Source organism: Eschrichtius robustus, chromosome 11, assembly GCF_028021215.1.
Source record: "Eschrichtius robustus isolate mEscRob2 chromosome 11, mEscRob2.pri, whole genome shotgun sequence".
In the NCBI taxonomy this organism is placed as follows: Eukaryota; Metazoa; Chordata; class Mammalia; order Artiodactyla; family Eschrichtiidae; genus Eschrichtius; species Eschrichtius robustus.
In genome coordinates, this window is record NC_090834.1 from 113,549,858 (window position 1) to 113,664,937 (window position 115,080).

Here is a 115,080-nt window from a genome sequence, read left to right on the forward strand (position 1 = left end):
AGTTGTGGCGCATTGGCTTAGTTGCTCCGCGGCATGTGGGATCTTCCCGGACCAGGGCTGAAACCCGTGTCCCCTGCATTGGCAGGTAGATACTTAACCACTGCACCACCAGGGAAGTCCCAGCTGACCATTCTTATCTGGATACTCTTGGGCTAAAATTGCTGGCTTTCAAGATTCCCACTTCCCCACCCCCACCTCACCCTGTGCTCCTGGGTCTTCTTCCCTCTCTGGCCACTTCTCGCTTCTCTGTGTCTGTGCAGCCCATACCCATTATCATTTCTCAGGGCTCCGTGGGGGACCCCTCTACTGGCCTCTCCAGGTCCTCCAGGTGACCACATCCACTCCCATCGCATTCCTGAATCACCACTGCCAGCTCCCCTCACTCCAGGGCTGCGGGGCAGGCTCCCTCCTGAACTCCTCCTGGTATCCGTTGCACAAACTCTCACACTTAGTGCATGCACAACAGAATAGCTCATCTCCCCATCTTTGTGGGGGTCAAGAGCACGACCCCTCGTGTTCAGGCTTCCATCTGCCTGCTCCAGTGCTGGCTGGCCTTGGTGCAGAGAATGTCAAGGTGGGAGGCCTTGCTGGAGGATTACAGCAGACCTTTAAAGGAGAAATAACACGGTCACTACAGAAGTGCTTTCAGAACACGGAGGAGGAGGGAGCACCCCCTAAATCTTCACGGGAGTCCATCTTAACCCTGGTACCCAATCCAGATAAGGAAATGACACGAAAAGGAAATTAAAGTCCAATATAATTCATGAGCCCAGAAAAAATTATTAACAGAATATTAGCAAGTTGATTCCAGCAATATAGTAAAAGAATAATGCATATGACCAAGAAGGGCTCATTCCAAGAATGTAAAGTTCCTTTAACATTTCAAAATTTACTGATGTAATTCACAGTGTGATTGGTCTGAAACAGAAAAACCACACAATCATTTCAATAGATGCCAATCATTTCAATAGATGCCAAAAAAAAAGCATGACAAAAGTCACCCATTTATGGTTTAAACACACACACATACAACACACACACATAAACATGTCAGTAAACTAGGACTAAAAGGGAGCTCCTTCAATTGATAAAGGGGATCTTCAAAAACCCACAGTGACATCATACTTGATGGTAAAAGACTGAGTGGGAATGAGGCAAAAACATCCACTATCACCACTTTACTAGAGAACCTAATCTATGTAATAAGGCAAGGAAAACAAGTTGTACCTTATATTTTTATATGATTGGAAAGGAAAAATTGAAACAATCTTGATCCACAGATGACATTTTTGTCTGCAGAAAATCCTAAACTACAAAATACTCATAGAACTAACAAGTGAGTTCAGCAAAGTCACAGGATACAAAGCCAAAATATAAAAATCCTATCTCTGTGTCCTAACAATGGACAATTAGAATTTGAAATTACGAGAACAATACAATTTATAAATAGAATTTTAAAACATGTATTACTTAGAGGTAAATTTAACAAAATATGTGTGAGATATGTACCCAGAAAACTATAAAATACCACTGAGAGACTAAAAAAGACCTAAGTAAATGGAGAGTCATACTGTGTTGTTACCCAACCAAACTTGGGTCCACTCACCCCAATGTGCAGCAAAGCCAATCTACTAACACTGGGTTGTGGTGAAGAAAAGTGCAGTTTATTGCAGGGCCAACAAAGGAGAATGGGCAGCTCCTGTTCAAAAGACCCAAACTCCCCCATGGCTTTCAGGGAAGGGTCTTTAAAGACACTGTGAAGGAGAGGGTCACAGGGTGGGTGATTAGCTTTTGCATAATTCTCTGATTGGTTGATGGTGATGTTTCAGGAATCTCAATCAACTTTCCTGTTCCAGCTGATCTGGGGTCTCCGTGCTGGTGGTCAGCATGCAGTTAACTTGTTCCACCTAGTGGAGGTTTCAGTATCTGCAAAACAACTCAAGGATATGGCTCAGGATATTATCTATAGCCCTTGAGAAGGAAACTTGACTTAGTTTTATGGCTAAACTATTATTATTTTGTCTTGCTTGACTACTTTCCTATGTTTCTGCATTTTCTCACTTCTCTGATTAAATTTGCTCTTCAGAACTCGGGGAAGGCCTAGAAGGCTGAAGCCTTTCTGCAAACAAGAGGTGTGGGACTTGGAGGGGGTCTGTCCCTGAAGCCCCTGCAGGGTCCTGCTTGGTTTCATGTTCATGGATTCCAAAACTGAATATTGTTAAGATGTTGATTCTCCCCAAATTGATCTATAGGTTCAATGCGATTTCAAGCAAAGCCACCCAGTTTTTAAAGACATTGACAAGCTGATTCTAAAATTTATAAAGAAATGCAAAGGGCGAAGGAAATTCCAAACAATGATAAGGAAGAAGGAAGTTGGGACACTTACACCACCTGATTTCAAGACTTATAAAGCTACAGCAGTCAAGACAGAACAGTGTTGGCTTAAAGATAGACACATAAATCAAAGAATGAGGCTAGAGTTCAGAAATCAATCCTTGCATTTATGACAATAGGTTTTCAACAAAGGTGCAGAGGTCATCTAATGGAGAAAGGATAGTCATTTCAGCAAAAGGTACTGAAATAATTAGACAACATATGTTAATAAAGAACCTCAAAGCTTACACTATCTATAAATATCAACTAGATTAATATTTATTAATATTAACCAGCAATAATGCAGGCATAAATGCAAGAACTATAAATATGAACCTACTAGAAGAAAACACAGGAGAAAATCTTTGTGTCCTTGAGTTATGCAAAGATTTTTCTAGGTAAGATGCGAAAAGCACAAACCATAAAATTTTAAGAATAATAATTGGGTCTCATCAAAGTTTAAAAAGTTTTGCTTTGGGGACTTCCCTGGTGGTCCAGTGGTTAAGAATCTGTCTTGCAATTCAGGGGACGCCAGTTCGATCCCTGGTCGGGGATCTAAGATCCCACATTCCGCGGGGCAACTAAGCCCATGTGCCACAACTAGAGAGAAGCCTGCGCACCACAATGAAAAGCCCACACACTGCGACTAAGACCCGATGCAGCCAATAAATAAATAAATATTTTTTTTAATCTGTGCTTCAAAAGACACTGTAAAGAAAATGAAAAGCCACAAATTGGGAGAAAATATTTGCAAAACACATCCTCGATAACAGATTTGTATTTTGAGTACATAAAGAATTCTTGCAACTCAATAAGAAGAAAACTTGATTTAAAACTCGGGCAAAACACTTCAACCAAGAAGAGAAATGGATGGCAAATAAGCACCTGGAAAAAAAATGGTCAAAGTGATTAGTCATGTGATCCAGGAAAAGTAAAACCACTACTACAGACCTATTAAAACGACTAAAACTCCCAATGCTGACAACACCTACTGGAGAGAATTTGGAGCGCCTGGAGCTCTCGCATGTTGCTGATGGGAATGTAAATACACAGCCACTTTGGAAATCAGTTTGGCAATAATCTACAAAGTTCAACATACTCTTACCACACAATCCAACAATCCCACTCATAGGTATTTTCCCCCCAAAATGAAAACTTAGTCTACATGAACCAGCATACCAATGTTCATAGCAGCTTTATTTGTAATAGCCAAAAATTGGAAGCAACACAAATGTCCTCCAGTGGGTGACTGGATGGACAAGCCGTGGTCCATCCACACAGTGGACAACTGCTCCACAGTAAATAAGATGCCCATCAGGACTCAGGTGAACCTCAAAAACATCACACCGAGAATCTGGTCTCAAGAAATAGTGTCCTGTGTGATTTTTTTTTTTTAAACATGTTAATTTCTTTCTTTATTTATTTATTTTTGGCTGTGTTGGGTCTTCGTTTCTGTGCGAGAGCTTTCTCTAGTTGCAGCAAGTGGGGGCCACTCTTCATTGCGGTGCGCGGCCTCTCACTATCGCGGCCTCTCTCGTTGCGGGGCACAGGCTCCAGACGCGCAGGCTCAGTAATTGTGGCTCACGGGCCCAGCCGCTCCGTGGCATGTGGGATCTTCCCAGACCAGGGCTCGAACCCGTGTCCCCTGCATTAGCAGGCAGATTCTCCACCACTGCGCCACCAGGGAAGCCCCCTGTGTGATTTTATGTATGACGTTTTAGAAGAGGCAAGACTGCAGTTACAGAAAGCAGACTGGGGTTGCCAGGTGCAGGGTGGGGGAAGGAGATTGCTGGCAAATGGTGGAGGGAGCCTTGCGGGGTGCTGGAAACGCTCTAGGGCCCAATTGTGGTTACGCCACAGTGGCTTTTGTCAACCTCATCGAATTACAGGTCGATTTTTTTTAAAAATAAATTTATTTATTTATTTATTTATTTTTGGCTGCGTTGGGTCTTCATTGCTGTGCGTGGGCTTTCTCTAGTTGTGGCGAGCGGGGCTGCTCTTCGTTGTGGTGCGCGGGCTTCTCATTGTGGTGGCTTCTCTTGTTGCAGAGCACAGGCTCTAGGTGCACGGGCTTCAGTAGTTGTGGCACACAGGCTCAGTAGTTGTGGTGCACAGGCTTAGTTGCTCCACGGCATGTGGGATCTTCCCGGACCAGGGATCGAACCCGTGTCCCCTGCATTGGCAGGCGGATTAACCACTGTGCCACCAGGGAAGTCCCCCTTTTAGTATTGAAGACATCAACATTCCCTCTAGCATGCTTGCTGCAAATGTTTTTTCCTTGCTTGTGCTTTGACTCTCAATCTTGGTTACAGTGTTTTGCGGGCTAAATGCATTTTCAATGTCTGTGTCGTCAGGTCTTGTAATCTTCCCCTTTACAGTTCCGGCAAAGTGGAGACCTCTGGGCTGTCACTCCAGATTAGGGTCCTCCTGCTGTCAATGGCCTTAACCTCGGAGTCGGATCAGCTGGTGCCCTGCGACATCAGCCGTGGCTCATTGGACCAGGATGCCCAGCTGCCCACGCGGGGCCAACTGGGGTCTCCCTCCTGACCATTTGGGACTGGGATCCAGAGGTGCTTACCGGGCACTGCTGCCCATTCCACCTGAGGACACAGAAACCTGGGAACTCTGAGGGTAGGATGACCCCCAGGGGCCCTGAGATGCTGGAAAAGTCAGATCACAGAGAGGGGGAGGAAGAGAGGGCTGCAGAGGTGAGTGAGAGGGCCGGGATGGGAGAGGCACAAGCGGACGGGGCGGAGAGCTCCCCGGGCCTTGAAGGCTCCCCAGGACTGGCCCACGGCTTAGGAGACTGGCCCGTGTCCCTGGGGCATCTTCTGCTTCTTAGCTGGGTGGGTCACTTGCCCTAGCAAAGCCTTGACCAAGCCCTGCGGGGACTGGACACCAGTGCTTAGGGTATGTCTGGCAGCCTTATGATCTGCTGTCCTCCTGGAAATGAAGACCTCTGTGAGCAGGCAAGCCCTCCCACCTGTGCCCTCCCCCAGCTTGCCCTGGGGGAGACCTCAAGGGAGAACTTTACTCCTCCTGGCTGGGCTGGCTGCAAGTCACTACTTCCTGGGGTCACCACTCTTCCCCATGAGCTCGAGGTGGGGGGTAGGGAGAGATGACAAAGGCGAGGGGCTTGGAGCAGGTGACCCGGTGGCCCCAGGGCCAGTCCCAGGTGCCTCCCTGGCTGCACCACACTGAGATACACCGAGGTTCCCAGTGTTTGGCCCTTGGAGCGTTTGGCCCTGGGGGTCTCAGTGGCAACTCCTGCGTTCAGCCCCCGCCCCCATACTTCTGTCTGCTGGGGGAGGGGCCGAGCCCCCGCAGCCTCAGGACTGCGGCTCCTCCAGGCCCCCGTCCAGCCTTCTGCTGCACACCAGCGCCTTCCTCCTCTTTGGGCACCTGAAGACGAGCTGAAGAGGGAGCCAAGGAGCGAGGAGGGCTCAGGAGTCTGTGGGTGCCTCTGATCACTGGGGGCTGACCCCGGAAAAATGGGGAGGCCTGTTCCTGAGTGACCCCAAGTCCCCAAGGGGTACAGGTTCCAGCGGCAAGGATCTGGCCTGAGGACACAGAAAGACTTTCTAGTAATTCAGAGGTGGGTGGGCTGCCCTGGGTCGCAGGAGGCTCTGAGCCCCACCCCCAGCTTGGTGGGGGGTCCACCCACGGGTGGGAGGGGGTGGAGGAACCTCCAGAGTGTAGGGACCTCTTTCGCTGCAGGGTCAAGATCCAGGAACCCCTGGCTTTGCTCCCCATCTGGGGTGGGGGGTTCCACTCTCCCCACGAGTGTATTTCCATCAGCATTTGAATAAGAAATGGGGAGTTAAAAAAACAAGCGGTTGGAGCTGGTTGCAGGACAATGTGAAGGTACTTGACACCGCTGAACTGTACGCTTAAAATGCTTAAGAGGTTACATTCTATGTATATTTTTAAACACAATTAAAAACGTAAAAAACAGGCCGGAAAAGCGATGGGAGTCATATTCTTCAAAGTAGGGCTTTGTTCCTCCCCCCTCCCTCCGTGGGACTTCTTGGGGGCGGGGTGGGCAGTTTGCGGCCGGTCAGACGCGCAGGTGCGGCAGGACAGCGTAGGGAGCCTGGCCCCTTGTACCCAATAAGGGCGCTGGGTGCGGGGAGGAGGGAGAGGGGACGGAGGGCGTTTCCAAGCCGGCTCTCCCAGCACTGGCCGCTTATTTTTGGAGCATTAATCCCATTCCTCGAGAGACAGCCCAGCCACACGCCCCCTCCCCCCTCGCTCGTGGGGTGAACCGACGCGGAGCGCGCAGAAGACGGTGCGCCCGCGCCACCACCGAGGAAGGAGGAAGCAGGCCACGCTGGAAATTACACTTATTAGGCAAGCGCAATAAATGCAGGTGCTGCGGTTGCCAGCGGGGGGTGCGCATTTCCTTCTCCCTCGTTTGTTCTCCAGCTGGCCGCGAAGAGTAGAAAGAAACCGTGCCCGAGCGCCAGGGCAGAAAACGCTCCGCGCGCGGAGTCCCCACCTGATTGATAACCGGACGGACTGATAAAACGTAATGACGCTTATAATCCGGCGAATTGTGGCTTAATAGTCGATGCGTTTTCAGTAAGACTGTCTTTGTATTTACTTGTTTAATGACATGGGGCTCCAGAGACCCTGGAGAGGTCCCAGCGCCGGCAGTGCTGCGGAAGACAGGGAGCTGCCCCAACCCAGCTTCCCCTCCTGTCTGCTCCTGGCTCGTAATGGGGCCATTTACTTATGTTTTCAATTTGGTTATTATTATTACTATTCGCTTTTACAGAATTAGTACATCAAACATCCTCTCGCCCCCAGAACCGGGTCACATGTCTCCAAAGTGCGGGCAAAAGCTTCCCTCAGATGTGAGCAGAAGAAAAATATCTAATAATTATGTTGAATGTTAATAATTAAAGTTAATATAACTCAGTGGATTGAGTCCCTATTTCTTGGAGTTTGCCCATCTCATCACGAGGTAAGCCTGTGCATCAATCCTCTGTACGTGGATAGCTGGCAGATTTGCATTTTTGCAATGTTAGTGTTTCCCATGAAATTGGTGTTTAATACGGGATTTTTCTCTTGTTTTTTCAGGACCCTTTCAACACCGTGATCAGTCACTTGGTCTTGACCTGACCCGTTTCCTGAGTCCCGCATGAGCGGGTGAGGCTGCACGTGTTTGGCACCTTGGTCACCTGTTGGCTCCACCCCATCACGTGCTCATCGGAGAAACACCAGTCCTGTCCCACGGAGCCGTATGCCAGAAATTCAGGAAGCAACTCACTGCAGTAAGAGCCCCGTTCGGGGAGCTCGGACCACAGGTTAGGATTTGGAATTCATTTTGGTCACCTGAAGGTAGAGCCTTTCAGGGTTGAGTGCAGCTGTTGGAGACCTTTGTAAAGTCCCGGAGACCACTTTCTTGGGTACACGCCTCTGCCGTGGCCAGGCCTCGGATCACGGTAGCTGGGAAGGGAGCTGGTCAAGGCTGCCCATCCCGGGAGGGGCCTCAGCCCAAAGCGTAGGGAGGATGGGAACCGGCACAGCGGCTGCAGGTGCAGCAACGGGGAGCTGCCCTCGCTGGGCCCCAGCTGGTGCCCAGGGGGTTGAGTCACATGTCTCCAAAGTGCAGGCAAAAGCTTCCCTCAGATGTGAGCAGAAGAAAAATATCTAATAATTATGTTGAATGTTAATAATTAAAGTTAATATAACTCAGTGGATTGAGTCCCTACCTCTTGGAGTTTGCCCGTCTCATCACGAGGTAAGCCTGTGCATCAATCCTCTGTACGTGAATAGCTGGCAGATTTGCATTTTTGCAATGTTAGTGTTTCCCATGAAATTGGTGTTTAATACGGGATTTTTCTCTCCCCATGGACCTGGGCTCCTCGGCTCTGGTCGGCACCAATCCTATGTGGTGGCCACATTAGGGCGGTTGAAGATCCCTGACTCCCGGAGCATTCAGCCCCTCTAGCCTGACCTTGAGGGCAGACCCCAGGGAGCTGCTCATTGCCAAGGTCATCAGTCCCTCCTCTCTTCCCCCTGCCGCACCTCTGGGCAGCCTTGACCCCACCCAGTGCCCCCTGTGTGCAGAGCTCCCGTGACCCCTGTGGCTCTGTGGCTCCCGTCCCCTTGCTGTGTCTGTTCTCCTGCTCTGAGTCTGTCTCAGCCTCCTCACATCGCCCCTTCAGCCACTTGCCCCATTCACTCACGGGGGTGCTGGGGGGCCCCTGGTCCCCCGTCTCCTGGCCCATCCTGTACTGGTCCCTGGTCCACAACACCCCCTCCCCTCGGTGAAGGGTCCGGCCTGACCTAGTTCCGGGGTCCCCGTGACAGGCCGGCCCCTCATCGCACTGTGGCCCTGCCCCTGCCCTACGGCTCTGTCTCCTCCTGTCACTGGCCCTGACACCACACACTAGCAGCCCTAGCCCTTCTGTCACCTGCTCGGGCCCCTCTGTGAGTGAACGATGGCCGGGTTAGAGGGCTCGGGAGGAAGCTACAACCCAGGTGAGCAGCATGGTCGCAGGACTTCTCTGCGGAAGGGGGGCTGGCCTGCGTGAGGCTGGGGGCCCACCCGACGGGGCTGCAGCCCCCGCTGAGGCCTCTGCCCGGGTCACGAGGTGATCCCGCCTCAGGAACAGGAAAGGGGCCCAGTTGCGTCACTGAGCACCGCCCCCGCTGTGGCCTAGATTGTGTCCCGCAGGTTCCTAGACTGAAGCCCAAACCCCAGCATCTCAGAATGTGACTGTATTTGGAGGTGGGCCCTTTAAAGAGGTGATGAAGGTAAAATGACTGAGGTACCCTGGGGTGACTCTAACCCCACAGGACTGGGGTCCTTATAAGAAAAGGAGGTAAGGACACAGAGGGACAACCCCGTGAGGATACAGGGAGGAGACGGCCAGCTACACGCTGAGGAGAGAGGCCTCAGGAGGACCCAGCCCTGCCCACACCAGGATCTGGGACTGGAGACAGTAAACGACGTGAGGGCATCCAGGCCAGGGCTGTGAGGGCATCCGGGCCAGTGTGCTGTGACCGAGGCACCTCCAGCCCATCCGCGGCCGTGGTGCTACGGTCACCTTCAAAAGCAGGTGGTTCATGTTGAGACTGATGACACCACAGGCGCCAAGAGGGTAAAGAAAGCTTATTCCTCATGGAGCAGGTGTCTGGGGGGGGAGCAGAGAGGCCCGATGCCTTGATTGAGGGCAGGAAGACTGGGTCTTCACCAAGGTCACGGTGGGGCAGCTGTGAGAGTCCCCATGTGGCAGGAACGTGCACTTGAATCTCCTGCCGGCGCCAGAGGGCAGATGAAGCGCTCACTTTCTTCCCAGCTCACCCGGATGTGGGCGCGAGGAGCCCTAAAAGCCGTCAGCGATCAGACACCAAGAGATGGAGTCCCATCCCTGGCGCACCTGGACAGCAGCCAGGCCGGGCAGCTGGTGTCTCGGGCCAGCTTGGAGGGGTGGCCAAAACAGCCTGTGCCTGGGGGCCGGGCTGCGGGGGAGTCACCCCACTCACACCACCTCCGCAGTCCTTCTCTGCCCCCCTCCCTGACCTAAAGAATCCGGTCTCTTTTTTCAAATTATGTTGCACTTGCAGCTCATTTCCAGGAGCTCTGCTTTCCTCTCTACCTGGCCGTGGGGAGGACACGGAGATGGACCCACGCGGTGGGCATGGGAGGGAACGGGCCACGGCCGTGGCTGAGGTCGGGAGGGACAGTTAGCTCTTGAATACGCGTCCAGTCATCCGTGTGGCCAAGATGAGCCCTGGGATCTTCCAGACCAGGCTCAGGATCTGGCCCAAGGCCCTGCAGCAGGAGGAGGGCAGAGGCTGGCAGGGTGGTGCCCAAGGAGGGCTGCTCAGGGGGAGGTGCTGGGGGCCCACCCCCCACAGAGGCATTTTCCCTTCACCAGCATCAGTGTCATAGGAGGGACCGGATTTAATAAATGAAAACACAGAATGTGCAGCTAAATTTGAATTTCAGATAAACAGCGAACAATCTTTCAGTATAAGTACGTCCCGTGCAATATGTAGGGCATATTTATGCTGAAAAATTATTCATTGTTTATCTGAATTTTAACGTAAGGGTGTCCTGCCGTCTGCCTGGCGACTCCGTGAGTGTGAGAGGTGTGCGCAGGTGGGCAGGGCGGGCAGGGCGTGCAGGGGAGCGGCCGGGATGCCAGGCCTCTCTCAGATCCCTGGACCACGGCGGTGACTTCGTGGCCTTGAAGGGTGTGTCCTGGGGGCCCAGCTGCCTGGGGTGACGCTGAGGTGGGCCAGGGGAGGGGGCAGAGCAACACCCGCCCCCACACTCAGGTCCAGTGGAGGGACGGAGGGGCAAGGCCCGGAGGGGCCCCCCTTTCACTGGGGAAGGCACCCCACGGAGGCTGCGGCCCCCCAGGTGCCTCCCCCCTCGTACCCCTGCAGCTGTGGTTTACAGGAAACCCAAGGGCGTTTCCAAAGGAACCTGCTTTCTGCGGCACTGGTTTCCCGGGCCCTGAGGCTCCAGGCACCTAACTTGGAGCTCAGGGCGTGGGATTCACGGCAGAGCGAGGTTACTCGGCCTGAAGCTCGGCCCAGCCGGGACGCCCCCAACATCCCCAGCAGCAGAGCCGTCGTCCTGAGAGGCCGCCACATGTGCCTTCATTGGTTTTAAATGAGGAGAAAATAAGCCAGCGGTAAAACGGAAATAAAGTGACTCGGGATTAATAGACCTGAACTTTCAAGTTCGTCTGAGCAGATGACAGCAGGGAGAGAGCAGTCAGTCCTGGCAGCTCAGCAGCATGAAATCGGGCTGCAGGTGGTCTGCCGCCGTCTGGCGGGGGACTCTCCTCTTTGGCTGAGGCTCCGAGCACCCCCGGGACCCCTGACACCCTAGGGCAGACCCTGGGTGCCCTTGCTTTGCTGAGGGCATGAGGCCTGAGGCTCTGTGTGAGGATCCCCCTCTCTTCGTGAGGCAGGACGGCCCAGTGTTTAGATGCAGCAGGTCAGGGGTCAGCCTGCTGGGTTCAGATTCCTCCTCCCCTGCTGGAGCCGGTGGGGCCCCGTCCCCTCCTGACCTGCCCCTGTCCATGAGTGAGGGTGGTGGCAGTGATCCCTGGGTGCAGGGTCATAGGGCAACTAGATGAGAGGGTGGGCGTGGCCAGTGCCCTGGCAGGGCTGCTGCAGGGTCCTGGCAGTGCCCCTTCCTGGGCCTGTCCCTGTGTGCAGTGCCCTGGCGGCCTGGCACCCGAGAGGCAGGGGCAACCCAGCCCCAGAGGACGAGGCCAACACGGCTGTTCCTGGGTCACTTGGGCTGCACCCCAGCTCCTGGCACCGTGGGCTCCTGGCCAGGCACCAGGCAGTCTCTCGTCCCCTCATGGGCATGGGGCCTGCTGGGCAGGAATTGTTGCCCTTCTCTGTGTTGGTCAAGGGTCTACTGGCTGCCAGGGTGTCTGCTGCCCCCGAGAATGCGGGGAGTGGAGAGTCCATGACCGGAAGGAGAACTGAGTGGGCAGCTTAGGTGCCCAGGCAGCAGCTGCAGTGGGTGTGCCTGGCAAGGCGAGGGTGGGGCTGGGGAATATGCACAAAACTGTCCCTTGCCAGGTCTCAGCGCATCCTAGCAGGGATGCCACCCTTTCCTCCCTGTTTACACCACCTCTCTCCCCGCATGCGCCCAGTAGCCACTCCACCCCCCCCATCCTCTTGGTTCTTCCCCACGCCATCCATCCCCAGCAGGATAATTCAACGTGTACTTCTGTGTCCACCCTGTACACCCCAGGTAGTCTCCTCAAGGCTGGAGCCTCCTCTGCCTTTTCCCTGGAGGCCTCAGCAATGCTTTCTGGATGCACACAGTTTTGTTCGTTTGCTTTTTATTTTTTCAAAATTTTAAATTTGTGGTAAAATATACATAACATAAAATTTGCCATCTTAACCATTTTTAGGTGTGTAATTCAGTGGCATTAAGTGCATTCACAGATGTTATGCAGCCATCTCTGCTATCCTCTATGGTTCTTAACTGGTCAATTTTAGATATTATCCACTAACTTCTGTTATGTTAGATGAGGATTAGCTCTGTTATTACCCCTCACCTGTCCCTCACCTGTCCTTCCCCATGTACTCAATACAGAGAGAACTTTTAAATTTGAATCAATGGTCAGTGTTTACAACATCACGTCTAAATACCATCCACCCTAGTAGACAGGTAGTGTAATTTCATTTCCTTCTTTGTACAGCCTATTGTTTTTCCTGGAGTTTGTTATTGCTGCATATTCCACTTGCATCAATTGCTGTCCTTTTGTCTTTAATTCTTTCCAATTGCTCTGCCCTACTGTAGAGCTGTCTACTGCTGCTGCACCAAATTGCCACAAATTTAGTGGAGAACACCTTGAGAGACGTGACTAATGAAAGTTCTAGAAGCGTCCTGTGTGTCTAGTTGGAGCAGGTCCTGCCAGAGTGGACAGAAGTCCTCCCATGAGAACAGTGCCAGGCCAGGGGCCGAGCGTAAGGAAAGAAGGGTGTCCAGAGGCTCCTGTCCAGACCTGGAGACAGTGCCCACCTGGGAGGAGGAGTTGGCAGCAGCAGGTGGCATCTGGCAGATACACGACATTAGGGCAAAGGCCCAGCACCAGGAGCTGCTCCCCCGGAGATCTGCCTCCTCAGCCACGCCCTCCACGGAGGGCAGGACTGTCCGCCGTTGCTCACTGTTCTGCCCCAGCGCCCAGCAGGCCCTCAGACAAGCAGCTGCCCCAAGACTGGCTAAGTTCTGGACGGAATGCTCACCTGCGCGGGACCAGATGTTTCTGGAGAAGGCCAGACTCGGGGGGATCCCGGAGATAGAGGAGGATGTGCATTCCTGCAGAGAGGGAGGGGTCCCAGGAGGTGGAGAGCAGATGATCCAGGGCTGGACGGCAAGGACAGCCAGCACAGGGGTTGTGGTCAAGGGGATGGCTGGGGTCAGTGACGGAGGGGCGCTCGCCCTGGGGAAGGACGCAAATCTGATGGGCCGGGTCCCCCAGGATGACATGTGGGTAGGCAGGGGCTGGATGTTAAGATGGGGGTGGTCAGCTGAGACAACCCAGGTGAAGCCAGAGATGGCAGGAGGAGGGGCCACCAGAAGGTTCTAGAAGCCAGGGGGGCACCAGCCTATGTTTGGGCCAGAGCCTGGGCCATCTGGCCATAGCGGTGGGGGGGGCGGTTCCAGGCAGGACATTCTCTACTTGAAAGGCTGTCCAGCCCAGCGGCCGGTCAGTTCCCATGGCCACGGCCAGACCCTGGCCGCCCCACAGGCCTGCGGGGTGGGAGCCTACTTCCCAAGGAGGAGGGAGGAAGGACAAAGAAAACAAAGGCGGCAGCTGGCACTAAGCCCGTCAGAGTCAGGCCACATGGAGCAGGTGGGCCTCGGGGCCAGGCCCGGGCCTTTGTGCTCTGGGCCCAGCGACCGCCACAAGCCATCCATCAAATCGAAGATCCCATTGAAATTCTAATAGGAAAGGGGTGGGAGGCAGGGACTTCCCTGAGGCCGCCCTCCTGACTCAGAGCGCCCACGACAGGGTCACAGGGCCCCACGAGGGGCATACAGAAGTGAGGTCACTCCCCCAGGAAACTCAGAGCACGTGCTTTTGGTGGCTTTCCCAGGGACCCCCAGGAAGACTGCAAACTGCCCCCAACACCGGCGGGACTCTGAACAGAGGACTCTGCCGCGGACAGGCGGGCGTCCCACTGTGTGGCCGGATTTTCGGAGGGGCTCCCGGTGCAGCCGGCATTTTGTTGGCATGAGTTATAGATGCCCCTTCCCTGGGAGGCAGGATGTGGCTCTCTCCCCAGCGCCCCACGCTCTGCACGGGTATCCACTCAGGACACCCTGCCTGGCCTCAAGTGCTCAGTACTTTGTCTTACTTTTCATTCAATTCAGAACGTGGGCGGGGGGAGGGGTGCCAGCGATTGAAGCCTCACACCCCCACGTGTGTCTGGTGAGCAGGAAGGGGCCCCTGCAGGCTGGGGAAGGATGGCATGAGCCAAGGGCGGGCTGGTTGCAGAGAGGGTCCTGCAGGCGAGGCAAGGACTTGGACTTTTGTTCCAGAGAGACATCCAACTAATCTCCAGCCAGAGACGCACAATTCAGACCATGTCACCCTCTTGCTGGACCCTCTCCCACCAGGAGGGGGACTGCTGGCCCTGTGCCCCTTTTTGGGCCCTGCCACCCCAGATGCACAGAGAAATGACCCTGCCCAGCTCCTGTGAGGCGGGGTGACCACACCCCACCCACCACTGCTGATGCACCGCCAGAAAGCGAAGTGCGAGGGGCCTCGAACCTGCTGCCGACGGTGCGACCCGGGATGGAGGTGGACGAGGGTTTGCAGGCATGGGGGCAGCTGGTGCCCACGGACCCCAAGGAATAGTGGTCAGTGCCGGACAGAGAGGGGCAAACCCACGGAGTGTCCATGGGGAGAGCCCACGGGGGAGGAAGCCACACAAGGAACACTCTGACGGCAGCGAGGGTGCCATGGGGGTGAGCGCGGGCGGGGCGGGCGGGGGTCGCTGGAGGAAGGCAGGCTGGTGAAGGCTCTCGGAGAAGCAGCAGACCCCTAGGCCCCGCCCCCCTGCACCCTGGGACCCCTGCAGGTGCCCTTGGGCTTATTCCCCCGGAGGGGAGTGGGGAGACTCCGGGCGCAGCTTGGGGTAGGTGGGGTGGGGGGAATCCCTGCCCCAGGAAACACCGAGACCCCGGGTGACAGAACCCCAGCACCCTCAGTGGGAAGCCGGCGGACGGTGCCACCGCTGAAGACCAGGCGTGGAGTTGGCAGTTTGTGGGGCTCCTGGGGGTGCTGACGGGAGGGTCCCCTGGAGAAGCTCAGGGAGAGGAGATGGGGGGGTGTGGGGAGGGGCCAGGGCTGCTGGCGCTGAACAGGCCCTGAGGACGGGGCTCAGCTGACCTCGTGGGGGCGCTCAGGAGCCCCCCCGCCCTGGGGAGAGGGTTATAGTCCCATGGAACGTGTCGGAGCCTGGGTCACCGAAGGCGGGCCGGGCCCTCTCCTGCTCTCCCCTCCTTGCTCCGCTTCCCGGGGGAAGCAGCTGCCACGTGCTGAGCTGCCCTGAGGGGGCTGGGGGGAGGGGGGGAGGGGCCCTCACGGCAATGGCTGGATGTCCCGTAATAACTGCCAGCAAAGGAAGCCCTCCAGGAAGTGAACCCGCCAGCACCCACGGAGGAGCTCGAGGCAGGGCCTCCCCAGGGCAGCCTTCAGGGGAGACCACGGCCCTGGGGGACCCAGCTGAGCCCCTCCCGGATCCTGACCCTCAGAAGTAGGGAGGTGGTGAAATGTGTGTTGTTTCCAGCCGTGACGTTTGCGGGTAACTTGCTACACGGCAGCCGATGGAATAGCTCACGGAATAAAGGATGTAGCAGGGGCACCGGACCCACCGTGAGTGTCGGAGGTTCTAGGGAAGGAGGGCCTGGGGGTGGTTGCCCTCGCCTCCCCCGCAGCGGGGTCCGGACTCGCGCCGGCCCGGCTGCTGCCCCCCTCGCTGTTGCCTCCGCGAGTCCACAGCCAAGTGCCCGACAACACCTGGGGCCCCTGTGGGGCAGCGGGGACCCGTCGGGAAGAGGGCTCAGGGCAGGAAAATTGCCAGCCCTGTGTCTGCCTCACTGCCTGTGACCACTGTGACCTTAAGAGTGTTGTAACTTGTGTCCCCACAAGAAGTGAAAGCAGAGTCTCGGAGAGAGACGTGCCCACCCGTGTTCACGACAGCATTATTCACAGCGCCTGAAGGTGGATGCAGCCCACGTCCGTCAACAGGAGAACAGACATGCAAACTGTGGTCCATGCCCACAGTGGAGCATTGGTCAGCCTTGAAAAGGAAGGAAATCCTGACACAGCCTACCACAGGATGGACCCTGGAGGACGTTATGCTAAGTGAAAATAATCCAGACACAGAAGGACAAACCCGGTCTAATTCCACCCACGTGAGGTCCCTGAAGGAGTCAGATCCACAGAGACAGACAGGAGATGGTGGGGTCCGGGGCTGGGGGAGGGGAGGGGAATGTTTAATGGGGGCAGAGTGTCCGTTTGGGAAGACGGAACGTTCTGGGGATGATGGTAGGGAAGGTAACACAAGCATGTGAATGTGCTTCATGCCCGGACATGTACACCTAGAAATGGCTGAGATGGTAAATTTTATGTTGTGTGTTTGTTACCACAATCTAAAATAAATGAATAGTATTTTTAATAAAGAACACAGTGACTGCTGAGTTTTGTTCCTCTCCCAAGTCCCGCCAGTTCCTCTCTGGCCGACTGTGTCTTGAAGACACCCATGGCCCTGATTCAGCTGAGTTGACACAAACCACTGCCTGGGGCCTCACGCTCCCTCTGGACTGAACCACGGAGGGGACTGTTTTCAGTTTGAGGCGTCTCTGGAGAGCTGGCTGTTTGGAGAGGCCACAGCCCTGGAGTCAAGAATCCAGGCTCCAGGCCAGCCTTGCACATTTCTACCTGCAAGGCTTTGGAGAGGTTCTGGTGGGGGACCTGCTGTCCCCTTCTCTCATAAAAACCAGGGTCACAGCAAGCGCCTCATGAGGCGCTTGAGAGAGCTGAGTGAGTCAATACGTGTAAAATCTTTTAAAAGTAGCTGTTAATATCAGATGGTATAGAAACGTTAGCTCTTGTTGTATCGTTGAAGCATAATTGTGTGTTGAGTTTGGGAGTATATTTATGATGTCATCACAGAATCTCTTGATGGCCTGTTCCAGACAACGTGGCCGGCTGGACACAGTAAGCTTGGGAAATAGGAGGGAAATAATGCACTTACATCTTGGACGGGGTATGAGTTTGCTCAGGCTGCTGTAACAAACATCACAGACCAGGGGGCTTAAACAGCAGACATTATTGTCCCCAGTCCTGGAGGCTGGAATCCCAGATCCAGGTGTGGGCAGGGCTGGGTCCTCCCGAGGCCTCTCTCCTCGGTGTGTAGACGGCCGTCTTCTCCCTGTGTCCTCACCAGGTCATCCCTCTGTGTGTGTCTGTGTCCTGACCTCCTCTTCTTATAAGGACACCAGCCATTGGATTAGGGTCGCAGTCTTATGACTTCATTTACCTTAATCACCTCTTTAAAGACCCCACCTCCAAACACAGTCACATTCTGAGGTCCTGGGGTTTAGGTCTGCTACACAGGAATTTTAAGGAGACACGACTCAGCCCATCACAGATGGAGAATGGCACTGGAATTAAGTATGGTTCTAACCGCTTCAGAACCTTCTAGAGGTAAAGGCTACACTGCCTCCCAGAGGCCCCAGGAGGTCGGGGACCAGAGGTTGGGGTCTCTGTGGACGGCCCTGGGAGGGGGCTCATTCGTCCACCACAGGCTTTTTGTTTAGGAGACAAGAGGTGGCGGATGTGTCCCTCCGCCCTGATGGCTCTTCCCGTAGATTGGGGAGGGGGCCTTGCTTATTGGAGAGCTAAGGGGAGGGGCAGGGCAGGGGTCCCCACTCCTCCCTGGGAACCAACCTGCCCAAGCCTCTTCACTGCTGTTCCAACCTCCGAGGTTTCCAGTGTCAGGCTCTACCCTTAGGGAAGGACAGAGACAGTTGTGCCTGGAGGGCAAGTCTGTACATTCTGAGGGTCGTTATTAAAAAGACCCCTTAGCTCATATTCTCCAAGAGCAGCTTTACCGGTAATAAACAGAATGTTGGTCCCCAAAACCTCACTCTTTATTTCCCAACTGGTGCAGAACTCCATGGGGAGGGGTGTTATTTAGTGGGCCTCCTCAAACCCTATCAGAAAGAGTCCAGAATTCTGGAATTTGAAGAACCAGATGAGAATTCTGTGGGCATCCCATTTTTCTCCTGGCCCTGGAAGAAAACAAAACTCATCTACAAGGAAGATTATCAGGCTCGTTTCTGAATTTTCCACAGGAACATTCCATGCCAGGAGCAATGTCTACAGGGACCTCAGAGAAAGAGAGTGTAATCCAGTAATTCTATAACCAGCTAAATTCTTGTGCAAGGAAAGGCCACAGACTTTTGAAATGTGAAATTTTTGAATTTTTCAAATTTTGTAATTGGAAGCTTTGTTGTGATATAATTTATACAGGATAAAATGCTCCAATGTAAACTGTCCAGTTCAATGAGTTGTAAAAAAAAATGTACACCCCTTTGTATCTACCTTCCCGGTCCAGACCCAGAGCATTTCCATCAGCCCGGAAACTTTCTTCGTGCTCCTTTGCCGTAAATCCCTGCTGCCCCATCCCAGGTGACCATTGACCTGATTTCTATCAATAGATCAATTTTGCCTGTTCTAGGACGTTGTGACAGTGAAATCAAATGGCCTGTTCTTTTTGTGTCCATTTTCACTCATTATCGTGTCTGTGACATTTGACCCTTTTGTAGCATCGCAGACAACATTTTCAAACATCTCAAGAACAGGAGCCTCCCGGAGACTGTGTGGTGCTTCCTCCACTTGCTGAGGGCCCCCTGGCCAGGGAGGACCCTATTATGTGCATCACTTTATATCCAGCCCCTCAGATAGGGCCCCAGCATCTGTTGTATAAATGAATGACGAAATAAAAGGAGATGCTGATGTAAAATGAGTGAGGTTGACCCTGAATCAACTTAAATGTAGAATGACTAAACAAAGCAAAGGAGAACACAGACATATCAACCTTGACGATTTAGAAATAGTAATATGACCAACAGGAATTGGGGAGTCAAAGGGTGAAGTGGGGAAGAGCTTGGCAGTGCTTCTAGGATGACTGAGTGAGGAGCTTGGTAAGTCTTCTCCCCAAAGCTGCAATGATAGAACAGGGCAAAATGGTCAAAGACGACCATTTAAAAACTCTAGGAATTGTCCAAATGCATGCAACAAATTGAGACATGTTTTTTTTGTTTGTTTGTTTTTATGAATTTATTTATTTATTTATTTGGCTGTGTTGGGTCTTCGTTGCTGCACGCGGGCTTTTCTCTAGTTGCGGCAAGTGGGGCTACTCTTCGTTGTGGCGCGCGGGCTTCTCATTGTGGTGGCTTCTCTTGTTGCAGAGCACGGGCTCTAGGTGCACGGGCTTCAGTAGTTGTGGCACGCAGGCTCAGTAGTTGTGGCGCACGGGCTTAGTTGCTCCATGGCATGTGGGATCTTCCTGGACCAGGGCTCGAACCCGTTTCCCCTGCATTGGCAGGCGGATTCTTAACCACTGCGCCACCAGGGAAGTCCCTTGAGACATGTTTATCCAGGGAAATCTACTGAATCTTGGTAGGAACCATGAGAGTTTGTGGCATCTTAGCCAGGGGCTGCTCCTCTCCCTCCCCGCCCACCAGGCCCATTGCAGGGAAGTCCAGCCCAGCCTGGAGAGCAGGAGGACCGTGGCAGAGGGGGCTGGCTTTCTCTGGAGCTGAGTCTGGAAAATTCCATGCTCAGGGCGTTGCCAACAACAACAACAAACTCTGTGGCAACTGACAGAGAAGGCCAACACCCCAGCTAGCCTGAGGTCCCTGTAGTGGTCGGGGCAAGCGACGGACCACCCAGACAGACAGACATTTCACGTGGACATCTGGGGGATGAGAAAGCCAGGGAGGGCCTTGAAAGACGCCATGTGTCCCTGGTGGCCTGGCAGATGGCACCCATGCTCAGGAGAGAGCAGAGAAGCCCTGGCGACCACTCACGACCAGACGAACATAAATCCCTTTTCCAAAGGGCTACTCGGTTCTCCCAACACCATCATTGAAGATTCTGTATTTACCCCGTGACTTGTGACCCACCCTTGTCATCCACGAACTTTCCACCCAGCCCGGCCCTCTCCGTGGTCCGAGTCCACTCCGGCACCAGCACCACGCGGCTCTAAACAGGTCACAGAGACTTTCGGATGTCGTCACATCTGCTGGTCCTCACAGTTTCTCTTTTCAGGGCGCTCCTAGCTTTTCCTACACGTTTGCTTTTCCAGAACTGTATCACCAACTCTTTTCACTCCATAAACATGTCTTGGTATCTTGATTGGGGTTGCATTGAATTTATAAATTAACTTGGGAAGAAGTGACATTTTACAATGTTGGGTCACTCTGTCCAAGGGGATGAGGACGTCTTTCCACTTCTTCAAACCGACTTGTGCCCCTTTCCAGAGTGTTTTAAAATTTTCCCCATGGGTTTCAGTGCAGTGTTTTGCAAAACAGTGGTCCACTGTCTCTCCCTTCGAAGCAGCTGATGCCATTTCTGCAAGTTCTGACAATGACATTAAAACAAACGAACAATAACTTACTATGGGACTTCCCTGGTGGTGCAGTGGTTAAGAATGCGGGGGACATGGGTTCAATCCCAGGTCCGGGAAGATCCCACATGTCATGAAGCAACTAAGCCCATGCGCCACAACTACTGAGCCCGCGTGCTGCAACTACTGAAGCCCATGTGCCTAGAGCCCGTGCTCCGCAACAAGAGAAGCCACCGCAATGAGAAGCCCGCGCACCGCAACGAAGAGTAGCCCCCTCTCACTGCAACTAGAGAAAACCCGCGCTCAGCAATGAAGACCCAACGCAGCCAAAAATAAAAATAAATAAATAAATAAATAACAATTTAAAAGTTAAAAAACAAAACAAAACACTTACTGGAGAGTGTTAGGCAGGGATTCAGACAAGAGTCAGGACTCATATCCTTTCTCCAGATGGTCCTTACATGGCCTTTTGGGTGACAGCTGTGGAGTACCCACGGTTGTCCAGCCAGACCCACAGAAGAAACCACCAAGTTTTCCTGTGTGTGGGTGGTGGCCAAATGTCCACATGTCACAGTTGCCACCAGGGTGATAGTGATTATAAGACAATATCCACTGCCACTCACAGATCTAGAGAACAAACTAGTTGTTACCAGTGGAGAGGTGGAAGTGGGGAGAGGCAATGTAGGGTTGGGGGTTAAGAGGTACAAACTATTAGGTATACAATAAGCTACAAGGATATATTGTACAACACAGGGAATATAGCCAATATTTTATAATAGTTATAAATGGAACATAACCTTTAAAAACTGTGAATCATTATATTGTACACTTGTAATTTATTGATATACAATATTATACATCAAATATACTTCAATAATAATAGAAAAAGACAACATCCACGGCAACACTGCACCTGACTTCAGAGATGTTAAATGGTGAAAAAAACATGCCTAGGAATTTACAAAATATAGTGCATCAGGAGAAAATGCCCACTGGAAACTTCATTGGCGTGGCTCACAAATTAAAGGAGGATATCCTGGGACTTCCCTGGTGGTCCAGTGGTTAATACTCCACGCTCCCAATGCAGGGGCCCTGGAGTTCGATCCCTGGTCAAGGAACCAGATCCCGCATGCTGCAACTAAAAGATCCCGCACGCCACAACAAAGATCCCACGTGCCGCAGCTAAGACCCAGCACAGCCAAATAAATAAATAAATAAATAAATATTTTTTTAAAGTAAATTAAAAAAGGAGGAATTCCTGCGATCATCTCAACAGGCACTGAGGATGATTTTGAGCAAATCCAATGTTCCTTCATTTGATTTAAAAAATGACTAGCAAACGAGGTGAGTCACAGAAAGCTGTCCCTCTGAGGCTGGATGCCTGTATTCAGTGCTGGGGTCCTGACCACAGCTGTAAGAAAGAGAAATTAAAAGGAAAAATTAAATTATGTCATCACACATGATATAGTTGGGTATACAGAAAAATCCACAAGAGCCACTGCTACCAGTTGAACTGTGTCCCCAAAATTCACATGTTGGAGTCCTAACTCCCAGACTTCAGAATGTGGCTGTGTTTGGAGCTGGGACCTTTACAGAAGTGATTAAGTGAAAATGAGGCCATTAGGATGGGCCCTAGTCCAATGTGACTGGTGTCCTTATAAGAAGAGGCGATCAGGACACAGACACACCAAGAGGGACGAACAGGGAGAAGACAGCCATCTACATGCCAAGGAGAGAGGCCTCAGGAGGACCCAGCCCTGCCCACACCTGGATCTCAGATTCCAGCCTCCAGGACTGGAGACAATGAATGTCTGTTGTTTAAGCCACCCCGTATGTGGCATGTTGTTATGACAGCCCTAGCAAACTAATACAGCCTTGATTGATTGATACAAAATCAATATACAGGGTATATAGTTTCTATTTGGGGTGACGAAAACATTCTGGAGCTGGATGATGGCGGTGGTTGCAGAACAATGTGAATGTGCTTAATGCCACTGAACTGTTCCCTTAGAAATGGTTAAAATGGTAACTTTTATGTTATATATATTTTACCACAGTAAAAAAAAAATCAATACACAGAAATCAATTATTTATGTGCCTGCAACAAACTGTTGAAAATAGAATTTGGAAGCTGACACTTGTAATAAGCATCAAAAATATCAAATAACTATGAATCTAACAGAAGGTGTATAAGACCACTCTGGTGAAAGTCATGACATTTTGAGGGAATTTAAAGATTATCACTAAAAATTGAGAAATATGCTATATTGATGGACTTGAGACTCAGTACTGTTAGGAAGTCAGTTCTCCTCAGCGTAGTTCTCAGTGTTTGACACCGGATTTTAATGGAATGCTTTTAATGTCTAAGAAATAAACAGGGCAGTTGCTGTAGGTTTCCAGCTTCATGAATGAAGGATGTGCTTTTGTGCTCCTGATTCACTGAGAGTTTTCACCTCTGAGCTCCTAACGAACGGAATCGCACTGATGGACGTGGTAGTGTGGAAACACCCTCGCAGGCCGAGAGGAGGCTTACTTCGGTCGAGGACCACTTACTCTTTTGATCCCTCGCTTGGTTTTTTGCTGGTGTTTTATTTAGGCAGGTTCAGAACACTACGTACCTCCACGTGGGCGTGCCTGAGAGATTCCAAACAATGACCAGGCATTTAACTCTGGGAAGGGGAGGGCCTGGGGCTTCGAACCATTGTCTGCGTTGTGTGTGATGCCTGTGTGTGGCTTGTGCAGCTGAAACAGACGTGAAATGGGAACCTGCAGGGTGTTTGCGTCCACAGTCTCCTGTGATGCTGCCTGTGGTTTTCCTTCACGTTCTTTTTTCCTTTGTGTGTGTCTGTGTGTAAGACTGCATGTGACTGTGTCTGTGAGTATCACCGGTGTGTCTGTGTGTTTGTGTGTGCTCGTGTATTTGTGTCTGTCTGTGTATTACCGGGTGTGTGTGTGTGACTGTGAGTGTGTGAACGCCTGTCGGCTGCAGGGGGACGCTGGTGCGGGCAGGCTGGTCCCAGGGCCAGGACCGCTGTCCATCTTTCACTGTTGGCCGCTCCCACGTGAGGGGGCACTGCCCGCTGCTTGGACCTGCTCTGTGGGTCTCCCTGGTGTCGATGGCCGGCGGACGGCCACCACGTCACATACTCCTGGTCATCGTCTAGTTTCCTTAGAGAGTCAGTGCCCCGAGGGCAGTGGTCCCTGTCCGTTTGTCTGTCCCTGGCTCACAGGAAACGCCCCCAAATATCTGGGGAGAAATGAACGAGTCCATTTCATCCCATAGTTCCTCAGTTTCATTTAGACCTTCAGAGTGCTGGGTAGAAACTTGTGCATGAAGTTCTCTTTTAACTTTTGACATCCCTTTAGTTTCTGTCATTATTTTACTTTTTTGTCTTTTATCTTTAATAAAATTCATTTTTCCCCAAAGTCCAGCTTTGGGTTTTCCTGGGCAGGTCTACTTGTCAATTTCCTGTTTTCTCAGTTTCCTTCTGCCTCGTTGAGCCCTTCCCTGGGGGCATCTGCTCTGTGCTTTCTGGCTTCAGCTTCCCCCCCACCCCCGTTCTCCAGGAAACGCCCACGGTGCTGCCGTGAGGCCATTTCCAGGCAGCTTTAACCAGGAAGTTGTTTACAAAGGTCTCTTTAAAGGGTCCCGGGAAACGGGGCCCTGCGTTACTGGGGCACCGAGGGAGCTCGTGGGTGCTCCCGGCCCCCATGTGGCACTGAGCGAGTCCACCTTCCCGTCCCCGTTACCTTCTACTTCATCAGCTTCTGTGAGCGTGTCTGGTTTCTCACTGTGAGGGTGGAGCTCGCCCGAAAAGTCCTAAAGGGTTTTGCTTCCTGCATCCTGAAGGTGAGCATTTAGCTGCACGATTCATTACTGTTACGTCTTTTTGGAGGATTATACCTTTAGTCCATATAAAACCTTCCTATTTCTCGATTAAGTCTTTTCATCTTCATTCTATTTTAATTAATACTTTTTCAGACATAGAGTGGCACAACCGTTTTCTCTTTGTGTGCGTGGCTGCTTTAATCTCTGTCTTTCCCTCTCTGTTCAAAGGTTCCTTTTCATTTAGCTTCTAACTGCATCTCTTATAAACAGCATACAGAATTGTCCGCTAATCCCACTCCCACCCCCCTCAAATCTGGAAGATTCTTAGTGGGGACCTAAGCCCTTGATGCTTTTCTGTGATCATTAGCAGCTTTGCATTTACCTGGCCGTCTGGTCTTGTATTTCTTATTTACCATGGTTTTTACTGTTCCCCCTCCCCCCAAGCCTTTCATTGTATTGACTGAATTTTCTTTGTTCTATTTTTTGTCTTGATGATGGTTTGGAAGTTCTCCATCCAATTTCTGTTCTCCTGGTGGCTACCTTTCAAACCTATTTTTAATTTAATTTATTTTATTTTAAAATTTTATTTTGTATTAGAGTTGATTTACAACGTTGTGTTAGTTTCAGGTGTACAGCAAAGTGATTCATTGATACATACACTCATTCTTTTTCAGGTTCTTTTCCCATATAGTTTATTACTGAATACTGAGTAGAGTTCCCAGTGCTGTACGGTAGGTCCTTGTTGATTAGCTATAAAATCTTAACATAGGTTGGAAGATATTTTTCTGTTGATACCGGGAATCAGTCTCCTGTCGGGGTTACAGAGGAGCTGCCGTTCCGGGGGGACATGTTACCGACATTGTTTAGGAGGGTCAGAGCGCAGTGGTGATCACACACACACGTTTGGTCTGCTTATTATGGTTTTTGGATTCCCTTACGCACCCGGGGTGGGGTGCCCATCACCCTCTTTAGGTGGAGTCAGTCAGCATCTCTGCCCTCCTCGGAAGCAAGAGGAGAAGCCGCTCTTATGCTGGGTTTGAAACGCCCACATAAAACCCACAGGTACACACGTGTGTGCACATGCACACAGATACACCACACATTTCATAGGTACAACTAGACACCCACAGCACAAATGTACACGCCCGTACACACACTCACACAGATGCACACACACGCTCACACACGTGCACACGTCGGCCCCAAGGCTGCAGGGCTCGGCCCCTTCTCCTCTGTGTCCCCGATGCCAGGAGCAGGGGACGCCCCATGACACCCAGTGAAAGATCGGTGGCAGGCACCGAAACTGCGCTGGCAAGGAGCAGCGCAGAACCCACGGTGAGATGGTTCTGTCCTTTCAGGGATGTTGTGTGAGTTTCCACAGATGCTCTGAAAAGGAAACAATTTCCTGTTGGTGGCCGAGCAGCTGGCAACGGTCCAGTCTTCCAGATGGCCGTCCACTGCTGGCCCAGATGCCCCCGAGGGCCGCAGGGCCAGTGGTCACGGAGGGGGTCTCAGTGCTGGGGACAGCTCCAGCCACATGGACAATCGCCAGCCTGGGACACACTGTGAAGATGGGGCCCAGGGACTGAGAGGGGGTCGCAGGGGGACCAGGGCAGACGGAGGACAAGGACCTGTGCAGGGGAAAGGCTGGAGCCTGCGGCCGTGGGTGAGTTCCGGGGAAGGGAGCCGCCAGCACGGGACAAAAGAGACGCAGGAAGACCAACCACAGCAAGCGGAAGGAGAAGGAAAATGTTCTCTGAGGAAGGAGAACCCTGGGAGGAGAGAGACACAGAGACTGGGAGACACAGAGACAGAGAGACAGGGAGACATACAGAGACAGAGGGACAGGGAGACATACAGAGACAGAGAGACAGAGAGACAAAGAGAAGAGAGAGGGAGGAAGGAGGGGGGGCGTTGAGGCGGGGGGGCGCAGAGGGAGGCTTCCAGACCCAGAGCAACGGGAAGAGGCCCGCCGTGGTGAGGGGATGGGAGGACGTGGGGGGACCTTGACGCCCTGTAAGCGGAACCGACGGCAGTGTGGCTCCTCCCTACCCCCAGCTTTTTTTCATCCTCGTAACCGGCCGCTGTCCTCCTGCGGCCACCCCGCCTCCCCGCACAGGGGGCCGTGTCCCCAGGGCCGCTGGCTCCGGGTGCTGCCTCTGAGGGAGCCGCCAGGGGGCGGCGGAGACCCGGGAACAGAGGACGCAGTTCAGAATGTCTCCCCCAAGTTCTAACGACATTTCGCAAATGAAGATGAAATGGAATAAAAACCATGCCTGGGAGGGAGGCGAGCCCACCAGTGGGGACACGAAAGAAAACCTGCCTGTGAAGGGAAACGGGGGGAATGACAGCAGCGGAGGGCAGGGCCCGGGGGGCCCCCAGAACTCCGGGCTCTGCGGGCGTCCCGGCTCCGGCTCAGGGGAGACAGACAAGCGCCAACACTGGGGCAGGTGCAGAGTTAGAGACAGCGAGGCGCTTACACCACACCACGGAGCAATGGAGCCGTCCTGCTCACACGATCAGCTCGGGGTCTGTGTCATCATCATCGTCGTCGTCATCAATAAGGAGAACACCGCCCTCCCTGGGCTTGGGGGTCTGGGCCCGGCACACCAAGGCCCCTGCAAGGAGCTGGCTTGGTGAGCGTGAGATAGAAGGTCCTAGTGGACCACCTGACTTGGAGCCTGCACTGGGCACAGCTCCGTCCAGCAGGGATCGCCCCCAGGAACAGGGTCACGGTGTCGCGAGGCGGGAACCTGTCCCCCCGCTTCTCCCCGCAGCCGGCCTCCGCGGGGCCGCTCCGCTGGAGGAAGAAACTTTCCATCTGGGTTTGATCTGCATTATGAACACTCTCTACCGCCTCCTGAAGGCGACACCATCAGCAGAACGGGAGTCAAGGCCTGAGGCGTGGCCTTGGCGGATTTTCTCGCTAAGTCCTCCCCACGTGGGCTCCGAGCCGGAGTTGGCGGAGGTGCGCGGCAGCCTCTGCGGCCCACGCGGGTGCGCCCCACGCGGAGCAGCGAGGGGCCGGCAGATGATTAGGAAGCGGTGGTTCCGGCTTTACAGCAGGTTATTTGACTGTAAGCTAATACACATTAACGTTTAAGGACGGCCGTGCTTCCGACCTCCTGGGCATCAGCGGTCACCTCCCCGGCCCGCCGACTGGCTGCTGCGGAGGCCGCGGAGCCACGTGTAGGGCGCGTGTTTCTGAGCTCCGTGCAGAGTGAAAGTAAGGACTGGCGGTTCCTGAAGAGATGCGCCTCCCAGCGCTCCACGGGCGGGGCCGAGATGGGGGGCGGCTGCCGTAAGAAGGCACGGGAAGGGGTGGGGCGGGGCTGGGTGAGTGGGGGTGGGGTAGGGAGAAGGGGGGTGGGGCTGGAGCTGGGTGGGGGTTTGGATGGCGGGGGGGGGGGGGGGGGGAATGGTGCAGTGGCCTTGACCCAGCGCTGGCCCCGGCCGGGCCTGCAGGGCTGAAGCTGGGTGGCACAGGGAGCGGGGAGGGGGGAGGGAGGCCGGCACCCGCAAGACCAGCCCCTCGCTGGGCTGACCTGTTCGCTTACAACCAGGCAGGGACCACCCGGAGAAAACTGGCCAGCAGGTTCGCTCCATCTTGAGGATGTGTTAGGACACGTATTAAAAACAAAGACCGGGCTTTGTTACAATGGAGTTTTGTTCCCAGAGATCGTGTTGTATGGAACTTCCACTCCAAACATCTCTGAATTAGTTAGCACTTGGAAAATTAATACCCAATGTCTTGCAAGAGCTGCTAGTTATAGGAATTCTGGGTTTTAGCAGATTCTCTTGAAAGCCCACGAGGTTGCTCTCCAATGCATCTGTTTTATCCGTTGACATCCCCTACACTGGGGGATGATGATTTTTGTGTTTCTTAGGGCACACCTCTAAGATACTCTCAGGGGCTCAAAGAGAGAGTTTTGGGCTTCAATTTAGTCTCATCACGTAGAATCCATGTCTTTACAAACAATTCATCTGTTCATCTATCCATCCATTCACTACTTGTGTGGACTTGGGAAAGGTGCTTATGTCCCTGAGCCACAGTTTCCCCACTTGTATCAGGGGGCTGTGTGGCTCTTGGAAAGAGTGGGGGGATTGCAAAGTCCCTGCCGTAGGCCCTGCTCGGTGAATGTTGGCGTAAATGTTGGCTGCATGATTATCAGCAACACCTCCTGTGCACCTAAGGGTGTGGCTCAGAGATGACGAGCTTCAGCGCAGGACTGGCTGTGAGCCCACATCCCAGGGAGCAGTTAAAGCTGCCCAGGAGCGTGGCGACAGCCTTAACACAGGAGGCGACATGGGGCAGGGTTTTTAGGGTTTTTTTTTTAACATCTTTATTGGAGTGTAATTGCTTTTCAATGTTGTGTTAGTTTCTGCTGTATAACAAAGTGAATCAGCTATGCGTATACATATATCCCCATATCCCCTCCCTCTTGCGTCTCCCTCCCACCCTCCCTCTCCTACCCCTCTAGGTGGTCACAAAGCATGGAGCTGATCTCCCTGTGCCATGCGGCTGCTTCCCACTAGCTATCAATTTTACATTTGGTAGTGTATATATGTCAATGACGGGGCAGCGTCTTGATGTACACATAGGAGTTTTCCAGGTAGCAGGTGGTGGAGAGGGACTTGCAGGCAGAGGAATCAGGAATCACTCCTAGGGGCAGGTCCCTCACACCACACAGAAAAATGAGCTCAAAGTGGATTATCAGGAGGAATCTTACAGGAGTGGTCAGTCATCCTGACATCAAACTGTCATCACTTCTGTGGAGGGCATCACAGTACAGCAGAGAGAGACACAAAGCACAAATACTTTAAAAACAACAAAGAGAGAACAGATTAGAACAACGATTAGTATAATGAGTTGCAATCCGGGTCACAATAAGGCACTAAGTCCAGAGGGGAGCCCGCTGAAGGTTTCTCGATGTCAGGGTCAGAGCATCTTTTGCAGTGTGAAATGTCTCTGATCATGTCATCAAGGGTTTAGGTAAACTTTCTGAGTGGCTCATACAACAGCAGGCGTGAAGATTGTCTGTACATGAGCTGTTATGGTGATTTCTCTGAAGTTTATATCAAGTTGTTTGATGTTAGCTTGCATGACTTTGGGAAAAGGGCATTTTTAGTTCTAAACATTTCCAAGTCAAAGGGATGGGAGGAAAACTGGAAATGTTAGTTTGGAGTCATAGCCAGATATTAGAGGGAACTAGGAAAATTTAGGATCTAGTCCAGATTACGGGTAAATACCAAAACCTCAAAGGCAATTTAACAGCACTAGAACCTGATATCCACAAAAGTATTACTGAAACATAACTTTTCTCTACAATTACCCTCATTTCTACCAAAGTTAGCCAAATTAATTTTTTTTGCAAAATAAGTCTGATTTCAATAAACTCAACCCAATTATTTACATAAGTGGAACAAGAATAGCAATTGTTCATATTTTTATGATCATTTAAATTGGCTTTGCTGGAACTTTTCATAAAGAATCTCAGATTGAACTTTTTAAAAAAATTTATTTATTTGTTTATTTTTGGCTGTGTTGGGTCTTCGCTGCTGCACTTGGGCTTTCTCTAGTTGCGGCGAGCAGGGGCTACTCTTCGTTGCGGTGCGCGGGCTTCTCATTGCGGTGGCTTCTCTGGTTGTGAAGCACGGGCTCTATGCACGCGGGCTGTAGAGCGCAGGCTCCGTAGTTGTGGCGCACGGGCTTAGTTGCTCCACGGCATGTGGGATCTTCCTGGCCGAGGGATCGAACCCGTGTCCCCTGTGTTGGCAGGCGGATTCTTAACCACTGCGCCACCAGGGAAGCCCCTCAGACTGAACTTTTATTTATTTATTTATTTATTTATTTATTTATATTTTTGGCTGCGTTGGGTCTTTGTTGCTGGGCGCGGGCTTTTCTCTAGTTGCGGCGAGCGGGGGCTACTCTTCATTGCGGTGCGCAGGCTTCTCATTGTGGTGGCTTCTCATTGCAGTGGCTTCTCTTGTTGCAGAGCACAGGGCTCTAGGCATGTGGGCTTCAGTAGTTGTGGCACGTGGGCGCAGTAGTTGTGGCTCGCAGGCTCTAGAGCGCAGGCTCAGTAGTTGTGGTGCATGGGCTTAGTTGCTCTGCGGCATGTGGGATCTTCCCGGAGCAGGGCTCGAGCCCGTGTCCCCTGCATTGGCAGGCAGATTCTTAACCACTGCGCCACCAGGGAAGCCCCCAGACTGAACTTTTAAAGTCCTCTCGAGGCCAGGAAAGCCAAGCAAGAACTTGACATCAGATTTCGCCTGCAATACCTACAGATTTGGTTACATTCCTCTTTTCTCCAGGTCCCCAAAATATCTTGAGGTTTATGCACCTGCCAGGAAGTGACTTTCCTTACTCACATGTTTAGGCTGCTGGGAACCCTGTAAGCAAGGTCCCAGGCTGTTTTCCCAATGGGCTTTTGGCTCCATAAAGTCAAGCTTAGTTCCTTAAAGCTTTCTGGTCTGAGACTATGCATGTCCCTCTCAAATATGACATTCCAGTCAAAGCCTTGGTAAAAGAACCAATGTTTCCAATTATGTCCTGTTATAAGGAGAACAGAGTCTTATTGAAATTATGCAAATAATTATATTGCCATGGAAACAAGAATACCCACTCAGAGTTTCCAAATTCTGGAGGGATCAGGTAGGGAGAAAAGATAGATATTTCATCTTTGTCTACAAAGGTATACTTTATCAAATTGCTGCAAGTCCTAGATAGCTTGAGAGGAAAGGTTTTCTTAAATCTGGAAAAGCAAAACATAAAAGGACCTGCAATGTTTAAAACAAAAAGTCATAAAAGTGATAATCCTCCTCACCAGTTCATTCAGTTCCATGGAATTAATTCTTGATCTTGACCTTTTGTTAGTAGTTTTATGAAGCCATCAGTTTCTTCAGTAGAGTTCTGTAAATTCTTACCCAGTTGAATGGTATGATCTAAAAGTTTATCAGAAACCTGTAGTCTAGAGAAAGTGTCAGAGCCCTTTCCATGAATCTCTCTGAAGAGGAAACATTTATAAAGACCAGAGTAAAGCAATGTGTATAAATGAAAAAAGACTTAAAATGGCTGGTTAAAGACCTGATCACAGTGCAATTGACAAGGAAATTAGGTTATTTCACTGACATACAGCATTTTAAGATGATAACTAGAATTATGACTGATGACATTATACCAGGATATACCAGATTTCCAGAAATTTCACATAGTTTCAGAAACATATTTAACATATACCTACACAGACACAACATAAAGGAGGCTTAGTATTACTTCTTATTTGACAATGCTTCCCGTGTAATTTAATATATCAAATAAGCCTAATTCGTTTAACATCTCCTTTTTATAAGGAGAGAGAACAAATCTTTGAGTTATTTCAGGGGCCCTCTGAAACATCTCATACCTCAAAGTTAATTCTAAGTCAAAAAGACTTCATTTAGAATTTGATTCGGGGAATTTTGCAACAAATACCAAAAGTTTTTAAAAAAAACACTTGGTCAAATAGGATCATAGGTAACTGTGAAGCAGTGCTTAGTGATCCATTTAACCAAAATAACAATTAAAGACTTCACAGGCAAATATAAAAAGTTATATATATTGTAAAAAGCCTGAGCTATACAATATAGAATCTTTGTTTTTCTAGACAGATTACATTAAAAATAAAGAAAACCTTTGTCTACAATTTCTCATTAAGATCAGACCAATAATCTAAGAAAACTTTTCCTTTCAACAGAGAAAACAAGTTTAATTTTGTACCAGCTTGCTTTTGATATTAAAAATCATTTACTTAATTGAATTCATTCCAATGTTAGCCACACATAAAATTCCTTTCTAAACGTTCCCTCTTTTGTTTCATTTTGTTTACAAACCTTCTATAACTTCCTATATCCATATTGTTTGTCCCCTGTTTTCTTTCCCATTTAGAAATTACCAGCTTTAGGACAAAGTCATCTTTTTTTCCCTTAACAAAATGCATTTCCATTCCTTAGACTTTTTAAAACAAATTGCCTTGCATGTGAAGATGTTTTTCTTATTAATTTTGGTAGTTTTAATTACATATATTAATTAGAATTTTAACCCTTAGAAACCTTAATTTCTAGTAAAAATTAAGAAGTAGGCAATTATGGACTGTCTTTTACATTAGCATTCTGTAGACTGGCAAATTTATAAATACTTTTTACAATTTCTAGAAACATGTACTTTCTCACAGATAATTACTCAGGGTGGCACCAAATATATTTACTAGTAGCCCCAAATATCTTTAGTTTCTCTGTAAAAGGAAGCCTATGTTCAGTAATTAATATTTCAGCATCTTATTTTGGGGGGAATGATCTAGATATTTAATAAATTTCCATCATTTAACTTAACAAAACTCTAAAGTTTCCAGTTACCAAAAAGAATGGAGAAAATATTTTTAAGTATCATAAAACATAATGAAAGAGTTCACCTAACAACTCTTTATCTCATTTACATTTAATTCACTTATGAAGATATCATCATACCAACTTCTTTTTTTTTGGCTGACAAATTTTATAACATGAACTATTTGACTTTTAGTAAACCTAGGTATTGATACAATAAAAGTATTATACTTAATGTTGACGCTGAAGAAATGTCTATATTAATTAAACCAACAAACTTAAACTAGTTTTAATAACAAATATTAATTTAATACTGAAAATTTCCCAGATCACATGAACCTGAAATTCATCTGGGTTAGTTTCTATTATATTTCTAAAAATTTATATAAGCACTTAATTTTCTTTAAGTCAATTACATAGAGCTCTTTGACAAGTTAAGTCTGGCAATACCCTCCAGAGATAGAAACATACCATATCCATAAGTACAGACATAGACATTCACACAGTCACCCAGACAGACACAGACAGAGATCTCATAGTTTCCATTTTAAAACTTTCGTCATGAATCACGTACAATACAAAACTCACTAGTTTATAAATAACAGTTGGAATAAATTAAGTCTACTCACTCAGATGGCTAAAGTCTTTTATTATCTGTGGAGAACACTTTTAAGATTTGTATTTGCCCTTGACAAAAGGCAGGTCACCAGGGGGAACAATGGTGTGATTAGAGGGCCGTCTCTCTCATTCCATCCCCCAGACCTCTGAGGAGGGGAGGGGGCTGGGGGTTCAGTTCAATCACCAGTGGCCAGTGATTTAATCAATCAGGTAATGAAAGCTCCAAAGCACTGAAAAGGACCGGGCTGTGAACACACGGAGGTCTGGGAGACTGCACACCTGGAGACGGCATGGGAGCTCCTGACCCTTTCCCCACACATTGCCCCAGGCATCTCTTCTGCCTGAGTTACTTCCTTTTATAATAAACTGATGATCTAGTGAGTAAAATGTTTCTCTGAGTTCTGTGAGCCACTCTAGCAAATCAAACCCCAAGAGGGGGTCTTAGGAACCTCCAACCTATACCCAGTCGGTCAGAAGCACAGGTGACAAGCTGGATTTGGGATTGGCATATTAAGGTGGAGATGTGAGACTGAGCCCTTTACCTGTGGGGTCTGATGCTAACGCTAGGCAGGTAGTGTCAGAATTGAATTAAATTTGTGAGACACCCAGGTAGCGTCTCACAGGAGAATCACTTGGGGGTGTGGAAAAAAACACACATTGGAATACCCAAGAGAAACGAAAATATGTCCACGCAAAACTTGTAATATTCACAGCAACGTTATTCATAACAGCAACACATGGAAACAGCCCAAATGCCCAGCATCTGATGAGTCAATAAGTAAAATGCTGTATCCACACAGTGGAATGTTGTTTGGCCATAAAGAAGCATGAAGCAGAGATGAAAGCAGGCTCTCAGTCAGGCACTTGCACACCTGTGTTCACAGCAGCGTCATTCACAACAGCCAAGAGGCAGCAACAACCCAGGTGTCCACCGATAGATGGACCGATAAGCAAAGTGTGGTCTGTGTGTGCCGTGTAGTATTCTTCGTCCTTAAAAAGGAAGGAGATTCGGACACAGGCTACCACATGGATGAAACCTGGGGACACCATGCTCAGTGGAAAAAAGAAACAGAGACAAAATGTCACAAACCGTATGGTTCCATTTATATGAAATGTCCAGAATCTGCAAATCTCGGAGACATAAAGGAGATTCGCGGTTGCCGGGGGCTGGGGGCAGGGGAGGGAGTGGGCTATGAGCGCTAAGGGTGCAGGGCTTCCTGGGGGTGGGGGATGTGCTCTAAAGCGGATGGTGGTGATGGATGCACCACTCTGTGGCTCCGATAAAAGCCGTTGGATTGTAGGCTCTAAATGGGTGGGTTATATCTCAACAAAGCTGGGGGAAGGGGGGAAGGGGAGGGAAGGGAAGCAAGCCCAGGCTGGAGGGCCTGGTGGGCGGAGCCAGGGAGGCTGGGCTGACCCAGTGCAGGGTGATGTGGGCGGGAGCGGGGGACGTGGGAGGAGGGGAAGACTGGGGTCTGGTGGGACCAAGAGCCACGACGACAAATACTGAAGAAGGGTTGCTAACCGCCAGAATCTCTCCTTCCCTCTTCCTTTAATTAACTAGTTAGGAAAGACCTTCCCCAGGGACTCTGTTCTCTATCTAAAGAGAGTGGCCAAGTGCTGATGAAGGGGTGGGTTCTGACCAGCCCTGAAGGGAGAAGTGCTTTGGCCACTACTTCTTCCTGGCGGGACTGACCAGTGGTGGCCAGACACACCCCCACCGCACTGCACTGGGGGGGCAACGCCCTGGGTTGGCAGGGCCGCAGAAAGACCCTCCAGGGCTGTGAGAGACATACCCGTTCCTCTGGGTTTGGTGTCCGTCACAGCAGAAAATCTTTATTGTGCATGTTTTAAAGGTCATATTTGTAATCTCTTACCCCGCTGGCCTTCTCTTTGACCCCAGCCTGAATTCTGCTCTCCTGTGGCTAATGCCTAGAAGCAAGAAGTGTGCCCTGGTGTGGTTTACGGGTAGGCATGTGAAAAGTGGCTTCTTTTGTGAAACCTCACTTTCTGCAAGCTGTAAGCTGGGTGCCCCCTTGCGTCCTTACTCAGCTCTCGCCCACCTGGGCATCCATTAAGGACACGTGCCTCCTGGGTACCAGCCCTGGGCCTGAGGACTCCCCTGAGTGCGGTCTGGGCTTCGACCTGTTCCTGGAATGACGTAGGTCATTTTTTTTTTCCGTAGAGAAGATGCAGGTGCTGGCACACTGACCATGAAGGAGGTGAGGGACCCTCTCTGTGCCTCTGGATCCCGGGGAGGTCCTGAGATTGGGAGCAGGATAAGACACCCTGAAGGGCAGTGTCTCTGTCTCCACAGACCTCGCCCCGAGCAGCTTCAGCTGGGCTTCCAGAGTCGCCTGCCAGACGGAGTTTGTGTTGGACTGAACGATGAAACATCCTGAGCATAGAGCACCATATTGCTGCTTCCTGGATGGAGAAGAGAAGCCCGTGTTCCACGCCAGAATGTGACTTCCTGGTGATACGCAGAGTCCGAGAAGTAGCGGCCAGACTCTTGGGGACCAGAGCCACACTGGACCACGCTCTCCAGATTCCAGGTGGAAAGACGCGGCAGAGGTGGGTCATTTCCCTGGGCCGTGTCAGTGCCCAAGCAACAAGGACACAGAAATAACCTGTGATCAGGAATAATACCGGGTGTGAGTTTCCTGGAGCCGCCCTAACAAAGTCCCACAGACCAGGGGGGCTTAAACCGCAGACACTCACTGTCTCCAGTCCGGGAGGCTGGAATCCGAGATCCAGGTGTGGGCAGGGCTGGTCCTCCTGAGGCCTCTCCCCTCAGTGTGTAGACGGCCGTCTCCTCCCTGTGTCCTCACGGGGTCGTCCCTCTGTGTGTGTCTGTGTCCTGATCTCCTCTTCTTCCCAGTCCTATGGGATTAGGGCCACCCCTAATGGCCTCATTTTACCTTAATCACTCCTTTAAAAACCCCATCTCCAAATACAGCCACATTCTGAGTTCCTGGGGTTAGGACTCCAGCGTATGAATTTGCAGGGACACATTCAGGGGTTAGGGGTAGGGTGAGGGTTGGGTTAGGGCCTAACATCAGGCCATGACTTAAGATATTTGGTACAAAAGCCGTGAAGCCCCATGGAATCCCCAGGGCCAAAACGTGCGAGCCCGTGTTGGCCGGAGGGCCTCCGGGCCCTGTGCTGGCCCTGGCAGGGACACCTCGCGGACACCCCGTGAGCAGTGGTCGTGCACTGAGATGCTGCAGCTGCAGGTGGCGTGCCGCATCGCCTGGGCTGGGTGTGTGGGGAGGCTGGACCCGCGCCTGAAAAGAGCGTCTTTGGCCAAAGCCCCCTTAGCAGACAGCAGATTGCCGCTCGTCTCTTGGAATCGCTTCCAGGAGGTGACGTCGGGCCCGTCCTGCCCCGGGTGTGGCCATCTCCTGGCCTGGCCAGCCTTCTCCAGGTCACCGCCTCCCGTCCCCTCTCACAGCAGCTCTGTTCCTGACGATCAGAGAGGAAGGACACAAGACAAGAGCCATTCTTCCCTGGAACGCGTCACCGTCCTGTGGAAGGACCCACTGGAATCTTGATTTTATGCCCAGGAAACCTCTCCCGTGCTGACCCCCCGCCAGCTGCGAGACCCTCCAGCACGAAGCACGGGTCACCTGAGAGCCCCTGAAACAGCACCCGGGGGAGTGTTAAAGTGCCTTCGTCCCTTCTGTGGAAACAGAGGGCCTGCAGGTGACTGAATGCGAGCAAATAGTGGGTCTTCACCCATGCCCGACTGGCACCCACGTGTGGCAGCGGCGGGACCCTGGCCCCCTCCCGTGGCCTCTGAGGCCAAGGGCTTCTTCGACGCAAAACCTACCCACAACACCAGGGCGCAGGGTGGGGCTGTGTCTGAGTGAGAGGTCCCCACTGCTGTGTTTCTTGTTTTCTCTTCTTCTTTTCCCCACTGTGATAAAATACACATAAAATTTAACATTTTTAAGGGTACATTGTCATTAAGAGCACTCGCATTGTGTTACCATCACACCATCATTTCCAGAACCTCCCATCTTCCCCCCTGACACTCTGCCCCCGTTAAACACTCACTCCCCTCCCCTCCCCCACCCCTGGGCACCCACCGTCTACTTCCTGTCTCTCTGGATGTGATGACTCTGGAGACCTCACGTGGGTGGAATCACACAGGATTCGTCCTTCTGTGTCTGGCTAATTTCTCTGAGCATAATGTCGCCAAGGTTCATCCGTGTTGTAGCCCGTGTCAGGATTTCCTTCCTTGTTAAGGCCGAGTAATGTTGCATTGTGTGGATGGACCACATCTTGTTTATCCTAGTTTTGCTCTGAAACAGCCTCTTACAAATTCCAGAGGTGAACCGAGGGCTGTGAGGTGTCACTCCGGCGGAGTGGCAGTTGCTCCTCGGCTCAGGAACTTTGCCCCGGGAGGATTCATGCGCTCAGTAACCCCCACACCTGCTTCAGCAGAGACGCTGAGTAACCCCCGCGCCTGCTTCAGCAGAGATGTGATGAGCTCTTGGACTTGGAATCGGTGCTGCAATGGGGCAGGACCTTTGGGGGTGAGCGTAGTTGCACCCCGGGATGTGAACGCCGAGGGGGGGGGTATCCTCCTTGGAGCAGGCGTCCGAGCTCTGCCAGGCCCGTGTGCTTGCCGGCTGCTGGGGCCGCCCTCCCCGTGGCCCAGGCTCTCCCAGGGCAACAGGGACACAGAGATGACCGTCTGCTCCCTGGGCTCTGCTCTGTGCTTCCTTCCTGGGAGCCCAGTGTCTTAAGCCCCGCGACAGATGTCACTCAGTGTCAGCCTCTCAGGTCCCCAAGCTGACGTCCCCCCACCCCTGGGGTTTGGCCTGAGCAGCCTCTGTCTCCACACCTTGTGGGCATGGGTACCCCACCCCGGGCATCCCCCCCACACGAACCCAGTGTCACCCCGACTCGGGACACCCTGCCCCCCTGCGCCACCCCTCCTGTGTCCCAGCCAAGGTCACAGGACTCAGGGAGCACAGAACAGGGCGTGTGTGAGGTGAGGGAGCACTCATAGGTGTGACCCTGCAGGTCAACAAGGGCAGAGGGGCAGAGGTCAGGGCTCACGTGACCCAGGGGGGCGGCGGGGCTCCCTGTCCAGCGAGACTGAAGAGAGTGTACTGAACGTGGCAGTGTGACTTTTCCGAGGGAAAAACGTGTGTGTGTGTGGAGTGTGTGCACACGTGTGCATGTGTGTTTGCGGTGGGAGGGAGTAGGTCAGGCTCAGAAGGAGGACCTTGAGGCAAACGTGCTGGCCCCGGTGTCAGAAATCCTGACCCGAGGACTTGGGATGGGCAGGGCCACGGTCTCCCACCCCTGGGAGGTGTAATTGGTGGCCCCAAATACAGTCCACATCTGAACCCCCAGAACCTGAGGTGACCTTTTTTGGGAAAAGGGTCTTTGCAGCTGTGATCAAGCTGAAGGTCTCGAGATGAGGTCATCCTGGGTTACCAGGGTGGCCCTAAATCCAGTGACAGGTGCCCTGATGAGAGAAGAGACAGAGCGAGGAGGAGGCCCGTGAAGACCAGGCAGAGGTTGGGGTGACGCGGCCATAAGCCCAGAGATGCGTGGGGCCCCCAGCAGCTGGCAGAGGCAGGAAGGACCCTCCCCTGGAGCCAGAGGGAAGGAGCGCGACACTGGGACACCTCGATTCAGACTTGGGCCCGCAGGACGGGGAGAGGATGAACCCCTGGCCATATTCCAAGTCAGATGACCCCAAACATGCCCCCAAGGGTGCCGACCGGCCAGAACGAAGATGATCTGACGGACACTTAATGATCCACGTGTACGTCTGCTCACAGAGGGAGGGTGAGGCCCCGCATCCTGGGTCCTCTGGTCACGTGGGGGGGGTGCTGGTTTTCCCCATCAGTTTCATGATGACACAAAGCTCCCATTTCCTGACCCTGAGCCAGGGTCCCCAAGACGCTCCGCAAAAATGACCGCATTTGACGTTTGTGGAGAAAACCCCATGGGATAGGTGTTCTCTCATTTTCACGTGTGAAAAATCAAGGTCTAAAGATTGGCACCGGGTCATGCAGCCAGTGGTACAGAGCCCAGGTCAGAACCCACCTGTCTCCCCTTTTCAGTGAAGTGGCAGAAAAACACAGAGGCTGGCATGACTGACTCCCGGTGACCAGGGCTGACATCACTGTAGATCTTTGTGTCTTTGTTAAGAGATTAAACAGCCTGCCCAGCCCCAAGCTCCCTTCCCTGCTGGTGTGGGCACTGTGGCCCCCGCGGTGGGTCTGCGGTGCTCTGCTCTGTAACCTTTCTGGGCCGCAGGTGCGGAGTGGAGCCGGTCAGCCTTCTCTCGCCCGAGGCAGAGTGTGTGGAACACACACTTTCCTGTGCACGCGTCTTTGTGAAACGTGTGTTGTTTGCGCTTCTTTAGACCACGTGTGGAGGTCCAGCTCACATACAATGACGGCACGTATTTAAACTGCGCTGGTTGATAAGTTCTGGCTTTTGCAAATGACCCCGAAAGCATCGCACAATCAAGATAATGACGTATCACCCACCCCCGGAAGCTTCCTGTGCCTTTGTCATGCCCCTCCTGTCTGTCTGTCTGTCTCCACCCTGTCTCTGCCAGCTCCTCCCCACTCATCCGCTTGTGTCCTCACAGAGGAGTTTGCATTTTCCAGAATTTTACTTATTTATTTTTGGCCGCGGTGCTGCAGGATCTTAGTTCCCAGACCAGGAATGGAACTCCTGAGAGCGCCGAGCCCTAACCATTGGACTGCCAGGGAACTCCCCAGAATTCTAAATATATGGACTCATACACACCGGCAAAATCATTTTGCGATTCCTCTTTGCTGCCCTGTGTGCCAACAGCCCCTGCCCCCAGGTCACCCAGAAGTACCCCACTGGGTGGGCCTTCCAAGGTTTCTCTCTCCACACTTTGGTGCACATTTGGGTTTTCTCCAGTTTGGGACCATTACAAATAAAGCTGCTGTGAGAATTCTCCGTGTGACACATGCTTTCGCTCTCTTAGGGAAAGAGCCTGGAGTGGAATCACATGGTGGGCGTAAGTTTAACCTTGGCGGAAACTCAACAACAAGCAAACAAACCTTTTAAGAAGCTGCCCGACTGTCCCCCCAGTAGTTGCGCCGTGTTGCTTCCCACCAGCTGCGCACTAGGGCTTAGTTCTTCCACGTTCTCTGGGCGTGGGCAGTCTTTTTCGTTTTAGAATTTAGCCATTTAATAGTGTGTAGTGGCATCTCATTGTGATTTTAATTTGCGTTTCCCTAATGCCTAATATGTTGAACACCTTTTCACATGCTTATCTGCCCCATATACCTTCTTTCATAAATCATTCAGACCTTTTGCCCATTTTTAATTGGGTTGTTTATTTTCTTGTTACTGAGTTTAAAGTTCTTGACATATTCTGCATACAAACCCTTTACTAGATATATGATTTGCAAATATTTTCTCTGGTCTGTGGCTTGTGTTTTTATTTCTTTAACATGGTCTTTAGAAGAGCAAAAGTTATTAAGTTTAATGAAGCACAATTTACCATTTTTTTCTCTTATGGATTGGGCTTTTGCTGTTGTATCCAAGAAATCTTTACCTGACTCAAGATTACAAAGATTTTTCGCCAGGAAGATTTATATTCTTACATTTTACCCATGGATCTATGATTCATTCTTAGTTTATTTTCTATAAGATATGAGATACCAATCAAAGTTAATTTTTTTGCATGCAGATACCCAATTGTATATGGCTATCCAGTGCTATCTGTGAAAAGACTACCCTCTCTTCTGACATGTTGGAAGCTTGGAAGTTGCCATTCTGTCCTAACAAAAGTAAAAAGCTGAACAAACAAAAATCAAAAACTCTTCTTTGATCCATAGAGGAGCGAGGTCACAGGGCAAACTACTGTCCCCCAGACTGGAGAGACAGACAGGCGCACACAGGGGGTCGGGGTTTACCAGTGCAGCTGTCCGCGTGGGAACCAGCACAGGGGTAGGAAGTCTGGACTGGAATTGATAAATGGCTGAAGGCTCGGTGTGGACAAACCTGAGGGATGAAAACTCCAGGGGCACTCGGTCAGAGGGTCCCCCACAGAAGTGTGAGTTTCACCTCCAGGAGCACCACCAGGTCTGCACAGTAGACACTGGAGAAAAATTCCTGGTGCTTCCATCAGGGGGAGGGAAAAGGATCCATTCTGAAATGGATGGAGAAAGACATACTATGCTGACCTGAAACAAGGGAAAGCAGGGGTTGCTGTATTAATTTCAGGCAGAGCAGACTTCAGAGCTGGGAAGTATATCAGGGAAAATGATAAAGCATCAATTCTCCAAGAATACATAATACTCCTTAATGTGTATGCACCGAACAACAGAGCATCAAAATACACGAGGCAAAAACTGGTGGACAGTCTTCCCTGGTGGTACAGTGGTTAAGAATCTGACTGCCAAATCAGGGGACATGGGTTCGAGCCCTGGTCCGGGAAGCAACTAAGCCACATTGCAACACACATGCTGCGCAGCAACTAAGCCTGTGCGCCACAACTACTGAGCCTGCGCTCTAGAGCCCGCGAGCCACAACTACTGAGCCCGCATGCCACAACTACTGAAGCCTGCGTGCCTAGAGCCCGTGCTCCACAACAAGAGAAGCCACCGCAATGAGAAGCCCGCGCACCACAACAAAGAGTAGGCCCCACTCGCCACAACTAGAGAAAGCCCGCGTGTAGCAACAAAGACCCAATGCAGCCAAAAATAAAATAACTAAAGTAAAAATATATAAATATTAAAAAAAAACAAAAACTGATGGACCTGCAAGGAGAAACAGATGAACCCACTGTTACAGTTGGAGACTTCACACCCCTCTACCAGAAATGGACAGATCCAGCAGGCAGAAGACAAGTGAGGACATAGCTGAACTCAACAACACCAGCAATCAACTGGATTTATCTCTGAGTATTTAATTTTGGGGATGCTTTTGTAAATGGTATTGTTTTTAATTTCAGTTTATGAATGTTCAGTTTGTATTGCTAGTATATAGGAACACAGTAGATTTTTGTTTACTTCCTTTAACGCTGCAAACTTGCTACATGCACTAACTAGTTCTAGTAGCTGTTTTGTAGATTTTGTAGGATTTTTCACATAAACGATCATTCTGTCTGTAAGTAAAGATGGTTTACCTTGTTATTTTTCAAGTGGGATGCCTTGGTTTCTTTTTCTTGCCTGATTGCCCTGGCTACTACCTCCGTTCCACGCTGAATAGACGTGGTGAGCGCAGACATCCTTGTCTCGTTCCTGTCTTAGGAAAAGTATTCAGTCTTTCACCACTAAGTATGATATGTCAGCTGCATGTTTTTTTGTAGATTCCCTCTATCAGATGGAGGGAGTTCCCTTCCGTTCACATGTGCAGAAAGTTAACACATGGAGTGGAGTTTGGAGTTTGTCAAATGCTTTTTCTGCCTTTATTTGGACAACCATCTGTTTTTTGTTTTTTGCTTTTGTTTTCAGTTTATTAATGTGGTAGATTGCATCATATAATGATTTTCAAAAGTTAAACCATCCTTGCACTCCTGAGTTAAATGCCACGTTGTCATGATAAATTATCCTTCCTATATGTTGATGAATTCAGTTTGCTAAAAATTTTGTTAAGAATTTTGCATCTAGGTTCATGAGGGATATTGGTTTGCAGTTTTCTTTTTTGTAATGTCTTTGTTTGGTCTTGGTACTAGCGTAATGCTGGACTCATGGAATGAGTTGGAAAGTGTTTTCTCCTCTCCTCTTCTCTAGAAGAGAATTTGTGTAGAATTGATGTTATTTTTTCTCAAATTTTGGTAGAACTCACCAGCAAAGCCATTTGAGTCTGGAGTTTTCTTGGTGGAAAGGTTTTTAATTTAATAGACAGAGAACTGTCCTTCATGAGGGAGCTTTGATCATTTGTGTCTTTCAAGGACTTTGTCTATTTCATTCTATTTCATTTAACCTAAGTGAAGTTGTTCATAACATTCCCTTACTATTCTTCTAATGTTTGTAGAATCTGTAGTGATGCCAACTTCATCATTCCTCGTATCGGTAATTCATGTTTTCTATCTTTTTTCTTCCTGATCAGTCTGTTTAGTGGTTTATTGATCTTCTTTAAAAAATGAGCTTTTGCTTTTACCAATTTTCTCTGTGGTCTTTCTGTTTTCTATGTCATTGATTTCTTCAATGACTTTTTTTTCTTGGCTGTGCCCCTTGGCATGCGGGATCTTAGTTCCCTGACCAGGGATAGAACCCGCGCCCCCTGCAGTGGAAGCACAGAGTCTTAACCACTGGACTGCCAGGGAAGTCCCTCTTCAATGACTTTTATTTCCTCCTTATTTTCTGCTTACTTAGAATTTAATTTGCCTTTCTTTTTCTAGTGTCTAAAGGTGAATGCTGATGTCAGTGATTTTCTAATGTAGGCACGGATTTCCCCTATGTACTGCTTTAGCTGCATCCCACAAAATGTAATATATTTTTATCTTCAGCCAGTTGAAAATGCTGTCTAACTTTCCTTTTGGTTTCTTTGATACATGGGTTATTTAGCTGTTTGTTATTTAGTTTCCAAATATTTTGTGCCTTTTCCAGATATCTTTTAATTATTGATTTCTAATTTAATTCTGTTTCAGTCAGAGAATATACTTTGCATGATTTGAATCATTTTAGACTATTTTCTGGCCCAGAATATGGTCTATCTTGGTAAGTGTTCAGTGTATACTTAAAATTGTGTATTCTGCTGTTGTTGGATGGAGTTTTCTACAAATGTCAGTCAGATCAAGCTGTTGATGGTGCTGTCCTGGTCTGTCATCCCTTTACGAGGCTTCTATTTGTTCCACTGAATACGGAGGGGAGGGTGTTGAAATCTCCAGTGACAGTTGTGCGTTTGTCTCTCTCCCCGCAGTTCTATCCGGTTTTGCTCCAAGAATTCTGAAGCTCTACAACTAGATGTAGGATTTTTATGTCCTCTTGATAAGTGTATCCCTTTACCATCTTAAAACGACCCACTTCATCCCCGGCAATTTCAAGGCAAAGCCTTTTGCGTACTCTACTCGGTGTCCGGTTGGTTATGTGGCTTTTTATTCTGACTAGTGGGAACAGGAACTATTCCTGCCCCATTGGGCTAACGGTATTATTTCTGTAGCTCTTTCAGGTGGCGCTCTCTCCTGCCTCAGCAGTTTCATCCATGTGTGCTCTGGTCTGTATTCAGCTGAAGTCTCCAGGGGGAGTCTCTGCAGATAGCAGTCCCTTCTCTGTGCAGGAACTCCCCCCGGCGAATGCCAGCCTCCCCGGCCTCCTCAGACTCCCGGCCAAGTCCCCTCAGCTCAGGGAGACCCCTGCCTTGCCCCTCGGTCACCCTCCCTGCCCTGCAGCCTGCAAGCTCTCTCTGGGCAGTGAGCAGAGGCTGTCCTACAGCTGAGCTCACTTGTTCCCCGTCCCACAGGGACCACTGACCCTCGTTGCCTGATGTCCGGTGTCTTGAAAACCTGCTGCTTAATTATTTTGCGTGGATTTAAAAAATTCATACAAGCTGTTCTACAAACAACTACTTTATTGTTTCTCCCTGTCGCATTGCACCCATAGTGTGTATGCATCACATTCTACTGATTCATTCCCCTAAAGATGGTCAATTAGGTTGCCAACTCTGCTACACAAACAATAAACAGCCTTGAATGTGTTTCTTGTGGGTCAGAGTGAGAATGTTCCAGAACATATGCTCAGGAGAGAGCTCCTGGGGTGTGTCTAGTCCACTGAGCCCGGCTGCGTTACACCTCAGAGGGCCTCTGCCAGCCTCGCAGGAGCTGCCCTCGCCTGGGTTCTCACCTGCCCTTGGTCTCCCTCCCCTCCTAATTGTTATTTTTCTGATGGATGTAATGTGGTGTCTCATTACTGTTTTTTGTTTTTTTTTAAATTAATTAATTTATTTATTTATTTTTGGCTGTGTTGGGTCTTTGTTTCTGTGCGAGGGCTTTCTCCAGTTGTGGCGAGCGGGGGCCTCTCACTGTCGCGGCCTCTCTTGTTGCGGAGCGCAGGCTCAGTAGTTGTGGCTCACGGGCCTAGTTGCTCCGCGGCATGTGGGATCTTTCCAGACCAGGGCTCGAACCCGTGTCCTCTGCATTAGCAGGCAGATTCTCAACCACTGCGCCACCAGGGAAGCCCCTCATTACTGTTTTATTTCTCTTACTCTTAGTGAGTCTGAAAGCCCCTTCCCATACCTGTCAAGCCTTTGGGCTTCCTCTTTTTGAATTGCCAGTTTACAGTATCTGTCCATTTATCATCTGGTCTCCTGTTTCCTTGTGATTTATGGGAGGTGTTTCTATATTCTGGACATTCATTACTCATTGGTGTTAGACACTGAAACATTTTTGTCCTTCACCTGCCCGTTATCCCTTCTGTCAGGCAGATGACAAATGCATGTGCCTCATGGGACCGTATTGTAAATTAAATGAGATAATACACACCGAGCACTCAGATCAATACCTGACACCTATGAAACATGCAAAGGTGTTATTTATCATCATTGTTACTCAAGAATCCCACCCAAAGACATAAAAAAAAACTATCAGGGGCTCTTGGTACACTGGGATGTTCCATGAATACTGGGACCTGTGAGTGCCATTATGAGTTGAAACCTGGACCCAGAAAGGCCACGGAGAGCTCACCTCCCGTGACAACATGGAAATGGACTGGGGAACAATGAGGATTACACAGGTAGATGACATCACTCAGGTGACACACAGGGTCAGGGTCCTGAATGTTGGTGTTGAGTCTCTGAGCAAATGTAAGCAGTTAGGGGGAGGAGCTAGTGTTTAAGTTAGAATTCCCTTCACAGTCTACATTTTCTACAGAAATTCACTTGGCTGGACCCCTGGCCTCCAGCTTTGTCTCTCTTGCAATTCTCCTGCCAAGGATGTCTTCTCTGGCCACCTCTATGGCCATACCACTCCACTCGGTAAAGCTCCATGAGGATGGCTCACTATTACACCTTGCTTTGGTCCTAACCCCCACTCTAGGGTTGAAACCTCCTTTTCTGGCCCACCTAACTCTCACTTTTTCTGCCCATCAGCTCCCTCTGCCTTTCTCAGGGATATGTGGTCAGCACCCTGGGGGCCAGGTGGTCCTGGTCTGCTGAAAAACTTGTCCTCATGTTTGACTTACCAAGTGTCTCTCCTTTCATCCTACGTGTTCTCTCCCAAGACTTCAACTGCTGCTCAAACCTTCCCAGATGGAGCAGAGGAGAGGTGCCACCTTTTTCTGATTTTATCCTTTACAAACATGACATAGGTATTGAATTCATCAAATAGTCACTGGATCAGTTCCACCAGGAATTGCTTTTTTGTTCAGCGTAAGATAGGGGTCCAATTTCAAGTTTTTTCCTAAGTAGAGCCAATTGTTTTAGTACAGAGTATTAGAAGATACTTCCTTTCCCAACTGCTCAGCAGTGCCAACACCCTCATAAATCAAATTTTCAGATTTTGTTCCATTGGTGAACTTGTCTATCCCAATATTCATATCATAGGCTCAATTACTGTAGTTTTTGAATACATTTTGACACCTCCTAGGACAGTTTCCTTCTGTTTCCTCCTTCTCCTCTTTCTTCTCCTAGAATGTTTTGGCTATTATTCAGCCATTGTTCTTCCATATAAATTCTAGAATCAGCTTGTTAAATTTCTTTTAAAAAAACCCTGTTGGGATTTTAATGAGAATTTCTTTTGTAGGGCAATTTGGGGGAGAATGGACATATTTCTGATACTGAGCCTTCCTATCCATGAATATGGTATACAGTTCTCAACTTATTCAGGTCTTCCTTAATGTCTTTTAATAAAATTTTATAATTTTTCCTTAACACTTTAAAAAAGTTATATTTTGTCTCTTCTTTTTTTGCTCTTTTCAATGGTATGTTATAAAACTGTATCCTCTGGTTATTGCTGATATTTAGACACACTTGTAGAATAGTCTCTGTTTGGCCTCCCAGATCCTCTCCACCTTTCTCTGCCTTTCTTTGTGCCCCAGGAAGTGTTTGTCTACAGAATGCATCACCTGGTTAGGTTAATGGGAGACACCTGTAGAGATTAGAGATGAGAGAGGTCAGGGTGTTTATTTCCCCAGGCCCCTCCCTGCAAGCCTGTGGTTGGCAGTGGCTTCACTCCTCTGCTGAAGAAGCCTCTTTCCCTGATTACTGCTTCCTCCTTTTGTCCTTTCAAGGCCAGGAGTGGTGGCTGCTTCCTGAGGTTAAAAGAAGTCCCTCATGCTTTGCTTATTCACTGAACTCTGCCCCTCCTTTGTAAACTGGAGGGATTTGCTGAAATCCCTCCAGTGATCTTTCTGCACATGCCATCTGTTTCTCACCAGGACCATGACTGATACCATAATTGCCACCAGAAGTGGCCCCAGAAAACAGACTCAAAATGGGATGCTAGCATTGGGTTGCACATATATTTGATGAGCATGTGGCTAAAATCCTTGCCCGGGGAAATCAAGTACCAGGAGCCTGTGTCATCCAGGGGCAACCCAGTTCCTCAAATTATCACCAATGGTGGCATGGGATGTGGTGCAAGTGGAGGGCAAACAGATGTGTGGCCAAGCGGATGAGATATTTAGTCCCTATGGCAAATGCGGGGTTACAAAGACTATGCAGTGGGCTGGCTACTTCTGAGGGCTCTGGGAAGTACACACAGGAAAAGGACGGTTCACACCTTGGGTGTGTCAGTGCCCTCCAGGCAGGCCACCAGGAACACACCTGTAACTCAACAAGCTGGGATCCTTACTGGTTGCAGCTAAAGAGACCACACACTTGGGGGATGCACCCGGGGACTCAGAGAGTATTAGAAAGGACTCCTTATAGAATTGGGGCTTTTGTAGGTGATTCTGGGGGGAGGTTTAAGGAAGCGGGGTTTTGCTGTGGATTGGTGCTGTCTGGAAGCTTCTTAATAACTCCCATCCAGAAGGTGAAGCTGTAATGGGAAGTGGCAGCAGTGTCCCAGCTCGGGTGGCGGAGGAGGTCCACCCGTGACTGGAGTGGTCAGCAGCCCTGTCTGATCGTGGTGCCTGGGAAACTGCTTGTGTCAACAGCAGAACACCAGGCCTAGGGGAAGCCAGGCCTCTCCACCTCCTCCTCGGACGGACAACAGCAAAGCTCCGTGGTCTCTAGAGGAAGCTCGGCCAGCAGCCTCGGGGCAGACCCTGCTGAGGGGCCGGCGGGGAGCAGGGGGCGGAGTGGTCAGCGCGCGGCCTCACCGCGGGCACACACGGAGGGCGGCCGCTGCACCAAGTCACGCCGGTCACTCGGCGAGGAGCAGCGAGGCCACAAACCCGCTCCGGCCGCGGGGCCAACTGTTGGCACCAGCACCTACAGTCCGCGGCCCGGCCCCACGGCCCGCCCCCAACGGCCCGCCCCCAACGGCCCGCCCCGCAACGGCCCGCCGCGCATGCGCACACTGCCGGCTCGGGAGCCATTTCGCGGGGCCGAGGGGCGGGGGAGCGACTGCGCAGGCGCCCGGCGCCGGAAAGGGCGGGGGCAGTGTTGCGCCTGCGCAGTGGGCAGTGCGGGGGGCGGGGCCGGCCGTCAGCTGACTGTGGCGGCGGCGGCCTTGCGAAGTAATAGTCACATCGTGGTTCCGCGCGGAGGGTCGCCGGCGCGTCAGCTCTCGGAGGGCGAGGCCTGAGGCCGGCCAGACCATGGCGACCACCGTCAGCACGCAGCGCGGGCCGGTAGGCTCCGGCTGGGGGCGGGCTCCACGGCTTCCGGGCACAGGGGAGGGCCCGATGCCAGGCTCCGGGCAAGCGGAAGGGAGTCCCGGGATGGGGGCGACCCCGCACCGGGTGGGTCCCCGGGTTGGGGGAGGCCCCGCACCCAGTGGGTCCTCGGAAGGAGGAGGCACCCAGAGAAGCACCCTGAACCCTGGACAGGCTCTTGGATGGTGGAGGCTCCCAGGCCCAGCTGTGTTCCTCGGTTTCTTAAGTGACAAATGAGGGGTTGGGAGCCGCGAGCTGGGAGTGCCCTTCCGCCCAGCCCTCGCGTCCTGTCTTCTGGCCCAGCTTATTGCGTCAGTGCCGGCGAGCGAGTCCAGACGGGCTCAGGCCTGCTCCTGGGGACTCGCCTCCAGCCGGGCGTTCAGACTGGGTTGGGGTGCGTCCTCACGACTGGTGAGGTTTTTATCCCAGCGGCTTGAAACGTACAGTAGACGGACACCTGGGTCCTTCTGAGTCGGGACAAGGTTCTTCTGTGGGCACTTTGATGTGCCTTCTCTCAGAAAGCCGCTGCTGAGGGTAAGCCCCCAGCTGCCGGGGCTCCTCACCCTCGGGTCGGGGTTGACAAATCTTGTTTGTGTTTCTCCCGATTGGAGAAGAATCCACAGAACGTTTTTCTGAGTTTGAGGAAGACCAGGTCTTGTTAGAAGCCCCCTGGGCACAGATGCTCGTTCTGGCGTTTGAATGGGACCTGATGGGAGTTCCTAGCCGACTTGGGTGTGGAAACGCCCCGGAGTCAGTAGAATGATTTCTAGACTCGGATTCTCAGCGTTTCCACGTCTCCACCTTCACTGCGCACAGTGAGTTACAGCAGGCCGAGTGTCTGTCGCACTTCCTCATTTCTATGCAAGTGGCTCGTCAGAGCAGCACAGGGAGCAAATTAGCGGCTCCCCCGGGAGGGGAGCGGTGGCGTAATGGGCAAGCGGCCCGGCCCTGGTCCCGGCCTGTCACGTGTCCTCAGCCTGCTGGGAACTCAGAGCCCTTGTCGCCGGGAACCACAGGCAAACGCTCACGGCCGGCTCGGGGCCAGGCGAAGGGAGCGCTTGGTGAAGGTGGGCCCCTCCTCTCACCAAGGGGGATGTTGGCCATGTGCTGTGACAGGGCTGTGACAGGGCCAGGGCGACGGGCGGTGTCCGGACTTGGGGCCTGTGCTGTTGGGGTCTCGATGACCCGGCTGACTGGCCCTGTGCGGTGCTTCCCGGCGTGTTCTCTTGTCGAGTGGTCGTGGGCCCCATGCATAGACCAGCAGGTGTTTGAGGGCTGCCCTCCATGACCTGTGCTCATGCAGTAAGGTTCGGTCTGGGCCAGGGCTGCTGGGGGCTCAGGGGTCTTGGGCGCCCTGGAGCCTGTGCGGCTTGCCCAGCTGGCGTGGGTGCTCTTCGGTATCTTGGGTGGCACCATACGGTGACGCCTGCCATCAGGGTCTCACAGAGCATCCACTCTCAGACCCCGAGGTCTGAATTCAAGTTGGGGTGAACAGTGGCCTGCCTGGGCCGGGGTCGGGGTGAGCAAGGGTTGTGGAGCAAGGGTCTCTGACTGGAGACTTGATGGGGGAGCAGGAGCTGTGGGGTGGTGGGAGGGGAGAGCATGGAAAGCAGAGTGGGACAGGGTCTGGGAGATGGGGGGCTGCTGCTTCAAGGCCAGGAAGGGTCCTGAGCAGGGCTGTCTGTGCCAGAGGGCGGGGGCCCGCGAGTGCAGGTGCATCTGGCCTGGAGTTTGATCTGGTTGCTACAGTGTACTGTTTACTGTTTTTTTTTTCCTCCCTAATGTTTTTGCCTGGTACACATCCTCTCGTTTCCACATCTCCCCTCTGGCCCACCCCCTCTGGGTTAACTGTGCTCGTAAAGGCTTTTTTGCCAGTTATCAGGCATGAGGAACCCTTCCTTTTGTGGTTATCGGGGTCTGGTGGAGACCTCTTCCTTTGCCAGGGTGCACGGACTTGGCGTTGAAGGAGCTCCCACGTGCTGTCGTGTGTGTGGTGCGGTGGAGGCCCCGGGGGACGGCGTGGCTTGTGGCAGAAGCTGTGAGTCCAGCTGGGGCATCCGGCAGGTGCTCCCCATGCCGGGTCCTGGCTGGGCGGCTCTCCCGAGTGTCCGCCCTCGGCCGGGGGGCCCCAGCCCTACCCACACAGGGCGGGGTTCAGCCTCGGCCCAGGGTCACTCAGCAGGGCTCCCAGGGCCTGGATTCACGCTCGCTTGGGGTGACTCTGAAGTCTGACCGTCTCTTCCCGCTCGTGGTGAAGGAGGGAGAGACAGAGTCCTCGGGCATGTGAGGCAGAAGGGGGGTCCCACGGGTCTGGGGAGGTTCCCTTTGTCCCTGAGAAGGGGAGCCTGAGGGGCTAGGAATTTGCTTAAATTCCAGGAGACGTGGTGTTTGCGTCTGCAGGTTAGTCTTTCCCTGAGTGGCCGCTGAGGGATGCCCAGCCCTGTGCTGTCTGCCCACTTTCAGCAGTGCTGGTGTTTCTGGTCTGACAGCCCTTCTCCATCCCGTGATTTTGTCTGGTCCACGAACTGTTAAAAAGCACCCGATGGACACCCACAGGAGTACCTGTGTGGGGGCCCCTGCCCTCTGAGGTAGAACTCGGGTCAGGGGAGGTTTGCGGGCCCCGCTGCTGTTGACCACAGTGCTGCCGGTCAGCTCGACGGCACGGCGGCCAAGGCTTGGTCACAGTCTAAGACGTGTGGTATGTCCCATTGAGTCCAGGCCGAAGGGGGCCAGTAGGGACCACTTGTCCTGCTTTTGGAGATGCTGGTTGATCAGTGCGGCCCCTGCTTCCTGTCACATCTTTTCCCTCGTCAGGCCTGAGGGTGAGCTGTCTGGTGATGCCTGGGTGGCCCCGGATGTCCAGGTCCTCATCAGCCTTGCACAAACTGATAATTGACTTCACTGGGGATGGCAGAGGGTGATATTTGAATTTTTTTTTTTAATTTATTTCGGCTGCATTGGGTCTTTGTTGCTGTGAGCGGGCTTTCTCTAGTTGTGGCGAGCGGGGGCCACTCTTCGTTGCGGTGCGCGGGCTTCTCGTTGCGGTGGCTTCTCTTGTTGTGGAGCATGGGCTCTGGGCCTGCGGGCTTCAGTAGTTGTGGCTCGCGGGCTATAGAGCGCTGGCTCAGTAGTTGTGGCGCATGGGCTTAGTTGTTCTGCGGCATGTGGGATCTTCCCGAACCAGGGCTCGAACCCGTGTCCCCTGCATTGGCAGGCGGATTCTTAACCGCTGCGCCACCAGGGAAGCCCCTGATGTTTGAATTTTATCACTTGTTCTGCATTTATTAGCTGGACCTGTTTGTATAGATGAATGCTGTCTGGTTGTCCTTAAATACAGTCTGTATGGAAAAGGCAAGACAGCTGCTTAGTTCTTTCCCTTTCATTTCCACTGTTCAGAGGAAGGAGTTGTTTTTTTTTTAGGCCTGCGCTTGGCTTTCTCTTTTTCGGGTGCAGTTGTGGACCCGCACTGTTGGAGTCTGGACCGTCGCCCATGTCCCCGTGAGCTCTGCTCTGGATTCTCAGGGTGAGTTAGGAGCGCGTCCTGGTTTAGAATGGCCCCGTCTTCCCGTGAGTTGGACCTTTTTGCGTGTGGTGACCCCGCTGGCCATGCACAGGCCTTTCTTGTTTGGTCTGATGCCACATGGCAACGCCAGCTTTCTTTTAGGGAGTGTTTGCCTGATGGGGTTTTCATTGTTGGACCACATCTTTCTGAACATGTGTGTCAGGTTGGTCTGTTGTCAACAACATGGAGCTGAATTGTTAAAATGTCAAATCTGAAGTTTGTCTTCTTTGTTTTTTAACTGGAATGTGTTAGATAGTTTTATGTGTATAGTTATACACACACACTTTTTGTTCCTAACGCTTTCTTTTGTGCTTTTATTTGTCTATTTATGTTTCTTTTTCTCTCCTTGCCTGCTTTTGGATTGATTAAATATAGTTTTTTAAGTTCCATTTTTTGGTTTCTGCTGGTCTGGAAAACGCATGTAGTCATTCTGTTCTCTTTGGGGTCATCCTGGAAATGTTAACATAGGGACTTCGGGCTGCAAGGTTAATCGTCGTAACCACCCTCCTCCTGATCAGTTGCTGCCTCGGGTGGCCTCTCCCCATCCTCCCAGGGGCGGTGTTACCTTGATAAGCTGGTGCTTGCTCAGATGGACGGAGACACGTGCTGCTTCCTCTGGTTCTTGAAAGGTATGTTTGCTGTCTGGGATTCTGGGCTCACAGTCTCCTTCTCTCGGGACGTGAAGGCCCCTGTGTGGCATCTGCCATCGAGCTGTTGGTGGCAGATTCGCCTGTGCTCCAGCCCTGTGCCTCTTCCCGCATCTGAGAGCAACCCCAGCCCCTCTTCCCGTTCCCCCGCTCTGCTGTCTGTCGGTGTCTGTGGCATCCGTCTGGGCATTGTGGCCTGCAGCTCTGTGGCCGTGCCCTCCCGTGTACATGGCCTGGGGGCTGCCCGGCCCCTGCGTTACTTGTCGTTTCTCAGACACCTGGCCAACTCCTCGGGCTCTCTGCCTGCAGTCCTGCCTGTGTACCTCCCATTCCGCCCACCTCCCTCTGTTGATTCTGCTTCACCACCAGCTGGATAGGAGCTGGGTGGGGGGGATGGCGGTGCGGGGCTGGGGGCCCAGGAGGGGCAGCTGCCTCAGCCGACAGTGAGAAGATCCTGGAGGTCGGGAAGCCACCTGTGCTTTGCGGGGTGCGGGGGTGACCGAGTGGGGGTGGGGCTCGGACGGGGTCCCCGCAGCGGCTTGTCTGGAGGGTTCATTGTGGGCACGGCCGCGGCAGTGGGCACAGGTGTGATGGCCTCTCCCTGCCCAGGGTCGCCTTCTTCACACGGGTTTCCTTCCACGGCTCCTCCTCCTTTCTGTCCGTCTTGCTCCCTCGGGGGTCTTGGGGGGTGTCAGCGCCCACCCCACTCATCCCCAGGCTTACCATCCTGAGCGGCTCCCTGTCTCCCAAGAACATTGCACACGGACCCGCCCTTTCCTTCCCTGGGACCCTCCCTGGCTTCCCCGTCCCCTTGGGCGGCCTCGCCTCTCCTGCCCACTCAGGCGCTCCTGTGGCTCTGCCTTCCGAGCAGGTCCAGAATCGGATTCCTTCTCAGCCTCTGCTTCACCCACACCCACCACACCCCTTCGACTGGTCCCGCCCTGCCCCCCCCCCCAATGTCACATGCTGGGGCCGGGCGCCAGGCAGAGCCAGATGTGCATGCGCGCAGCACCTCACCTGCCCCGGCACCGCACCTGCCCTGGCTGCTCACCGCCCCGGCACCTCACCTGCCCTGGCTGCTCACCTGCCCCGGCACCTCACCTGCCCCGGCTCCTCACCTGCCCCGGCACCTCACCTGCCCCGGCACCTCACCTGCCCCGGCACCTCACCTGCCCCGGCTGCTCACCTGCCCCGGCACCTCACCTGCCCCGGCTGCTCACCTGCCTCGGCACCTCACCTGGTCCCTTCCTCATCTCTGAGTCGGAGCCCATCAGTGGCCTTGGGGCAACACCCCTGTCCTCCGCTCCCCCCTCCTGCTCTCCCTCGCTTGCTCTGCTCCAGCCACCTCCCTGCCTCAAGCTGCCTGGCGGGCTCCTGGCCAGGCCTGTGCACAGGGCCCTCCCAGGCTCTGCATGACCGACGCTGTCGTGCCATTCAGGCCTCTGCTGAGGTGGCATCTTCTCCCGAAGCCGCCTCAGCCGTCTGCACCGTCTTACCTCGCCCTGTGTCCATTTACAGCTCTGCGACTTTCAGCAATGATTTGTTTTCTTTTGTTAAAGTATGAGCTCCATGGGAGCAGTGATTTCCCCCCAGCATTTGGCGTGAAAACCCGCACATATGGTGAAGGTGAAAGACTTGCAGTGCGATGCCCGGCCCCCGGCGCCCCTTGGCGCACCACTGGCTGTTTCGTTTCACTCCGATGTGGACGGGGTGATCCATCTCGCTCACGCCCGGACCCCGGGCTGGCGGGAGAGGCTCTGGAATCCCTGGGCGAGGCCCCGTGGAAGCCGCTGGCTGGCCTGTCAGCGTCGTGTGGCGTTGTCTCTCTCGCTGACCCTCCGGCATCCTCGTGCTCAGTTAACGCCGTGCCTCAGTCCCCTCGTCCAGAGCTCGTGTACGCTATGTCCGGCAGGGCTGGGACAGACAGACGTTTTGGCTTGAATGGCCTCTCCAGGGTTGGGTCATTTAGAAAGCCGGGGGAGGCCTGAGGGATAGGAATAAGGGAGGAGAGCTGACACAGGTTTTTGCAGTGAAACCTGGAAGAGGATTGGGGGGGAGGGGGCGAGGGGGGAGGGACCAAGTGACACCCTCTGCGGAGCCCCCCACGGCGCTGGTGGTGCCCGCCTTCCCTCCCTGTTGCTTCTGGGCTTTTTCCTCTTTTCCCATTTCCTGAAACCAGGTCATCGGCAGGAGGTGCTGGAGGCTTGAGGAAGGAGCAGGGTGTGTGTGTATGTGGGGGGCGGTGACTCGTGCAGAGACCTGTCCCCGTGGCTGCAGGTGTCGGCTGGCAGTTGGAGTTTTCCTCGTAACTTTCTTTGGGAAGATGCTGAATGTATGGAAGAACGTCAGTGACGCGTCCCGTGGCTGGCAGGTGTCTCTTAGGCCTCAGTGGGCACGTCCTGGGGCCTCTCTGTCGGGGTGGGATGCGCTGGGATGTGTGTGCGGTCCGCTCCTTGCCGCAGGCCGCTGAGGCTGCGGTGCGACGGGGCCTGTCGGCTGGCGGGGCAGCCGTCAGCCGCCCCGGGTGCTGAGCCCCACGTGACCTGCCCTGACCCGCCGTCACCCTGGGCCTCACCCCTGCTGTTGTCTCCGGCGGGCGGGCCTAGGGCAGGTGTCCCCAGGGCGCCTTCAGGCGGGTGGCCCTGCAGACCTGGAGGCTCTGGGTTCAGCGTTGGCTCCTCCTCCCTGGGCTGTGATCCCCCCTCCCCCGCCCCTCGCAGGCTCTGAGCACATGGGATTGGTTTGTTGTGCTGTGTCCCCCTCCCTTGAGGCCTCAGCCTGGCCCGCTGTCCCCGCGTGGCTCCCGCGTGGACGGTGCTGAACCCCAAAACCAAGACGAGTATGACAGAGAGGGCGCGTGACCCCTAGGCGTTGCATCTCATTCTAGTTTCATGACCTCTAGGAGCATAACTGACAAGACAGGATCAGTGAAGGAAGGGAGAGGCCTTTCCTGACGTGTCACTCTCGCCACTGCACGTCCCCGTGCGGCCTGCTCCCTGTGGGGTCCTTAGCGCTGAGGTGGGCAGTCATTCCTCAGACCAGCAGGTGGGGGTGTGGTCTGTGCGCAGCGACCCCTGGGAGAGTCATTTCTGTAAGACGAGCACCGGGGCAAGCGGGGGCTGTGGGCAAACGGCGAGGGGCCCGAGGGGCTCTGGATGGGGTGCGTCTGGGGGGTCACGGGGGCCTGGTCTTGGCGCTGGCAGGAATTGACGATTGGCGTGTCCCGGGCATCTCAGCCCTCCTGAGGGGTGTGGCCCGCGGGGTGTCACCACCCGCCTTCCTTCGAGGGCCCGACCTGGAACCCTCTCAGCTGCACTACGTGCCCAGGAAACACGGCCTGCGATGCCCTGGGGAGGGAATGGAAGGCACTGCGCTCCTCTCCTGGCAACGCCGGGGCCTCTGGGGGGCGGCCTCCGGGGGCGCCCTCCCCTGCCCTGGGCTGGGTCCTTGATGCAGCGGAGGTGTGAGACGCAGAGCTGGCTCCCAGACAGAGGGTCTGGGGGGGCGGGGGGGGCGGGGGGCACGGCTTGCTTTTAGAGAGAAGCAGTGGGAGCGCGAGGCCTGTGGGTGCAGAGTCGGCGTGTGGGCTGCTGGGAGCCAGCGAGCGCCCTTGTGTGCGCTTCCGTCAGCCTTGGTGGGAGCGCGTGAGCTCCAGGCCCAGACTCTCCCAGGGACCTTCGAAAGGAAAGGCGCTGAGGGCGCTCGCCGGGCGAGGTGCTCTCCCAGGGGCGCTGTGAGCTGGGCGGGTCGGGTGCTGTCTGGGCCCCTGCCTGGTGCTGTCTGGTCTGCGCAGGGCAGACCTCCGCGTCAGGCGGCGTCTGGACGTCACGTCCCTGGCGGCCGCTATAAGCGCAGTTGCCAGAACTCGCTGTGACACGCTGGGGGCTTCCTTTCCGTGTTCCCTGAAACTGCCCAGTTCTTTAGGGCCCGCGGCTGGGGTCTGTGACGTCCCCTGGGCGGCTGAGGGGGCCTGTGGCCCCGGTTTCCCCCCCAGCAGCCAGACCTCCGTCGTGGGTCCTGCAGCTGCTCCCTTCCGTTCACCTGGGCTCTGCTCGCACTGTGGCCCCTCCAGGCCCGCACCCCCCGCCCGGGAGCGAGCAGCGGTGCGGCTGTCCAGGGCTCTGAACACCAGGGGGAGGCGTCGGGCCATCTGGCTGTGGGCCGTCTCTCCGTGCATGGTGTCCTGTGGTTTTCTGGGAGTTGTCACTCCTGCAGCCCCCAGGCTCTACCGGGCTCCACACGCAGGTGTGTCCCTGGGAGCCGGCGCTTTCCCATCACTTCAGCTGCCCAAGGCCAGGTCTCCGGGCTTCTGGGGGTTAATCTGTTGGCTTCTTGGTCTCCGGGGCGTTTCTGCATGTGAGCTGTTTCTCATGGAGACGTTTGAAGGGTATCAGCACAGAGGCCTTTCCAAGTCACTGGACATCCAAGCTTCAGGTTTCACCCCGTGAACAGCGCTCACGGTGGACAGGCCTCGCTTGCGGCAGTCCTGGTCCTGGGGAAGGGATCGTGGACACGCGGACCAGAGCGCGTGAGGCGCCCAGGCCCAGTGAGGACGCGAGGCCTGCTTTCAGGGCGGAGACGCACTTGGGCCTCCACAGAGCCCCCCGTCTGCTGAGCGTCCTGCTCCCGAGAGCGCAGGCCCTGGGAGGGGCCCGCAGGGTGGAGACCCTGGCACCGCGGACCCCCGTCCTGTGGGCGGGCGGCGCCCAGCTCTGACCGCCGTGCTCTCCGCAGGTGTACATCGGGGAGCTGCCTCAGGACTTCCTGCGCATCACGCCCACGCAGCAGCAGCAGCAGATCCAGCTGGACGCACAGGCGGCGCAGCAGCTGCAGTTCGGAGGGGCACTGGGCACCGTGGGCCGCCTCAGCATCACCGTGGTGCAGGTGGGTGTGGCCGCTTGTGGGGGGGGGAGGGGCCGGAGCGGGCGGGGCGGGGCCTTTGCTGTCATAGCATGTTTCCACGTGGACGGATGGGGCTTTCTCTGATCCCGTTTTTCCGGAAACACATACCTGGTGGAGAACGATGGACGTGAAGATACTGATGATCGCCCGGGTTTCGCCAGGAGGAGTTAGAGAAGGGGTCCGGAGCGCTGCTCGCCCTGCCGGTGCCGGGGCAGGGGCGGCGCGGCTGCTGCCCGGTCATCCCGGCCCCCGGGAGAACCAGCTGTGCTGTCAGGGCGGAAAGAGTGCTGCCACATTGCTCTGACGGGCTGCATGAGGCCGCGGGAGGCAGAGACGTCTGTCCGTCCATCCATTTGTCCCCAGCAGACACCAGGGCCGTGCCTGGCGGGTCGTCGTGCCCAGTAAGCTTTGGGGTGACCTTCCTCAGACACTCGTGTGCCTGCAGCACAGCCCAGTCGACGTCACAGGGGAGCCACTTGGAAGCGGGCAGGCCAGGCCTCCGTGTCCACTCCGTGGTGCCGGGGGCGCGGGAGGAGAGCATGGTGCAGACGGGCCTCTGCAGAGGGCAGCAGCCATGCGCAGAGCATGGCCTTGGGGCCAGTCGGGGTCCAGGTGAAGGGAGGCGCCTCCCGCACTCACGGGCAGCTGGCCTTGCTCAGCCACGAGCGTCGGATCATTCCGGTGGAAAAGCCTTAGCGGCTAGACAGAGGCAAAACAGCTGCCTTGAAGCTATAGAAAATCAAGCCCGTTTCAGACTTTGCTGCTACATGTTTTCCAGAAAATACCAGGGCAGCTTCTAGGAGTTTCGGGGGGAAAATCTGCCGTCCTGAGAACTGCTCTAGTGAATTCACGGTGAAGACAACAGCACGTGAGGGCTGTGGCCCTCTCCCAGCGCTTTCGGGAAGACCTTAGCCGTGTTATGCGTGTTTGCTCTTGGAGACAGAGGAGCAGGAAGTCAGCGGGTGAGGAGGGCAGGGACAGGACGGCAGTAAAAGCTTGCGTCACCCTGAGGGACGGAGTGCGGGTGCAGCGACGGCGAGCTTCGAGGGTGGGTGTGGAGCGGCCCAGTGATTACCGTGGAAAGTACAACTTGAACAGGAATTGCCACCCTGTGCCAGGGGCTGCTTCAGGGCCAGGCCCTCCTGGTGCTGCCGGCTGGGGGTCCTGCGGCCTTGGGGCTCGGCTCTGAGTGGGCACCCTGTCCTGAGCTGGAGTTCAGGGCTCCCTCGGGCTCTGTGTCGGGAAGATGTGGGCGAGGCTGGAAGGCCCTACACTTGGTGCTCCTGGGGGAGAACCAGCCGACTTCAGGGAGCACCCCAGTGGGGGCGGGAGGGTGTGTGACCCCAAGGCCTGTTGCCAGCGCCCAGGGGATGGAGGAGCATTGACCTAAATGGGGGAAATTGTAGGAGGAACAGGCCGGGAAGGAAACTCGCGGTTCAGTGTCGGACACGTTAAGTCGAGGATGTTTTAAAGGCAGGTGGCCGAGGCTGGGGGGCTGTGGACTTCAGGGGAGAGGTCCAGCAGTGACACAAGGCGGGCATCCTGAGGCGCTCCGGCTGGTCCTGCACGGAGGGGTGGTGGCTCTGGGACGTGCGGTCATGGGCAGCCCCGGCCAGAGCTCTGGGGAAGTCGGCACGAGAGTGGGGGATGCGGGGGGCAAGGAGGCTCGCAGACAGAATAGGGGCTTGTGCGGAGCCTTCCAGAGGGGAGACGAGAGAGGGTGTCAGTGCAGGCAGCAGGGCTTTGGGGAATTTTTTGCTGTTCTTTTAAAAATCTACCTTACTGAATATGATTTACATATGTTAAAATGCGCTGATTTGAATTAGCCTATGTTTCAATGACCTCTGACAAGCCTGTCCACCCCTGTGATGAAGAGAGCTTCTCCAGCAACACAGAAAGCTCCCTCTGCCTGTCGGTGGGCCTGCCCTTGACCGCAGTGCTGACCAAGCTCAGCCCCCCGGGCACTTCCCAGAGTCTGTCTGTGGCCCAGCAGGGCCGCTGTGAAGCGCGGGCTTCTGTGTGAGCGTGAGTTCCCTTTTCGGAGCCAACTCCCTGCTCCGGAGCTGGGTGGAGTGTGCTTTGGAGAAGCTGCCAGGCTGGTCCCTGCACGGCCGCCCCGTGGCTCCGCCCAGCCGCCCGCGGGGCTCCTGCGCTCTGGGGGTGGGCGGCTTGGCCCGGCCCGGCTGGGTCTGAGCCCGTGCAGCAGCTCCTTGTGGCCTCACGGGGTTCTGGTTTGCGTGTCTCGTGTCTCTGATGACCGACGGTGGGGAGCATGTTCTCACGTGCTTATTGGCGTTGCGCTTTCTTCTTCAGATCTTTGGCCTGTTTTCTAATCGTGTTGTGTTCTCAGTGCTGAGGTTTGTGAGTCCTTCATGTACTGGACACAGGTTTGTGATCAGACTTGATTGCGCAGACGGGGCTGGTCTGCCTTCCTCCTCACGGGCCTCAGGGGGCCGCCAGCTGCCCTTCCTGGGTCATGCTTTCGCTGACCTTGCCTAAAAGATGACAAAGACTTCTCCTGGTTTTTCTTGTGCAAGTTTTATGTTTTCAGGTTGTACGTTTAAGCCCATAATCCACTTTGAGTCGGTACTTCCTGACCGACAGCCTGCCGTGCTCCTCGGTGTCCACGTTTTCTCCTCCAAACGCGGCCCGAGCAGCCCGTCTGGCTTGAGTGGGCCCGTGACCTATGTGAGGTGTGGGTGGGCTCCGCCGGGATGCCCAGGGTGAGGTGCCTGCACCCCTGGCCCCCACGCCGCGCTGGGCAGGGACGGTCACTGCCGAGAGGCTCCTGCGCGGGAGGGGAGGCGGGGGAGCCAGCACGGTCACTGTCCGAGGGTGCGGGGAAGGCCTTGGCTGGGCACTGCTTCTCCGGGGCGGCCCCCGTCCCCCTGCTTCTCTTCTCGGTGGCTCTTGGCTCTGTCCCGGGACGGCCTGCCGTCTTCACCCTCCTCCTCCTCTGGGTGGGGATCCAGCCCCTGCCTGGCAGCAGCCGGTGTGTCCTCAGTGTCAGGCACGGCGCCGGGTGCCTTATCGCAGAAACACTGGACCCAGCCTGGACTTTCTCCTCCCTCCTGGGTCCCAGAGCACGGTCGTCCCTGGGACTGGTTCTGGGACCCCGCAGACACCACCATGCAAGGATGCTCAAGGCTCTCGTATGAAACGGTGCAGTTTTGCACTCACATACCCTCCACATGTCCTCCCGTGTACTGAGTCATCACTGGGCTACTCGTAACGCCCAACACACGGTAAATGCTGTGTGCGTGCAGTTGTAACACAGTGTAAAGCTATAAAAATCGTTGCTGGTGTGGCAAATTCAAGTTTTGCTTTTTGGAACTTTCTGGAATGTTTTTTCCTAATATTTTCGATCTGTGGTTGCTTAAATCCACCGTTACGGAGGGCTGACGGTTCAGTTACAGCCGTGTTCTGGTGGGTCGGCACCCAGAAAACTCTGGAAGCCGTGAGTGGAAGGGGCGGCCCACTTAGCTGAGCTGCGGCTTCCACTGTGACAGCTGCTGCCCCATCTCATACGGTGGCTTTATTTCAGGCCAAGTTGGCAAAGAACTACGGCATGACCCGCATGGATCCGTACTGCCGACTGCGCCTGGGCTACGCGGTGTACGAGACCCCCACGGCCCACAACGGCGCCAAGAACCCGCGCTGGAATAAGGTCATCCAGTGCACGGTGCCCCCGGGCGTGGACTCCTTCTACCTGGAGATCTTTGATGAGGTGGGGGCCGCGCGGGGGCCACTCAGCCGCTCCAGAACTTCAGGTTTCTTGTGGCTTTGTGACAGGCGTCCTGGTGTCCCCAGCATAGTGAAAAGCACGTTTCCCCTGCAGAGTCTTTAGAACTTGCATTCAGACACGTCACCACCCTGTGTCCAGCGTGTGGGCGTCACCCGGCCAGGCAGGTCAGGCAGCCGCTATCTGTACGCAGCTTGGGTGTGACGTGGCCAGGGCCCGTGGCTGGGTGGCGTGCGTGGCAGGAGCCTCCCGAGTGTCCCTGGGCCGTCGGGTGCCCTGGGCTCTAACTCAGCCTGACCCTCCGAGGGCCTGTCTGGGCGTGTCCCACCGCTCCTGAGGCCGGGTCGGCTGCCCCCTCGCCTGTGGTCAGCTGACAGGGCTGGGGGGGTGGGGTGGGCAGCGGGGCTGGGAAGTGGCCACAGTCCCCAGGGTTCTGCCTTCCTCCCTTCCTCCTGGGTCCTCCCTCACACCCTGCCCCATCGCCTCTGGGGCCCTGGGGTGGAGGGGAGGAGGGGAGCGTGTGGTTCGTGGGGGAGCGCATGTCTGCAGGCGCCCGGTGGAGCCTCCCTCCCCCTCCACCCACAGGAGGTGGAGAGAGCAGGTTGGCCCCGGGCTGCGTACACCCTGCCGGGAGGGCTGGGGGAGTGGGGCGGCCTCCCCGGCGGCCCTGGGGTCACCGCCATCTCCCGTCGCCCCCCAGCGAGCCTTCTCCATGGATGACCGCATTGCCTGGACGCACGTGACAATCCCCGAGGCGCTGAGGCAGGGCAAGGTCGTGGACGAATGGTACAGCCTGAGCGGACGGCAGGGCGACGACAAGGAGGGCATGATCAACCTGGTCCTGTCTTACACGGTGAGGCCGGCCGGCGGGCCTGCGGCCACCGGGGTGCCGTTCCTGGGCTTAACGGCATCCCCGCCCTTACTCCGAGGTGTTTCTGGCATGTGGACGCCGGGAGGGCGTGCAGGGACCCCGGGTGGGACCGACTGCCCAGCCTCACAGCCGCCGCCTCTGGCACCTTGTCTCACCCCCTTTCTAGTGCTGGACTGATTCACAGCAGGTCCCAACATCAGTGAGTTTACTCGTGAACGTGCCATCGTGCCTCTGTAACAGACGTTTCTACGTAGACGGAAAGCCATTATTGTACTTAACTGAAGAATTATAAACAGAGAGAGGCTGTTTGACCCTGGAATTTAAGCTTAGGTTTCCTTTCTTGAGCGGGGTTCTCTGTTGGTCACGTCTCAGCCGTGGTTCAGCAGGTCTGATGACACCTTCTACCCGAGTCCTCCGAGTCCTCCAGCAGAGGAGCCTTTGGGGTGTCGGCGTGGGCAGGGACTTGATGATGCTGGACGGGGCGCAGGGCCTGGCTGGACCCGCCTCGATCCTGGCTCAGGTGACTGGGCTCCAGGCCCTGTGCTGTCCCGCCCAGGACGGTTTTGGCGAGGCTGGGAGTGATGAGGTTTGGATGTGCGCTGTGTTCTTCTCTGACCCCCTGATCGTCTTTGGTGTGTTTCAGTCGCTGCCGGCTGCCATGATGATGCCGCCTCAGCCCGTGGTCCTGATGCCCACTGTGTACCAGCAGGGCGTCGGCTACGTGCCCATCACAGGTGTGTGCTGCTCCTCCTTCCCGGGCGCGTCTCCTTGGGTGTTCGAGCTGGGGGGAGGCACGTGGGGATTCGGGCTGTGGGCTAGAGGCTGGGCCTGGTCTTCAGGGGATGCCCGGAGAGCCTCCCAAAACCAGGGGTCCGCTGTTACGTTTGAATGTTACATGCATGTGTAGGAAATAGGGTTGGTTTTTTCTCTGTCAGCACAAAGAAGGTGAGTTGAAATTTATGGAGATGTTGAAATGCGATTTCTAAGCATTTTGAGCCACCGCAGCACAAGATCACTTCCTGTTGGGTGGATGGACACCGGGCTCCAGCGTTACCGTTTCTCTTTTTACCTTTATGAGGTACTTACCTTACACGTTGGTAACCTTTCTGAATGAGCGGTTCGCACAGCACAACAAAGTCAAGTTGGACTGTGGCTTTTCCGCCTTTGGATTTTTGAGCCTTCACGTCAGCCTGTGATCGACTCCCACCCTGGGCCGCGACGGGGCCTGGGCTCAGCTCGCCCCCCGCGTGAGCCACCGTAAAGCCGGGCGGTGCGTGGGCGGCGGGAGGCTCGGGGCACCGGAGAGACCAAGTGACGCCGAGGATGCCATGTGCACGGTGGTGGCCACGTCCCCGAAATCCTCTGAACTCCGTCCAGGGCAAGGTGAAGACTGTGAGGCCCCGAGTTAACTGCCCCAGGACCGCCCGCCTCCCACGTTAAAACCCAAGACCCTCCGGGTGGAAGGGGTCTAAGGAGAGCCACGGTGTCTCCTAAAGTTTGTCTCGACTGTTCCCAGAAGTGTCAGAAATGCAGGCGGTGGGAGTGTGGCCCGGATGCGAACCAGGCAAGGGCGGACGGCGGGGGCTCGCGGAGTGAAGCTGTCAGCCATCCCCAGTCCCGGGTTCCCTTTTCCTTCTCCCCGTTTCTGAAAGGTGGTGGGCGAGCACCTTCCTGGGCTCATGGAACGACCTGGGGGTCCTGGCCTCACCGGGTTTGAGTGCCCACCTGGGACCCAGGCGACCTCTCGCCTCTGAGGACGGCCAGGACTAAAGGCCGGTGGGCAGGGGGTGTGGGCAGGTGCTCGGCCCGGCTGGCCCAGGAGGGACTTGGAGGGGCTGGGCTCTGCTGCTGCCTTGGGAGCACGTCCCGTCCCCTCCGTCCCTGGAGGCGGCCGTGTGTGTCCAGCGCAGCCTCGGTCGCGCGCCTGCAGCCGATGCCACCTCGTCTCAACACTTGTCGGCCCTTCTGCCAGTTTTGGTTTGGACAGTGTTGAGCTGCCTTTAGGATCTTCTGACTTCAGACAGGAAAGGAAATCATGTCCTAAACTTCTCAGTCCAGCGCTCCCAGCCTGGTTGGGCGGATTGTTTGTGCTTTTGACTTTATAAGAACTAATGATTTTATTTTATTTTATTTTTAAAATTTATTTATTTATTTTTGGCTGTGTTGGGTCTTCGTTGCTGCGCACGGGCTTTCTCTAGTTTCGGCGAGCGGGGGCTACTCTTGGTTGCGGTGTGTGGGCTTCTCATTGCGGTGGCTTCTCTTGTTGAGCACGGGCTCTAGGCGCACGGGCTTCAGTAGTTGTGGCCCCCGGGCTCAGTAGTTGTGGCGCACAGGGGTAGTTGCCCCGCAGCATGTGGGATCTTAGTTCTCAACCGGGGCCCGAACCCGCGTCCCCTGCATTGGCGAGCGGATTCTTTATTTTTTTATTTTTTTAAATTAATTAATTAATTTATGGCTGAGTTGGGTCTTTGTTGCTGTGCGCGGGCTTCAGTAGTTGTGGCTCGTGGGCTCTAGAGGGCAGGCTCAGTAGTTGTGGCGCATGGGCTTTGTTGCTCTGCGGCATGTGGGATCTTCCCAGACAGGGCTCGAACCCGTGTCCCCTCATTGGCAGGCGGATTCTTAACCACTGCGCCACCAGGAAAGCCCTGCAAGCGGATTCTTAACCAGTGCGCCACCAGGGCAGTCCCAGAACTAATGATTTTAAATCCCTTTCTACTTTTCTGAGTGGTGTTTGACTGGCTCTGCACTCTGTTAGGCGTGGAGTCTCTGTTAACACCCTCCTTCCTTACGTTTGCCTGGGTTCCCCCCCGAGACCATCTCAGGACAAGGAGTCAAAGCTTTGACTTGGGGTCTGGTGGCACCAGGTGCTCGGACTGAACCTTCCAGCGGTTGAGATGCCGTGAGGTTCTCAGTTGTCACCCGTGTCTAACAAGGGAGTGAGGGGACGTGGCTGGTGTGAGGGAGTGATGCCAGGAGCCCCACGTGTAGCTGGCGGGGCTGGGCGTCCGGGGCCCCAGGGCCTCTGCTCGAGTGCACAGGCCCCGGCGCGGCAGTGCTCGTGAGCGCCTCGCCTCGTGGGTTGTCTGCTGTCACAGGGAAGGCTGGGCGTGCGCTGGGCACGCGCTGGGCACGCGCTGGGCTCCTCGTCAGTGTCTGATTGTGATGTGAGTGCCAAGCTGGGAAAGTCTGTTCTGGAAAGTGTGACAGAGGAAACGGCGTGAAAGTCTCAGGTGTTGGGGCAAAGGAGCGTAGACTGTGTTTGCTGTTTCGTTCTCAGGTGGAGGGAACTGTTCTGTGGCCTTTGATGGATGAGAATTGACCCCTGTGGTGTAAATGCACACGTTCTTAGGCTTGTTTTTGCCCCTGCCACCCCCGCTGTGAAGTGGGTTCGTGTGAGACGCTGGGGACCGAGTGGCGGGGGGCTGCTCGCCCCTGGTTTCTCGCAAGTGTCTGGCCAGTTTCTGAGGTCATGTTGGGAGACGAGACTTGGGGGGCCGCCCCCCTGGGGCGGCGCGCGTCGGAGGTGCTGCTTTCCCTGAACCCTGTCTCCTGGTCGCAGGGATGCCCGCCGTGTGCAGCCCCGGCATGGTGCCTGTGGCCCTGCCCCCGGCCGTGAGCGCCCAGCCCCGCTGCAGCGAGGAGGACCTGAAGGCCATCCAGGACATGTTCCCCAACATGGACCGGGAGGTGATCCGCTCTGTGCTGGAGGCCCAGCGGGGCAGCAAGGATGCGGCCATCAACTCCCTGCTGCAGATGGGCGAGGAGTCCTAGATGTGCCCCGCCGCCAGCCCGCCTGCCCGCCCGCCCGCCCGCCCAGCTCCCGGGAGCACCGTCCCCAGCAGATCCCCGTGAACGCGCCCTGCGTAGCCCCTTCCTCGGACGTCTGTGTAGCCCAGTCCACACCCTTGTTCGGGATGCATGTGGTTTTCGGTTCTTGCAGCCGTTCTCGACGTGGTCGGGGCGGGTGGGGGGCTCTCCCGCACTGTGTCGGAGGGCCGTGTCCTGTGTGCGCGCCCGCCTTCCCGCCGTCCCGGGAGGCTCTCCTGGGAGCATCTGCCCCCACCAGGGCCTTCGTGCCGAGCCTCCTCTGGTTTGATTGGTGGCCTGCGGTGACGCGACCTGATCGGGTAGACCCATTAGCGCAAGGCACACAGAACCCACTGACAGCGGGTTTGGGGTCACTTAGAAGTTTCAGCTGAAAACTTACCTCCTCCCCTTGGTGTTGTTCGTGGGCTGCTCACCACCGCCCAGCCTCGGCTGCAGAGCTCAGCCTGCGTGCAGAGCAGCCAAGTCTGGGCGTGGCGTCGGGAGCCCTGGCCTGAGCTCGGGGCCCTCCATCTCTCCTGCTCTCTCACCCGCCTCTGTGTGATGCTGTCCCGAAGGTCACCGCTCCTCCCCGGGATGCACTCTGGCAACAGAACTAAAATTGGGGGTGTAAGAGACAGGTCCAGTCTTTGTATTTGCTTATTAAAGGGCCTTTAGGAACTGGCTTGCTACCGATGTTAACTTAGGGAAGCTAGGTTGGGCCCAGTCCTGTGGATCAGTTTGGGCGACAGAGAGGGCAGTCTGGTGACCGTCAGTGCTGGCAGGTCTTCCCAAGAGGCAGGAGGCGCCCTGCCGTGTGGACGGCACCCTGGCCCTGGCTCCGGCCGCGGACAGAGAGGACGGGGACAGGCTGGGTGATGCCCCGTGGAAATCAGAAATCTGAGTGGTGTCTCCGAAGTGACGCACTGTGCTGTGGTCACTGCGGTCCGCGGTAAGTCGTGGTCACCGCTCTTGTCTTTGCCCAGCCTTTGGACATAGAGGTGGATCCCAGCCGTGTGGACGTCAGTGGAAGGTCAGCCCGAGGAAGTTAGGAGGACCCTGGCTGCAGCCCTTCCCTCCGTATAGGTTAAGTGTGGTGCCGCTTTCTGTCTCCCGGGGCGTGCACGGTGGCCCCGGGTGAGGGAGACCTGCGTTGGTTGGTGGGTTCGGAACACTTGTGCCTTTGCCGCAGGCTCTTCTCAGATGCTTGAGAGCGATGGTTCCTTGGCTGCAGCCCTAGACTGTTGGGCGGTGACCTGACCACACTCAGCGCAGCTCCACACAGGCCCGGCCCCCAGCCCCAGGTGACCCCGCGCTGCCCCAGCCGCCCCGCCCGGGCCTCCGTTCACGGGAGTCTTAGCTTCAGGGCGGCTCCAGACCTGCCAGCTCTCATGGTCCTTTTTCATGGATGCCGCTGCTTTACTAGGTCAGAGAAGGGTCACGCCCCGTGAGGCCTTCGTTAAGTCAGACGCCCTTCCTGCCTCGGCTGCCCCTTCCTGCCTGGCTTCGCGTTCGTGTCCGCGCTCACCGTCCAGGCAGCCCCTGGGGGTGGGGTGGGTGCCGTCTGGCTCGGGCGCCCGCGGCTGCTGGGCCCGGGGCCGGGGCACGTGCAGCCGGCTGCTGCTCTGTGCTGGTGAGGAGAGAGGCGTTTCCAGCGGGCCTGCCCGCCTTCCCGTTTCAGGCGCCCAGCTGGGTGTTGGCAGAAACGGTCCTCGGAGCTTTGCGTTTCTGATCATTCTTTTGGGGTCCAGGGTCCAGATTCCTCCTTGATTGTAAGATACGTTTTTACTTTTCAGCCTTCTAATTTAATAAATGGTCTGTGTAAAATAGAGAAGTCAAGTTCTCCAAGGAGAGTTTGCCATTTTTGTTCTGTTTTAACTCGGCTCGTAACAAGCAGGTTGACGGCAGTCGCAATAAACTCACCAGCAAACTAGTTGCAGGACTCGTAAGTGAAGGCAGAGGAGGGCACAGGCTGGATTCCGACTGGGAGCCTGAAATAGTTCCATGCGGCGTGGGTTTGGTTTTCTGGTCGGGCTGTGAAGGACAGGCCCCAGACGCTGTCCTCCACTCCTGGTTCCCGAAGCACCGGCCTCTCGTTCCTTTGTTGTCCTGTTTGTAATTCTTCTCCAGGCCGTCCTGAGCCGGGAGTAGGAACCGAACATGGGCCACAATGTGTCTCCCCTTCTAAGAGGGCCCACGACGCCCGCCTCGGAGCCAGACCCCGAGTGCAGGGTCCGGCTCGGGTGCAGGGCCCCGGGGCCCTGGAGCGCACAGGGGTGGGGCTGGTCCAGCCCCGAGTCAGCAGGCACTGGCCGCACTGAGGACATTGCACAGCCGGGAGGTGGGGAGGGAGGGGTCCCACTGCCTTCGGGCACGCCCCCCCCCACCCCCGTTACCCCCTGTCAGTTTTCTCAGGTGCCCTTCTGCCCTGGGTCAGTGTCACAGTGAGAGCTTGTGCCCAAGGCTGAGAGGAGTTGTGTGTGGGCGGGGCCCGGGCACCAGGGACACGATGCAGAGGGTAGGATACGCTCGGCGATTGCCGTGTCCCGGGTGCTCGGCCCTTCATGTGGGGTGTGAGCCGCCGGGAGGTGCGGCCTTGGCTCGTTCAAGTGCTGGCTGAGGAGGGGACTCGGCCCACAGAGGGAGGGGGGAGCCCCTCCCCACTGCAGGCCCATGTCTACACCACCTGCAGCCCGGGGAGCTCCAGGTGAGAAAGCCGCTTAGTGGAAGCAACAGCACGTTGTTTCTGGAGGAGCTCAGAGGCAGGGGAGCGGGACCCCGCCCATCCCAGCCGCCAGCCTCCCCTGGAGCAGCACGTGACAACCTGCAGTGTCGTGGAAACAGAATAAAATGCAAAGACCAAGAGAGTTAACAATACCCACACAGAAATGGAGAAGAACAGAACTGTTGGAAATGCAGATACAGTCGTTGCAGTTGACCCCTTGGTGGGCAGGCTTTTGGCAGATTGGACGTTGCTGAAGGATGGTGGTCCAGCGGGGCCTGAAGAAACCCACTGCACACGGGGCCCAGAGGAGGTGAGGGGACGGTTGGTGCCTCCGGTCGGGAATCCTGTGAACCCCAAGGAACACGAGGTAGATGTGCATCGAGTGTGTGAAACAGGCCTGAAACGGCCGAGCGGGGTGTGGGCAGGGGCGTTACTTTGGGGTCAGCTGGTGGAGCTGGGGACAGGGGACGAGGACGTTACCCAGGTACGCGGCCTGCCCACGTCTCAGGGGCCCGCCACTCCTCGCGTGGACGTCCATCCGCAGCCGAATGCGGGCTGGGTGTGCAGGCGCCGGGCAGTGGGTACCGGGCCGTGGTGGTGGCAGCCCTTCCGTCCTTCATGTCGGAGGTCAGAGATGGCCCTCCTCTCGGCCAGCCCATCCCAGACGGCAGAGGAATCAGTGGCGTTCTGCCGGCGTCCATCCCAGTTACACGTTCCAGGGCTGGGGAAATGACCAGTGGGTAGCTGAGTGGCCCCATAAGCCCCAGTTTTAAAGGGGCCTTGGCGTTGCTTTGGGTGCCTGCGGTCAGTGGTGGCCCCTCTGCCCTGGGGGTGAATGCCGTGAGCCCCTCTGGGAGGGGGTAGGGACCACCGCCCCGTCCACTTGCCCTGGTGCCTTGGGCTCTCCCGAGGGAGCCCAGCCTCTCCTCCGGCCGATGGTTCTGGCCTGAGGACCGAGCAGGTCTGGACCCTGGGGGAGGGGCCGTGGCCCCCATGAGGAGGCCGGCAGCTGTCTGTGCTGTCACTCGGTTCTGTTCTGAGTCCACGGGCTGTCAGCCGCCCGTCCAGCTTGCCCCCATCACTGCAGGTGGCCACTGCTCAGGGCGTCTGGCTGCCTCTGGCCCCTCTGCTCCTGTGGGATCTCAGCCCCCACCCCATCACCCTGCTGTTGGGGAGCCAGCCCTGTAACAGCATCTGCTGTCTTCAGCCGCGCTGCAGGGGTCAGCCGCGCTGGTTCTCGGCTGTGCAGGCGCCCTCACCTGTGCAGTGTCCCCGGGGCCCTGCTTAGCCTCCGCATCCCTTCCTCAGCCACTGCGAGGGCCCTTCTGGGCTCTCCACTCAACGCGGACCACGGTCGGTTCCGAATTTCCAAGAGCCCGCCCAGCAGCGTGGCTAATCTGCTCCTAGGGCACTTGCTCCTGGGTCACAGACCCCCCAGCCAGCCCCCCGACTGGGTCCAGAGCTTGTCAGGCCCCGAGATGCTTTCCCAGTGCCTGCAGCTGCAGCGTCACCCCCCTGCCCAGCGGGGCCCACGCTGTCCCAGCCTCCACGCTGACCCTCCCGCTCAGTCATGGGCAGCGAGGAGTGGGCTGGCCCCGCAGCCGTGGCGGCTCCGAGGATGGCCATCGCAGGTCCAGGCTCCCTTCCTCTCGGGGCTTCCTGGGGTGGCAGGTGCTGCTGCCCTTGCGTTGAGCTCCGGGCCCAGTGCTCAGGGACCCTCCCTCAGGCTGCAGGGTGACTGCTTATCTTCAGCCGGCCCAGGAGGCCCCTCACTTCCCACCAGGAAGTCTGGAGACTCTAATGGGTGGGCCAAGCACCCTGGCAGCGGCTTTGGTCCTTCGTCTGGGTTCCCACGTCTCCTGAGTGCCAGGGAGACGGCACAAGGCCGGGTTCCTCACCCACGTCCCGGCCAACCCTGCAAAGGGAAGACCCCAGGACACAGGAGCTCAGGGAGGCCTCCCGCTGAGCCTCCCGCCCCCCCTGCAAGGCTCCTGACCTCCACCTGCTCCCCGTGGCTAGCGGGGCAGCTTCCCAGCCTCTCTGGCAACTCCTCACCCTCCCCACACCCAGCCCCTCTCGACTGGGTCATCCAGACGCACCTGTTCTCTTTTCTCTGCTTGGTGTCTATCCTGCGGGGATGCTGGGCGGTCAAGCACGGGCTTTTGCCCGCACAGCAGGGCTCAGTCAGCACTTGTTGGACGAACAAATGCAGGGGGGATTCTGAGCTCGGCCAGTCCCCCTCCCCGCCATGGCCCCAAGGGTGGCAGGACCTCCCTGGGCTGGGCTTCCGGGTTCACGGGGCTCCCAGAGCGCACAGAGTCTGGGCCTTCAGGGCCGTCTTCCCCGTGCTGACAAGGAGAGCGATTTATTATCGTTATCTCTTGCATTTTTATTTTCAGAAGTAATGTTCAGAGCATCCCTTGGCACCGTTGATTTCTGAAAAGCAACCTTTGTGGAAGCAAAGGTTGCAGCCCAGTTTGATGTTTGACTTGTTCTGGAGGCAAAGCCCTGCGTCCAGGGCCGTAGTCCCCTAGCGCTCAGCGGAGCCGTGTCCCCATCACCCGGAGGGCGGAGGGCGGGAGACGAACCAGCGCGGCGAAGCAGAGCGCGGTGCTGCTTGGGGTGAGTGTGTCAGTGGTGGTTTTGCTTGAAAGTTTCTGTGCTAACAAGTCAGTCTCGTGAGAAACACGCGGTTTCCCTGAGTGCAGGCGTCACTGTGAAACGCATTAAAGCCAGTGATAACAAAACGTTCATTCACTAATTTGTAACGTTGTCACTAAGGTAATTATCTTCAGTGTCTATTAACTGTTAGGTACTGCCAAGATTAAAGCAATCAACCTCATTTAGGGCAAAATGGAAAAGTGAAAAATTACAAAAATTGCGTTCAAGGGTCATTAACTCAGTGTGGAAGAGCCGTTTTCTTTCTGACATACAGCCGGCCCGCTCTTATTCCTGTGGACATCCGGGCAGGACAGACAGAGTGTGTGGCCTTCACACCAGCGCAGGGGGACGTGTCCGGCGCTGGCCAAGGGGCGTCCTGGAGGAGGCCCCGGCTGGGGCCTTGGTCTGGGAGGGGCTCTGCTGAGCTGGAGCTGTGGACGGACCACTCGGCGGCCAGGCTGAGCCCTGGGCTTGTGGTTGGGAGCTCTGCCCCCTGCAGAGCTCTGTGCCCCCTGCTTCCACAGCCCCGCTCTCGGGCCCCAGACAGGCTGGGAAACGAACGTGGCTTGGGTTCAGTGAGGGAGCAGATTGGAGGGCGAGTGAGGACGTGACCCCAGGGCACCCGGACAGCAGGAAGATCCTCCATGCCAGGCGCCCTCCACACCCCTCCTAGGATGGAGCTGGGATGAGTTGTCTCCTAAAGAGCACGGGCGGAGTTCTGGAAACATCTGTGACCTGCCCGGGCCCCACGCCCTCAGCCCTTCACGAATCGCACAGGAGCTGCCCCCAGCGAGCCTGGCAGCAGAGCTGGGTCCACCCAAGCTGCAGAAGCCCACGCGGGGTCCAGGCGGGCCGCGACACTGAGCAGAGGATGAGGGCACCCGGGGTCCGCTCTGATGGGTCAGGGAGCCCAAGGCCTGGGTGGGGGGGGCACAGTGGGACCCCAGTCAGGGCCCTGAACTCAGGGCTGGACCTGGCTGACCGGCGGTGAGCCTTGCCTGGGGCGAGATGAGAGCACAGAGCCGCCCAGGGCTGAGAGGCAGCACCTGTTGGTCCCAGGGTCCCGTGGGCAGGGACCCAGCAGCAGATGCCCCATGTCTCAGCCCCCCTCAGTGACTGTGGGGTTGTGGCCTCTGGAGGGAGGTGGGGTGCAGCTTGTCCAGCGTCGACTTCAATAATAACATAGCCAGTTGTTTCACCAGCAAAAGTGAGTTTATTGGGGAATAGCAGAGGAATTGCAGTTCAGTATCTGTGAACCATGGTGGCCCACAGGCAAATCCAGAGAACAAGGAGGGGGATCTTGCTTTTATGGGCAAAAGGGGGAGCTGGGCGGGGCTGTGATAACCAGAGCCCATTGGAGGAGCCGGGGGTCCGGAGTAAGGAGGCTTCCCGTGGGCTGGGCCGCTGCAGTCTCTGATTGGCTGGGCTGCCGTGGGAGGAGAGAAGTTTCCTTCCTCCGGCCAGGTGGTCAGTAGAGATGCCTTCCTGTGGGGGGCGTGCAGGGGGACGTCTCTTCCTGTTTGGGGTAGTTGATGATGCATTGCGGGCATGAGAGCTTCCCCTGCAGGCCTGTCCCGACTCCAACTTTAGCTCAGTTTCCTTAATTCCATACCAGGCAGAGAGCGAGCCTGCAAAGAGACATCTGGGCACTGGTCTCCAAAGTGAGCTCTAGTCTGTGACGGGTGCGAACACTTCACACACGTGAGCTCGAGTCTGTGGAGACGGCCACTCGTTTTCCAGGTACCTTGGAAACACGCTTAGTTTTGTAAGCGGTACATGGGTTTAAGGAAGCAGTCGTGCCCCGAGAATGACTGAGGTTTAGGAAATGCTGTTGTTTTACACGTGGGTTAACAAAGGCTAAGGCCGGGGCATGACTTGGCCACAGCCCCCCCCACAGGAAATCAGACTGTGAGACACGGCAGGTTTACAGTTGACCCCAGTGGTGACCGAGGGGGGCAGCCAGACTCACCTGCAGTGTGTCTGTAACCTTGTCAGCCCTCCTGGACCATCTCCGGCCCAGTCCCAGGGTGGCCTGCCCTGACCAGACCTCAGTGACGTGAGTAGGAAAGGCCACTAAAGAGACCACAGGCCCACCTTGCCCGGGAGCTGAGGACCCCAGCCCACGGGGGACAATGTGAATCACTGTGGCTGCCATTCCCTGGGTGGGCAGACGCACACAGGGCGCAGAGGGAGGTCACATGATGCAGGAGGCCCCAGAGGCCCCCCGCCCCGCACACGCTCGCCAGGCTTCCTTGGCCCCGGCCAGCAGCGCCTTTGCCTCCCCAGTGGAAGCCCCGCCCTCTCATAGCTGCCCCTGCCCATGTGGACACTCAAGCCGGGGGCACCGCCCCACCCTTGCACCCTGCTCGCCCCACCCCATCCTGTGCTGGCAGTGTTCTCCGCTCTGGATGCAGCAGAAGAGAAAGGCAGCAACCCCTGCCCTCGGTGGAGAGAGAAGCGAAGGTCAGATGCACAGCAAGTTGACGTGTGACAAGTGCCTGAAGGAAATGCCCCGCAGAGGCGCAGGGAGTGCTTCCCACACTGATGCCCTCCGTGTCCCCCCGGGGGCTTCCCCCCATTGGCTTGTCCGGTCTTTCTGCAGCTGTGAACCAACTTCCTTATAAAACCTGCATGTTTGAACCCTCGGATGACCCCTGACTCTGGCCAGTACTCCCACAGCCCAAGACCTGACCCTGGGGGCCTCTTGCCTCCTGCCCTGCCTGTCCCTCCCGGGGGTCCCCCAGGGGTGTGGCTCTGGACAGCCCCGCCCACACATGGAGGGGAGAGCCGCCAGGACCAGGAAGTGTATGTGATGTTCGCTGTTTATTTTCAAAGACTGGGGCTGGGTGAGCAGAGGGGGTGCTGTGGGGTGCCGACCCCGCCGGGGCCCGTCCCTTGTCCCTCGTAGCCTCAGGCCGGGGTCCAGACGTGAGCAGGTAGCCGGCCTTGCCTGGACAGGCCTCAGTCTGCGCTCAGCTGCAGGAGGTGTAGCCAGCGGGCACCTGTGCGCCACGGGGCTTCGAGGGGCAGTGGGGGGCACACAGGCCCGCCGTGGGAGCAGTACAGTGGTGAGTGTGCAGTTTTCTCCGGGGCATCCCTCTGACCCCAGGACGGGGGTGAGCCTGGGTGGAGTGGGTGCCTGTGTTTCAGATGAGGCTCAGGTCCCGAAGGCCAGGCAGGTGGCCAAAGCAGGCAGGAGGGGCTCTGAGGGCAGGCGCCCCCCGCCTGGGGTCCTCCTCAAGCCGACCCCCACTACGCTGTCACCCTCCATGGCCTGGGTTTCACCTGGGGCAGGTGTAAAGTGGGCGGGGGCAGTGGTATTCACAGGAGGTGTGCGTGGGCTCCTGTGGTTTCTGTGGTCGGGTGCTGCGTGTTCTGGCTCCAGGTGGGGCGGGCGTGTGAGGCGGGGGCAGAATGAGTCAGACAGCGGTGGACCCATAGATCGGGAAGGTGGGGGTGCTGTCCTCGGGAGCCTGGGCCGAGGAGACGCAGGATGGGCCACAGCTGCACTCGTCCACGTGGGTGTAGGTGTGCTGGAAGGCCGTCCCGTTGGGACACTGCATGGTCACCACCTCCTGGTGGGCCCTGGTCTCCTGGCAGCAGACGCACGGGCACTGCGTGGCCCGGGCCCCCGTGGAGTACCTGCAGACACACGGCCCTCAGGACCTGCCCACCTGCCACAACTGCCCGGCTCCTGGTTTCGCGGGGGTCGGGAGACAGCGGCCCTGTGCCTGTTCCCTGAGCGCTCGGGGCTGCTCTGTACTGGCCCGGGCAGCGCTCTCGGTCACTTGGAACCCCGACCTTCCCCAGCCAGGCCCCCGTTCTTTCCCCAGGCAGCTCCTCTGACCTGCTGACCCTGTCAGACCCCTCCTCCAGGAACCTGCCCGGGGCCCTCCAGCCAGGCCTGGACCCATCCTCCTGCCTCTTCCCGCCGGTCTGCTCACAGCTGGCTGCAGCCCGCGGGCATCGGGGATGGGGCCGGGCTCTGCCAGCAGCTCTGCCCTGACAGTCTGGGCCCCCCGGATTCTGCCCGTCCTGCACGTGGACTCTGACCTTTGGGGGGTAGCCCTGGTGCCCTGCCCCACGTGGCCCAGCCAAGCTCTCCCAGGCCGGGCTCTGGGGGTCAGGGAAGGCCCCAGGGTTGGTGCAGCCCTGTTGGGGCGGCCCTTCTTTCCTTCCTGTAGCAAGCTGGGACCTCCAGCCCCAGCCCCAGCTCCAGGTGTCCGGCCAGGGACAGGAACACGGACACGTGGGGCACCGGGTGGTGTCCCCGTGTGTCCCGCAGGGGAGGCGCGGGCCGCTCACCGGGACGCTCCCGGGCAGAAGCCCTCGCAGAAGGGGACGCTGACGGCGGCCTGGGTGGCGCAGCCCCGGTGTCGCAGGACCGTCATGCTGGCGCGTACCTGGCAGGAGTCTGGGCAGACGAAAGGCGGTGGAGGCGGATCTGTGAGGTCCCCGCCCGCGCCGCACCCCCACGTAACCTCCCGCTCAGGGTCGGGTTCTGGCGGCGGGGTTGGCTTCGGGAGGAGTCAGTGGGCGGGGCTGGGGGGCGGGAAGGCGGGCCTCGACTTACCCACTTCCTCACAGGAGTAGCAGCAGCCGATTTTCCTGAGGATGCCCTGCGGGGGGAGGGGGACAGAGGGCGAGCTGGGGCAGGCGGGGCCTCCTGGGGTGGGTGTGGGCGGGGTCTCCCGAGGCGGTGTGGGCGGGGCCCCAGGGTGGGTGTGGCTCTGGGCATGGGCGGGGCCTCCGGGGCGGGCCTGAGCCCCAGACACACACCCTGCAGCTGGACACGTCCGGGCACGCGACGGGCGTCGGGGTCAGCGTCGGGGGCCCGTTCTCAGCCTGGCAGTGGTACAACGTGCAGTTGTCCACGAGGCTGTTGACCCAGGTCTCGTTGGGCTGAAATAAAAGGGGGAGAGTGGGGGCCGGGTTGAGGATTATCTGGTGGGCAGAGAGGAGCTGGCGGGGAGGGTCTCTGGGGCGCGGGGGTTGAGACTGAGCCCCCCTTACCTGGACCAGCCGGCCGTCGGACGTGAGGCAAGCTGTCTGCACGCACTCCCCGCAGCACTGCCCGGCCACCCTCGAGTACTGGAAGCCCTGGGGGCAGAGGGGTGGTCACGTCCCTCACCCCCAGCCTGGCTCCTCAGCCCTCCTGCTCTCCTGCCCACATCCCAGGGGCCCAGGGCCTCCCTAGCAGCGCCTTTCCTCTGTGAGGCGGTGTCCCCGCCCTGCCGCAGTGCCCCTCTCAGCCTCACCCCTGCTTCCAGCACCTTCTGCGCTTGTGCCCTCCGGGAACCTGATCCCAGCAGCCTGCAGGTCCTGCCCCTCGCCCAAGACCCCTTCCACCATCCTCCTGCTTCACTCCCTTCCCTTTGGGAAGACAAAAACCCCAGTGAAGCCTGAGCTGGAGACCCTTCCCGGACCATAGGGTGTGGTGATTGGGGGCTGCCCCAGGGGCCTGGCTCTGCCCCGGAGGCCGGCCTCACCTGGGGACAAGTGGCATTGCAGGCCTCCTCCTCACACTGCACGGTCGGGTCACGGGTGTCCACGGACAGGCAGGTGCACGTGTGGCAGGGAATGACCGCTGGGAAGGTTGCACCGACCTGCAGTGGACAGGGTGAGGGGAGGTGACACTGAGGGCCCTGAAGGGGCACCAGGGCCAGGACCTCTCCCCGTGTCGGTGAGGCCCACAGAGCAGTCTCTCTGCTCTTCACGTGGGATTACGGATGTGCCCCCTGGCTGAGCACAGACCAGGGCAGGCAGGGGCCCCGGGCAGGCAGGAGGGGTGGGAGGGTGCAGTCCTGCCCCGAAGCTCTTGCTGGGAGAGCTAAGCTCCCAGAGGCTCTCTACAGCAGGTGCCCGTGAAGGGCCCAGAGCCTCGACTCACCTGCTGTCATGGCGGGAGGGGCTGGATAGGGCTGGGCGTGGGGAGACAAGGAGTGGAGACAGGGCATCCCTAGGCGGGTGTGCCCAGCCCCGGACCCACTCTCCGCTCTACCCCGACGGCCTAGCTGAGTCCTTACCCCGTAGACGGTGCCGTTGTAGGTGCACAGCTGAGGCCCTGGAAGGAAAGAGAGGGCTGAGGACCTGCCCAGGCAGCGGAAGGAAGTGTTCAGACCCCCCCGGCCCCACCCCCACCCCCACCCCCGAGACTCACGGCAGCTGAAGGTGGGGCAGCAGCTGTTCTCCGCCTGGGTGCAGGCCAGCTCCTCTCCCGGCCTACATTTGGGTGGGCTCTGGGGGCACGTGCTCGTGTTGCAGACTGCGGGAGAGTTGGGGGGCTGCCTGGGGTGTCCCTGCCCTCTGTCCTCTGGCTATTCTGGTTCCCAGGGTAACATCTACCCACACTGGACCAAAGAGATCCCCCTTCCATGGGAGCTGACGGCTCTCTGTTGCCCTTCTGGGTCCCCACGCTTTGTCACCTCCCTGGTCTTCCCCAAGACCCTGGGTGGTACCAGGGCACACCAGAGGTCATCGGCGTCATTTTTAGGTGGAAAAATGAAGGCCCAAGAGGCCTCCCCACCTCGTGGTCCAGCCAAGTCCAGCTAGGACCCTGCAAACCTCCTCCGCCCTGCAGGCCTGCCGGCCAGGTGGCCTGTGCCCAACACCGTCCTCTGCTGTCTCACTGCTCCACCCGGCCCACTGGGGTTCAGGTCTCACCACACAGAGTTTCCATGCAGCAAGGGTTGTCGGCCAGGGGCCTGGTCTGGGCCACGAAGCCGGCCCAGCCACATTCCTGTGGCTGGTCCCGGGCCTCGCACTGCACAGGGACGCACTGCACCGACACGGAGCCTTCATCACACACGCAGGACTGGCAGTTGCTGACCCACCGCTCTCCGGGCTGCAACAGACCAGGTCAGGGTCCCGCAGGGCTCCTGGGTGGTGCCCCGGCCTCTGGGGCTGCGTCCAGCAGCGGGTCAGGCCCCAGCCCTCAGCATGCGGGCTCAGCGCTCAGCCTCCCCCTCTCTGGAGCAGGCGTGTGCCGGTGATGCGGCTCACGCCGGGGTGCCCACGCCAGCCCCTCCCTGGCCCGGGTAGAGCTGCCGCCCTGAGATGGGGACCCCCTCCCTCCGTCTGCTCAAGCAAGGAGTCAGGAAGCTGTGTGCAGAACACTCACGAATTTGGGAAACCCATCTGGTCCCACGCAGGCTGGGAGGGAAGAACGGGGAGAAAGGGGGTCACTGGGAGTGCTGGCGTTGGGGCCCAGCAGGCCTGGCCACCCCTCCCCCCAACAGAGGCCTCTTCTTCCTGCTGGGGACAGAAGCCTCCGGAGAACTCCGGGGGGGGGGTGTCACTTAGGAGGGGGCTCAGGAAGGCTCAAGCCCACCCTGCACCTCTGGCAGAACTGGGTGGGACGGGCCCAGGCCGGGGTCTGCCCGCCCCGTGGCCCTCCCCATCCCGCTCTGCGGGGCTGGGGAGGGCCCAGGTGTGGGGTTGCTTACGGCACTCGGGCACACAGACGTCCGTGTGTGAGTTGAACAGGATGTGGCCGTCGGGACAGAAGCAACCCTCTGCCAGCCCCCTGCTCGCCGGGCTCTGGCTCCTGCAAGGCGACCAGGGCAGTCCGAGGAGGAGGGCAGTGGGCATGGTGGGGGGCTGGGGTCACTCCTGAAGTCCAGGGTCGGAGGTCAGGGCCGGGGAAGGGCACCCTGAGATCTGGGGCTTGGGGTCCCGGACCCTCTGTGGGTCTCCTCCTGGGTCCCCCCAGACCCTTCAGGCAGGCCTGGGAGGCCTGCTGTCCCCACCGTCCTATCCCGTCCCCGTCTGCTGGGCTCACCTGGAGTCACAGGACTTGGGCTGCACGGGGCCACACGGCCTATACACCTTGGTGGGCGGGCAGGTGAGGTCTGCGGGCACACAGACGGGTGTCAGGTGGGCCAAGGAGGCCAGGGCCCCCGGCGGCCACACCCGACTCACCACACAGCCCGCTGGTGGCGTTGCGCCAGTCGGGGCACACGCCCCGGGCGTGGCAGAGCGCCGAGTAGGCCTCCAGGCTCTGGCAGAGCGCTTCAGGGCGGCTGGGCCCGCAGCTGTCGCTGACACAGGTGCTGAAGAACGGGCCGGGCGGGACGAGGCCGTGGCACCCGGCGAAGACCCTGCAGGCAGGGCCGGTCAGAGGCCAGGGCGGACGCCCCGCGGGGTGGCTGCGCCTGACCGCCCAGCCCACGCAGAGGACTCACGGGCTCAGCAGCAGCTCGCAGAGGGGTTCCGGGGGGCACGGAGTGGAGGTGGGTGTGCTGGGTGCCGGCGACAGGGGGCTGGCGGTCGGGGGCAGGCCGGTCGGTGCCCAGCAGCCCTCCCCGCTGCTGTTGGGGACCAGCCAGGAGCGGGCCATGTCCTGGCAGGTGGGGGCCGTGGTGCCGTCAGGCCGGCGACAGTCGTCCCTGCGGCTGTTGGTGCAGGTGCCTGGGAAGGGCGGGGCAGGCGCCTCACTGTGGTGGGGGGCACTGGACCATCCTCTTCTCCCCTTCCATCCCCCCGACTTCCCTGGCAGCCAGTCAGCTATGAAACACTGCTTCCTGCCCGGGGCAGGTGGCACGGGGAGCAGGTGGGAATCTGTGGCGGGGGCATCCGTGGCAGGGCCAGGCGGTCAAGAGCCGGGGCCGCCTGGGGGCGTGTGCCCGCAGCGGTGGTGCCCGGCCCCTCGCTCCCCCAGCAGGCGTCCTGCGGGTCCCTGCTCACCACACTGGCCCTCGGTGTTGTAGCTGAAGTGGCTGTAGGACAGCTGGGCTTGGAAGACCCGCCCGTTGAAGATGACTCTCACGCCGACGGCGGGAATCTCTATGCTCATCTCGGTGGCCCCCGTCGCCGTCACGGTCAGGCCGTTCTTGCTGAAGCTCTGCCTCACCCGCATTTGGCCAAACAGGATCTGGGGACGTGACCGGGGAACACGTGACTTGGGCCGAGGGGCAGCGGGCTGGCCTTTGGGGCTTTGCCTGCCGGGCGCTGGGCCCCCTCCTCGGCATCTGCACCCCGAAGCGCAGATGCCCCCTCGGGCCTGGGGTCACAGTCGGCGCATTTGGGTCCCAGGGTGCTCTTGGCCGCGGGCACTCCCCACGCTTCTTCCCTGCTCAGGAGTCACTGTGCTTGGGGCCCCAGGTCGCAGTGTGCCCTTTGCCTGCCCTGAGGCCCCATGGGAGCTGCCCTCTGCGCGGGGGAGATGCGCTCTATGTGCACCAGGGCTCCCGGGCCTCTGCCGGCCCCTGCGTTCCCTAACCAGGCGGGACAGGCCAGTGCCGCTCTGCTGCCTGCACTCACCAGGCTTTCCTCCTGCCCGTCGGCGCCAGGGGTGGTGGTGAGGACGATGTCCATGGACTCATAGTGGACGCCGAGGGCGCGGGGGCAGCTGGCGGCGGCCTCGCAGTAGTGGTTGTACAGGAGAATGCTGAGGTTGCCGTGGCGCGGCCGGATCTCCCGCATGAGGACGTGGGTGCAATTGTCCAGGAAAGAGTAGGAGGTGCCGTCGAAGGTCTCGTAGTGGGTGTCCCCCCAGCCGCTGCAGGAGCCTGGGGGGTGTGGATGGGCCTCACCCAGTGCCACCCAGAGCTGCCACCCTGGGGAGTCACTCAGCCCCCAGGGCCTCGGTCCTCTCGTTTATGACATGGGTATAGCAGGTTGGATGGGGGCCCCGAAGACGCGTCCACCCAGAGCCTGCGAATGTGACCTCCTTTGGGAAAAGGGTCTTTGCAGCTGTGATTAAGTTACGGATCATGGGGTGAGGTCATCCTGAGTTACCAGGGTGGCCCTAAGTCCAATGACAGGTGTCCTTCTAAGAGACAGAAGAGACAGAGAGAGGAAGCCGCCTGATGACTGGGGCAGAGGTGGGAGGGACGCGGCCACAGCCCGGGGCGCCTGAGGCCCCAAGTCTGGAAGGGGCGGACAGGACCCTCCTTTAAAGTTTTGGGGAGAGCTCGGTCCTGCAGACACCTTGATCTTGGATTTCTGGTCTCCAGGACTGGGAGAGAATCACTTTCTGTTGTTTTGAACCACCCAGTTTGTGGTCCTTCGTTTTAGCTGCCCCAGGACCCCCAGGGGGTTGTAAGACCACCCCCTCCTGCCTGCTGCTCCATGGGGAAATCTGCTCAGGACCCCTCAGGTTACGATCCCCTCCTCTCCCTGATCTCAGAAACCCCCGGCTTCCCTTCAAACTGCCCAGCCTGATGGGGGGTGAGCTCAGCGATCCCGGGCATCGGGCATGGGGGACGTGTGCGTGTCCCAAATGCCTGGCGGCGCATCCCCTCCCCACCCCCCCACCCCCGCCCCCAGAGGCGGGCTCTCACACTCGCACTCGTAGCTGTAGTCACAGGGCCCATCCCCGCTCTGCACTCTCACGGGCAGGTGCCCGTTCACGCAGACGACGTCACCCATCGGCTTCGGCCCCAGCAGGACGACACGGTTGTCACCCTCACACCGAGCCACTGTGCAGTCCTCCAGGGTCCAGGACTCATTCACCTGGAGAGAAGGGCAGAGCGCTCACCAGGTGGGCTTGCGAGACCCACCCTCACTGCCGCTGCCACAGCCTCAGGACCCCCTCGGCCTGGGAAGGGCTGCCCCCGCCTCCTGGCCGGGCCGGTGCTAACCAGGCCAGACCCCGCGCGCCTCCCTCCAGCCAATCGAGCTGCGGAGCGGTCACCGAGGGGCTTGGGGTTGTGCCGTCACCCTGACGGGCGCCCGAGACCCTGTGCACACAGAAGGGCCTGGCGCTTCAGGGAGGAGGCGGGGGACACACCTGTCGGGGTGGGATGGTGCGATCGCAGCCGGGAACTGGGGTGTCTGGGGGAACAGAGGCCGAGGTCCCCGAGGGTGAGGGGGTGGAGCAGGCGCCCTGGAAGCGGTCGATGTCACAGCGCTGGTTGCAGATGGCTAAGAAGTGGCAGCCCGCTCCGTCGGTCTTGTTGTAGATGATGTCCCCTACGAATACAGAGACACTGGGTCAGCCAGGGAGGGGGGACAGGAGGGCATCCCCGGACAGGCAGGCACATGGACACGGCCCGTGGGACCCAGCGTCCAGGCTGCAGGTCTGCAGGGAGGGGGCGGGCTCCTCCACTCACCTGGTAGGAAGAACTTTCCGAAGGCGTGGCAAAGGCAGGCTGTGGTGGGGCTGGGAGAGGCAGTGGAGATGGAGAAGGTCCCCGGGCTGCCAGAGGCCACCCCGGACCAGGAAGAGGTGGTGGGTGGGGACCAGGAGGCGGTCGATATGGGGGAAGTCAAAAGGGGACCCGTAGGAGAGACACTGGGCAAGCCTGGCTTGGTGGTCATGGGTGGGGACCCCGGGAAGGCAGAGGGACTAGGGGTGGAGATGCTCTCGGTGGTCCCAGGGGAGAAGGGACCTGTCACACTGGTGGAGGTGTAGACACTCTGTGTGGTCCCCACGGAGGAGGGACCTGTCACACTGGTGGAGGCATAGACCCTTTTGGTGGTCCCCGTGGAGAAGGGACCTGTCATACGGGTGGGGGTGGAGACCCTCTGGGTGGTCCCCGTGGAGGAGGGACCTGTCAGAGTGGTGGGGCTGGAGACCCTCTGGGTTGTCCCAGTGGAGAAGGGACCTGTCACACGGGTGGAGGTGTAGACACTCTGCCTGGTCCCTGTGGAGGAGGGACCTGTCACACTGGTGGTGGCATAGACCCTCTTGGTGGTCCCCGTGGAGAAGGGACCTGTCACACTGGTGGAGGTGTAGACCTTCTTAGTGGTCCCCGTGGAGGAGGGACCTGTCATACGGGTGGTGGAGGAGATGCTCTGGATGGTCCCTGTGGAGAAGGGACCTGTCACACGGGTGGGGGTGGAGGAGATGCTCTGGGTGGTCCCCGTGGAGGAGGGACCTGTCACACGGGTGGGGGTGGAGACCCTCTGGGTGGTCCCCGTGGAGGAGGGACCTGTCAGAGTGGTGGGGCTGGAGACCCTCTGGGTTGTCCCAGTGGAGAAAGGACCTGTCACACGGGTGGAGGTGTAGACACTCTGCCTGGTCCCTGTGGAGGAGGGACCTGTCACACTGGTGGTGGCATAGACCCTCTTGGTGGTCCCCGTGGAGAAGGGACCTGTCACACTGGTGGAGGTGTAGACCTTCTTAGTGGTCCCCGTGGAGGAGGGACCTGTCATACGGGTGGTGGAGGAGATGCTCTGGGTGGTCCCTGTGGAGAAGGGACCTGTCACACGGGTGGGGGTGGAGGAGATGCTCTGGGTGGTCCCCGTGGAGGAGGGACCTGTCACACGGGTGGGGGTGGAGACCCCCTCGGTGGTCCCCGTGGAGGAGGGACCTGTCAGAGTGGTGGGGGTGGAGACCCTCTTGATCGTCCCTGGGGAGGAGAGGTGCGTATGGGTGGTGACCTTCGATGACAGACTGCCAGTGCTGGTGCTGATGGTGGAGGGTGAGGGGGCCGGCGTGGTGGACGTGGGACTGGCGGGGCTGGGGCAGTGGCTGTGGTCGCAGCAGAGCACGCGGATCTGGTAGTTGAGGCACATCAGGCTACTCTGGTCTCGGTTCCGGCACACCAGGCCCTCCTCCAGCCGGCACTGCACCACCTGGCCCAGATCCTGCAGGGCCTCCTCAGGCAGGGCCTCGGCCCGGCACTGCAGCTGCAGAGGCTGCTGGCAGATGGCCCCACCGGCCGCCTGGATATTAGCATAGGTCTCGAAGTCCCCCCCAGAGGCCCCTGGCATCGGGTAGCTCTGGTCCAGCCAGTCTGTCCAGGCACAACGAGGCTGACAGGCCGTGGACCTGGTCTCTGGGGACGTGGTGACCAGCGGGGTGCTGGAGGTGTGGGTCTTCTGCGAGGACACCGTGGCTGTGGAGGTGGCCACGGAGGAGCCGAGGGTGGTGCCCAGTGAGGAGGTGCTGGGCTCAGGCATGCCGGTGGATACGGAGGCTCTGGTGCCCGCCCCTGTGCTGGAGGTGGCGTGGCCTGTGCTGGGTGTCGTGATGGGGGGTCCGGGTGTGGTTTCGAAGGGCCTGGTGGGGAGCTCTGTGACCTGAGGAGAGGCTGTGGGGTGCAGGGAGCGGGTGTAGGTGGTAGCCCTAGTGTTGGGCGTCACGGGGGTGGGGAGCAGGGTGGTTCCGAAGGTGGTCTCGTGAATGTGCGCAGTTGGAGGGGCCGTGGTGGGGGCACCCGTCTGGGTCACTGCAGAGATCGAGGGACTTGGCACTGTGGCCGTGGATCTGCCAGTGGCAGGCGGTGCGGTGGAGGTGGGTTGGGTCTGGGTCGTGGCAGAGGTTGAGGGCCATGGCACCGTGGCTGTGGAGCTGCTGGTGGCGGGCAGTGTGGTGGAGGTGAGGTAGGGGGTAGCCGTGGTGGGGCAGTGCCGGACATCATCGCAGCAGTACACACGGATGTTGTAGTTGAAGCACATGGTGAACTGCCCCCGCTGGTCTTCGTTCCTGCAGACCAGCCCGACCTCCAGGCTGCAGCTGAGCACCTGCCCGATCTGATCGATGCTCACCTCGGGGTAGCTCTCCGCCCGGCATTCAATCTTCTGCGGCTGCTGACACATCTTGCCGCCCGCGGCCCGGATGTTGTCATAGGTCTCCATGTCTCCGCCCCTGACCCCTGAGGTGGGGAAGTCCACGTCAAACCACTCTGTCCATTGGCACCTGGGTTGACAGCTGGTTGTGCCCTGGCTGGTGGTGGCCCCAGTGGTGGCTGTTGACACCGGGATTCCCGGCATGCTGGTCTCAGGGTGCGAGGTGGACGGCGGGCCGGTGGAGGTGGTGCCCGTTGTGCCCACTGCTGTTCCCGTCAGCAGCTGAGACGTGGAGGTTTCCATTGTCACCGACGTCGGGGTGGGCCCCCTTGAGGCTGTGTGAGTCGGGAGGACCGATGTGGCCCTCCGTGGGACGGTGGGCTCTGTGGACCCTGGGGGAGATGTGAGGCTCCCCGTGGCAGACACTGGGAGCGTGCCTGTGTGGCTGGGACTCGATGTCACTCGGGCTGTCAGTCCCGTGGAAAGGGAAGACGCTGGTGTGGCACTGCTGGTGGGGGACCTGGTCACCCCTGTGCTCCCCGGCCATGTTGTGGGCTGTGTGGCTGGTGGCACAGTGGTGGTGGTGCTGGAGGCAGTGGGGGACGTGGGGGCTGTGGCAGCAGAGGTGGCTGCTGTGGCAATGGCAGCAGTGGAGGTGGCTGCAGTGGTGACTCTAGCAGTGGAGGTTGTGGCAGTGGGGGCTGTGGCAGTGGTGGTGGGGGACGTGGAGGCCATGGGGGTGGGGGCAGTGGCAGTGGAGGTGGCTGCAGTGGGGGCTGTGGCTGTGGATGCGGTGGCAGTGGGGGCTGTGGCAGTGGATGTGGTGGCAGTGGGGGCTGTAGAGGTGGCCACAGTGGTGACTGTAGCAGTGGATGCGGTGGCAGTGGGGGCTGTGGCAGTGGAGGCAGTGGCAGTGGTGGCTGTAGAGGTGGCCACAGTGGTGACTGTAGAAGTGGATGCGGTGGCAGTGGGGGCTGTGGCAGTGGATGTGGTGGCAGCGGTGGCTGTAGAGGTGGCCACTGTGGTGGCTGTGGCAGTGGAGGTGGTGGCCGTGCGGGCTGTGACAGTGGATGCGGTGGCAGTGGCAGTGGGGGACGTGGGCTCCCCGCAGTGGCCGTACCCACAGCACAGCACGCGGATTTTGTAGTTGTAGCACATCTTGAACAGGCCCACCTGCTCGTCGTTCCTGCAGACCAGGCCGAAGCTGACGTCACAGTGCACGCGCTGATTCAGCTCCTCCAGCCTCACGTCGGGGAAGTTTTCGGCCTGGCACTCTATGCCCTGGGGCTGCTCGCACACGGCCCCTCCCGCACGCCTGATCTTGTCGTAGGACTCGACGTCCCCCCCGGCCTCCTCGGACTTGGGGTAGTCCTCGTCAAACCACTCCGTCCACTGACAGCGGGGCTCACACGTGGTGGTGCCCGTCGACACCGGGGTTCCCGGCATGCTGGTCTCAGGGTGCGAGGTGGACAGCGGGCCAGTGGAGGTGGTGCCCGTTTTGCCCACTGCTGTTCCCGTCAACGGCTGAGACGTGGAGGTTTGCGTCATCACCGACGCCGGGGTCGGCCCCCTTGAGGCTGTGTGAGTCGGGAGGACCGACGTGGCAGACACTGGGAGCGTGCCTGTGTGGCTGGGCCTCGAGGATGTCACTTGGGCTGTCAGTCCCGTGGAAAGGGAAGGTGCTGGTGTGGCACTGCTGGCGGGGGACCTGGTCACCCCTGTGCTCCCTGGCCGTGTCCTGGGCTGCGTGGCTGGTGACACAGCGGTGGTGGTGCTGGAGGCAGTGGGGGACGTGGGGGCTGTGGCAGCAGAGGTGGCCGCTGTGGCAATGGCAGCAGTGGAGGTGGCTGCAGTGGTGACTGTAGCAGTGGAGGTTGTGGCAGTGGTGGCTGTGGCAGTGGCAGTGGGGGACATGGGGGCTATGGGGGTGGGGGCTGTGGCAGTGGAGGTGGCTGCAGTGGTGGCTGTAGAGGTGGCCACAGTGGTTGCTGTGGAGGTGGTGGCCATAGGGGCTGTGGCAGTGGATGTGGTGGCAGTGGGGGCTGTAGAGGTGGCCACAGTAGTGGCTGTGGCAGTGGATGCAGTGGTAGTGGGGGCTGTGGCAGTGGATGCGGTGGCAGTGGGGGCGGTAGAGGTGGCCGCAGTGGGGGCTGTAGCAGTGGATGCGGTGGCAGTGGGGGCTGTGGCAGTGGATGCAGTGGCAGTGGGGGCTGTAGAGGTGGCCGCAGTGGGGGCTGTAGAGGTGGCCACAGTGGTGGCTGTAGCAGTGGATGCGGTGGCAGTGGGGGCTGTGGCAGTGGATGCGGTGGCAGTGGGGGCTGTAGAGGTGGCCACAGTGGTGGCTGCAGCAGTGGATGCAGTGGCAGTAGATGCAGTGGCAGTGGATGCGGTGGCAGTGGGGGCTGTAGCGGTGGCCGCAGTGGTGGCTGTAGCAGTGGATGCGGTGGCAGTGGGGGCAGTGGCAGTGGATGTGGTGGCAATGGTGGCTGTAGAGGTGGCCACAGTGGTGGCTGTGACAGTGGATGAGGTGGCAGTGGCAGTGGGGGACGTGGGCTCCCCGCAGTGGCCGTACCCACAGCACAGCACGCGGATTTTGTAGTTGTAGCACATCTTGAACAGGCCCACCTGCTCGTCGTTCCTGCAGACCAGGCCGAAGCTGACGTCACAGTGCACGCGCTGATTCAGCTCCTCCAGCCTCACGTCGGGGAAGTTTTCGGCCTGGCACTCTATGCCCTGGGGCTGCTCGCACACGGCCCCTCCCGCACGCCTGATCTTGTCGTAGGACTCGACGTCCCCCCCGGCCTCCTCGGACTTGGGGTAGTCCTCGTCAAACCACTCCGTCCACTGACAGCGGGGCTCACACGTGGTGGTGCCCGTCGACACCGGGGTTCCCGGCATTCTGGTCTCAGGGTGCGAGGTGGACAGCGGGCCAGTGGAGGTGGTGCCCGTTTTGCCCACTGCTGTTCCCGTCAACGGCTGAGACGTGGAGGTTTGCGTCATCACCGACGCCGGGGTCGGCCCCCTTGAGGCTGTGTGAGTCGGGAGGACCGACGTGGCAGACACTGGGAGCGTGCCTGTGTGGCTGGGCCTCGAGGATGTCACTTGGGCTGTCAGTCCCGTGGAAAGGGAAGGTGCTGGTGTGGCACTGCTGGCGGGGGACCTGGTCACCCCTGTACTCCCTGGCCGTGTCCTGGGCTGCGTGGCTGGTGACACAGCGGTGGTGGTGCTGGAGGCAGTGGGGGACGTGGGGGCTGTGGCAGCAGTGGTGGCCGCTGTGGCAATGGCAGCAGTGGAGGTGGCTGCAGTGGTGACTGTGGCAGTGGCAGTGGGGGACATGGGGGCTATGGGGGTGGGGGCTGTGGCTGTGGAGGTGGCTGCAGTGGTGGCTGTAGAGGTGGCCACAGTGGTTGCTGTGGAGGTGGTGGCCATAGGGGCTGTGACAGTGGATGTGGTGGCAGTGGGGGCTGTAGAGGTGGCCACAGTGGTGGCTGTGGCAGTGGATGCAGTGGCAGTGGGGGCTGTGGCAGTGGATGCGGTGGCAGTGGGGGCTGTAGAGGTGGCCGCAGTGGTGGCTGTAGCAGTGGATGCGGTGGCAGTGGGGGCAGTGGCAGTGGATGTGGTGGCAATGGTGGCTGTAGAGGTGGCCACAGTGGTGGCTGTGACAGTGGATGAGGTGACAGTGGCAGTGGGGGACGTGGGCTCCCCGCAGTGGCCGTACCCACAGCACAGCACGCGGATTTTGTAGTTGTAGCACATCTTGAACAGGCCCACCTGCTCGTCGTTCCTGCAGACCAGGCCAAAGCTGACGTCACAGTGCACGCGCTGATTCAGCTCCTCCAGCCTCACGTCGGGGAAGTTTTCGGCCTGGCACTCTATGCCCTGGGGCTGCTCGCACACGGCCCCTCCCGCACGCCTGATCTTGTCGTAGGACTCGACGTCCCCCCCGGCCTCCTCGGACTTGGGGTAGTCCTCGTCAAACCACTCCGTCCACTGACAGCGGGGCTCACACGTGGTGGTAGCCGGGACCACAGAGCTGCTGCCCACTCGGGTCACGGTTGAGGCAGGCTTGGCGGATGGGGTCTGTGAGGCGGAGGGCGCCATGGACAGGAGGGTGGTTCCTCTGGTGGGTGTGGTCTGGGTGGAGGTGGGCAGGGGCTGGGAGGATGGCCGCTGGCTGGTGCCCGGGGCCGGGCTGGTGCTGCAGGGCACGTAGTCGCAGCAGAGGACCCTCAGCTCGTAGTTGTGGCAGAGCGGGGGGTTCTGCTCGCTGTTGAGGCAGGTCAGCCCCCGGGCCTGGCCACACTCCACCTTCTGGCCCAGCTTCTCCAAAGGCATATCCGGGAACTGCTGGGCCCGGCACTCGACGTGCGCTGGGGCCGGGCAGAACCGGTAGCCCCTCTGCCTCAGGTTCTCGAATGTCTCGAAGTCTCCCCCTCCCGTGCCCAGCTCTGGACGTCCGCTGTCGTACCAGTCGGACCAGCGGCAGCGCTCCTGCACGCACACGGTGGAGGGCGTGGGGACCGCGCCTGCGGGTGGAGTGCCGGGGTCCCCGTCAGCCCCCTCTGCGTCCTCGCCAGCCACCCCCCGAGGAGGGGCGACTCATGTCCCCTTGCCCCAGCGTTGGGCCCGGGCCGTCCTTTGCACCCAGGACACCTGTACCAGGTGCCCACTGGGTTCTCCCTTGGCACCCAGACCATCACCGGGGTCAGGGGCTCCGGTGAGTGAGGCAGGACCAGTGGTGTGTCTGCCAGGCTTACCTGTGGTGGAGGGCGGAGCCGCAGTGCTGGTGAAGGTGAAGGGCGTTGGGGACGGGGTTCCAGGACACTCCTCGGCCTTTCGGACAATGGTTCCATTGTCTCTGCAGATGGCAATCAGGCAGGCGCCCAGCCCGTCGGTCGTGTTGTAGATGACGTCCCCGTAGGCATAGGTTCTGCCCTCGTAGGTGCACGTACAGGCTGGAGACGGACAGGTACAGGGCTCATTCAGAGCGCCCAGCCCCCAGCCCTCAAACCAACAGGCCCCTGCTTACCCGCGGGGCTGTATGTGCACTGGAGGCCTCCGGAGGTGCAGTCACTGGGAGGGGGAGAGAGAAGAGCTGAGGGCCAGCAGGGCCCGGGCCTTACTGTGCCCGCCTGGCCCCGCCCCGTGCCCGCCCCATGTCCCCCCAGACCCCACCCCCGCTCCGCCACTGGCTCACCAGCTCTGGCAGTTCTCCGCCGTGGGGACCCTGGTGCCGGCATCATGGTAGTTTCCGTCCTCGTCGTAGCAGCCCCCACACTGGGCCACGCACTTCATCTCGTCCTCATTGAAGAACGGCTTGCTGGGCGGGCACTTTGGGTAGCAGCCTGGGGCGGGCACAGGGCAGGGAGAAGACTCCCCTCTCAGGCCAGGCGGTGGGGCTGCCCTGGCCGCCACCCGTCTCTGTCCCCCTGTCCCGAGGGTGGGCATGGGGAGGCAGGAGCCCGTGCTGGGTGTGCTGGGGCGACGAGGCGTGGCCTCCCCTGAACAGCCTGCCCTCACCTTCCAGGCCTGGCAGGTCCATCAGGCAATGCCCGCTGGGGTTCCGGCAGGTCCTCAGGCAGGGGGCCCCGCAGGGCTGGTAGTGCCATTCGCACTCCCCTTGTGGGTTGTAGTAGTCGCAGAACAGGGCTGAGCGAGGGGGAGAGAGGCTGTGGGCGCCCGCCGGGCCCCGTCACCTCACTCCTCCCAGATCCGAGGGGTCTCAGGGCCCGCCCCCCGAATTCCAGTTTCATTTCTCAGCCCTGCACTCAGAACTCCCGTCCCCCCCGAGCCATCCCATTTGGGGGTGACCTGTCTGTCTGGTTTGTACGCACACGAACGTGAGCACATGTGTATAGTACACGCATGTCACGTGTTCTTATGTGTGCATGCGTGCCCGTCAGACCCCAGAGCTGGTGCAGCCGCACCTCATCCCGCCACCATGGACAGAGCCCGACTCACGGCAGATGTCCGGGGTCCGCCAGGACACGCACACGCCCGCTTCGTGGCAGGCCTGGGCGTAGGCGGCCACGGCCGTGCAGAAACACTCACGGTCGCCCCCCGAGTCGCAGGCGCATGCGTCGCTCACGCAGGCCTCGTAGTACCTGGTGGAGTCGACCTGGGTGGGGGGGGGTGTCTGCTCAGCGAGAAGAGCCAACCCCCAGCCCCTGGGCAGCCGGCTCCCCATCTGCACGTCAAACCCCCATCTGCCATCTGAGACGCGCCCGCCTGGGCACCCACCCCAGGTCCCTGGGCACCTCTCTGACCTCACCCCTGCCACTCCTCCCTCGCCTCTGCTCGGCCACCTCACTTAACTGTAGGCCAGCCCTCCCTGTGACCGTGCTGTGACCTGTCCTGACAGACGGGGTGCTGTCTCCTCAGGGTGAGGGGGTGCCCCCCGCTCTTCCCTCCCAGGCGGCAGAGCCCAGGGCAACCGTGCCTCGCATCTGCCACCAGGGGCGGCACCATCCGAGGTGGAGACTGCTGTGTCAGGTTCACAAAGGACTTTCTGAGCCAATGGGCAGGGCCCCCGGGGTGCGAGCCAGGAGGGACATGAGGCCGCACACAGGCTGGCCAGCGTCAGCTGCGGGCCCGTCCCACTGAGCCGCCTCCTCATCACCGTGCGAGCCCCGGATCCCGAGACCGTGTTGGCGAGTGGGCCCTGCAGTCCTTGTTAAGTAGCAGGAAGGGCTCTGGGGAAGGGTCTCAGGCCACGGCGATCCTCTGCTTCCGTGGGGCCCGGCTGGGCTGCAGGCCCCCTGAGCTTTCTGTCCATGCTGGGGGCTGGCGGCTCAGGGGATGTGGGGGAGGACCGGGAGGTGACATTGAGGTCCTTCCTGGGTGGCTCGCAGCCCCGTTTCCAGGGGATGAGGCTGAGTGCCATCAGGGAAAGCAGAGCAGGACTGGGGACACGGGCACCTGCCTGGTGGGAGGGCCACACAGCGTGCCGTGTGCAGTGGTCGGGTCAAGGCCGTCTTCAGAGGACCAGCCTGGGCCAGACCCAGGTCCCGCCAGGAGGGAAGGAGGCAGCCCCAGCACCCCCTTGGCCCACCTGAGAACGGCAGGCGCGGAAGGTGGCGCTGTTGACTATGCTGCACTGCTTCTGGGCCCAGGGCTTGCGGTACGGGTTGGCGGCGCAGGGGTCCTTGGGGGCCTGGGCGTCCGGGCAGGACGGCGAGAACTTCCAGCTGTTGCCGAACTCCAGCGCGCCGCCCACCACGGACTGGCTCCGCGTGGTGAAGTCGTTGAGGGCATTGTCGTCAAAGTTCCCGCACAGGCCGCAGACCCTCCCCTGCGGATGGACGCAGAGATGGGCACCGGGTGGGGCTGCATGGGGTGGCCTGAGGGAGCAGCACAGAGCCTGGCCTGGGAGGCGTGACTGCTGGCCACCCTGTTCCCCCAGGCAGCACCCAGTGAACTTTCAGGAAGGCGGGATGCACAAGGGGTCCTGCAGTGGGCAGGAAGGCAGGTGGGCAGGTGGATAGGCAGGTGGACAGGCAGATAGGTGGGCAGGTAGACAAGTAGAAAGGTAGGCAAGTGGGCAGGCAGGTGGGCAGGTAGACAGGCGGGCAGGCACCTGCTCCCCTATAGAACCTTAGCCCAGCGGGCATGGAACAGCTGAGTGCAGAGACCAGGGAGCCAAGAGCGCTTTCCAACCAGGACTGACACGCCCACTGGTCGGTTTGGTCTCAACATGCCCCTTTGGGAACCGGACACTGTGCATGGCCTCCCCAGCCCTCAGCAGTCCGTCAGCTGCCAGATTGCACTGCTGGGCCAGGTCTAGGAGTAAGAGCTCTGTCCCTCCCCAAGGGGGTCCCGCAGCCTGCCCACCCCCACCTTGTACTCCTGGTGCAGCCGAATAAACACGCTGGTCTTCCGGTCCCAGGACACGACCATGCCACTGCGGGTCTCGACGGCCAGGTAGATGCCCATGTAACGGATCTTGTAGGGCAGGTCTCCGCCTGGCCCCCTCTGCACCACCTTGTAGGAACCCTCGTGGAGGATCAGCTCATAGTTCTGCAGAGGGACACAGGGGAGGCGGCGGCTGCAGGGAGCTGAGGGGCCAGCTTTGGGGCCAGAGCCCCCTGTGGCCCAGGACAGGGGCTCTGTGGGTGCTCAGGGGCCCAACACATGGGGCTGGCGTTAGGAATGAGCCGGACTCCTGACACTATCTGCGAATTTGAGGTGAGAGGCTGGGAGCCCGCAGAGGCTGTGTGGGAAGTTGGGAGCTGTGGGCAAGCGGAGTGGGACAGAGGGCACAGGAGCTGCAGGAGACCACCCAGCCCCATCTTGGGCCCGCCCCCCACTCTTCTGCTGCCTTCCTCACGCCTCTCCCCACCTTTGGGGCGGGTGGGAAACGGCCCCCCGTCAGCAGCTCCGCTCTCTGCACTGTGAACTCTGACCACCACCCACTGCTAGAAGTGGTCATCCCCAGGTGTGGGGGGCTGAACGAAGGCCCCCCAAAAAGACACGTCGAGTTCAAACCCCCAGAATCCGCGAATGTGCCTTGATTTGGAAAAAGGGTCTTTGCAGATGTGATGAAGTGGAGGTGAGATCTGGAGGTGAGACCATCCTGGATTTAGGGAGGGCCCAGATCCAGGGACGGGGGTTCCTACCAGGTCAGACAGGGGAAAAGGACACAGAGAAGGGGCTGTGTGAGGACAGAGCAGAGACCGGGGAGGACACGGCCACAAGCCAGGAGCCCCCAGAATCTGGATGAGGCAGGAAGGACCCTCGCCTGGAGCCTGTGGCGGGAGCCTGGCCTCAGAACCATGAGAGAATTACTTTCTCGGGCTGCAAGTCCCCGGGCTGTGGCTATTACTGTGGCCCTGAGACCTGAGGCCACAGCTGGAGGTCCAGGGGCCCCGGCTGGGGCTCCAACAGGGCTGCAGAGGGAGGGAGATGGTTCCCAGGCGCCCCCACCTCCAGGAAGATCTTGATGGCCTTGGAGCAGGTGACGCCCGTGGTCCCGCAGGGGACGTTCTCGGTGACGATGCGGAAGCTCCCATTGCTGGCGTTGTTGCCTGCACAGAAGTCCTGAGAAGGGGAGGAGAGGGACGTGGCCAAGGCCCCAGCGCCAGCTCGCTGGCCAGGGGGTGGGCGAGGGGCCCTGTACCTGGGCCAGCGTGTGCTGGCCGAGGGAGGGGGGCCGCGTACCTGGGCCAGCGTGTACTCACAGCTCCCCTCAAAGCTGTAGCGCTCGCCGTCAAAGGTGATGAAGTGGCCGTCCCCATAGGCCACGCAGGTGCCCAGGCAGGGCCGGCGGCTGCACTCCCACCTGCGGCCCCTGCAGGTGCTGCAGGGGAGGGGAGGTGATGCCCTGCTCAGGCCCCTGCGGGTGCTGCAGGGGAGGGCAGGTGATGCCCTGCTGCAGGGGAGGGCAGGTGATGCCCTGCTCAGGGGGCCGGGCCAGGAGACCACCTCACCAGGCAGCTGCGGCCAAGCCCGTCAGACAAGGACGAGGACACAGCGCCTCTTCCATGAAGCAGGAATGCGGTGCTGCCCCTCCCCAGGCTGGAGGGGTTAAATGGAGCAGGGAGGTCGGGGCACGCGGGATCCGACACCCCACCCCCTGGTTGGGCTCCTGTCTGCAGGCCCCCCTAACCCTTGGCGCCTGGGGTGCAGGGCCCACGGCCCTTGGGGCAGCGTCAACCGGCCCTGCCGTCTGCTGGGCAGAGAAGGCCAGTCCCTGGGCACCTCCCAGAGGACGAACGGGCCGCCCGGGGCTTTCCAGGCCTCAGCTCGTCTCCGGCCTCCTGCCAAGGACATCCTGGCTGAGGCCCGCTCGGGCCGCTGTCCCCGTGGTCTCCGCCCACACCGCCCCCTCCGCGGCCCCTCCACACACCAGGTGTTACAGTCGATCCTGATGGTCTCCCCGGGCTTGTAGGTGGCCTCGTTGTGCAGGCAGGGGCAGTCCTCCTCGGCCACACAGCCCCCACTCCCATCGGCCAGCAGCCCCGCGGGGCAGACGCAGCCCGACACACAGCGAGTGCTGAACTGTGGACCGGCAGACGCCCGTCAGCGGCTCGTCCGGCTCGGCTCGGGGACACCAAGGGGCAGGGGACGCTGCCCCCCCTCCCCGCTGGGCCCCGGACAGCGCTGCCATGCCCTCCCAGCTGGCTCACACAGTCTACGTCCAGCACGTGGCAGCTCTGCACACACTCGGCCCCGGGCGTGTCCGCGGAGGCGTTGCTACAATCCAGGAACAGCATGGGGGCCACGCACCCTGAGGAGGAGACCACGCTGGGTGGGCTGCCCGGCCCGGCAGCAGCCCCTCCCCTTGGTCGTCGGGGGGGTGGCACGGGGCCCTGAGAGGGGGAGGCCCGGGGCGGGGGGTGGGGGTAGAACCTGTGCTCTCCTCCACGGCTCCCAGGCAGCTCAGCTTCCCGCTCGCACATGAACTACAAGAGATGAGAACGATGGCCGGTCTGGGCAGCTGCCCGCTGCCCCACAGACCTCACCCAGATCTCGCTGGCTGGGCCCCCCGGGCCTTGTCATGAGGGGAGGGAGCCGCCTGCTCCGGGGCACGGTGAGGGCCCCAAATGCCCGCGAACGCACTGAGTGAATGAGCAGAGGTGCCAGGAAGGTACCTGGAGTCGGGCGGGAGGGGGAGGGGGAGAGGGAGGGGGGGCGGAGGAGGCCAGGACAGGGGTGCACCCAGGTGGGCCCTCCAGGGCACACACCGTGCCCCCCACGGGCCCCAGACCCTCAGAACACCTTCCCGGGCCAGAGGAGGGGTCCCTCTCAGAAGGGCTAAGGGGTGCGCAGGGGTGAACTTCCCTCCCCAGGGAGTCCCCTGTGTGTTAAAGTCCCCTGCGGGAGGCACGGAGAGCTTTGTGTGTGGAGCAGGAGGGGTGGGGGGCATGACATCAGGGAGGGGCTGACAGCGGGGACGGGGCCCCTTACCACACCACACCGTTGTCGTGCAGGACCTCCCCGGGAGCCAGCACGGAGCCACGGGAGTAGCAGGGGCAGGCCTCGGCGGGCACGCAGTCACCGGTGTCGTCCAGGAAGGTGCCCGGGGGGCAGGTGCAGCCGTCCACGGGCACGAAGGCCACGTCGCAGGTGACATCGGCCTGGCTTAGGGAGCGGCAGGTGGGCTGACAGCTGTCCACCACGTAGGCGTAGCTCTGGGTCTTGGGGCAGCTGCTCACGTACTTGTCTGGGGGCCGGCAGGTGACATACAGGTCAGCGGCCGGGCAGCCCGTCCAGCCTCGCCTGACCACGTCCGAGCTGGGGCTGGAGCGGCCCGAGACTTGGCTCCCCCTCTGGACGGGGTGGGGAGGCCTAAGGCTCTCGCTGAGGACGGGTGGTGGGGTGTGCCCCAGGGTCTCCGGTCCCCCCGCATCCCCCCCTGCCCCCCCCCGTCAAGCCGGCTGGCGGACACTCACTGCACACGCCGTCCCGCCAGCCGCCGAGCAGCACACCCCGGGCGGCGCAGGCCCGCACGTAGGAGGACAGGGCCGCGCACATGCAGTCCTCACTCTTCTCGCAGCTGCACGTGTCGAACATGCAGTTCTGGGGGGGCATCGGGACGTCAGGGACCCCAGCCCACCAGGGACCCTTCTCTCCGTGTCCATCCTTTCTGGGACCCCCGTCTGGGCCGAGAGACAGAGGGCAGCGGGGCCTCCCGCAGGGAGCGTGGTGTAAGGCCACGGGGGTGGGGGGCGGGAACATGCTGCTCTGAGGGATGGGAGAGGCCAGGCCAGGCTGAGGACGGGGTCCAAGGGAGGGGTCTCTGCGGGACCAGGACAGGGCTCAGCTTGAGTTCTAGATCCGTCACGGGCTGAGCTGCATGTGGGGGGAGACTGAAGGCAGGAGATTTCTGGAGGTGAGTTGGCCGGGAGGGTGCTGGCAGGGGTGCCACCCCCCAAAGCGGGCCTGGGTCTTCCAGCTGTGGACATGCACTCCCGGGGCCTGGAGTCACACGTGCGTTAGGGCTTTGGCTTCCAGAGAAGCGGCCTGTGAGCCAACTGTCAGGTCGAGTTGTGTACCCCCAAAGGATGTGTCCACGTCAGGACCCCAGGGCCTGTGAACGTGGCCCTGTTGGAAACGGGGTCTTTGCAGACGTGACGAAGTTAGGATGAAGTCATTAGGGTGGGCCTGGACCAACACACCTGGTGTCCTTATGGGAGAGCTTTGGACCCATTCACACAAGGAGGAGGCCACGAGGCAGAGGCTGGAGTGATGCAGCCTTGTGGCCCCCAGAAGCTGGAGAGGCAGGAAGAACCCCCAGGGGACCCTGCCAGCACTGTGATTTTAACCTTCTGGCTCCAGGACCTGGGCAGTGGGTAGATGCCTCCGGCTGTCAGCACCCCCTAGTCTGGGCCCTTTGTTACGGCCGCCCCAGGCAACGAACACACCAGCAGTGGCCGTGTCCCTAGAGTGGGATGACCCTCGGCCACGGAGGTGTGGGCGGTGCTGAGAGAGGGAGCCGGGAGTGGGGCATGTCCTGCCCCCAGCACCCCACCCCACGCAGGGGCTGGCCGGGGGTCTCACCGAGTGGAAGGGCCCAGGGTTGATGACAGAGTGGCAGGACGAGAAGGCCCCGGCAGGGTCGGTCAGCAGGGAGCACCAGTGCTGGGCGTAGTTCTCTGGGGAGGACCGTCGTGGGCGCGGCTCAGCGGCCACTGGCGTCCCTCCCACACCTCCTCCCCTGCACCGGCCCACCCGCCCAGCCTCCGCTCGGCATACGCAGGCCCTGTGGGGGCCCCTCTGCTGGGGAAACCGAACTGGAACTGGGGGCTCGCCAGCCGCGCCACGCGGGCGCTGCTCACAGGGCAGCGGCGCCTTCCCGGGGGCGGGCCCGCAGCCTGTCGGTGACCCCGCAGCCCGCCCTGCTCACCCCCAGCCCCAGCCGCCCTGGAGCCCGGGCGAGACAGACAGGCAGCTCCCAGGCCCGGCTGCAGGGTAACCCGAGGCCCCCCCACCCCCAGGCTGGGGATACCGTTCTCCACGCTGAGGGAGCAGGGGTCCTCGAAGCCGTTCTTGACGTTGGGGCAGGCGGCCTGCGTCTTCCAGGTGTTGGCGAAGGCGGCGGCCGTGCCCTCCACCACGCCGCTGATGGTCCGGAAGTCGTCGGCCTGGTTCCGGTTGAAGTTCCCGCACAGGCCTGGGGGCGGGAGGGGGCATCAGAGGGCCGCCCAGCTCGGCCCAGGCCCCCCGGGCACCTGCGGGTCCTACAGGCACCACCACACCGTGGCCCCGCCGGAGAGCCCCATCCCAGGATGTTGGTTCCAAAACCATCTCCAGATGAGCCCTGGTGGGGGGGCGGGCAGCCCCCACATGAAGCCCGCTGTGAGGGCAGCGTACCCTGCTCTCCATCCTCCCGGCCCGCCTTCCCGTGCCGGGGTCCCTGCTGCGCCCGGGGAGCCACTGACTCCCCAGTCCCCACCTCTGGCCTGACTGCCCACCCCCCGCTCCCCCCACAGCGCTCCGCCCCCGGCGCCCCAAGCCCACCGCTGGCCTCACCACACATCTGGCCCTGGTAGGAGGGGTCCAGCCTGAGGAACACCTGCATGAGGGGCACCAGCTGCACCTGCAGCTGCAGCCCGAGGCCCGTCTGCACCAGGATGAAGAAGGATGACGGCCTGAAGACGGTGATGTTGGCTGTGGGTTGAGGGGAATGGTCAGAGGCCGCCGTGCTGACCAGCTGAGCCTGAGCTGAGGGCTCCGGGGGCTGCCTGGCAGGAACCCCGGCCGCCCCTCCAGGGCCCGGGAGCTGGGCGGGAACTCGCGCTGACGCTCCCGTGAGGCCGGGCACCGAGTGTGCGCCACACGGGTCCCCACAGAGTCACAGATGAGGCCCCTGGCAGCCCCACCTTGCAGGTGGGAACCCAGCCCTGGGTCTTTCCGGGACTCCCAAGGCCACAAAGAACTAGCGAGGGACTCTGCTGGCTCGGTGCCGCCCCCTAGAGGCCCCGCCTGGCCGCCGCAGCGCCCGTTCCCTGGGGGCCACGTACCCACTGACACGGGCAGCTGCGTGTAGATGGAGTTCACGAACACCCCGCCGTTGGCCTGGATCTGGATGGCCTGGCGAGAGGAGGCGGGGCCGCGGTCAGCATGGGGAGGAGCCCGGCCGGCCATCCCGCGGAGGGCCGCTGCCACCGCCCCCGCCCCGCCGGGCCCTCACCGTGTCCCCTCCGCTCAAGGTCAGCATCACTGCTCTGAGGCAGTTCTCGTTGTCCGTCAGGCCGCATCTCCGCAGCTCGGCCAGCACGGTGAGGGCGTTGCCTGCACATATCTGACGGGACAGAGCCCAGCCGTGTCCTGGGTCGGCCAGCCCCCAACCCGGGCAGGGAGGGGCTGTGTGTGCGTGGTGCCCTGTGCCCAGGAAGCCCCTGCAGGGTCGGGGGCCTCTGGCACCTGGTCACCTCTGGGCACCTTGTCCAGACCTGGGAGCCCCTTGGCCCCCGTGAGTGTGAGCTTCCTCTCGGAATGGAACCCCAGGGGACTTCACCGCTCGGATGGCCATCATGGAACCCTTCCTGGGGTGGAGGAGGGCTGAGGGTCCCGGGAGGGCCCAGCAGGTGGGGCTCACCTTGGTTAGGACGTAGCTGCAGTCCCCATGCACATCATAGAGTTTCTCATCGTAGGTGGAGATGTGGGACCCGCCCTGGACGGAGCAGATGCCCGGGCACGGGAGGTCCTGGCACTGCCATAGTCCCCCGGAGCAGGTGCTGGGTGGGGGGAGGCCGTGACAGAGGGGCCGTGGTGAGGGGGAGGTGAACCCCATGCGAGGCAGGGGCAGGGCAGGGACCGGGCCGGCCGGGGGACCTACCAGGAGCTGCAGCTGGTGGTGAAGGAGGCCCCCGGGGCGTAGGGGCGGCCGCCGTGGGTGCAGGGGCACTGCCGCAGGGGCAGGCAGCCCGAGTGGGTGACGTCGTCCAGCACCGTGCCTGGGGAGCAGCGGGGGTGGGGCACAAGCGGTCAGCGGAGGCTGGGCTCAGGTGTTGGAAACACAGTGACCAGATGGGGGCAAAGGCCCAGGGTGGGGGGCGGTCCCCAAGGGCCCGGAGGACCTGCCTAGGGGGCAGAAGCAGCCGTCGACGCAGTGGTCCTCGCAGAGCTGGGAGCGCTCGGGGTTGGAGCAGGTGTCCGCGCAGGGTGAGCCACACTCCTGGTGCTGCATGTTCAGCGGGCACGTCTGGGCTGTGGGGAGGAGCACAGGGCTTGGCCCCAGGAAGCCGCCCTGCTCCCGCCTTCCACGTGCCACCAAGGGGCCCCAAAGGGGCGCCTCTCGCCCCGTCCAGCCATCTTCTGAGTGAGGCGGGAGGGGAGAGGAGCGTGGGGCCCCGAGCCTCCGGGGGCAGCCCTCCCGCCCCCACCTGGGTTCAGGGGTGAGCCCAGCTCAGTGTGCCCAGGCCAGGCCCTCCCTCTGGGCCCCCGGGGGCCCGCAGGCCCTTCATATTCCCCTCTGATCTCCTGCCCAGCCTCTCGCCATGGGCCCCCCAAGGGGCTCCACCTGCCCGGATCCCCAGCCAGGTGCCAGGCGTCCTGCCTGAGGGTCACCTCCCTCACACTCTCCCCAGGGACCCGGTGTGGGTGCAGGGCCTTGGGCTCCTCCCCAGTGCATGGGGGCACTCACGGCAGAGGTCAGGGCCCCTCCAGCTCTGCGGCTGTCCCCCAGCGTGGGCACACTGGCGAGAGTACTCCGCGAAGGTGGCACATGGGCAGGTGGGGCAGCGGCACAGGTCCTGGGTGCAGGTGGCCACGTACACCTCGGCATCCACCAGCCTGTGGCACTGAGCAAAGGCTGGACCCAGCAGGGTTTGGCGACAGATGCCCTCCTGGTGAGACAGAGGCTGGAGGCTCTGTCCTCCGTGCAGTATCGGTGGGGACCCCAGCCCTGCAGCCTTTCCCCAGGCCAGGAAGCCCCCTTCCCCTGAGGTGCCAGCCAGCCAGCCCGCCACCTGCTTGCCCATCATCCACCACGCATCCACCTTCTCATCCCTCCCTCCCTCCATCCACCCATCTAGCCTTCCATTCCTCTGTCCATCTGTCCATCCACATATCCATCCATCCATCCGTCCCTCCAGCCAGCCGGCCCGCCAGCCACCCACCCACCCACCCTTCTGCTCAACTACTGAGAACTTGCTACTGCTCTGTGCAGAGCTCTGCTTGGTGACCCACGACCCTGGACTCCCTGCGCCCACCCCGGGCTCCGGGACACACCTGCCCACGGTGCGAGTGCCCAGGACGGGTGCAGACCCCATGCTGGAGGCGGCTCAGAGAAGGGGGAGGCGGAGGTGCCCACCGTCAGCCAGCCCCAGCAGGGTCAGTGCCGGCCTGTCGATGACCGTCCCCCTTGTACAGCCCCCACCCCTGACTAGCTTCAGGTCCTCATTTAAGCCTCGTGGATTCTGCTGGTTTCGGGGATCCTGGAGGTGCTAGGCCACTTCCAAAGGTGGGGTCCTCCCAGCGCATCGGAAGGGCTTTTGCTCTGGGCTTCCTGAGTGCCCCCCTCTTGGTGAGACTGTGTCTGGAGGGGGCATGTATTTGCAGGGGTTGCGGGCAGGCACTCACTCCATCTGTGCAGTTGTCAGCTGGGGAGGGCAGGGGGTCCTGGCACTGCTCCGTGGGCCCATCCAGCTTCTGCAGGTTCCCAAACTGTAGAGGGGTCAGCCTGGCATCTGCAGAGAGGAGGCACTCCATGCGGGGGCCCCGAGGGGCTCTGAGGGCAGAGCTCCCGCCCATGCTCAGGACCCCCGAAACTTCCCTCTGGGGCATCACTGGAAGTGTTGCCACCCCCCGATTTGCTCCCTGCCCAGCGTCCCGGCGAGGCCCCCGCCCTGCGCCCCCAGCCTCCCTGGGACCGTCCAGCCTGGACTCGGCCACCTGCTGCGCACTCACTGTGGGCATAGAACTCGCTGATGGCCGGGAGCCCGTTGAAGTCCCCGCACAGGCCGCAGGTCTGGTTGGCGTACCTGGGGTCCAGCTCCAGCTGGGGGCGGGGGAGGGGCAGCTCCAGCTTCTGCGGGCCCGGCAGGGCCCCCAGCCCCCATCCACCCAGCTCCCGCAGGGCTCCCCCTGGGTGGGGAGGGCGTCGGGGTGGGCAGCCTCACCAGGGCGCTGTCCTCTCCATTCCACGTGAAGGTCAGCATCAGCCGGATGTTGACCTTGACATAGGCACTGCTCTCCTCCACCAGGAGGCCGGCGCGGCTGTAGGGCAACTCCTCCCTGGGGCGGAAAGTTCGGTGCTCCCACGGGTCCAGCGCCCTCCCCGCCAGCTCTGACCCCAGCCTACCCTGGAGCCTGGCCCCTCCACGCCCGGGCAGGCTCACCGCCGCCCGTTGACCAGGATGGACCCGTTGGAGACCTCCAGCACCAGCCCCTGCGTCTTGAGGATGATGTGGGTGACCGTGGGCCTGGAGCCCACCAGGCCGCGGCGGAGCTGGAGGTTGAAGTCCTCGTAGGCGGCACCGCAGTGCGCGGAGAAGACGTAGTTGCACAGCCCGGGGAAGCGGAAGATGTCGCCGTCAAAGGTCTTGTAGTGGAAGTCGCCCCACGTGCTGCACACCCGCCCGCCGTGCGCCGCGTTCGGGGCTGTGGGGAGTGCGCGGTGGGGGAGGGCAGCCTTCCCTGGGACCAGGCCCCCGGTTTCGGGGTGGGGAGCCGCCGCCCCCTTCCTCACTCCCCTCTGCTCCGGATTCCCCCTGGGACCCCTGACACCAGCACCCGGGTCAGCCCCCAGGAGAACCATCTACAGGGATGGCTCCCAGCCACGCCCAAGGCCTGGCTCCAGCCAAGCTCCAGCTTCCCGGCTGCCCACACTGTCCCGGCTTTATCCCCAGGTCTGTGACCACCCCCTGAGGCTGGCAAACACCCCTGCCCCCGGGAGCAGTGGGTGGCGACCACTTACAGCTCATGGTGGGGAAGCCAGTGATGGGCGGGATGAAGGTCACACGCTGGGCTGCAGAGTGAGCCAGGTCACACCCGAACATGGCCGGGCAGAGACCAGCCAGGACACCCCTTCCCAGGGCCCGCGTCCTCCTCACTGGCTACCGTGGGGCAGCAGGGAGCCGCAGGCCAACGCTGACCCAGCCGAGGGAGCCCAGGACTAACGCTGTCCCCTCCAGGACCCTACCCATCTGCCCAGGACACGCTCCTGCCCAGGTCTGTGTGTTTCCCCAATTGTGTGTGTGTGTGAGCATGTGAGTGTGTCCACGCCTGCGAGAGGGTGGGTGGGCAATCGTGTAAGCACAGACGTGTGGGTGTGAACATGTGTGTGCACACACGTGTGAGTGCATGTGAGCGTTTGAGCCTCTCTGCTCAGTGCCTTTGTTTTCTTAGGCCCCCTCCGCTGTCCCCTCCTGTGGGCAGATGGGATCCAGGAGGGTCTCCACGTGACGCGTAGCTAATGTGGCAAAGGGTCCACCCCCAGCCCTGCCCAGGTCCCCTGCCAGCTCCCCGCACCCCTGCCCAGGTCCCCTGCCAGCTCCCCGCACCCCTGCCCAGACCCCCTGCCAGGTCCCCGCACCCCTGCCCAGATCCCCTGCCAGCTCCCCGCACCCCTGCCCAGACCCCCTGCCAGCTCCGCGTGGGGCCCTTCCCGCCACTGTCCGCCCTCTCACCGTTCACGGTGGCCTCCTGACTCGCCCAGCTCTGCTCCGTGCCGCTCTGGGTCTCTGTGGGAAAAGGGAGCCGGAGTCCACGAGAAGCCTGACATCAGCCACCTGCCCCTTGGTCTCCAAGGGCTGCAGGATGGTGGCCGCGTGAACAGCACCCGATGCCGGGATGGGAGCTTCGGCAGGGAGCTGACCCGCCCTCCCCGTCTGCACCGCATCTCGCTGTGGCTCAGGGTAGAATGGAATCAGAAAAAGCTGTTGGCCTCACTGACCCCAGGCCACCCCAGGGAGAGCGTTCGGCCCCATGCGCACATCCCTCAGAGAAGGACAAAGCCTGGCTTTGTTGGGGAGAAGGACGCACACGGCTAGGGAGGCTCCTGGGCGTGACTTCGCAGAAACCCAAGACCAGAGCCGGCTCCACCTTAGAACTACCAGCCGTGGCAGGTGGGAGGCCTGGGGGCCCCAGTGCTGGCACGGCTCCCCAGGTCACCTGTGTGTCCCCCGCCACCAGGCACACCCCTCCAGTGTCCAGGTGCCCCCACAATCTTGATGGACAGGACTGAGCCCCCCTCCAGGCTGCTCTCTCCCAGGCTCAGGCTGGGGCACCCCGTTCTCGGGCTGGGGCCTCAGAATTCCTTCATCACGTCTGTGGGGGTCTCCATGCTCAGCCCACGCCTGCGCCTCTTCGGGAGTGGGAGGTGCAGCCCCAGAGGTCCCCATGTCCCCGGTGGGGCTGGGGCTTGGCTCCGCAGCTACCATGCCAGGCTCCACTTCCTGTGCGACTTTCCCGTCTGGGACACTGACATGGGAGCCACGGGGACTGGCCTGGAATTTCTCTCTCCTCTTAAGGGCCCTAGCTGACTGCGTTTCCCAGAAGCGTGGCTGCTCCCCGTCCACCCCTGACCCCTGACCCCTTACCCCAGACCTACAGCCCCTCCCGCGTGTGCCCGCTGTTGTACCCACCCCATGGTCGAGAAATCAGGGGCGTTCACACGGACAGGCTCACGTGGCACACCCTCCTGGGGCCAGGTGACCGCCCAGTGAACCTGGGTCGAGAGCTTGGCCAGAGAAACGCTCACTGTTGACCACCCCATCATGCTCCGGTCTGGGTGCACACCCCCCTGATGGGAAGCCCCTCCACTCAGGGCCCAACCCCACCCACCCCTAAGGGGGCTCCAGCCCAGGGGACACCCATTTGAGGCAGGAGATAGATAGGCTCCAAGCTAGACATTTACAACCAGCCTCCTGTTTCCATTTCCCGAGGCAGGAGGCAGGTGGGCTCCAGGCTAGATATTTACAACCAGCCTCCCATCTGCACTTGGAGATGGAAATAACAACGGGAACAGGATAAATAGCTGGACTTTGTTTCTGGTGGACGCTTTGAGATAACAGTCATGGCAGGAACACAGAGGGGTTAACCCTTGTCTGAGGAAAAGATCAAGAGATCACATATTTCCCACCCCTGGGGCAAGGGAGACACTGCACACGCGCAGAAAGGCTCCTTGGGGGTCAAAAAGGAGGGGGCGCCACCCCCTAGTAGGTGATGCCAAGGCCTCCCATAGGCCTCTGGGCTGGGATCCATCTTGGCTAAAGGTTGCGCACGCATGTTGGGGAGGGTCCTAGGGCAGTTAAGTGTGTGGAAAGAGAAACCGGATAATTGGCCAGAGGTAAACAGAGACCCGGAAGAACCGCCCTCTATGAATGACTTAACGGCCTCTTCACTGGGCCCCTCCTCATTGGGGGGGGGACGCCCACACCCTTTCTCTCTGGGGGAGGGGGGTGGTTAGGATTAGGGCATCTCTGCCTTGCTTCTGTCTTAACTAAACTGTTTCTCTGTGAGCTCTCCCACGGGTTGTGCTGTGTCTCTAGTAATAAACTTTGTACCTGTTTTTACAGTTTTCGTGTCCTTGAGAAATGCATTTTTCGGTGGGGGCGAGGGCCAGGGGAACCCTGCTTCTAGCCTTGAGCCCCTGGTAGACTAGCGGCTAGGATTCCTGGTTTTCATCCAGGCTGCCCAGGTCCGCTTCCTGGGCAGGGAGCTAAGGCCTTGCTTCAAGCCGCTGCTCACTGCTCCCTCTCCCAGCTCAGGCCGCCACGGTGCGCGTCTCCTTCTGACAGGAGCACAGACCCACCCCAGGGATTTGCACCCAGCCAGAGGAGGGGGAGTGGGCTGACGGCAGGCCTGCTGCCCCGGGGCTGAGCGGGGCCACGGCTGGGCCAGGTGGGCTGGCCGGCCACCCAAACCGTGCGGGACCCCCACCGGGAGCTGCTACGGGAATGCCCCCGCACCCAGCCCTGCTCGCCTTCCAAGAAAGGTGGCTTGGGGCAGGGGTTCTGGGAGACAACCCCCTCCCCTTCACCACCTCCCTTTTACAGGTGGAGAGAGCCTCGGGCTGGTGCCCACCTGCCCAGACCCCCGAGCTTGGGGTGAGGTGCCGTAGAGGGGCTGCAGGAGCAGTCCGTGGGGCCCAGGGACGGGAGGGGTGGCCCCTGGCGGCCAGGGCTCCAGGCCAGCCCCACTGGGTGTCACCGGCCGCCCCAGGCAGCATCTTTCGTGTTGACAGTAAGTGTTAGGGCTCACGGTGCTTCCCCGGCTTGGAGTGCCACAGGGCCAGACAGGCGGCAGTCAGGTGAGGAGGATGAGAAAGGCCGCAGGGCAGTTATGGCTCCAGGAGCAGGGCCAGCGTTCGGATGGGGCTGCCGTGACGGCCGTGACCCCGGGCCAGCCCTGGAGGGCGGAGTGTGCTCCCCCTGCCATCAGGCACCTGTGCCGTCCCCTGCCCGCTCTGCTCTGGGGGCCTCACGGGAACCAGGGCGAACCCCCAGCCCAGGCTCCTCACCCAGAGCCCCCCCCCCGTCCCATCCCGGAGGCTGAGACCCTCAGTTTCCCCAGGGGGACCTAAGTTCTCCCAACGCAGGCTGGGCGCTCCAGGGGGACCAGGAGTCTGGGGCATGCAGGGCCCCACGGAGGACACGCTGTGCAGTGTCGGCAGGAGACACACAGGCGAGTGGCCTGCGGAGGCCGACGAGATGGAGTGAGGGGCTTAGGCCTTACCTGCCTTCTGCACCAAGGGCAGGACCACAAGGGCCCACGCCAGGGCCCGGCACCCGCTCTGGGCACCCATCCTGAGGGCCGGCACGGCGGTGGGCAGGCGGTGAGGAGGGAGTGGGGCGCGAAGCTCGCTCCCCCTGGGGGCCTTGGGGCTTATATAGCAGGAAGCCTTGGCCCCGCGCCCAGCTCCTGGGCCACGCAGGGTGCTGTCCTCTCCCCACGGCAGCCACGTGTGTTTGCTCTTGGGGAGGGGCTGTGGCACAAAAGAGCCTAGAGGAGGAAGGATCTGCGGCTCTGGGCCCCAGAGGTGCAGGATCCCCTCCCCCACCCCCCGGCCCGCAGCTTCTGGGAGTCAGGAGAGAAAGCGTGGACGGAGCCGGGAGGGCGGTGCCGGCAAAGCCCCCACAAAGCAGGGCCGGCTCGGCCTGCCTGGGTCCCGCCTTGCTGCAGCCCCGCGCCCTCGATAGGATGGGGCCGGGGTGGGGTGCGGTGTGTGGGCAGCCGGCAGGCTCAGACCCCGGGGCAGCGCCTCCCGGGAGCCTGGCTGAGGCTGTCAAGGGGGATTGGAGGGGAAGAGGCGGCCGTGGGGGAGCTGCCCAGAGGTGCTCACCGCCCCCGTCCCCGAGGGGTGAGCAGGGGCCTGCGAGGTCATTGCTTAGCCTGGCGGGGGGGGGGGCGGGGCTCCCGCTCACTGCGGGGGGCGCAGGCCATGCGTGGAGGGTGGGTACCGGCCTGCAGGCTCCCGGGGGTCCCAGAGCTCCCAGCTGTGCCAGCAGGACCCTTCCAGGCCTCTGGGCTCCTCTCTGTCACCAAGTTCAAACTCAAGGGGAAACCGAGGCCCTGAGGATGGACGCCCTGGCACGCACGCCGGGACTGGCCAAGGCAGGGCCAGGGGCTCCCAGCCTGGGTCCTGTTTGACCCTCGCCTCATTCCCAAGGCCGGCTGGTTAACCCCAGGGAAGGGGCACAGAGGGATCCCAGACCCACCTGGGGTCCGCGGCCAACGGCAGGCCGAGCAGGGACCCGTGTACACAGTGATGTGCCCCCGCGGCCCCCCGCAGGGCTGACAGGGGACACTGGGGGACTGGGGATCTCTAAACCCCAGTACCTGCCCCAAGTGGGAGCCACGAAGGCCTGCTCCCCCGAGCAGGTTTGAGGGGGCCCTGGTCGGTGCAGCCCCCAGCCACACTCCTCCCCCCACACTCCCTCCTCTGGCTCTGACTCTCGTAGCTGCTGGGCGTCCTCGCCCCAAACCTGCTGTGTCTGAGCACAGGATGGCCCGGGGGCGGGTGCACAGGACCGGGCTGTGATCTGTCAGCCGGACGGTGGGTAGCTTCCAGGTTTTCGGGGTTAACAGCCGGGAGCACCCGGTACCCGCTCCCCCCCACCCTGCCCTCCGCCTTTGTTTTTCTGATAAGTCCGTTGAAGTGGAATTTCTGGGGCAAAGGGAAAACCCATCTTAAAGCTCTAAACGTCTTTTACCGACGTCATCCCCCCAGCTTGGCCAATGGCCCCACAGGTCCTGCGTCTCCTTTTGGTTCCTGGTGTCTTTGGGGCGTTTCCGGCACCGGCACCAGCATGGGGGCTCCTGCAGACCTGGGCCCTGGGTCTCAGCTCGGGCTCAGACCCCACTCACTGCCCGCTTCTGGGACCCCAGGACAGGCGTTCTGGCTGCCCTCCAGCTGCCCCTCCCCCATCCTCACTGTCACCTCCTGGGCTGGGGTGCGTGATCTCCAAAGTTCTCTTTCACAGCCAACCCAGTTGTCCCCTCTGCAGAGGGCACAGCTGGAGGGGCCTCTGGGGGAGGGCTGGGTGGGGCCCCTTGCTGAACAGGCCTGGAGGGTGCGCTGGAACCCCTCCCTCCGCCCCCCTACCCCCCCCCCCCACCCCGCCCTCCCGTGCTCTCAGGCTGTGGCTGTGCCTGGCCTTCCTGCCCTTGCTCCAGGCCAACAGCCGGTGCTCGAGGCCGTGGCACCTGGTCCCTCATGTGCGTGGGGAGTGCACACAGCCTGGACCCCTGAATCCACCTGAAGGAAGGAAGGAAGCAGGGAATCTGGCCCCCCAGCCTGAGCCCCCGTGCCTGCCTTCTCCCCGCTCCCCGAAGGCTCAGCTCTCAATCTGTGCCCCTGGTCCAGAGCCGAGCTGGGCGCCTTCGAGGCTGGCACGTCCCTCCGCCCGCCCTGGGTGGCCAGCACCACACAGCCATCAGAGGGGCCCCGCCAGCCCCAGTCCCCATGAAGGTCGGCCCCTCGCTCCGCACCCCCCAGCACCACGTGTGAGCAGCCTGGGCGCCTCGGCCCTCGAGGACGTTATCTCTTCAAGCTTCAAGGTTATCGTCTGGCCCCCCCACCAGCACCCCGGGAGGAGCACTCCATGTGGCAGGGGCCTGGCCCATCTGTTCACAGCTGGCACACAGCTGGCACACAGCTGGCAGGGGCCTGGCCCATCCATTCACAGCTGGCACACAGTAGGCACTCAGTCAGTGCGCCGAAAGACTGAGGGGGAGGACGGCTGTGCCGTGGCCCGACGCTGCCCTTTCCCCCCCAGAGAACCATCCTCGGGCAGGGCTGGCCGTGGGGGCCGCCAGGGTCGCAGGATTGAGACATCCCGGATGTGGACCGCCAAGCCCAGCCTGTTTGCTCAGCGAGTTTACCCCTTCACAGTTGAGAGAGCCGAGGACAGAAGAAGAAGGAAGCGAAGCACAAGGCTGCTGGGAAGGAGGGCCCGGGCCAGGCCTCCTGGGGCTCGGGGAGGCCGCAGGGACGTGCCAGGGACCTGCCCCACCTGGGGCGCACCCTGTCCCGCCCTCAGCCTGCAGAGCCCGCAGGCGGACGTGATCCCACCCCCCAGAAAAGACCCCTCCCACACACAGAGCCCGGAGCTGGGCTCCCCGGCCGGTCCCTCGGCCCTGTCGGAAGCCCCTGGAGGGGTCATCACGGAGCGCTGGGCGCCCTTCTCAGCTCGCCCCTCCCTGCCCACCGGCCTCTCACCACAGCAGTGCGGAGTCAGGGCCATGGGCGCTGGGGTGCATCAAGCCTCAGGCATTTACTGAGTGCTGGCTGTTTGCCCAGCTCCACACTGGACACCATGGAGGGTTCAGGAGTATGAGGTATGGCCCTGGGGGCATCAAAGGCCTGGCTGGCTCTAGGCCTGCTCAGAGCCCGGCCCCTGGCCGTCTGGGGATGCAGGCCTTCTGCACCTGCTGTCTCTGCGGGGAGTGGAAACCTCCACTTGGCAGATGGGGTGCCCCCCGCCCTGGTCTATACCCGGGGAGTATGGGGGAGGGGGGATCAGGCCCCACCTGGGCATCCTCGTCCCCAGAGCGGCCGCCATGGTGAGAAAGGCTGTGCCCCCTCCCCTAACCCTGCCCCAGGGCTGCAAGAATGTGGAGACCCTCCCCCAGGAAGCCCCTGCCCTGTGTGAAGACCAAGACCTCCCCACCCCCACCCAGCGTCTTCTTCTTTTTCCTGGTCTTCGCACAATCCCTTTCCTTGCCCGTTTCCTCTCTCCCTCCCTCTCACCCTCCTTCCCTCCTTCCTTTCTGCCTCTAGCAAATTCTGATGAACCCCAAGCCCTGGGGATTTGACGTGGCCAAGGAGAAGAGAGGTCCTCTTTGGAGCTCAAAGCTCACTGGCCATATAAGGGAGCAGTAAGGGCTTTGAAGGAACCAAAGCTCTCTGTGGGGCTAGGGTGACACTGAGCTGAAGGAAGGAGAAGAGGCAGCCTTTAGCAGATCAGGGAACAGCAGGTGCAAAGGGCCTGGGGCAGGGACCAACATGGCTCCTTGGAGGGTCTGAAGGCACCTGGTGTGGCTGGTACTGGGGCACCTGCAAGAGGGGAGCTGGCTGTGGTGTGGGCAAGGTTGGACCAGGGGAAGAGTCAGGGTTTACTCTGAATTTGGGGGGTACAGGTTACTGGAGCATTTAAAGCAGGGAAACCATAGGGGATTTTTTTTTTTGGATCTGTGTAGAGAAATGTACATAACTTAAAACTTACCATTTTAAGTTGTACATTAACTGGCATTAAGTACATTCACGGTGTTGTGCAACCATCACCACTATCATCTCTAGAACGTTTTTTATCATCCCAAAGAGACTCTACCCATTAAACAACTCCCCCTCCCCCTCCCCCAGGCCCTGGCCTCGTCCTTCTTACTTTCTGTCTCTGTGAATTTGACTATTCTAGGTCCTCGTGTAAGTGGAATCGTATGGTGTTTGTTCTCTTGTGACTGGATTATCCACTTTGCACAATGTCTGTAAGGTTCATCCACATGGTAGCCTGTGTCAGAATTTCCTTTTTTTTAGGCTGAATAATACTCCATTGTATGAATATACTATGTTTTGTTTATCCATTCATCCTTTGATGGACATTTGGGTTGTTTTCACCTTTTGGCTATTGTGAATAAGGCTGCTATCAACATGACGGTGTAAATATCTGAGTCCCTGCTTTCAATTCCTTTGGGTACACACCTAGGAGTAGAATCACTAGATCATATCATAAGTCTATGTTTAACTTTTTGAGGAATCACCAAACAACAGAAGCATTTTACATTCCCAGCAACAGTGCACAAAGTTTCCAATTTTTCCACATCCTTGCCAGTACTTCTTATAGCCCCTCTTTTTTAATAATAGCCATCCTAACAGGTATGAAGTGGTATCTCACCATGGTCTTGATTTGCATTTCTCTAATGGCTATTGATGTTGAGCATCTGTTCCCATGCTAATTAGCTATTTGCATATCTTCTTTGGAAAAATGTCTATTCAAGTCCTTTGCTCATTTTTGAGTTGGGTTGTTTGTTTTTTTTGTTGTTGAGTTTTAGGGGTTCTTAATATCCTGAATATTAATCCCTAATCAGATATATGATTTACAGATATTTTCTCCATTCTGTGTTTGTCTTCTCACTCTCTTCATAATGTCCTTTGATGAAGAAAGGTTTTAGTTTTGATGTAGTCCTATTTATCAATTTTCTTTTGTTGCCTGTGCTTTTAGGGTCATATCCAAAAATCATTGCCAAATACAACATCACAAGGATTTTTCCCTAATTTTCTTCTAAGAGTTTCATAGTTTTAGCTCTTACATTTAGGTCTTTGATCTATTTTGAGCTAATTTTCATATATGGTGTCAGATAAGAGTCCAACTTCACTCTTTTGCTTGTGGATATCAAGTTTTCCCAGCACCATTTGTTGAAAAGGCTCCTTTCCCCTATTGAATGGTCTTAGCACACTTGTCAAAAACCAATTGACTGTGTGTGCCAGGGCTTATTTCTGCACTATCTGTTCTATTCCATCGGTCTACATGTCTGTCTTTATGGCAGTACCACAGTGTTTTGAGTACTGCAGCTTTGTAATAAGTTTTGAAATCAGGAAGAATGAGTCTTCCAACTTTGTTCTTCTTTTTCAAGAGTAATTTGACTATTCCCTTGAGATTCCACATGAATTTCTGTATGGATTTTTCTATTTCTGCAAAAACACCATTGGGATTTTGATAAGGATTACATAAAATCTGTATATCTCTTTAGGTAATATTGTTATCTTATCAGAATTAAGTCTTCAAATCCATGGATAGGAGACATCTTTCTACTTATTTATGTATTCTTTAATTTCCTTCAGCAATGTTTTGTAATTTTTAAAATAAATTTATTTATTTAATTTATTTATTTTTGGCTGCATTGGGTCTTTGTTGCTGCGCATGGGCATTCTCTAGTTGCAGTGAGTGGGGGCTACTCTTCGTTGCAGTGTGCAGGCTTCTCATTGCAGTGGTTTCTCTTGCTGTGGAGCACAGGCTCTAGGCGCATGGGTTTCAGTAGTTGTGGCTCTCGGGTTCTAGAGTGCAGGCTCAGTAGTTGTGGCTCACGGGCTTAATTGCTCCACGGCATGTGGGATCTTCCCAGACCAGGGCTCGAACCTGTGTCCCCTGCATCAGCAGGAGGATTCTTAACCACTGCGCCATGAGGGAAGTCCCAATGTTTTGTAATTTTCATTGTACAAGTCTTTTGCCTCCTTGCTTAACTTTAATTCTAAGTATTTTATTATTTTTGATGTTACTGTGAATGGAATTATTTTCTTAATTTCCTCTTTGGGTTGTTCCTCGCTAGTGTATAGCAACTTGCTGAATTCATTTATTAGCTCTGTCTTAGTCCATTTGGGCTGCTATAACAAAATGCCACAGACTAGGTTGCTTATGGACAACAGAAATTTATTTCTCATAGTTCTGGAGACTGGAATTCAGCCAGCATGATCGGGTTCTGGTGAAAGCCCTCTTCCTGGTTTCAGACTACCCACTTCTTGCAAAGTCAGCAGAGGCTAGTGATCTCTCTGGAACTGCTTTTATAAGGCACTAATCCCATTCATGAGAGCTCCACTCTCATGACTTAAGCACCTCCCAAATGCCCCACCTCCTAATACCGTCACCTTTGAGGGTTAGAATATCAACATATGGATTTTGGAGGGAAACACACCATAGCAAGCTTGAATCGTTTTTGGTAGAATTTTCAGAAATTTCTACATATAAGATTATGTCATTTGTGACCAGGGATAGTTTATTTTCCAATCTGGGTGACTTTTATTTCTTTTTCTTGCCTTATTGCTTTGGCTAGAACTTCTAATACTGTGATGAACGTATGCATCATTGTCTTGTTCCTGATTTTAAAGGAAAAGCTTTTATCTTTCACCATTAAGTATGACATTAGCTGTGGGTTTTTCACGTATGGCCTTTATTATATTGAGATAATGTCCTTCTAGTCTTAGTTTGTTGAGTTCCTAATCATGAAAAGGTATTGAAATTTGGCAAATTCTTTTTCTGCATTAATTGAGATGTGGGTTTTTTCCCTTTTCAATCTATTAATGTGCTGATTGGTTGATTTTTGTATGTTGAACATCCTTGCATTCCTGGAATAAAACTCACTTGATCATGGTGTAGAAACCTTTTACTATATTTCTGAATTTGTTTGCTACTATTTTGTTGAGGATTTTTGCATAACTATTCATAAGGGATATTGGTACGTAGTTTTTTTTATTTGGACCAAACAGTTTTTTTTTGTTGGGAGGTTTTTGATTACTGATTTGATCTCCTTCCTAGTTAAAGGTCTATTCAGTTTGTCTATTTCTTCGTGAGTAAGTTTTGTTAGACTGTGTTTCTAGGCATTTGTCCATTTCTTCTAGGTTATCAAATTTGTTGGCATGCAATTGTTCATACTATTCCCTTTAATCATATTTTTTAGTATTATTTGTATTATATTTATTTCTTTGTGATTCTAAGCATTTGTGATTTTAGTTTTTAATATACTATATTGCCCTTGTTAGATTATACCTTCATATTCATAGAACAATATAAACTAATGCCAGCAATAATAATATTGTGATACAAAAGATCCTGAAGCCTTTTTTTTCCAACCGTTTTGAGCAACCATACATGGTACTATATTTTATTTCATTTTATTATTTTAATTTTTTATTTAAATATAGTTGATACACAATATTATACAATTTACAGGTGTACAAATAGTGATTTACAATTTTTAAAGGTTATGCTTCATTTATAGTTATTATAAAATATTGGCCATATTCCCCATGTTGTACAATATATCCTCATAGCTTATTTGTTTTATACATAATAGTTTGTACCTCTTAATCCCCTACCCCTATGTTGCCCTCCCCCCTTCCTACTCCCCACTGGTAACCACAGTGTTTTCTCTACAACTATGAGTCTGTTGTTGTTGTTGTTGTATTCACTAGTTTGTTGTATTTTTTGGATTCCACATATAAGTGATATCATACAGTATTTGTCTGTCTCTGTCTGACTTATTTCACTTAGTATAATACCCTCCAAGTCCATCCATGTTGTTGCAAACCTTTAATCACATTTATTTCTATAAAATTGACAGTAATGCCCATTTCATTTCTGGTTTTAAAATTTGATTCTCCTTTCTTTTTTTTCTTAGTCCATTTAGTTAAATGTTTGTCAATTTTGTTGATCTTGTCAAAGAACCACCTTTTGGTTTTGTTGGCTCTCTTTGTTGTTTTTCTATTCTCTATTTTATGTATCTCTG

General features: G+C 57.9%; 2 protein-coding genes and 1 long non-coding RNA gene across 6 annotated transcripts; 2 read left to right on the forward strand and 1 right to left on the reverse strand.

The window, feature by feature from the left end:
- The first annotated feature begins 35,665 nt into the window (after positions 1-35,665).
- On the forward strand, positions 35,666-37,288 carry LOC137772642 (uncharacterized). The gene is made up of 2 exons (XR_011075510.1): positions 35,666-35,902; positions 36,783-37,288. It is a non-coding gene; the product is annotated as an uncharacterized lncRNA (long non-coding RNA).
- An 11,567-nt stretch (positions 37,289-48,855) lies between these two features.
- On the forward strand, positions 48,856-68,406 carry TOLLIP (toll interacting protein). 4 transcript variants are annotated; one of them, XM_068554764.1, is made up of 6 exons: positions 48,856-49,020; positions 57,988-58,137; positions 61,700-61,882; positions 62,598-62,750; positions 63,412-63,502; positions 66,328-68,406. In XM_068554764.1, exons 1-6 carry the CDS (start codon positions 48,988-48,990, stop codon positions 66,537-66,539), a joined length of 822 nt encoding a protein of 273 aa, XP_068410865.1. In that variant the 5' UTR covers positions 48,856-48,987; the 3' UTR covers positions 66,540-68,406. The 4 variants fall into 4 exon arrangements, with proteins under 4 accessions (XP_068410865.1, XP_068410868.1, XP_068410866.1 ...); XM_068554765.1 differs by lacking the exon at positions 48,856-49,020 and adding an exon at positions 49,356-49,578; XM_068554766.1 differs by lacking the exon at positions 48,856-49,020 and adding an exon at positions 49,758-49,859.
- Positions 68,407-75,377: 6,971 nt separating this feature from the next.
- MUC5B (mucin 5B, oligomeric mucus/gel-forming) lies at positions 75,378-103,358 on the reverse strand. Its single transcript, XM_068556170.1, has 47 exons — positions 103,277-103,358; positions 102,699-102,960; positions 102,480-102,594; positions 102,268-102,358; positions 101,941-102,047; positions 101,003-101,204; positions 100,441-100,566; positions 100,196-100,313; positions 99,956-100,094; positions 99,548-99,658; positions 99,378-99,447; positions 98,887-99,024; positions 98,363-98,527; positions 97,915-98,009; positions 96,807-96,933; positions 96,322-96,577; positions 95,764-95,816; positions 95,541-95,641; positions 95,261-95,412; positions 94,573-94,711; positions 94,339-94,452; positions 93,253-93,432; positions 92,468-92,707; positions 91,378-91,534; positions 90,937-91,065; positions 90,614-90,761; positions 90,446-90,489; positions 90,174-90,371; positions 83,013-89,942; positions 82,691-82,872; positions 82,242-82,413; positions 81,220-81,467; positions 80,644-80,830; positions 80,142-80,367; positions 79,879-80,057; positions 79,739-79,808; positions 79,404-79,504; positions 79,079-79,110; positions 78,622-78,802; positions 78,119-78,223; positions 77,985-78,022; positions 77,448-77,564; positions 76,972-77,058; positions 76,738-76,860; positions 76,532-76,577; positions 76,264-76,372; positions 75,378-75,600 (listed from the first exon to the last, which is right to left on the reverse strand). The coding sequence occupies exons 1-47, from the start codon at positions 103,356-103,358 to the stop codon at positions 75,378-75,380; spliced, it is 13,215 nt and encodes a 4,404-aa protein (XP_068412271.1).
- Between the last annotated feature and the right edge of the window lie 11,722 nt (positions 103,359-115,080).

Bases quoted from the DNA above. Each gene is read 5' to 3' on its own strand.
- TOLLIP (XM_068554764.1), top strand. From the start codon at position 48,988: ATGGCGACCACCGTCAGCACGCAGCGCGGGCCG. The intron at 49,021-57,987 runs GTAGGCTCCGGC...TGCTCTCCGCAG, and splicing joins TCAGCACGCAGCGCGGGCCG to GTGTACATCGGGGAGCTGCC. The intron at 58,138-61,699 runs GTGGGTGTGGCC...GCTTTATTTCAG, and splicing joins TCAGCATCACCGTGGTGCAG to GCCAAGTTGGCAAAGAACTA.
- MUC5B (XM_068556170.1), bottom strand. From the start codon at position 103,358: ATGTTCGGGTGTGACCTGGCTCACTCTGCAGCCCAGCGTGTGACCTTC. The intron at 102,048-102,267 runs GTGAGTGCGCAG...TCCTCTCTGCAG, and splicing joins CAGCGAGTTCTATGCCCACA to ATGCCAGGCTGACCCCTCTA. The intron at 77,059-77,447 runs GTGAGGCCGGCC...CTCTGCCCCCAG, and splicing joins GCAATGCCACTTGTCCCCAG to GGCTTCCAGTACTCGAGGGT.